We start from the raw sequence: 144,179 nt of genomic DNA, 5'->3' as shown, positions 1-144,179 counted from the left end.
ATTTGATGTTAGATCTGAGTTTTAGTTCTTAAGGGTATCTGGTGTTGCTGAGCGAAGGTTGCATCGATAAAGCAACTGCAGGCCCCAGAATCAAGGATAGCGGGTACTGGCAAGGTCCTTCCCAAAAGCTGGAATGAGGTGGAGATGGTGAGATGAGCAGGATTGACAGCAGGTATTTTAGCAGGCAGGGTGGTCAGAGACTTGCGTGATTTTGCAGGGTAGTTCCGTACATAGTGGCCTGGTTCTCCACAATAGAGGCATAGGTTGCTCTGTCGGCGGCGTTGCCATTCCTCCGGAGTGAGTGTGGTTTGTAGCAACCCTATTTGCATGGGCTCAGATCCGTCAGAATTGGGTGTGGCAGAGCTGGTTGATGCCATGCTTGTTGGAGGTGGTACCCTGGGCAGCATCCATGTGGGGCGGACTTGATCTTTCCAACCTTCGTTCCCTAAATCGGCGGTCAATTTGGATAGCCAGATTGATAAGTTCCTCCAGTGTATTAGGTACTCTGACTCGAGCTAACTCCTCTTTCAGGGGTTTGGCAAGCCCTAAGCGAAACTGATAACGTAAGGCAGCATCGTTCCAACTGGTATCAGCGCTCCAGTGCCGGAACTCGGTTACATAGTCCTCAGCTGCCCTGCGACCCTGCTGGAGAGAGTGTAGTGTGGCTTCCGCAGACGCAGATTGCTGGGGATCGTCATAAAGCTGTGCCATAGCTTCAAAGAAACCGCTTATGGAGGACAGTTTGGCATCTGCCTTCTCCAGCAAATGGTGGGCCCATGCTTGTGGTTCGCCCTGAAGAAGTGAGATCACAAATCCCACCTTGGTTGCCTCTAGGGAAAAGGTGCGGGGTTGCAACGCAAAATACAGTTCACATGCGTTGCAGAAGACCCTGAATTTGTGGCAGTCGCCAGAAAGGCGACTGCCACATAGGTGCATAGGTGCTGTAGGCTCAGGGGGCAACATCATCACAGTAGGGCTTGCCATGGTTCCTGGAGCGACAGTTGGAGAGGGTGTCGCTGTGGTGCTAGCAGAGGATGCAGGTGCAGATAGCGCCTGGAAACTGTTCTCCAGACGGTTGTACCCCTCTTGCAGGCCCTTGACGGCTTGTGTCCGTGCCGCAATATGCTGGCAGATTTCTTCCAGTGGAGAGGCCCCTCTCTCAGGCTCCGACATGGCCTTCTGGTACTGTCACGTACCTGGTTGGGGAGCCTGACGTGGAGAGAAGGCGTCCTCTTACAACTCCTGCTCGGAGCCCCTGATAGTGGGAACAGAGGGCGTAGAGCCAGGAGTGGCATGAGTGCTGGGTGGATCTGGAGCTGGCGGCAGGTGGCTGAAGACCCAGGAGATCCGGATGCAGGCCAGGTGCGGATGCAAAAACTTAGGTGTAGCAGCAGGCAGGTATGACAGCAATTAGGATGCAGACTGGGACTGGACACCGGAGCATGGATGCAGTAGCAGGCAGGTATGGCGGTGACCAGGATGCAGGCCAGGTGCAGGACCGTGGGTGCAGCAGCAGGTAAGTATGGCAAATGTCAGGATGCAAGCCAGATACAGGATCGTGGGTGCAGCGGCAGGTAAGTATGGCAGCCGTTAGGATGTAAGTAGATGCAGCAGAGTCAGACAATCCGGGTCAGTATTAAGCGAGCAGATGAAGTACAAGGGAGCAGGCAAGCAGATGGTCAGGGATAGCTGAGATCGGTGCAGGCAGAGTTCTTTCTTAGTCAGGTCAGATCTGAGTACAGGCAACAGGATCAGGTAATATGTGCAGGAACGTTGTAGACCAGAAGGCATTGATTGTACTGTATTGCAGGTTTAAATAGCCCACCTAGCGATGACGCGGACTCTACTGCGCATGCGCTCTCGCACCGCCGCGATCTGAAGAGACCTATCACTGTCGCACAGCTGCACAGCGACAGGGTCCCTGACAGTTACAATACACTTACCATTCGATTTTTAGACTGATCATTTCTTCGTGAGTGGGCAAACATTAAAAATCAGCAGGGGATCAAATACTTATTTCCTTGACTGTATATTTTTTTCCTCCTCTCTGCTTGTTCTCAAACCCATCAATTGTCAAAAATTGGAGAAATCTTTACATTTCAGACACAGACAGCAATCAACATCTGAGAGGTTCAAATATTTCCTCTCTGCATTACCCTCATTGAGCAACCCTATTAAATGAATAGTTGCTGAAAATGCAAACAAAAATGTGCACACACCATCACATCTGCATGGGTATGAACAGAGCCCTTCTCATTAAAAATAGCACTGCTCTTCCTGTATGATGGTGCTTGCAGCCCTGTAGCTGTATATCTGCTGTGTAAGATCTAAGGCACTGCTGCTTCTGACTGCCAGTCTCAGGAAGATTAGTGATGTCATTTCTATGCTGCTCACTATTCTCCTTGCTGAAAACTCTGATGTGAAAAAGCACAGTCTTGCCTCTACCAAGAAGTCCTCCACCACACAGTTCAGATCAAGGCATAGTAAGATCTTGTTGGGGAAAGATCATCTTCAGGAAGACCACACTCAATGATGGTGGCTAGTCCTTTTCTCTGTCTTTATTTTTGAGTACATATTATAGAGCTGAGTCCCCCTTTTAAAGTAGAATTCTCAATTTTAATTTTTTTTTAGCGTAGCACATTGAGCACAATAAAATACAGTGGATATAAAAAGTCTACACCCCTGTTTAAAATGTCGGGTTTTTGTGATGTAACAAAATTAGACAAAGATATATAGTTTCAGAACTTTTTCCACCTTTTAATGTAACCTATAAACTGTACAGTTCAGTTGAACAACAAACTGAAATTTTTTAGGTGGAGGGAAGTAAAAATAAAAAACTAAAATAATATGGTTGCATAAGTGTGCACACCCTTAACCACTTGCCGTCCGCCTGCTGTTTATAAATGGCAGGACGGTGGCACTCCAGGGGCGGGTTGCCGTTCATAAATGGCACCCGCCATCTCTAGCTGTGTGCGCTCTCTGGGAGCGCGCAGCACCGTGATCCGGTGCTTGCTGTGTCCTCGGGACACAGTGAAACGCCGATCGTTGGACGGGATCCCGATCATGTGATCACTGATTGGCCAATCAGTGATCACATGCAAAGTAGTAAGCAAGATGTCACTTGTGACATCATTGCTTACTACGTTTGAAATCTGTGAATGATCACAGAGGTCACATGGTACAAGGCTATTCACAACAGCCTTGTACCATGTGACAAGCTGTGACCAATCACAGCTCACTCAGTATTTCTCAATGGCTGCAAGAGTGCAGACAGAGAGAAGGAGAAATGATTGTTTTTACATCCTATATGGGTGTAAAAGCAATCACTGTAAAAAAAAAAAATCATCATCACCCCCCCCCCCCACACAAGTAGTACAGTGTCACCATGGTGACACTGTACTTCTAGGGTGACAGTATGTAAAAAAAACCCCATAAATATAAAAATGTAAAAAAAAGTTTAAAAATTAATGCGGAATACATTTCAGCCAAGATTTATGATGAAAGATTTATTTGCAAAATTTTATAAAAACTTTTTTTCAAAATTTTTGGACATTTTCATTTACATAGCAAAAAAAATAATCCCAGCGGTGAATAAATACCACCAAAATAAAGCTTTATCTGTCTCAAAAAAATGGTAAAAAATTCATATGGGTACAGTGTTGCATGACCGCGAAATTGTCATTCAAAGTGTGATAGCGCTGAAATCTGAAAATTGCCCTGGACAGGAAGGGGGTAAAAGTGTCCGGACAGGAAGTGGTTAAGCTAATACTTTGTTGAAGCACCTTTTGATTTGATTACAGCACTAAGTCTTTTTGGGTGTGATTCTATCAGCATGGCACATCCTGACTTGGCAATATTTGCCCACTCTTCCTTGAAAAACACTCCAAATCTGTCAGCTTTCGAGGGAATCTCCTGGGCACAGCCCTCTTCAGATCAGATTTTTGATAGGATTCAGTTCTGGGCTCTGGCTGGGTCATTCCAAAACTTTAATCTTCCTTTAAACTTTAAGCCATTCCTTTGTTGATTTGGATGTATGCTTTGGGTCGTTGTCATGCTGAAAGTTCTTTTGGTGATGTGCAGTGTTGTTTTTGCGTAAAACATATCTTTTGGAATTATGGCCAAAAAGTTCAACCTTGGTTTCAACAGAACATAACACACTTTCCCACATGCTTTTGGGAGACTTCAGCTGTGTTTTTGCAAAATTTAGCCGGGCTTGGATGTTTTTCTTTGTAAGAAAAGGCTTCCATCTTGCCACTCTACCCCATAGCCCAGACATATGAAGAATACGGGAGATTGTTGTCATATGTACCACACAGCCAGTACTTGCCAGATATTCCTGCAGCTCCTTCTTTTTTTTTTTAATTTAAATATTTATTCATTTTCAAATAGACCGATACAAAATACAAAATTTCACAATGGAAAATACAACATACCAAAATCTCATAAAACCCTTATTTCGTATCTTTTTCTCCCCCTAATACCCTTCCTTTCAACCCACCCTCCACCCCCTCCCGCATCTTTAAACCCATGACATCTATCTGATCGACTTATGTCTCACATCTTCTGGATACAAAGAATTGAAAGAAAGACAAATTACTATATTTTCTCCTTTTTCTTTTCCTTTCCCCTTTCTCTCTTCTCGTTCTCTCTTTCCCCTTTCTTTACTCTTACTTATTCAGTACCTTCTTTTACCTTTACCTTAAACTCCTCCCATTTTTCCCATTTCATATAATATGCTACCATCCTATCTTCCTGTATATAATAAAGTTTTTCCAATCTCGCGATCTGGTCGACTCTATTTATCCAATCCTCTTCTCTTGGTGCCTCAACTTTGTGCCAAAACCTGGGGATCAAACTTTTTGCTGCATTTAGGTAACTCCCTATACCCAGTTCTTTATATTTATTCTCAGATATTATTGAGTTATGAAAAAGACAGGTTTCAGGGTCCAGTCCGATCTCCGTTCCAGTAATGATCCTAATTTGATTAATAACTTTTTTCCAATATACTTGTATTTTTAAACATTCCCACCATATGTGGTACATCGTGCCCAACCCTCCGCATCCTCGCCAACACCAAGGTTGTTTTTCCCCACTCATCTTGTGCTCAATCATCGGTGTAACATACCACCTTGTCAAACATTTGAAATTCATTTCCACCTCACGCATGCTTATATTTTCGTGTACCCTTTTATATATTTTTCTCTGTGTGTGCTCTTCCCACTCCACTCCTAAGTCCCTTTCCCATTTTCCTATGTACTTTAGTTTTGACTTACTATCTAAATCAGTGAGTGCTTTGTATGCTTTAGCAGTGCTGTGTTTCCCATCCCCTCGAGCCTCTTAAGTATTTCTCAAATACATTCCAGTCTTTCCTAGTTCTAAGGGGCTTTGTCAGTTTCTCCACAAATTGTTTCAGTTGATTATATCTCCATATATCTATCTTAGTGAAAATCTTTCCCTCTTCCCTTTTCAAATCCTCCAATGTTCTTAATTTTACCCCCTCCATTACATCTCTCAACTGGACGTCTTCCTTTTTAATCCATCTGCCTGTGATTTCCTCTTTACCTGGGGGAAAGAACTCTGAGTTTCTTAGTGGCATTAGCAATGAATTAAAATCCCATTTCCTCTGTTTGTGCATTTTATCCCACTCCCTTATTACAATCCTCGTGTATATACTCGTGCTCTTCCCTAATTCTCTAAACTGTACTGGCACCCACACACTCCTGCTCAGATCCTTTCTACTAAGTGTATTTTCTATTGTGACCCAATGTTTACTCTGAGTTGTGCATCCAATCAAAAATTCTTGCTAAAATAACTGCTCTGTGATATCTTTTAAAATCCGGTACCCCCTGTCTTGGAAATTCGCTTTAACGAATTTCTCCTTACCGTGAGTACTCGCAGTTGGATGCGCAGAAATCCCCCATAAAGCTGTGTGAATCTCGCTTACCACGACTGCAGCTTAGCCCCAAGATTACTGCGCCTCTAACTGGGTTAGCTTCTGTTGAGATGTGGGGGATGGAGCTCCGTTACCCAGGAATGATCACACGACACTCTCAGGCTGCTGTTGGAATTCACATAGAGAGGGTTTTCATTCTCACTCTCTAGTTTTATTACAAACACACACACGCCCCCCACATGAATAAGGTCAATCCCCTCCCACAGAACAATGCAATGGGGAGTGCCTATACACAGGATGTACATTCCGATTGGAGCATAGCCTTTCCTTTTATCTATCACTGGTCCACCCCCCATGAGCCCTCTGAGGTCAGCAGACTTCCTCCCCTTCCACCCATGAGCCCTCTGAGGTCAGCAGACTTCCTCCCCTTCCCCCCATGAGCCCTCTATGGAGAGCATATTTCCTGTCCTAGCTCCTAGCAGTATGTTCATTCTCTGTACAAGCATCCCCCAGGCTAAACACCAGTCTGTACCAGGATGGGCCCGATACGATCTTTATTAAAACACATCCATCCAGATACAGTTTCAGGTCGGTAATGGCTTGTATGATATGCATAAGCCTACACGCGGAGTTCACACCGCTTGGCGCCTTGCGTTATGAAGTCCTTGTGGTACTATGCTGCTGATATGTGGATACAGGCCCGCGGCCTACCGCCGGCGGCATTCGCATCGAATGCCGTGGTGGTATACACGCCGGTCTATAAGCGCAGATCTGCCATCTCATCCATTACCGAGCTGAGTACTGTAATACATACATTGTACATGCACATGGCCCAATTGCAGCCTTCAGAGCTTTAATTAAGCCACACGAGAGACATATGAATAACACTCATATATGACACATTTAAAGTTCAACCGACAATACAAAATTTCCATGACATTCCCTCCTGTTTTATCATATTCTCCTCGTGTCCCTTCTTGATCTTCTTCAGCTTGATGGGTGTAGTCTCAAAACCTCAAAGAGTTGGTCTTAGACCAGAGTTCCTGTAGTTGTCCCTGAGAATAAAGCTCCACGGGGTACCTGAAACAACAAGACCCGACACAGACTCGACGCAAACAGGCTTGATTGAAGCAATGATCCTCAAGAGCGTTGGAACCTTCACTACAGGAAGGCTCTTGCAAAAACCACAAACAGACTTGTGGTATGAATAAGGCTTGTGATCCCACGGTGGTCTGGGGAGATCCAGCAGCAGATTCTCAAATTGCCCCTGCAGACGGGGCCACACAAGGCTGGTCTCGACCCAGACAGTTTTCCAAATCGCAGACACAAACCATGATGAGGCTTGAAGCTTGCTTGGAGGTCTTGGAGAATGTGGTCTTCAGGGAGATAAATTAGAGGGAAGCCAGGACGTAATCTGTAGAGAAGGTGGTTGGTTGGTGAGGTCTTCCTCCGATCAGTGGTTGGAGTGGGATCCCAGGAGCGGGCATGGAGATGTGATCGTCTGCCCGAGCTTGGCTTACACAGTCGATGAGGCAACAGGAACATCTCACCGCGGCATATAAGAGGCAGAGGAAAAAGAGAAGCATCAGGACATACACTCCCACTTCCTTCAACCAAGATCCGATGGAGAACAGGAAATCAGGTCGGTAATGGCTTGTATGATATGCATAAGCCTACACGCGGAGTTCACACCGCTTGGCGCCTTGCGTTATGAAGTCCATGTGGTACTATGCTGCTGATATGTGGATACAGGCCCGCGGCCTACCGCCGGCGGCATTCGCATCGAATGCCGTGGTGGTATACACGCCGGTCTATAAGCGCAGATCTGCCATCTCATCCATTACCGAGCTGAGTACTGTAATACATACATTGTACATGCGCATGGCCCAATTGCAGCCTTCAGAGCTTTAATTAAGCCACACGAGAGACATATGAATAACACTCATATATGACACATTTAAAGTTCAACCAACAATACAAAATTTCCATGACACCCCAACCCCCCTTTTTCTTTATTTCTACTTAGCACTTCATATGATATCCTAGGTTTTTTATTTTTCCATATATATTTTGTTACCATTCGCTTAATTGTTCTAAAGTACACCTCTGGGAGATTAATGGGAATCATCTGGAATTTATACAGTTTCTTAGGGACAATTACCATTTTTATCAGGTTAATACGACCTAGCCAGGAAGGATTTCCTCCACCAATTTTCTTCAATTCCTCCCTAATCTTGTTTAACAATGGGATATAGTTAGTTTTATAAAGGTTTTTCTGTGAAGGAGTGAGTTTTACTCCCAGGTACTTTATTTCTCTATCTTTCCATATAAAGGGAAATTCTCTCTGTATTTTTTCTTTTTCACTCTTTGGAAGATTTATATTTAATATCTCTGTTTTGCTCGGGTTAATTATTAGATTTGACATTTCCCCATATTCCTTCAGTGCTTTCATTAGGTTAGGAAGTGTTATCCTAGGGTTTCCAACATAGAACAATAGGTCATCCGCAAAAGCTGCTATCTTATATTCTATCTTTCCTACATTAATTCCCTTTATATCTATGTTTTTCCTAATTGTTGATAGTAGGGGTTCCAGAGATAGGACAAACAACAATGGGGAAAGTGGGCAGCCCTGTCTGGTTCCGTTTGACATCGAAAAAGTCTCTGATCTCTCTCCATTTACCATTACCATCGCAGACGGTCCTTCATACAACCTTCCAATCCACTTTCTCATCCTATTACCCAATCCCAGGACCTCTAGTGTATCCATCATAAAACTCCAGTTGACCCTGTCAAACGCCTTCTCCGCATCTATCAAGAGCAGCACCACTGGATTTTTATCCGTTTTACTTTTCTGTATTAACAGCAGGGATCTCAACCCATTGTCTCGACCCTCTCTTCCTCTAACAAAGCCCACCTGATCTCCATGTATCCAATCTGGCATCAGATCTTTTAACCTATTCGCCAATACCTTTGCATACAGCTTTGTGTCTATGTTCAATAATGATATCGGTCTATAACTTGAGCACTGGGTGATGTCTTTACCTTCCTTATGTATTAGAACCACCTGTGCGAGTAGGGATTCCTGTCTCATCTCCATCTCTCCCCCCAGTGAGTCCATATATATCTTTAACTTGGGTAGCAGTAAGTCACTGTATTTTTTATAATACCTCACGGTATAACCGTCTGGGCCTGGGCTTTTTCCCATCATAAAGCTTTTTAATGCTATTTTTAATTTTTCCTGTGTAATTTCAGATTCTAAGGAGTTTAATAGTTCTTCACTTAATTTTGGTAATCCTGCATTTCTTAAATATTCCCTTCTTTTTTCAGTGTTTACCATTTTATCCTTATTTATAGCATCCTTGGGGGCAATATTATATAATTTACTATAGTAGTCCTTAAATACCTTTGCAATATCTTTGGTTGAATGGACTAACTCTCCCTTGGAGTTTTTTATTTTATCTATGTAGTTCCTATTCTTCTTTCTCCTCAAGGCTCTCATCAGATACTTTCTTGATCTATCTCCCCATCTATATCTTTCCCCAATGATCTTATTAAAAATTCTCATTTTTTTCTTCCTCCATTACTTTCTCTAGTTCTTCCCTCTTTTTTATCATTTTTTGCTCTATCTCTTTCCTTATGTTGTTTTTATGTAGGAGTTCCATCTCAGCTATTTCCTTCAAAAGCCCACTAATCTTCTCTCGCCTTTCCCTTTTGTTCTTTGCCCCAATCGTAATAAGGATTCCTCTTATATATGCTTTATGTGCCTTCCACACTGTAGCTAGTGATACTCCCGTTTCATTTTCCTCAAAGAACCTCTCTATCTCCTTCCTGATCTTCCGGTCGGTATCTTGATCCATGAGGAGTGCCTCATTCAACCTCCATGACGGGCCTCCTGACAGCTTCCCTCCCCATCTTAGTTTCATTACCACAGGTGCGTGATCTGAAAAAGTCATTGCTTCTATTTTTACCCTAATCAAATCCTCAATGAGTCGATGGTCCACCAGTATATAATCTAATCTAGAGTATGTCCTATGTACACTAGAGAAAAAAGTGTAATCTCTATCTCTCATGTTGACAATTCTCCAGCTATCCACCAGTTGACTCTCTTTCATCACCTTTTTCAATGATCCCATCGACCTATTTCCCCCTCTCTGCACTACAGATGTTGTCTATTTGTGGATCCATACATATGTTAAGGTCACCCGCCACTATTAAATATCCCTTTCCAAACTCCATCAATCTTCTCATAACCCCTTTCAAAAACATCTCCGGCTTCCTATTAGGGCTATATATATTTGCGAGCGTACACTCAGTGTCCTGCAGTTTACCTTTCAAGAACAAGAACCTCCCTTCCGGGTCCACCTTTCTATCCTCCAGTTCAAACCTGATGTTTTTTGCAAATCCTATAGCCACACCCTTCGCTCTCTTAACTGGGGAATCTGCATAATACCATGTCGGGTGGTGTCTAGAGTTCAGCTTAATGTTTTTTTTTTAACTCTAGGTGAGTTTCCTGCAGAAATACAACTGAGGCCTCTCTGTGCTGTAATTCTCTATATAGTCTAAATCTTTTACCCGAGCAATTTAATCCATTTACATTATGGGTTACAAAGCGTATTTCCTCCATATTTTATTTATCTTCCTATTTTACCATTTCCTTTCCTCTTCCCCTTCCTTATACCTCTTCTCTCATACAAGATGTCAATTTTAAGGCCCCCTTTTCCCGCTTCCTCCCCGATTCTCTCCCTCCCATCCACCCCCTCCTCCCTCCCTCCGCCTACCCTCCCTCCCTCTCCCTCCCTCCCTCCCTCTCCCTCCCTCCCTCCCTCTCCCTCCCCTCTCTTAATTAGGCTTTCCATTTGCCTACTCATCTTTTGAGGGTCCCACCCCCCCATTGATGCCCCTCCCCTCTATTAGGCTTTTTGTTTGCCTATGAATCATTTGTGGAAAAGGTCCCACTTTTGATTCCAACCTGGGGGTTCAGCTCCGTCCATGTACCTCTCACCTTCCCCCCCTCCTCCCTGGTGTCCCTCTATCTATTTGCTCTCTATTTTCTCTTCTAACTAGCTGCCATTCCTCTTTTCCCAACATATATGACTCTCCCTCCTCCTCTTCCCATCCCGGGATCTCTATTCTCTGGAGTTCAAATTTGTTACAGAAGTCTTTCATATCCTCAGGGGATCTCAAAAATGCTGTGACTCCATCTGTCCAACCGATTAAACAAGCTGATCGACCACATCTAAATGCACATTATGTTTTTTCAACAGTTCCAATAATGGTTTCAGTGACCTCTTTCTTCTCAGTGTCCCAGGTGCTATATCTGCAAAGATTTGAATATTTTTCCCTCCGTATTTAATATTTGATCTTCCTTTGGTCTTCTTCCATATCTCATCCTTATCTCCATAGTTATGGAATTGAACGATGATATCTCTTGATTTTTCTGGACCTCTTTCTTGTTGGATCTTTCCTATCCTATAAACTCCATCCAATTTAAACATCTCCGCAACAGTTCTATCCATTATGGAGTTCAAGATTTTGCATGTAGTCTCCTTTAAATCTTCCCCCTGTAACAGCTCTGGGACTCCTCTTATTCTAATATTATATTATCTCCTTTCCCTATTTTCTTGATCCTCCATCATATAAAGCAGTCTTTTTTGTTCCTTCTGGGTATCTATTATCAATTTCTCTAGTTTTGGGATAATTTGGGTATGATATTTAACTGTTTCCTCCGTTTCTTCCACTCTAATTAACAGCTGTCCCATTTCTTTCCGAATTATCCCCATTTCTTGCTTTATTGATTTTTCCAGGTTTTTAAACATCTCCGCCATTTCCTTTTTATTCGGTATTTGCAAATCTTTTTCATTTTCTCCCGTCTCCATACCTTCCATAGTTTGTTGGCTATTGTTAACTGCTCCCAGGGAGGATCTTGAGCTATTATCTAAGCTTATTTCCAGGTCACTCCTATCGGAGAGTGTCTATTCTCCGCTCTCCTGCGCCGCCATGTTCAGGCTCCACCCCCTCCAATCAGCCTGCAGCTCCTTTTAATGTTGCTGTACGCCTTTTGGCAGCCTTCCAGACCAGTTTTCTTCTCCTCTTTTCATCAATTTTGGAGGGACATCCAGTTCTTGGTAATGTCACTGCTGTGCCATATTTTCTCCACTTGATGATGACTGTCTTTACTGTGTTCTATGGTATGTCTAATGCCTTGGAAATTCTTTTGTACCCTTCTCCTGAGTGATACCTTTTAACAATGAGATCCCTCTGATGCTTTGGAAGCTCTCTGCGGACCATGGCTTTTGTTGTAGGATGTGACTAAGAAAATGTCAGGAAATACCTATTAGAACAGCTGAACTTTATTTGGGGTTAATGAGAGGCACTTTAAATGATGGCAGGTGTGCACTGACTCCTATTTAACATGATTTTGAATGTGATTGCGTAATTCTGAACAAAGCTACATCCTCAGTTATACAAGGGTGTGCACATTTATGCAATCACATTATTTTTGTTTGTTTTTTTGTGTTTACTCCCCCCCCCCCCCCCCAAATGATTTCAGTTTATTTTTCAATTGAGTTGTATAGTTTGTAGGTCACCATTGAAGGTGGAAAAAGTTCTGAAATTATTTCTTTGTCTAATTCTTTTACATCACAGAAACATGACATTTTAACAGGGGTGTGTAGACTTTTTATATCCACTGTAAACATTCCCCAGTAACCTATTTGTTACATTTTTATCCCAGCACTTGCACTTTACAACTTTCAGTGCTGTTGGCTTCTGCTATTTCAGTGCTGCTTACCTGAACTTCTGGTCTTCACAGAAAAGTAATGAACAGTGCAGTCTCTAGCCAGTCACCGTGGAAAAGGAAGGGGGGGTGGAGGAGCAGAGGAGTGGCTTGCCATCCTAGGCTATAGGATTGTATTTCTATTGATGCCCACATTGTGGGGACGCTACAAGAGAAAGGAGCCACCCTGAAACTGGAAACCTGGGGCAGCAGTCATGGCATCAGCTTAAACTGGAAGATAGGCAAGGATTAAAAGATGGGGAAGCGACATTCAGTAAGTGATTAAATCAGCTGCTGAAAGTACTTAAAACTGAGGGTTTAATGTCACTGTAACTCTAGAGAATTTAAAGCATGTAAATCCAGGAGATCAGCAGTTTCTGAGATGCTGCAATCCCCATTTCTGGCACTGGTTTTCTTTCCACAATCAAAATCTTCTAGATCATGCACCTGCCTTAATAATATGTATGCTTGATAAATCCAATATACATAACTGCCAATCGTGTGTGTATCATTTCATGAACCCTTGTAAGGAACTATATTTTTGCTATTGTCAAATCATGTCCTTTGACCCTGGACCTCTGTCCTGTGCATGGATTTTACGACCTTTGGATTGAATTATCTGTCTGCAGATTTGTGTTGTATTGCTTGTAGTTTAACTAATGAGTTACCTTGGGGTTTGTTTACTTGTAATAATTGGTTAGTGTTCGATAGGAAAAACCCAAGGTGTAAAATTTAACAAGATTTACTGATGTAGTGGCTTCCAGCACAGAATGTTCTAACAAAGCCTTGGCATTTTAACTAGTTTTTCAACTAGTTCATGTATGCAATATGGCAGGGCTTAAAATTTTGAGTCTAGACCTACTAGCCAGGCGCAAACCTTACTCTCCACCAGTTGCCCCACCCAACCTTGCCCAGGTCTGCCTCCAACCCCACCCCCATCCCATCCCCCAGCCCCGCACCTAACCACGCCCCCTTAAAGCGTATGAAATTAAATTTTTCTTTAAAATAAAGAGTCTAAAATATAAAATACTGCAATTATAACATAGCTTTATTATGTCAATTTAACCACTTCAAGTCCGGACACTTTTACCCCCTTCCTGTCCAGGCCAATTTTCAACTTTCAGTGCTATCGCACTTTGAATGACAATTGCGCGGTCATGCAACACTGTACCCATATGAATTTTTTAGTATTTGTTTGAGACAGATAAAGCTTTATTTTGGTGGTATTTATTTACCACTGGGATTTTTTATTTTTTTGCTATGTAAATTTTGAAGAGTGTTTTTCTTATAACATTTTGCAAATAAATAATATTGCATCATAAATCTTGGCCAAAATTTATTCTGTTATCTTTTAGTAACAAAAACAATAACCCAAATTAGTTTATAACTAAAAATTATAATTTTTAAACATTTTTTTTTACATTTTTATTTTATTTTTTTATATTATTTGTGGGGTTTTTTTTGTTTTTCTTCACATACTGTCACCCTAGCAGTACCATGGTGACACTGTACTACTTGTGGGGGGTGATGAAGATTTCTTTTTTTTACACGGATTGCTTTTACACCCATAAAGGCTGTAAAAGCAATCATTTCTCCTTCTCTCTGGCTGCATTCTTGCAGCCATTGAGAACTACTGTGTGAGCTGTGATTGGTCACAACTTGTCACATGGTACAAGGCTGTTGTGAATAGTCTTGTACCATGTGACCTCTGTGATCATTTACAGATTTCACACGTAGTAAGCAATGATGTCAGAAGTGACATCTTGGTTACTACTCTGCATGCGATCATCAATGCGAGGTCCCGTACGATGATTGGTGTTCCACTGTGTCCGGAGGACACAGCAGGCACCAGATCGCGGTGCTGCGCGCTCCCATGGAGCACGCATAAGCAGAGGGAGAAGAGGCCGTAAACCCTACAACGGCCGGACGGGAGGTGGTTAAACATAACAGCAATAGCTTAATAGCAATAGGGTACTGTGACGGAAGCGTAGGCAGGACAGAACACGCAAAGAAGATGGGGAACACACAAAGCTTTATTGAACTATGAAAGATACTCAATCAGGACAGTTCAAGGCACTTCGCGACATGCGGCTTGTAGGGACACCCACGGTAAGTGGGCTCACGGGGACTCAACGGGACCTTGGCTGTGGAGTCTGGCCTCGACACAGTGTGCTAGGGACGACATCAGGCTCACGGGGAATCAACGGGACTTTAGCTGTGGAGTCTGGCCTCATCACAGCTCCCACCCAGCTTTCTAGGGACATCGGGCTCACGGGGACTCAACAAGACTTGGGCTGTGGAGTCTGGCCTCAACACAGCATGCTAGGGACGACATCAGGCTCACGGGGACTCGGCAGGTAGCGATGGCTCAAGCACTCAGAGGCATCACAGGTAGCTATACTCCGGGCACGCCAAGTAAGGGTAGTCTGGACGTGCTATAGGGGCAGTTTATGACTCGGGTGGTCTGTGTGCACAACAGGGACAGTTCATGCAACAGGTGGTCTGTGCACACAATAGGGACAGTTCAGGACACAGGTGCTCTGTACGCACAACAGGGACAGTTCATGCCACGGGTGGTCTGTGCGCACAACAGGGACAGTTCATGCCATGGGTGGTCTGTGCACACAACAGGGACAGTTCAGAACACGGGTGGTCTGTGCGCACAGTAGGGACAGTTCAGGGCACGGGTGGTCTGTGCGCACAACAGGGACAGTTCATGCCACAGGTGTTCCGTGTGCACAATAGGGACAGTTCATGGCTTCTAGGGACACTTACGATAGGCGGCTTCCAGAGGGGGGTAGGCGACTTGCGGATGCTCAGCAGCAGGCGGCTTCCAGAGGGTGGTAGGCGACTTGCGGGCGCTTAGCAGAAGGCGGCTTCCAGAGGGTGGGGTAAGTGGCTTGCGGGCACTCAGCAGCAGGTGGCTTCCAGGGACAAAGCGGTCAGCAGGCAGGACGGCTTCCCAGAGGCCGAGCAATCAGCAGACAGGGCGGCTTCCCAGGGACCCTCAGCAACGGACGGCGGCCCTCACAGCGGCCAGCTTTTCAGGGGACAGCAGCGGTTAGCAGACAGGGGCCCTCCCAGCGACCCGCTTCTCCAGGGGCCCAGTGATCAGCAGGCAGGGGCCCTCACAGCGGCCAGCTTCTCCAGGGGCCGAGTGATCAGCAGGCAGAGGCCCTCGCATCGGCTAAGAACAGCAGTGGGAGTAATGGCTGTGGGTTCTGACCTTTTGAGGGGGGGCTCATGTAGAGCGCTCAGCGGGGATGGCTGCGGAGGCTTCCACCCTGGGGCATTCAGTGGAGGGCAGCGGGTACTCCCAACCCTGGGGTATTGCAGAGGGCTACAGTCCTGACCTTTTGGGGGTCTGCAGAGTGCGCAGTGGGGATGGCTGCGGAGGCCCGTCCCCCCCTATCCGGGCCTCCCAGCGGCTTCCAGGGAGGTAGGCGACTCCAGCAGCGTGCACAAAAACAAAGAGGGCGGCTTCTTCCCGCGCCGGCCTGGCCTTTTTAAAGCCGTGGGGGATGCTGCCGGGTTGCCCCGGCAACGGCCGGCCCAGCGCTGCGTTGCTGGGGCAACGAGGCACGCCCCACTCACTCTAGCCACACGGGGGGGGGGGCGGTCTTTGTCTCCAGCTGCTTTGCCTGAGGAGAGGTGCTAAATGCACCACAGGGGGCGTTTCCTCCCATCCTGCACAGCCCTTTCATGTAAGCTGGCAGGACTGAGGAATCTGCAAGAGGGGAGGGAGGGGTGGAGGGATAAGGCAGAGGGACAGCAGGCAAAGGGGGGTGGGGAAGGCACGGGCACTCCGTGACAGGTACAATCAAAATATCAAGTTTTACAGCTTTAAACCTGTAGTAAACTTTTTGTATTTTTTTATGTTTATCTCCTGCATCTTTAAAAAGAGACTTTAGTAACTAAAGTCTCTTTTAAAAGATGTAAATTTAGTTTACAGAAGTATAGCATAAGAAATAGTGCTTATTTTGATGCCAAAAAACATGGAATAATAGTTATTGTAAACATGTTGTACTTTTTATCTCCAGCAGAGACCTTAGAGAAGTGTGGCATTAAGAACAAAGTGCCTATTTTGATGGCCAAAAAAAATTACATAAAATAAATAACAATAGTAAACATTTCACATTTTTTATCTCCAGCATCTTATTAAAATAGAGCTTAGAGTAGTGCATTAAGAAAAAACAAAAAAGTGCTTATTTAGATGCCAAAAAACATGGCATAACAATAGTAAACATTTTAACAAAGATGTGCTAATAGAGCAGCCATGGTTTGTGTTGTACAGCATGACCAAGACTTGCGTAATACCCTTTTTCTGATGCAAAATACCACTTCAATGGCTGTGTGTGGATTGCAATCTATTCCATGAAGAAAAAACACAAGAAAAAATTATTTTTGGATGACAAAAAGCAATAGGAAGCCAGTTTCACATCAAGATTTGCTATGGTTTTCGTGGTACAGCAGGACCAAGACTTGTGTAATACCCTTTTTCTGATGCAAAATACCACTTCGGTGGCTGTGTGTGGATTGCATTCTATTTATTGAAGAAAAAAAACACCAAAAAAATCATTTTTTGGATGCGAAAAAGGAGTAGGATGCCAGTTTCACATCAAGATGTGCTATGGTTTTCGTTGTACAGCAGGACCAAGCCTTGTGTAACGGCCCCTTTCTGATGAAAAATACCACTTATCAATGGCTGTTTTTGGATTGTAATCTTTTAGTGGTGGTCCATTAACAGCAATCATCAAAAGATTATCCAAAGTCTCCAGTGTCAGTGATGAACGATAGACTGTCTTTATTCTGTTTTGGTAGCTAAAGCCTCGTTCACATGAGACTGTTGTTGGGGGAAGTACGGCACAGAAATTGACCAGAGGGAGTATGTTGCTGAATCTTTCTTTCTGCTGATTCAATCTTTTCAGAGTCTCATTAAAAGAGAGTCCATTTTGAATGGAGAGTTTTATGTCAGCCCACTCTGCTTCTAACAGGTCAATTTTGTCTTCAAACTGATTATCAAAAACATGTTTTCAAATCCTGTGCAACTCGGTCAATCCAAAGTTGAGGACGTGTGCTTTGTCTGGCCAAGACACGCTGTTAAATATATTGAAAGATTGTACAATATCTGAGGAGAATGAGGAAAGCCTCAAAATTAAATATCTTTCTGCTTTGGCCAATACAGATTGGTGTATAGACTGAAATTCTCTTGTAACCAGCTTGAAGGTTGGTCAGCTGCAGCCCATGTAGTTTTCCATCTTCTGTAAACTTACTAAGAAATTCAAGTTTGTTTTTTTCCTTTCCCATCAGAAAAATCCTGAAGAGTTTTAACTGCATGTTCTAGTTTGTTTTTTACCTGACAGATCATAAGTTCCTTGTTCTGAAGACCCTCTAACAAAGGTTTCAGCTTGCTATAAAAATCAAATTGGAAATGCAAAAGTTTCACAAACTTCAGCTGTTTCAGGTTTTTCAGGATGCCTTTAACTTTAGCAGATTTAGATGATCCCTCAGTTGATATCTGCTCAAAATGGCTCACTACTGCCTTCCAGTTTTGCAGAAAAGCACGCAAGGCCTCAACTTTGCTGCATAACCAGCGCACTGTGTGTACATCTTTAATTTTCAAGATTTCCTCACTTAAACTGTTTGCGAGATCTTTAAGTTGCATAAGGCGTTTTGCTGAGCAATGACAATATTTGAAAACACACCACCTCCATCGAATGTTTGTAGGTATGGCATTTCCTTGCAAACATCCAAGATTGCAAGCTGCAAGCGATGAGCAACACAATGTATGCTGATCATCTGTGGGCAGACTTCTTTCATCTGGACTGCTAAACCTGACTTGTGGCCAAGCATGCTTGTAGCTCCATCCGTTCCCAAGCCTGCAACCCATGAAGAGCCTCTGTAATTAAGATGCAAATTATCCATAAAGGCAGTCAATCCTTTGAAATAACCTTGGGCAGTAGCATTTTCTAGTGCAAATGTACCCAAAAAATCTTCTTTGACGTCTCCTTCTAAAACACAACGGACATAAATGTTTGCATGTTCAGTGTAGGTTCGATCTGTAGATCCGTCAATTATAATGCCGACAAAAGGTGACTTTTTAATAGAAAGTAGTAAACAAGCGCTGGGTGGATCAAATATGGTAAATGGTAAGAAGCTGCTAGCATAAAAGGTAAGACCTCATAGACCTCCTCATAAAATACATGAACATAAAATATGCAGCGCTAAAAATTAGATAATAAAAGAGGTAATAAAGTGTACATGATATACATGTGCAAATAAGCAAAATGACTTGGTGCTGAGACCAATGATATGAAGCGATCTCATATATCCTGAGGAAAAGGTGCATATAGTGACATTGGTGACAAAGTCAGTCTATCCGGTGGTATTGAGAAATGATAAAAACAATCCGTGACATCTGTTGCTTAGAAAGTGAATGTTGATTGCACTAACCAGATAGCGTAATTTAATGCGCATTGGAGTAAATCAGACCTACTTATGGTCGTCTGGATCTGGGGCACTGCAACGTGAATGGTCACCAGGTCAGCAGTATCCAGGTGCTATGCATCAGACGGTAGAAAGTTCATCTCCAGGTATTCCGTCATCAGCCACCAGGGGTATGTTACACGCTCTTATGTGTCAGGAATCGCCTTAGGGAGGGCTCGCAGAACAAACAAGCCCAGAAGAGAGGTACCTGATAGTGTAGTATTTTATTAAAGGATGTAATATAAAAACAGGTAAACAACTTATATTTAAAATTCCAAGATGGCCGTCGGTCGTTCATAAGGACCGTGCGGGCTATGGTCACTGTGTGGGGGCACCTCCCTAACGCATTTTGTGTAAGTACACTTTTTCAAAGGGAGTGTGCCTATTGTTGAAGCCTCCTATTAATAATAAATGGTGCTCTTGTGCTGTATGATGCTTCCGCGCCATTTTGGTCCTACTGCACATGCGCAGAATCTATATCACGCGCATGCGCCGTGTAATACTCCCGCATCATCGTGGGCCATTCGCACATGCGCAATATGTGCGCGGTGGCCATTTTACCAAAATCCGTCCAACAATAGCAGGAATAGAGGACATCTCGGGGAGAAGGTTCCACATTAGGTTAATTCATGGGAAGTAATCCACAATATGTATTAATAATGTGTATATGCTAAGTGTATCTAGCAATCCAGGGATAAATAAGGAATATAAAGTAATTGGAGTTGAATTGAAAAACTTAAGCCAGAATGTAAACTCAGAAACCAGAGGTGCTTCTGTTGGACTTTTTAATGTTTGCCACAAGACTTTCTCTGATTATTCTTTCAATGAAATGAATGGATTGTTTGCATTGAACATTACTTCCATATTTCTGCAGATCTGACACATCTAGTTTGGCACTCATTGCTAATAAATCAGGGAAATCTAGAAATGGCTTTTCACATTTAGCTTCGTAATAAGCAATGTTAAACGTGTGTGTCGTGCTGAAACATTGCTGCGTCCATTTTTCGGATACACATAGCTAAAGGTCTTTCTTCAGGGTTGTCTCTAGCCTTTGCCTTATCAATATTCTCTTTGTGTTTATTACATTTGTCATGCCATACAAAGGTTTCCCTTTTTAAATGGAGCTTTTACGCCATTTGTCCATTTTTCATCTGAAATTTGGGAGAACCGACTGCAAACTTTACATATAACTGTATCATTTTCCTTGGAGTAAGCAAGCCATGAAAACTGATCAAGCCAATATGTACTAAAAGAGCTTTTTTTTTTTTGCGGTCTTTCCAGCATCACCATCATTTGTCTTTTTAGTTATTATGGCAGTGGAAGTTTGTGGCAAACCAGAACTAGTAACTGAAATAGCTATTGATTAATTCTCTTTTTCTATAGGGTTTGACTGGGACTCCACAATAGTAGGATGATCTTTTTCTGTAAAAAAAAAAAAAATCTTAATTTGCTCTGTTTCATGTTGCAGTGTAAACAAGGAGACCAGAAAAAAAAATAAGGAAAAACTCACAGGCATGAGATATGGGTTGAATACTGCAAATTTGGACCACTTTTTTGTAATACGTCTGGGCTGCCACAGATGACTCAGGCTGAAGAAGATCCTCCATGGCATGTGATCATGCTAGTTGCACTGTCAAGGCAGGTCTTCGCTGCCTATAGGCCTTTCTGCTGGCTGAGCCTATTAAACGCTGGTCTTCTGGCTGGCTGGCTTGATTGATGGCTGGCTGGTCTGATTGATGGCTGGTCTGATTGATGGCCTGATTAAAAATTGGTCTGCTGGCTGGTCTGATTGATGACCTGCTTAAAAGGCTGGTCTGCTTGAAGGCAGATTAACGGCAGGTCATCTGAGTGGCAGGTCAGATTAACAGCAATTCAGCTCAACGGCAGCTCAGATTAAACAAGGCAGTTCAGATTTATCAAGGCAGTTCAGATCAAAGGCACTTCAGATCAAAGTTTTTTTTTTTAAACTGAATTTCGGGTCTCTCAAAATGTGATGGACAGCATTCTGACTATCTAACATCTTTTGTGAGATGACCCTTTGTGAGAATGATGAATATGTGCCCTGAACTGTGCCGTGCTGTACCCTCCACTAGTGTATGGTAGCGACAGAAGCAGTCCTTGATGCAGGGACCAGGTTGGCCAGGACAGGGGGAGACAAATAAAACGGGTGTCGCATCTTATTCCGTGTCTGCTACAGACACGACATCTTCTTTTGGGCCTTTGGGTTGGGGTACCAGAAAGGACATCCGAAAAATGCCTCTCATGCAGCAGGCTAACTGCATCTGGATTTGAGGATTGGGTCACAGCATCTTCTGGATACAAAAGGGCCATGATGATCTCTTCCTGAAAATGTTAGGAAGGATCCACTTCGTCCAGTTGCTTTTTGTAAATTACAAAAGTGTTCTATATAGCCAATTGAAATAGACACCTTTTTGTACCAGTGTCGAGCTTTCTGGGAAACTAGGTACGGATTCATCATTTGGTCCTTGAAGTCCACCCCTCCCATGTTAAGGTTATGATCGTGGACACAGGTTTCTCAACAACCGTGTTAATTTGGACTGCTGCGTCTGCGCGAATGGAAGACAGGATGAAAACATCCTGTTTGTCTTTCCACTTCACTGCAAGCAAGTCATCATTCCTCAAGCAGGATTTCTGCTCCTTTCTAAGTGCGGTATTTACAAGCCGTTGGGGGAATCCCCGGTGATTAGGTCACACGGTGCCACATGAGCCAATTCCAAGATTGTACAGATGTCTAAATAGTGGCACCCTTGTATAGAGATTGTCCACGTATAAGTGGTACCCTTTGCAGAACAAAGATGACACCAAGTCCCAAACTATCTTGCCACTGCTCCTCATGTAGTCTGGGCAGTCGGGGGGCTGTACTTTGCTGTCTATTCCCTCATAAAACCTAAATTTGTACGTATACCCTGTGGCCCTCTCACAGAGCTTATACAATTTGACCCCATATCTGGCACGCTTGCTGGGGTTGTACTGTTTGAATGCAAGGCGGCCAGTAAAGTGAATGAAGCCAGAAATCTTTTTTGTAATGCCCATTGTCACGGTCGCCGATCGCCACCCTCAACACGCGACAATCGCACAACCGCGACCAACAATAATACGTCACGCCCACGGCATCAGACCTTCTCACCAAACTCGTGACCCAAGGACCAGTCGATCTAAAACCGCGGTGTGACGCGTGTAACAAGGCCACACCCAGCTGCACTCTGCACAGCGATTGTCCAGCTAATGGGCTACAATTGGTGCCTGCAGCCTTAATGTGGCCTTGTTACGCGCGTCACACCGCAGTTTTAGATCGGCCGGTCCTTCGGTCACGAGTTTGGTGAGAAGGTCTGGGGTCTGACGCCGCGGGCGTGACGTATTATTGTTGGTCGCGGTCGTGCGATTGTCACGTGTTGAGGGTGGCGATCGGGCGACCATGACATGTTGGCTGGCAGCGTACGTGGGATGATTGCATTAAGAGCTTCAGTGCAGTGTTAAAAATTGGCTCTGCACTGAAGGATTGTAACCTTTGTGGAAACAGTCCTTAGAAACGAGCGGTGCATATTTTTTATATATATATATATAGAGAGAGAGAGATAGCAACAACTCCTTCCTTTTCCTACTTTTCTCTTCTATCTTTGCTTGCAATTATGCCTGGTGTAGCAGATTACGAGAAAATGAGCAAAGGTGATTTGAAGGCTGAATGTGCCTCACGAGGATTGGACGTTGGTCGCAAAAATCGTGAAGATTTGATTAGTGATCTAGTGGAGTATGATATCTGAGCAGATCAGAACTCGGGGGAACTTGAACATGGAGGGGTTCCCTTTACCTACATTGCCAGTGGCTCAGAGACAGCCTCACAGAATGGGCATACAGAGACTGACACTGGAAGATCACCCAATGTTAGCGTCACACCACCGCCTGAGTGCGCTAGCACCGTGGTGCCTGTAACCAGCAGAGACTCTTCTCAGATGCAGGAAGCCCTGAAACGCCTCATGGAGACAGATCTGGAGGCATACCTGCGGTTCCTTGAACGCCAGGCTGACAGAGAAACTGCGGAACGCCAAGCAGCGGCTGACAGAGAAACTGCGGAACGCCAAGCAGCGGCTGACAGAGAAACTGCGGAACGCCAAGCAGCGGCTGACAGAGAAACTGCAAAACGCCAAGCTGAAAGAGCGGCTGAGAGAGAGGCGGTGCAGAGGGAAGCTGATTGTTGGCACGAGCTGGAGATGGCAAGGCTCCAGCCACGACCGGGTCAGAACCGCGGTGCCCTAGATCACAGGGACGCCACTCTGGCCGTAGGCACAGCCAAGTTTCCAGTGATGGACAAAGACAGTGACATTGACACCGTCAATGCCGTCAGTACCATGCGCCCCAAGCTCAATGGGTTCGGTACCTGACACCAGGGCTACGAGGCAAGGCCCTGGACGCATTTGTTGAATTGCCAGAGGGGCAAGATGATGATTATGAACTTTTAAAAGATGCCATCATCCGGAAGTACCAGATGACCCCGGAAGTGTACCGCAAGCGGTTCAGGTCCATGCAGAAGGGACCTGGGGACTCTTACACGGATGTGGCAAGTCACTAACGCACCACATTCCGACAGTGGACTAAGGGGCTGAAAGCGGACTCCTATGAATCTTTGGAGGATCTCATGGTACGAGATCAACTCTTGCACATTTGTCCAGCAGACGTCAGACAGTTTGTCTTGGAGACGGAGGCAGCATCTACTAAAGCTGCAGCAGACCTGGCAGATACCTTCGTCCACACATGAGGGTGTGACCCCGCAAGGCTCCTCCAAACAGCTGGAAAGGGGGGAAATCGTCCCTAGCAACCTCTCCTACTTCGGTGAGTCAAGCTTCACCTCCACCCACCCCTGCAGCGCTTGGAGCCAAGCCATTCCTGTCTGACACCCACAGATGTTTCTCCTGTGGGAAAGCCGGACATCTCAGGACCCAGTGCCCTGAGCAGAAGAAGATGACATCATCGGGCCAACCAGCCCGCAATTCTTCCTCCATGCTGTTGGTCAGTGGGAAACCTTGGGGACCCAGCACCAATCTACAGCTGGTCATCGTCGGCAACCGGACCGTAACGGGTTTCCGTGACACCGGAGCTGAAGTCACCTTAGTCCGACCCAAGGTGATAGAGGACATAGACATCATCCCAGAGAAGTTCCTGACCCTCACCGGAGTGGGGAGAACCCGTTCCCGCATAGCCCGGGCATATGTGTTCATCGACTTGGGTGCAGGGAGGGGGATGAGGGAGGTAGGAGTCTCTGATGAAATCCCCACAGCTGTCTTATTGGGGGTCGATCTGGGCACCCTTATCTCCTATTCTGCCCCTGCTAAGGACTCTCCGGATGCCCCCCTGAAACTCTCTGGACCTACCAAGGTACTGTGTGCAGATATTGGGATAATGTCTGGGCAGCCTGTGGATGGACAGAGGGAGGGGGCTGGGAAGGGAGCGGGGTGGCAAGATTCTCCATTAGCTGGAGAGGGAGAAGAAATCCCCTTGTTGGGGGAGGTAACAAACTCATGTGACATTGACAGTAGATACGTAACTGTTGATAATTATGATGATGATGTTGCAGATGGCAGTAATGTGGATGATAATGTCAGTAATATCATTAACCAAGTCAGTAATGTTGATGGTTATGATAATACTAAGGAGGCATCCCTCACCTTAGTGGTCACCCGCAGTGCGGCAAGGGTAGCTGAGGCACAGACTCGGGTCTCAGAACAGCAGGAGGACGTCCCTGACCCCTCCCCTTGTTCTGACCCAGTGGACTCTGCCTCCAGTGAGTCTCAGCAGCTGTCATTGTTTGCTACAGGACCGCTGGCTGGGACCTGTAGTTCCGCCTTTGAGGCTGCCCTACTGACAGACCAGACCCTCGAGCAGCTCAGAAATCTGGCTAATTGCCACCTGCGGAGAATGATAAACAAAAGGTTTACTGGGAGCAAGGGAGGCTGTATAGGGAGGGGCTGCCCACTGAGGGAAGGGGGGCTGACATTGGTAGACGACAGCTTGTCGTGCCTTATCCCTGTCGGGGGCAGCTGCTGAAGGTGGCTCATGAGATTCCTCTGGCCGGACATCTAGGGATCACTAAGACCCGAGCCCGGTTGATTCATAAATTCTTTTGGCCCACTATGTTAGCGGACATAGCGGATTACTGTCGGTCCTGTGTTACCTGTCAGCGAGTTGGCAAGGCAGGAGAGGTGCACAGGGCCCTATTACAACCTTTGCCTGTGATTGACGAACCTTTTAAGAGGGTGGCGGTAGACATCGTGGGGCCTCTAGCCATCCCCAGCAGCTCAGGCAAACGTTATATCCTGACAGTGGTCGACTATGCAACCCGGTATCCGGAAGCTGTGGCTCTCTCCTCCCTCCGGGCAGACAAGGTTGCGGATGCTCTGCTGGGAATCTTCACCAGAGTGGGGTTTCCGGCCGAGCTTATTAGTGTTCAAGGGCCCCAGTTTGTGTCCAACCTAATGCAAGCTCTCTGTCAGAAGATACAGATGACGCACATCATAGCCAGTCCTTACCATCCACAAACGAATGGCTTGTGCGAACGTTTCAATGGCACATTGAAACAAATGTTGCGCACGTTTGTGGAGTCCCAGGGCAAGGACTGGGAACGATATCTGCCTCATCTGCTATTCGCTTACAGAGAGGTGCCTCAGGAGTCCACCGGATTTTCGCCCTTTGAACTTCTGTACGGGCGGAGGGTGAGAGGGCCTCTGGACCTAATCCGTGAGACCTGGGAGGGCAAGATTGCAGACCCTGAGGTCTCCGTGGTGGATTAACTGCTCAGGTTCCGGGATAAAATGCAGATGCTGGTGGGGATGGTACGAGAAAACATGGCCCAGGCCCAGACCAGGCAGAAACGTTGGTATGACCGTAATGCCAGGGAGCGGACATACAACGTTGGGCAGCAGGTGTATGTTTTGCTCCCCTTGCGGCAGAACAAACTGCAGGCTGCCTGGGAAGGCCCGTACCCCATCACCCAGCGCCTGAACAATGTGACCTATCTGGTTAGGTTAGGCGAAGGGAGCAGACGGCAGAAGGCCTTCCATGTTAATATGATCAAGGCCCACCACGAACGTATGGCCTACGTCATGCCAGTCTGCAGCCCACAGGAGTCCGAGGAGGCTGACCCCCTCCTAGACCTACTCGCGGACACTAGGGAAGGGGAGTCAGCCCTCCCGATCAACCCCCTCCTTACCCTCACCCAGGTACCTGGGCTGGAGAGAGTGCTGGCAGTATATGGGGGTAGGTTTACTGGGAAGCCTGGGAGAACCCACCTCGCTGCCCACAAAGTAGACACGGGCCCATCCTCCTATTAGACAATCCGCCTATCGCGTCTCGTTAGAGGTGCTGGAGGATATGAAAAAGGAGGTGGAGGAAATGCTGCAGTTGGGTGTGATTCAGAAGTCCCACAGCACTTGGGCGTCCCCTGTAGTCCTGGTCCCCAAAAAAGACCGGACAACCAGGTTCTGTGTGGACTATCGGAAGCTGAACGCCATCACCACTGCAGATGCCTACCCCACGCCCCGGAACGATGAATTGTTGGATAGGCTGGCGGCGGCCCGCTATCTCACAATCATGGATCTGAGCAGGGGGCACTGTCAAATTCCTCTAGCGCCTGAGGCCCGGGAAAAGTCGGCCTTCATCACCCCATTCTGCTTGTTCAAATTCACGGTCATGCCCTTTGGGATGAAGAATGCCTCAGCTACCTTCCAGAGGGTCATGAACGACCTGTTGGAGGGGCTGGAACAGTGCGCAGTAGCCTACCTGGACGACATCGCCGTGTTCAGTCCCACCTGGGAAGAACATCTTGTGCATCTCTCACAAGTTCTGGACAAACTGACCGCCGCCAATCTGACAGTCAAACCCAGCAAGTGTCAGATAGGCATGACAGATGTCCAGTATTTGGGACACCAGGTAGGAGGAGGAACCCTGAGGCCTGAAACAGGGAAGGTGGAGGCCATCCTGGCCTGGCCTACCCCACAAACCAAGAAACAGGTCATGTCATTCCTGGGGACAGCTGGCTACTATCGGAAGTTTGTATGTAACTATAGTAGCCTGGCAAAACCCTTGACTGACCTGACCAGGAAGAAACTGCCCAAGGCGGTGTTGTGGACACCCGATTGTGAGAAGGCCTTCCAGGCCCTGAAGGAGGTGCTGGCCAGCGTCCCTGTGCTACAGGCTCCAGACTTCACCCGTCGTTTCCTAGTGCAGACGGATGCCTCTGCATATGGATTGGGTGCAGTCCTGAGCCAGGTTGATGGTTCAGGAGAGGAACATCCCATCCTCTACCTGAGCCGGAAGCTGCTCTCGAGGGAGGTAGCATACGCCACGATCGAAAAAGAGTTCCTGGCGATCGTGTGGGCGCTCCAGAAGTTACAAATGTACCTTTATGGGCGGCACTTTACCGTGATCACTGATCACAATCCCCTGAGCTGGCTAAATCGTGTGGCTGGGGAGAATGGCAAACTACTTTGGTGGAGCCTAATTCTCCAGCAATACGATTTCACCATACAGCATAAGAAGGGCAGCACCCATGGCAACGCGGATGGGTTATCACGACAGGTCGAGCCAGCAGAAGTCAGTTGCGTCAGGAGGGAACTTGTAGTTCCCTCCCTGGCAACCACCTGAGGGGGAGGTGTAGCAAACTTGCTCATCAGAGTTGGACGCGGAGTTCCCTTTTTTTCTTTATTATTAGAGTATTCCTCAATCCTTCATTCCCTACCCTCTCCCTTCCTGAGAGGCACAGTGACAGATGCTGTGGGTCAGCCGCAGGTTAAGGCATCCTTAGTCCGGTGCCGAGCAGTCTGCGAAAGTGTAGCCTTCCTCACCTAAGTCATGATAAGGCCAGCTCATCAGAGCATTGGGAAGCACTGACCCAAAAAACTTCTGTAGGCTCACACATCATAAAACAGATAAGGCAGTTTCTCCCCGGAATTGAAAGAGATTGTAACCTCACAAAACCTAACAGTTAAAGATGACAGAATGAAATGAACATTCCTCAAGTCAGGTTTTTTCCCCTATGTTTCATGTCATGGATTATGACAGATGTTGGTTCTAATTCAGAATTCGCCCGACTGACCCCTCCCAAAACAGCGTGGTGGCCAGCATTCAGAGCCACCCCCCTTGCAGGGGGATTTTTAAAAAGACAGGCTGGCAAGCCTAAGGTAAGCAAAACACATCTCCTGATCTTAACATCGTAACAGAGGAGATCAAAGACCCTTCCTGCTCTGCAACTTGGATCTGCTTACAAACCAAGGCGTATTGGCAAGTAACTTAACCCTGTAACTTCCTTCCTATTATCTCTTTGCTGTACCTTTTATATGTGTGTGTGTATGTATATATATATATATATATATATATATTTTAGTGACATCTCTTTGTAAATTTTTCATTGCATCTGTTTGACTCTTTTAGTAATAAATATTTCTTTTTGAAAGTGTTAAACTGTTTTTAAGTGCTTACTTGCAATTCACGAATTCCTGCCTTTGAAGAGACGCTATTGTTTGTTATAATCTCTGTAGAACAGGCCTGCGGACCGTGTTATATAGATCAATATTTCAATCATTATAGTGTATATTTGATAATGGGAGTTTCCCAGTCTCCAAAAAAAGTGGTGGTGGCAGTAGAGGGTTAGTTGCGTAATTAACCCGACCCAGTAACAAGCGCATTCAGGCTGCAGGCACCAATTGTAGCCCATTAGCTGGACAATCGCTGTGTAGGGTGCAGGTGGGTGTGGCCTTGTTACGCACGTCACACCGCGGTTTTAGATCATCCGGTCCTTCGGTCACGAGTTTGGTGAGAAGGTCTGGGGTCTGACGCCGCGGCGTGACGTATTACTGTTGGTCTCGGTCGTGCGATTGTCGCATGTTGGTGGCGGCGATCATGCGATCGTGACACCTATGTTGAGGGTTAGGCTCAAAAAAAGTTTTAAATTCATAAACCGTAATAGGTTTCCATGTAAATGGTCTGGCAAGGTTTGAATTTGGGTTTGCGGCGATTATATTGTTGAGCATATAAATTGCTTTGGCCCACAATCAAATTGTACAAATCTGTGAAAAACTGCTTCATAAAATCAAGATAAATTTTTTGTTTCCACCTGCATTCCGGGTTGGGTAGTGAGTGGGGGAAGTACGGGTGCTGCAGAATCTGTGGTCTGCCAATCAGGATTTGCAGGCACATCTGGAAGGACACTAGGGACTTTACGGGCCAGTGTGCGAATTCTTGGTGGCTACGGGACACTAATTGTGCTCACCACCACACCAGCTTGTACTGCACTTATGGGACTCGCCTTATCACCAAGTGATACTGCAGTGCTGGTATAAAAAATACCAGGATATACTAGGCCGCTGGTGCTCGCCAGTTCACCACAAGGTAGTACGACACTAGTACTGGCACTCTGCTGCATATGAGACAAGTCATGTGATCCTATGATCCTAGCAGCACTTCAGCTACATGGGGTCGGGTACGCCTTATCTTAACGGGGAACTCTTCTCCATTGTCCGAGCTACCTGTCAGGGTGCTGCTGCTGTCTGCAGGTTCATATTCTGAGGCAGATTCTCTGAGAGGCTTCCCCTTCGCTCTCATCTGACATGCTTAAAATCCTGTAGGCCTCTTCACTAGTGTACCTTTTGTTGGACATTTTGGACTCTAAATTTACAGGTACCTAGTGCGACTTTTGGGAAAAAGAGTGCCAGGCTGTTAGGCTTGAACTGCCTGCTTGAACCTCTACCAATAAAATTCACCTGCTAGTGCTGGCAGAGATCATGCCTGATTCTGTGAACACTGCAGTTTTGTGTGCAATTATTACAGGTGAGAGTGATCAGAAATGATACTGATACTGCATTTCTTGTTAGGGGGGGGGGGGGCGTTGGGGCTAAACGCTAGTGCAGGCAGCAAACGGGGATGATCCTGCTAACAGTGTGTTTTTGGGGACACTAATACTAAGGGGAACTGGTATAGTTTAGTTCTTGATCAATATATTGATCCATACAAACACTATACTAGTAATGACGGTGATCAGCGACCTATAGCGTGAGTGCGATAGTGTGCGGGCAATCTAACGCTAGTAGACCCTAGCTGGGAGGGATGCTGACTGACCCTGATGCGATCTGACTTTGCTAGTAGCACTAATACAGTGATCTGTGAAAGATACTGTACACTGACAATGTACTAATGGCACTGGCAGGGGGCAATCAAAGGGTTAAATGTGGCAATCAAGGGGTTAAAATGTCTAACGTGTGTGGGTGCAGTGTGCTGCTTTTACTCATGTGTGATGTCCCTTTCTTCTCTCCTTGGAAAAAAATGGTTCCAGGGAGAGAAGAACCAGCTAGATCCTGTGCCTGTATCTCCATTTGCTGTAGGAGATCGGCAGTCCCAGCCAAAATCACTGGCTGAGACCTGCCGACATACACCTCCTACAAGGAATGACAGCAGGGGTCAGCGGAAAGGGGTAGGGGGGCGTGCGCATGCGCGCTCTAAGCCTGTAAGAGCAAAGCGACGTACGGGTACGCCGCTTTGCCTGCAGCTACCGCCCATCTGCAGTACATTGCGGGCAGACGGGAAGCAGTTAAAGCAGAACTTTTACCCATAACAACTTGACAAATAATGTTCTTTAGCAAGGAACATACATTCCACAATAACCCCTTCCTGCTTGCTCCACCCAGCCCTTTAAGTGGTTTCAGACACCAGGAGGCGGATGCAGGCATTCTGGTCATGTGATTGGCTGTCACAGCTGTCATATGATCAGAAAACTCCCGATCGCAGTGCTCGCTCTCAGCATAGCACTGTTTACTTTTTGGTAGGCATATATGCAGCCTCTTTGCGTTAAGGCCCACCCACCAAGAGGCCTCATATATGCTTGCGGCCAGCAGGAAGTGGTTAATAATTATGTTACAAAAAGTTAGTGTTTTTTGGTGGTTTTGCTATCGCACTTATTCCCTTGGTTCTGTCTAAGATTATAAATGTAATAAGTGATTACAACCTTTTGTCTGTACATGAATTTAGCCAATTCTTATGTGGCTATTCACAATAATGCTAATACCAAATGATGATAACTGTGCAAAAAATAAAGATCTAATTTGTTTATACAGCAAAGAAGCTTGCTATTAATCAAATATAACAAAATATAATGTAACTGGTATAACTTTAAAAGTAGTAATATTACAATGCAAATACAGAATGTTACCAATACAAAGAGATAACTACAGGAAAGGAAGTTACAGAAAAGAAACATAGAATAATACGTTACGTAGACATCCTGATGACTGGGCCTCCAAAGAGAAAAAGGCCAGAAATTGAGCAATGGCTTACTTTTTTACCCCTTCATTCCAGGTAAAGGCACGCCCTACAATAAGTTCTAGTATTTTGCCATTTCTGTTCAAAGGGGGGCTCTGTGACTTGTGAAAGATATTGGCCAACTGTAGCTCATCAGATGGAATTTATGATAGGCCAATGTCCAGCGAAGCATACCTCCTTTGAAGGCAGTTCCCGCAGGAAGATCTATGAAAATAGTCCCTAGGAGGTGTTAGAAATGATGACTCCAGGGCTTATTCGGCCAAGTGGCCATACACTGCCATAAACCCCTACAGGAAAGCTTCAGAAGGGGGGGGGGGGTGTTGAGGTGATGAAAGATAAGTTGCAGGAACTGAGACTTAGACCCCTATCAGAAGTCCACAATAATGTTAAAAATTATTATAGGCTCAAAATAGCCATTAAAGTGGGTGCCGTAAATTGCCTCCAACATTGTTCCTGTGTCTTCTTGCTGGAGGATGCTATTTTTCTGAAGCCCAGAACCCCCCTGAGCAGTATTACCACTTAAAGGATAAGTTCACCTTCGGGAACATGTTACATGTTCCACCTGGCTTTAGGGTGGAACATGTAACATGTTCCCAATGCTGCAGCCACCCCTCCCCCCCCACCACCACCACCAACTGTACTCATGTGCACCACCATAAAGAGTGGGCTCCAATGATAGCCTGTTGAAGAACTAGGGCTAAAGACTGTTCACTCAGCTGCTTCACAAGAACATTAACTACTGTCCATAATAAGAGGCATCTCTTAGGGAGTCTTACATTTCATCACTGTCATTCATGAGTGCACACTAAAGTGGATATAGCCTACTGTTTCCAGATAAGTAATTGTAGTACTAAGTATCATTGCTGTTTACTGTTTTCTAATGCCATTACTTATTGCTGATTTTGTAGATTACCAGGTTTAGCTAATTTAGCTGCATAGATGTCCATTCTATGCTGCTGTAGCCTAGTGAACATATTGTTTAGTGAACTGTGATCTACTCCTTATTAACCACTTGCCCTCCTGAGGATTTACCCCCCTTCCTGACCAGTCCTCTTTTTGCTACTCGGCGCTGCACTATTTCAACTGATAATTGTGCGGTCATGCAATGCTGCACCCAAACAAAATTTTCGTCCTTTTTTTCACACAAATAGAGCTTTCTTTTGGTGGTATTTGATCACCTGTGTGCTTTTTATTTTTCACGCTATAAACAAAAAAAGACCAAAAATTTTGAAGAAAAACGATATTTTTGTACTTTCAGATATAAAAAATATATAGTAAACTCAAAGTTAGTTATAAATTTAGGCCAAAATGTATTCTCCTACATGTTTTTGGTAAAAAAAAGTCCCAATAAGTGTATATTGATTGCTTTGTGTGAAAGTTATAGCGTCTACAAACTATGGTATAGATACTGCAATTTACGCCATTTTTTTGCTATACAGCGCTGCGCTAGTTTAACGGACAATTGCGCGGTCATGCAATATGGTACATAAATGAAATTTATGTCCTTTTTTCACACAAATAGAGCTTTGTTTTGGTGGTATTTGATCACCTGTGCACTTTTCATTTTTGGCGCTATAACCAGAAAATGTTTTGAAGAACAAAAAAATTTTTGAAAAAAATATTTTCTCATTTCTGTCATAAAAAATATCCAAAAAAACTAAAATTTCGTCATAAATTTAGGCCAAAATGTATTCTGCTACATGTTTTTGGTTAAAAAAATCCCAATAAGTGTATATTGATTGCTTTGTGTGAAAGTTATAGTGTCTACAAAATATGGTATAGATAATGGAATTTACACAGCTTTTACTTTCTGACTGCCCATCACATTTCTTGAGGTGCTAAAATACCAGGATAGTACAAACACCCTCAAATGACTACCTTTTCGGAAAGTAGACACCCTAAGCTATCTGCTGAGAGGCTTATTGAGTCCATGGAAGATTTATTTTTTTTCCACAAGTTTCTGGAAAATGACAAAAACATTTTTTTTTTCTTTTTTACACAAAGTTGTTATTTAAATGATTTATTTCTCGCACAAGCCATGGGTATATGTGGAATTACACCCCAAAATACTTTCTGCTACTTCTACCGAGTATGGGGATACCACATGTGTGAGACTTTTGGGAGCCTAGCCACATACAGGAGTCTGAAATCCAATGACAACTTTGAAAGCCTGAAGATGTGTAACTTCCTCATTACACTTCCTCACTACCTATCACAGTTTCGAAGGACCTGACATGCCAGGATAGCACCAAACCCAAGCAAATGACCCCTTTCTGGAATGTAGACACCCCAAGGAATTTAAAAAGAGGTATGGTGAGTATTTTGCAGATCTCATTTTTTTCTCACAAGGTTTTGAAATATAAAAAAAAGAATAGAAAAAATGTTTTTTTTTGTTTTTTTTTTTCATTTTCCAAAAACTTGTGGCAACAAATGAGATCTGCAAAATACTTACCGTGCTTTTTATAGAATTCCTTGGGGTGTCTACTTTCCAAAAAGGGGTCATTTGGGGGGGGATTAGGTGCTATCCTGGCAATTCAGGGCCTCCGAAACTGTGATAGGTAGTCTGGAAGTGTAATGAGGAAATAAAGCCCTTTAAAAGCATGAAGGTGCTTATTGGATTTTGGGGTCCTAGACTGCCAAAACGTCTCTCACATGTGGTACCCCCATACTCGGGAGAAGTAGCAGAATGTATTTTGGGGAGTAATTCCACATATACCCATGGCATGTGTGAGCAGTAAATCATTTAAGTGACAATTCTGTGTGTAAAAAAAAGGATTTTTTTTTTGTCATTTTCCAAAAACTTGTGGTAAAAAAATAAATTCTTCTATGGATTCAACATGCCTCTCAGCAAATAGTTTGGGGCGTCTACTTTCCAAAAAGGGGTTGTTTTGGGGGGTGGGGGCATTCTATGCCCAGCATTAGAAGTTTATGCCACACATCACTCACTCTTCTAAATTTTTTTAAAGCAGACACCCTAGTGAATAAAATGGTGGGTACTACAATTTTTTATGGCACATAGTACTCGCACAGCGATTTTTTGAAAGCAAATCTTTTTTAAAAAATATACTTTTTTTACTTTTAATGCACAAAAACACATTATATTGGCCAATTATTTGGTAAAATATAAAAGATAATGGTATGCCGAGTAAATATATACCAAACATGACATGCTTTAAAACTGCGCATGCCCCCTGCAATGGCGACAAACTGCAAACATTTTTAATATCCATAGGCAACGCTTTAAAAGCTACCATTTTAGATTTACAGAGGAGGTCTAGTGTTAGAATTACTGCCCTTGATCTGACGTTTACGGCAGTACCTCACATGCATGGTGCAACCGCTGTTTACATACCGGCACAGAGTAAAGGCTTGTGCACACAGGTGTGCGCGCATTTTTTTTTTTTTTTTGCATTGTACCTTTCATTTTTTTTTTTTTTTTGATCACTTTTAATGCTATAACAGGGAATGCAAATATCCCCTATAACTTCAATGGGCATTGTCATATATTCTTTTTTGAGAAATCTGGGGTCTATCAGACTCTGGATATCTCCTCTGCCCTTACATTATCTAATCAAACCGGGGTGATCAGATGCTTTCCCAATTTACAAATGGCGCTGTTTATATCCTGCGAAACTGAAGTGATAAAATGCTTGTAGCTTCCGAATTCTTAGACTATAGAGCTGATTGGCACCACTCTGGTCTCCAATCAGCTCTATGGTCAGCTGGCAGAAACACCAGCTGCATTCTCAGGTTCCCCCGATAGCACGGGGCTGCCCGAGAAGGCTGTGGAAGGCAGCGGGGGAGGGGGGGCATCATCTCCAGCTGCTTGTAAAAGCAATCCTGCAGCTAATTAGCCACTAGGATTTCTTTTACATGAAAGCCGATCGCCGGCTGAAAAAAACAATACCAGGATGATGCCTGCAGCCATGGGCATCATCCTGGTATAACCATTCAAAGTCCAATGATGTACCAGTACGTCGCTGGTCCTTGTTGGGTATACAGTGGGGATCGAAAGTTTGGGCACCCCAGCTAAAAATTTGTATTAATGTGCATAAAGAAGCCAAGGAAAGATGGAAAAATCTACAAAAGGCATCAAATTACAGATTAGACATTCTTATAATATGTCAACAAAAGTTAGATTTTATTTCCATCATTTACACTTTCAAAATAACAGAAAACAAAAAAATGGCGTCTGCAAAAGTTTGGGCACCCTGCAGAGTTAAAATCTTGTACTGCCCCCTTTGGCAAGTATCGCAGCTTGTAAACGCTTTTTGTAGCCAGCCAAGAGTCTTTCAATTCTTGTTTGAGGTATCTTTGCCCATTCTTCCTTACAAAAGTCTTCCAGTTCTTTGAGATTTCTGGGCTGTCTGTCACGCACTGCTCTTTTAAGGTCTATCCATAGATTTTCAATTATGTTGAGGTCAGGAGATTGTGAAGGCCATGGCAAAACCTTCAGTTTACGCCTCTTGATGTAATCCCCCGTGGATTTCGAGGTGTGTTTAGGATCATTATCCATTTGTAGAAGCCATCCTCTCTTTAACTTCAGCTTTTTCACAGATGGCATCAAGTTACCATCCAAAATTTGCTGAAATTTTATTGAATCTCCTTCTACTCGTGAGATGTTCCCTGTGCCACTGGCTGCAACACAACCCCAAAGCATGATTGATCCAACCCCATGCTTAACAGTTGGACAGAGGTTCTTTTTATTAAATTCTGTGCCCCTTCTTCTCCAAACGTACCTTTGCTCATTCCGGCCAAAAAGTTAAATTTTAACCTCATCGGTCCACAGAACTTGTTTCCAAAATGCATCAGGCTTGTCTATATGTTCATTGGCAAAGTTCAAACGATGATTTTTGTGGTGAGGACATAGAAGAGGTTTTCTTCTGATGACTCTTCCATGAAGACCATATTTGTACAAGTATCTCTTTATAGTGGAATAGTGTACCACAACTCCAGTGTCTGCCAGATCTTTCTGGAGGGATCGTGCAGTCAAACGTGGGTTTTGAATTGTTTTTCTCACAATCCTGCGAGCTGTTCTGTCTGATATTTTTCTTGGTCTTACAGATCTTGCTTTAACTTCCACTGTTCCTGATGACTGCCATTTCTTAATTACATTCCGAACAGAGGATATTAACATCTGAAAACGCTTTGCTATCTTCTTATAGCCTTCTCCAGCTTTGTGAGCGTCAACTATTTTCAGTTTCAGTTTTCTAGACAACTGCTTAGAAGAACCCATGGTGCTGATTGTTGGGGCAAGGTCAGATGAGTCTGGGCATTTAAAACCTTTGAGATTGACATAACCTGGTCTTCCCAGACGATGATTGAGAACAATCCATGACACTGGCAGGTCTCAGCTTTGCAAAGGGGGCAGTGCATGCTATAAATTCTGCAGGGTGCCCAAACTTTTGCAGACGCCATTTTTTGTTTTCTGTTATTTTGAAAGTGTAAATGATGGAAATAAAATCTAACTTTTGTTGACATATTATAAGAATGTCTAATCTGTAATTTGATGCCTTTTGGAGATTTTTCCATCTTTCCTTGGCTTCTTTATGTACATTAATACAAATTTTTAGCTGGGGTGCCCAAACTTTCGATCCCCACTGTATATACCATGTTTGTTTGTTTTTTTTTGTATGCAGCCTGTGGACTGAATGAAAAAATGAGAAGAAATCTCTGCCGGAAAAAGTGTGTGGTATGCCCACCATTCGAATATACCGCCCTGCATCCACCCACTTCTAATGGTGGGCACACATTAGGTCACACTTTGCCACAAGCGCCAGTTCCAATATTGAACAAATGTCTAAATAGTGGCACGCTTGAATAAAAATTGTCCACGTATAAGTGGTACCTCATATGGAAAAAGGATGACACCAAGTCCCAAACTATCTTGCCACTGCTCCCCATGTAGTCTGGGCATCCAGGGGGCTCCACGTGACTATCTTTTCCCTCGTAAATCCAAAACTTATAAGTATAGCCTGTTGCCGTCTCACAGGTCTTCTACATCTTGACCCCATATCTGGCACACTTGCAGGGGAGAAATTGTTTGAATGCAAGGCGGCCAGAAAAATTAATGAGGGACTCATCAACGCAGATGTTTTGCTGGGGAGTATAGACATCTGCAAATTTTTGGTTAAGGTGATTTGCGAGGGGCTGAATTTTGTGGAGCCGGTCAAATTCAGGGTTACCCCGAGGATGACAGAGTGTATTGTCGTTGAAATGCATAAAACACATTATACTCTCATATCTATGCCTGGCCATGGCAGCAGAGAACACGGGCATATGATGAATCAGGTCTGCGGACCAATACAACCGCAATTCATTTCTTTTAGTAATGCCCATGTTGAGGGTTAGACCCCAAAAAAATGTTAATTCGAAAACAGTAATGAGTTTCCATGCGAATGGTCTGGCAAGGTTTGAATTTGGGTTGGCGGCGATAAATTGTTGTGCATATAAATTGCTTTGATCCACAATCAATGCATACAGATATTCCATGAAAAACAGCTCCAAAAATCAAGGAAGTATGTGAAAGACCAAGATGTACTAGACCGCTGGTACTCGCCAGTTCACGAAAAGGTAGCGCGACACTAGTACTGGCACTCTGCTGCATATGAGAGTCATCAAAATTTACCGGCAAGTGCTAACAGAGATCACGCCTGATTCTGCGAACACTGCAGTTTTGTGTGCAATGTATCAAGTGACAGTGACCTACTGACACTGCACTTGCTGGGGAAGAAGGGTGGGGTAAGCGTAGGGGCTGAACGCAGGTGCTAGCAGGTGCCGGGGCTGATCCAGCTAACGCTGCATTTTTGGGGACGCTATACTAATGTGAACGCTGGTATAGTGCTGATCTAATCAAAGATATTGACCCGTTCAGACACTATACTAGCAATGGAGGTTTATTGTGCATGAGCATGCTCCTGGCAATCAAGGGGTTAAATTTGATGACTGGTGTAGTGATGGGCAATCTGACGCTATCTGGGAGGTGCGTGAAAACCACGGGAGCGCGAATCACGTGTATGTGTGTGTGTGTGTGTGTGTATATATATATATATATATATATATATGTGTGTGTGTGATTTTGCGCACCCATGCCACTCTGTACGGTAGTAGTATTTCTGCTATAGGGCGGTCAGGAAGCCGTTACAGAAGCGGTTTGTGTTACGTCGCTGCGTTACTTTAACTGACAAGTGCGCGGTCATGCAACACTGCACCCAAATTAAATTTACATCCTTTTTCCCCACAAATTGAGCTTTCTTTCGGTGGTATTTGATCACCTGTGCGTTTTTTTTTGTTTTTTTTTGCGCTATAAAAAAAAAAAAGGCTGACAATTTTGAGAAAAAAAAACAATATTTTGGACTTTTTGCTATAAAACATGTCCAGTAAAAATATTTAAAAATCAAATTTAGTCATACATTTCTGCCAAAATGTATTCTGCGACATGTCTGCTAAAAAAAATCTCAATACGTGTAAATTAATTGGTTTACGTGAAAGTTATAGCGTCTACAAATGGCGGGAAAGATACTGGGATTTTTTTTTTATTATTTTATTTATTTATTTATTTATCGAGTTTATATAGCGCCAAAGTGTCTGCTCAGCGCTGTACAATAGAGGGGGGGACAATACATGAAACAGTACAGCAACTACAAACAGCACACAAGGGGTAAGAGGGCCCTACTCTTTCGAGCTTACAATCTAGGAGGGAGGGGGTAGAGGTACAGGAGGAAATGGCTGTGGGGGATGAAGTGGTAGGAGGAGGGAAGGGCAGCGGCTGTTAGGTGAGGGTGGGGTAGGCTTCCCTGAAGAGGTGGGTTTTCAGGGAGCGCCTGAAGGTGAGGAGGGAAGGTGACAATCTGATGGATTGGGGTAGTGAGTTCCAGAGGATGGGGGAGGACCTGGAGAAGTCTTGCAGTCGTGCGTGGGAGGAGGAGACCAGGGAGCAAGATAGAAGGAGGTCCTGTGAAGAGCGAAGGGTACGGTTAGGGTGGTTATATACTATAGGTAGTTATTAAGAGGTTGTTAATTAAGTTATCGTGTCACCCAATGTTTGGTTTCCATTCAGTAGCCAAAAAAGGCATTCAAAAAAGGGGGGTTTGTGAAAAGAGATTCACAGAAAAGCGGCTACATTATGAACAGACCGTGACACTCAGAAAATTTTCCAAAAATTATGCTTTATTACACAGATATAAATATGACATATGGGCATTCACCCTGGTTTACCATCACCTCAGTATGAGACAATAACACACAGACCTAAAACCATATAAAATGACATCAAGACCGGTCTAAATGTATGTGCAACAGAAAAAGTGACTGCAAGAGTCTAATATCTCTGTAGTACAAACACATAGGTAAACACTTCCCTAAAGAGGTGTATCCAAAAATTATACCATAGGTATACCATAATATTGAATAATGAATTTACACCAATATCATAATGGTGAATCCCGAACAGGGAATCCAAAAATTATACTATGGATATACGTATATCACATGTATGAAATGCAGTAAGCACAATAAGCGTGAAGAGGGGAACAGTAAGCCTCAGGCCTGTTTGGAAAAAGACATAAATGTCAAATATATGATGCAATACATTCCTGTGCCGGCACACGTGGTTGGGGCCCGTTCATCTGTAATGTGAACAGCTGTGTCATAAAGCTCTTGAATGGAAATAAGCCCCATTTATTCCCAGGATGGGAGAAAAGGTGCAGATTGCAGCACTCTGCTTGAAATGGTGTCTTCACCACTGTTTGTGGACTACACACCACCCTTTGTAGGAAAAGCAAGACATATCCCAAGGAATCTTCTGCCTGTTGAACTATATGCGGTATGTCCTGTATCCTACACAAAGCACCATAATGTCCCCATCCTGTAGTGAAACAAATAATGTGGGAAGTCACTGACAGAGCTTGCACTCAATAAGATATGTAGGTCATATTGATCACAGAGGACCGTATATCTAATGTCCTGTAACAATCCACTCACCACCTGTGCCGTGGATAAAGGGAATGAAAGAGATGTCCTTCATGGATATTGCCAAACACGGCCACAGAGGCCCAGGAACCACCGCTGACATCCGCCGATATACCGCGGGTTCCAGCCCCCTCTCAGCGCCTGTGCTGCTCACGCTTGCCTCATGGCATGTGAAGATGGCTTCCTCCTTATGGGTCAGCGTGCGTTCCACCTAGTGCGCATGACCGGAAGTGACGTATCTGACGTATGACGTCAACGCGTTTCGCCGATGGGCGTATCTCACTCAGCTTCGTCAGGACCAATGGGACAACTGCATTTCAATATCCTATTTATAGTGGGTAAAGACCCACCCATTTATGCAAAAGAGGTGACCTGCAGTTGTTCCTAATGGAAGAAAACAAGGGGGGGGGCTAAATACTTAGCACAGCTACTGGTCTTAATTAAAATTAAAAAGGCAGGCGGCTGGAGTCCACAGAGAGGGGAGAGGCTTAATATTTTTACCAAAACATATATTAATCAAAGGTCATAAATTACATATACCAGTCTGTTGGGGCTTTTGTCACACTTTAACCAGGAGATGGCGATATAAATCAGAGAATCATCAATTCCATCCACTGAATCGGGTTTTTGGGGAGACAATATCAATTATCAAAAGATACCAACAAATACCACAAGATGGCAATATAATCTGAAAATTCACATGAGGGTCATTATAACAAAAATACCCCACTTTTTTACATCCATCCTATGGTATGGTTATTGTTCAGAGACGAAAGGTATTAAGGGACATATAACCATACAGTGAGTCCTTTTGCATTATTTAGAGCTATATAAAAAACTCATATCGTAATGTCATCCATATTTACGTTAATATTCCCAATATACACAGGTTTATCGCAATTCCAGCCATTAAGAGAACCTGAGAAATGCCATCAACTAACCGCCACATGGCAGTAAATCAGAGAATCAACAGTTCCATCTACTGAATCGGGTTTTTTTGGGGGAGACAATATCAATTATCAGAAAATACCAACAAATACCACAAGATGGCAATATAATCTGAAAATTCACATGAGGGTCATAATAACAGAAATACCCCAGTTTTTTAACATCCATCCTATGGTATGGTCATTGTTCAGAGACAGAAGGTATTAAGGGACATTTAACCAGATAGTAAGTCCTTTTGCATTGTTTAGAGCTATATAAAAAACTCATATCGTAAGATCATCCATATTTTCATTAATATTCCCAACACCGGTACATAGTCCCATAAACCTATTTTTCCAAAAACACTTGGAGATCACATTCCACATTTAACCCCTTAGGGTACAGTGTATCAAGTTTATATATCCAATGTTTCTCCTTTTTAAGCAGTTCTCTGTCAAAATCACCTCTCCTCTGTGGGAAGTGCAGTGCATAGAAACCTTTTACTTTAGTGCCGTCCAATTTACCTCCATGATATTTAGCGTAATGTTGGGCAAGGTTACTATCAGGATCATTTGATCTAATATCTCTAAAGTGTTCACCAATTCTTACTTTAAGTTGTCTTTTAGTCTTACCTACATACATCTTTTTACAGGGACAGGTTAAGATATATAATACCCTTACTGTGGAACAGTTTATAAGACTCTGAATCTTATAGTGAGTGTTATTTCCTGAATCATAAAAGGAATCCGTGCGATCCACATATTTGCAGATTTGACATTTTCCACATTTAAACATCCCCTTGGTACGTGATTTTAACCATGTTGTTTGTTTTAATGGTTGATAATCTGAATGAATAAGGAGGTCACCAAGATTTGGTGCTCTTCTTGCTACCATCTGGGGACGTTCACCTACAATCTTACTCAACCTGGGGCATTGAGTAAGAATCTTCCAGTGTTTTTCCAATATTAATTTAACATCTTGCCATTGAGCTCCAAATTGGGTAATCATTCTCACAGGCTGATCACTCAATCTAGCCTTCACTTCCTTTTTGGTAGATAATAGATCCTCACGATCAGTTTGATATGCCCGTCTCCGAGCATTTCTAATTTGGGAGTGGGAATATCCCCTTTCTCTAAATCTTCTATAGAGATCCTGAGCTTCCATTTTAAAATCATTGATGTTTGAGCAGTTTCTCCGACATCTCAAAAACTGTCCCACTGGAATCCCTGAGATCAGTGAACGTGGATGGTAGCTTCTTGCCTCTAATAGGGTATTGGCAGCAGTAGGTTTCCTATATGTCTTAGTGAGGAGTTTTCCATTTTCAAGTCTAATCTCCAGATCCAGAAAAGAAATACATCTTTCGTCACATATATATGTAAGTCCAATATTGAAGGAGTTCTGATTTAACTCTCCCAAAAATGATTTTAATTCCTCAGATGTTCCTTGCCACACAAGGAACACATCATCTATATATCTTAACCAGATCTGGACATTAGCAAGAAATCTTGATGATTTAAAGACAACCTGTTCCTCCCAAAACCCCAAATGGAGACATGCGTAGGCCGGAGCCCACGGTGCTCCCATACTAGTACCTCTAGTTTGTTGATAGAAGGTATTATTAAATTGAAATAAGTTTTTTTAAAGCAAACTCCAATAATGTTTTTTATATAGCTCTAAACAATGCAAAAGGACTTACTATCTGGTTAAATGTCCCTTAATACCTTCTGTCTCTGAACAATGACCATACCATAGGATGGATGTTAAAAAACTGGGGTATTTCTGTTATTATGACCCTCATGTGAATTTTCAGATTATATTGCCATCTTGTGGTATTTGTTGGTATTTTCTGATAATTGATATTGTCTCCCCCAAAAAAACCCGATTCAGTAGATGGAACTGTTGATTCTCTGATTTACTGCCATGTGGCGGTTAGTTGATGGCATTTCTCAGGTTCTCTTAATGGCTGGAATTGCGATAAACCTGTGTATATTGGGAATATTAACGTAAATATGGATGACATTACGATATGAGTTTTTTATATAGCTCTAAATAATGCAAAAGGACTCACTGTATGGTTATATGTCCCTTAATACCTTTCGTCTCTGAACAATAACCATACCATAGGATGGATGTAAAAAAGTGGGGTATTTTTGTTATAATGACCCTCATGTGAATTTTCAGATTATATTGCCATCTTGTGGTATTTGTTGGTATCTTTTGATAATTGATATTGTCTCCCCAAAAACCCGATTCAGTGGATGGAATTGATGATTCTCTGATTTATATCGCCATCTCCTGGTTAAAGTGTGACAAAAGCCCCAACAGACTGGTATATGTAATTTATGACCTTTGATTAATATATGTTTTGGTAAAAATATTAAGCCTCTCCCCTCTCTGTGGACTCCAGCTGCCTGCCTTTTTAATTTTAATTAAGACCAGTAGCTGTGCTAAGTATTTAGCCCCCCCCCTTGTTTTCTTCCATTAGGAACAACTGCAGGTCACCTCTTTTGCATAAATGGGTGGGTCTTTACCCACTATAAATAGGATATTGAAATGCAGTTGTCCCATTGGTCCTGACGAAGCTGAGTGAGATACGCCCATCGGCGAAACGCGTTGACGTCATACGTCAGATACGTCACTTCCGGTCATGCGCACTAGGTGGAACGCACGCTGACCCATAAGGAGGAAGCCATCTTCACATGCCATGAGGCAAGCGTGAGCAGCACAGGCGCTGAGAGGGGGCTGGAACCCGCGGTATATCGGCGGATGTCAGCGGTGGTTCCTGGGCCTCTGTGGCCGTGTTTGGCAATATCCATGAAGGACATCTCTTTCATTCCCTTTATCCACGGCACAGGTGGTGAGTGGATTGTTACAGGACATTAGATATACGGTCCTCTGTGATCAATATGACCTACATATCTTATTGAGTGCAAGCTCTGTCAGTGACTTCCCACATTATTTGTTTCACTACAGGATGGGGACATTATGGTGCTTTGTGTAGGATACAGGACATACCGCATATAGTTCAACAGGCAGAAGATTCCTTGGGATATGTCTTGCTTTTCCTACAAAGGGTGGTGTGTAGTCCACAAACAGTGGTGAAGACACCATTTCAAGCAGAGTGCTGCAATCTGCACCTTTTCTCCCATCCTGGGAATAAATGGGGCTTATTTCCATTCAAGAGCTTTATGACACAGCTGTTCACATTACAGATGAACGGGCCCCAACCACGTGTGCCGGCACAGGAATGTATTGCATCATATATTTGACATTTATGTCTTTTTCCAAACAGGCCTGAGGCTTACTGTTCCCCTCTTCACGCTTATTGTGCTTACTGCATTTCATACATGTGATATACGTATATCCATAGTATAATTTTTGGATTCCCTGTTCGGGATTCACCATTATGATATTGGTGTAAATTCATTATTCAATATTATGGTATACCTATGGTATAATTTTTGGATACACCTCTTTAGGGAAGTGTTTACCTATGTGTTTGTACTACAGAGATATTAGACTCTTGCAGTCACTTTTTCTGTTGCACATACATTTAGACCGGTCTTGATGTCATTTTATATGGTTTTAGGTCTGTGTGTTATTGTCTCATACTGAGGTGATGGTAAACCAGGGTGAATGCCCATATGTCATATTTATATCTGTGTAATAAAGCATAATTTTTGGAAAATTTTCTGAGTGTCACGGTCTGTTCATAATGTAGCCGCTTTTCTGTGAATCTCTTTTCACAAACCCCCCTTTTTTGAATACGGTTAGGGTGGTACCTGGGAATCAGGTCGGTGAGGTAGTTAGGGGCAGTGTTGTGAATGGCCTTATAGGTCAGAGTGAGCAGTTTGAATTTAATGCGTTGGGCAATGGGGAGACAGTGGAGGGAGAGGCAGAGGGGGGTGGCAGAGGTGGAGCGGCTGGTGAGGTGGATGAGTCTGGCCGCTGAGTTCAGGATGGTCTGAAGCGGGGAGAGTTTGCACTGGGGTAGGCCGGTGAGGAGGGAGTTGCAGTAGTCAAGGCGTGAGAAAATCAGGGAGTGTACGAGTAGTTTAGTGGTGTCTGGGGTAAGGAAGGAGCGTATCTTGGCGATGTTCCGGAGGTGGAGCCTGCATGTGTTTGTAAGTGATTTGACATGAGGGTGAAAGGAAAGGTTTGAGTCCAGAATGATGCCAAGGACCTTGGCTTGCTGGGCGGGATTGATGGTGGTGTTGTTGGTAGTGATGGAAAGGATGGGGGGTGCGGGAAGGGGGAAAGACGAGAAGCTCGGTTTTGGAGAGGTTGAGCTTGAGGAAATGGAGCGACATCCAGTCAGAGATGTCGTTTAGGAGGTGAGTGATGCGGGCGGAGAATGTGGGGGTGAGGTGAGGGGTGGATAGGTAGATTTGAGTATCATCAGCGTAGAGGTGGTAATTGAAGCCGTGGGAGTGTATGAGTTTGCCAAGGGAGGAGGTGTAGATGGAGAAGAGAAGGGGTCCAAGGACAGAGCCCTGGGGGACCCCAACAGAGAGGGGGAGGGAAGTGGCACCGTTGTAGGAAACGCTGAAGGAGCGTTGGGATAGATAGGACGAGAACCAAGAGAGAGCGGTGTCTCTGATGCCAAGGGAGAGTAGTTTATTAAGGAGGAGGGGGTGGTCGACTGTGTCAAAAGCTGCGGAAAGGTCTAGGAGAAGGAGGACAGAGTAGTCGCCTTTGGCTTTGGCGGTTAGTAGATCGTTGGTGATTTTGAGGAGGGCAGTTTTGGTGGAGTGTAGGGGACGGAAGCCGGACTGTAGTGGGTCAAGGAGGTTGCTGTCAGTTAGGTGGGCGCTTAGGTGATCGTAGACCAAGCGCTCAAGGAGCTTGGAAGTGAGTGGCAGTAGGGAAATTGGTCTGAGGTTGTTGAGGTCAGTGGGGTCCAGGGAGGGCTTTTTGAGTATGGGGGTGATGTGCGCATGTTTTAGGGGGGAGGGGAAGACGCCAGTAGAGAGGGAGAGATTGAAGATGTGGGTAAGGGAGCAGATGAGGGAAGAGGGGGGTGACCGGAGGAGTTGAGAGGGGATAGGGTCCAGGGGGCAGGTAGTGAGGCGGGCTTCTGAGAAGACTCTGGTGACTTCCTCAGTGGTAGTAGGGCTGAAGGAATGCAGTGATGGGGGGGTTACGGTAGGCAGGGCCTTGGGTGTGGTGGGGGGCAGTGCCGTTGCGAGGTCAGAGGAGGGGAGAGATGAGGGGGTGATGGAAGGGGGGAGGCTAGATGGGGAGGTAGATTGCAAGTTGACTATGTCCTTGCGGATTGCGTCAATCTTGTTGTGGAGATGAGTGGCAATCTCGTGGGCGGTAAGTGAGGTACTGAGTGGAGGAGGGGGGGGGGGGGAGAGAGAGCAGGGAGTTGAAGGTGGAGAAGAGTCGGCGAGGGCAGGTGGAGAGGGTATTGATCAGGTTAACGAAGTAGGCCTGCTTGGCGGCGTGGAGGGAGGAGGTGTAGGTGAGGAAGGCAGATTTGTAGAGGGAGAATGCATGAGGGGACCTGGTTTTGCCCCATAGTCTCTCCAGCGCACGACTGCGACGTTTGAGGCATTTAGTGTGGTCGTTCTGCCATGGTTGGAGCGGTCTGGGTTTGATGTTGCGTGTGGTTAGGGGTGCCAAAGAGTCTAGGGTAGCTGATAGTGAGTCGTTGTACGCGGTGGTGGCTAGGTCAGAACATGACAGTGGAAGGATGCTGTCGTGTAAGCGGTCGGCAGCCGAGTGGAGGGAGGCCGGGTGCAGGTTGCGGAGGTTGCGGCTGGTGATGGTTTGGCGCACTGGGGGGGGGGGGGGAGTTAGGGGAAGGGGAGATGGAGAACGTGAGGAGGTGGTGGTCGGAGAGAGGGAAGGGGGTGTTAGTGAAGTGGTTAAGGGTACAGAGGTGGGAGAAGACGAGGTCCAGGGTGTTCCCATTGATGTGGGTGGAGGATTGAGTGTATTGTGTGAGCGCGAAGGAGGAGGTTAGGTGGAGGAGTTGGGAGGTAGCTGGGGTGTTGTCGTTGATGGGGATGTTGAAGTCCCCGAGGATGATGGTCGGTAGCTCAGAGGAGAGGAAGAAGGGAAGCCAGGCGGCGAAGTCATCCAGGAAGCGGGCTATGGATCCGGGGGGCCTGTAGATCACTGCGATCCTTAGGGGGGTGGGTGAGAAGAGCCGGATGCAGTGAGCCTCGAAGGAGGAGAAGGTTAGGGAGGGGGGGTTAGGGAGGACCTGGAAGGTGCTCAGCGGTGATAGGAGCAGGCCGACACCACCACCTTTGAGACCGCTCAGTCTTGGTGAATGGGACCAGACGAGACCTCCATGGGAGAGTGCCGCAAGGGAGGTAGAGTCAGTGGCCTGTACCCAGGTTTCGGTGATGGCTAGGAGGTTGAGGGAGCGGGAGATAAAGAGGTCATGGATGGCAGTTAGTTTGTTGCAGACCGAACGGGCGTTCAGAAGTGCAACCGAGAGAGGGGGGATGGATGCGGGGAGGAGGTGCACAGGTATGAGGTTGAGAGGGTTGCGGCGGCTGGCGGGAGCAGGGGGGTCCCTGGAGGGGAAGTTCCTGGAGGGGGGGTGAGGTGGTGAGGGGCCAGGGTTCGGGGAGATGTCCCCAGCGGGAAGGAGAAGGGTGAGGAGGGTGGCATGGGAGGTGCAGGAGCGTGTGGGTCTGGTAGTGGTGGCACGTGGGTCGACCGGGGAGTGGAGTACCAGGAGGAGGTGGTGAGTGCAGTAGTGGGGAGAGGGCAGAAGTGAAGGGGCAATGTAGAGCTGTTTTGGGGGGGGGGGGGGGGTGGGTAGAGGGAGGCGATTTTTGGGATGGAGGAGAGGAAAACGAGGAGGAGAAGTGCAGGTGGCATGCTGGGGTGAGTGCAGTGCTGTTCGGGTCAGGGGAGGTAAAGGGATACGGGTCAGGGCGAGGTGATGTGGAGAGTCTGTATCACCATGGAGGAGTCCACTAGAGTCCTTCTGTAGGGGGAGAGTGGGAGTAAAGGGCAGCAGCTGGCTGGCTGCAATCTGTGGGTGCAGTATGCAGGCGTCCGAGGGGTCTTCAGTGGGTCCGGTGGATCGGCGAGTGGAGGGGTCGTAGGGTGCGATGTCTAGGGGGTGTTGGTAGGCACGGCGTCTGGTGATGCTGGCGGCACGGTGACTGGAGATTTGCTGGGTGGTCCGGGTCCGGGAGATTCGCTGGGCGACGTCTCGATTCACTGGGTGGTCCGGGTGTTGGGTGTCCAGAGGTGGTAGCTGGGTGCCCGGTAGCTGGGTGCTGGGTGTCCAGGGGTGGTAGCTGGGTGCCCGGTAGCTGGGTGTCCAGGGGTGGTAGCTGGGTGCCCGGTAGCTAGGTTCTGGGTGTCCAGGGGTGGTAGCTGGGTGCCCAGTAGCTGGGTGCAGGGTGTCCAGGGGTGGGCCCAGAACCGATGTATGGGCTGGGCAGCGGCGCAGCGATCAGTGGGCCTGAGCTGGTTCCTGGTGGTCAGGGATGGACACAGGTCCTTGCAAGGCTGATCTTTGGTGGGGTAGTTGTTGTCACCTTGCGTCAGGCTGCTGTGGCCCTGGAGACGGTGGAGAGGGTCAGGGGCCGCCTGAGGAGGACCATACTAATAATGGGGACGATCAGCGACTTATGGCGGTGATCAGCAATTTATGACAGTGATTAGCGACTTATGGCGGGACTGCGGTGGACATTTTGACACTGGGGGGGAACTGACTTGGGGTCACTGACATCCCCAGTGACACCAATACAGTAATCAGTGAAAAAAAAAAAAAAAAAACACTGACACTGTACTAATGGCACTGGGGAGGAAGGGCTTAACATTTTTTAAGGTAATGAAAGGGTTAACTGTGTGAGGGGAGTGTTTTACTAGTGGGTGGGGGGGTGTACTTCATGGGACGCTGATCCGGAGAGATCAGCTCTTCTCTCAGGATCAGCGTGTGCTTGGAACTGACAGATAGCAGAGCTGCAATGTAAACACTGCAGCCGTGCTCTCTGTCAGTGATTCCTGGTAATCGCAGGGACTCGACGGGTAATGACCTGCCAGGACTCGGTGATGGACAGTTGCTGCTGCAGTCAGCGGGACGGGTAGTGCGGGCACATGCCTCGCGCGCCCCCTACCTGTTTTGCAGAGCGACGTTAAAAGACGGCGCTGTGCGCACAGGTGCCGCCCTGCCTCAGTAAAAACACTGCGGCTGGTCTGCAACTGGTTAACAAGCATACTGCTACAGTGGGGCAAAAAAGTATTTAGTCAGCCACCAATTGTGCAAGTTCTCCCACTGAAAAAGATGAGAGAGGCCTGTAATTGGCATCATAGGTAGACCTCAACTATGAGAGACAAAATGAGAAAAAAAATCCAGACAATCACATTTGCTAATTTGGAAAGAATTTATTTGCAAATTATGGTGGAAAATAAGTATTTGGTCACCTACAAACAAGGAAGATTTCTGTCTCTCACAGACCTGTACCTTCTTCTTTAAGAGGCTCCTCTGTCCTGCACTCATTACCTGTATCAATGGCACCTGTTTGAGTTTGTGGACAGGTGTCTTTTATACTGATAACAAATTCAAACAGTCACACTCCAAACTCCACTATGGTGAAGACCAAAGAGCTGTCGAAACAAAATTGTAGACCTGCACCAGGCTGGGAAGACTGAATCTGCAATAGGCAAGCAGCTTGGTGTGAACAAATCAACTGTGGGAGCAATAATTAGAAAATGGAAGACATACAAGACCACTGATAATCTCCCTCAATCTGGGGCTCCACGCAAGATCTCACCTCGTGGGGTCAAAATGATCACAAGAACGGTGAGCAAAAATCCCAGGACCACACGGGGGGACCTAGTGAATGACCTGCAGAGAGCTGGGACCAACGTAACAAAGGCTATCATCATTAACACACTACGCCGCCAGGGACTCAGATCCTGCAGTGCCAGACGTGTCCCCCTGCTTAAGCCAGTACATGTCAGGCCCGTCTGAAGTTTGCTAGAGAGCATTTGGATGATCCAGAAGAAAATTGGGAGAATGTCATATGGTCAGATGAAACCAAAATAGAACTGTTTGGTAGAAACACAACTCGTCGTGTTTGGAGGAGAGAGAATGCTGAGTTGCATCCAAAGAACACCATACCTACTGTGAAGCATGGGGGTGGCAACATCATGCTTTGGGGCTGTTGAATGGGGCCATGTATCGTGAGATTTTGAGTGCAAACCTCCTTCCATCAGCAAGGGCATTGAAGATGAAACGTGGCTGGGTCTTCCAACATGACAATGATCCCAAACATACCGCCCGGGCAATGAAGGAGTGGCTTCGTAAAAAGCATTTCAAGGTCCTGGAGTGGCTTAGCCAGTCTCCAGATCTCAACCCCATAGAAAACCTTAGGAGGGAGTTGAAAGTCCGTGTTGCCCAGAGACAGCCCCAAAACATCTCTAATCTAGAGGAGATCTGCATGGAGGAATGGGCCAACATACCAGCAACAGTGTGTGCCAACCTTGTGAAGACTTACAGGAAATGTTTGACCTCTGTCAATACCAACAAAGAATATATAACAAAGTATTGAGATGACCAAATACTTATTTTCCACCATAATTTGCAAATAAATTCTTTCCAAATCAGCCAATGTGATTGCCTGGATTTTTTTTTCTCATTTTATCTCTCATAGTTGAGGTCTACATATGATGCCAATTACAGGCCTCTCTCATCTTTTTAAGTGGGAGAACTTGCACAATTGGTGGCTGACTAAATACTTTTTTTGCCCCACTGTATTTACTGCAACCTGTGACAATATATTGGATTTATTTACTAACCAGTCTGCTTTTTGATACTGAAATTTAGTTGTGTACAGGGTATCTATATTTGTGCTTCCAGTAGCAGTATAGTATCTATTTGCTTTAAACGCTATTCAATTCAAAACAAAAAATGTAATCCATTGCAGTTTACCAAACATTTGATGTGGTGGCTGCATCAGTTTTCTTTTCTTAGGCTTTCTTCCCTCTTTTTTCACCTTGTGATCTGGCCAGTAACACACCCCTTGTTTTAGCGTGCCCCCCCAACTTTGGATGAATGAGTACAGGAGGCACAGCAGATAGCAACATTGTCAGTCTGTGGAAGAGGGTAGTGTTAGATACACTAGCAGATTTAGCTACACTAACAAATTGAAGCCAAACTCCAGCTCACACTTTATAATCATTTACAGTTTTTTTTTTTTCATTTTGGGATAAAGGTTTTACAAGATTAAAAGCTGATCATTTAAATCACCCCTGGTAGTGTTAAATGGTTTGCTTCATCCTTGTAAACTGAGACAGTACATTTTGCTAGAGAGCTCAAGCTTTGAAAAACAGCAGACTTGCTGGCTGGATCACCACATGAAAATCGAAGAAAGCCGAAAAAAGAAAATTATTGTAGCCATTGCATCAAATTGGTATACTGCAGTACAGTACATGTATACTTTTGAGTTTAGTACTTCTTTACCTGGTGTGTCTGTGGGGCTTAGGTTGTTCTCAGAGACAAACGAACAGAGACCTCAATCTACCAGGTGGCTTCTGCGGGGATAGCGATACATATTTTAAAGCAGTATTAAACCCAAAAATTTAATATTAACGGCAAGCAAGTATAAATGAGAATATCATTAAGCTCTTTAAGATAAGTATTAGCGGTAAGTCAAAATGTGTACATGCTGAAAATATGCAATAGATTTGCTCAATTCATTAAGTAATGTCAATACATTAGCTAATGAAAGGTCTGCTTTCATGTTGTGCAATTTGCTAAAACTATAACAGCAGCCTTGTGCTATCACTTATCAGTTATCTCTGCTGAACAAAGGTCAAGCCATTCTGACTGTAATATAGCCAGGCACACTTGCACAGGCAAATGTTTTCTGTATTGGAACGTGGCTTACGCTCTCGTGCTGTACAAAAATAATTTCTTATATACTTTATGTACTCGATGAAAGATTGGCCTGCAACACATTGATATCAAGAGGGGGCTCAATATACAGCAGTTGTTGATATATTTACTGCATTCTTGGAAAAACAGAGCCTGCAGCATCTGACAGATTTTGTATGCCTATATTTATATTCCATCAAAACTAAACTCATAATTGTGAGAGAACTACATTTTATGTTGCTGTACTCCACTTTTATATCATTACCTCTTTCACATAAATTTCTCCTAGGTGAGCATAATAATGTGTAACTTGTGTTACAAGGTATTAATAATGATTTAGCTTGCATTTTTGTTATTGCCAGATTATTGCTTGAGAACTAGTTGCATACTCTGTAGTGCAATGTCAATGTTAATTTCTTAAATTATTTGTAATTCTTCATGAAATAGCAGAATTTCCAACTAATAATAAATTATCTTATGTATTTTTCAGGGCCAAGATGAATGTGGGTGTTGCACACAGCGAGGTGAACCCAAATACTAGGGTTATGAATAGTCGTGGAATGTGGTTAACGTATGCCCTGGGAGTTGGAATGCTACACATTGTGCTGTTAAGCATTCCTTTCTTCAGTGTCCCTGTCGCATGGACTTTGACCAATGTCATTCACAACCTGGTGAGTATCTTATGTCAAGATTTTCAATTGAATAAAAAAGGTGAAGCCCTGATTTGACCCACAGATTCTGCAGCGCGCTTTTTATGTTGTACCGGTATGTTAATCGTGGTACCAGTTCATGCATGAAAAACATGCATCATACATTTTAAAGCCTTAGTTTTGGATAGGGAATAGTTAGAACCCCTGTTAGGGTTTTTTTTTTTCTTTTTTATGGTGGTGGTTGATGTCTGTGTTCCATTATGGAGATTACCTTCACTTCATGTCTCAGAGGCACAACAGTAAGTAATTGGTAGTAGTTCCTACGACAACTGTAGAATTGTGAATTTTAAATTACTTTCTGTTGCAGTAATGGTTGGCCTCCTTAACCAGTAAGGGGTATGACGGGGGCAGAGCAAAATGTTGTCGTTTTAGGTTTTGCGATTCCTTGGACGCTTTCAGAAGATAGCTGCATGTAAATACTGTATAATAATAATAATAATGTAACTTTTTGTTGCTACAAGTTTGCTATAACATTTACTTTAGTAAAACTAAATGTAAAACTTTTTGTTTTGTGTGTGCTTTTGTATTGTTTTTTGGATGGAGTAATGGCGGTGGTGGTGGGGGGTTATAACACTTGTAAGGTTTATTTTTACCATCTGTGACCCTTTTGGAGAGATTCCCCCTCACTTCCTGTTCATAGCCAAAACAGGATGTGAGCAGAAATTCCTGGTTGAAAAACATACATCAGGATCACCAGAACTAGTATCCCTATTGGAAGTTATTCTCAAGAATCCTGTTCTGGGGACAACTCAAAATTTTGGGATTTTCTTTTACATTCCTGTTTGGTGATAATTGTAAGCAGGACAAATTGGTGTTCTAATCCATCTCTATTCTATCTAAAACCAAAAAAAAACATTTTGCCTTTAGTTATACTTTAAAAAAACAACTGTATAGTTAGAGTTCAACTCTGGATTTTCTAATTAATATGCAGGTATCAAATGGAGAGGTGCAAGTGTCAAGCTGGCCCTATCTGTTCCACTCCCCTGTTGGTCTGTAAGGTTGAGCTTCGTATTTAACAACCAGTTATTGAAAATTGATGGGTGGGCTCAGATCTGTAATGATTTTTTAAACATAATAAAATGTCTTTGTGGCTTAACTTTTTTTACAATTAATTTTATCTTAGCACTTCTAGCAAAGATGCTGTTTTCACTGTGAACATAGAAATATCCACTAGGACACGGGTGTCCAGCTGGCAACCCTCCAGCTGTTGCCAAACTACAAGTCCCATGAGGCATTGCACGACTGAAAGTTACAAGCATGATTCCGAAAGGCAGAGGCATGATGGGACTTATAGTTTCACAACAGCTGAAGGGCCGCCAGTTTGACACCCCTGCACTAGAAGAATATTTTGTTCTGTATGTAAAAAAACGTAAATTAAGTAGGATTGTAACTTTACAGTAAACTCACTCGAAACATGTACACTCTGAAAATGTAATATTATCAATGGAACTTGGCAGCCACAGCTACAGCCATGGAAACCAGCCTGGAATTTTGAAGTGGCACTGGAAAACAAATGCAGTGCTGTAATAAAACAAGAGCTAGGAGTAAAGCCCTTAATTTGTTTAAATTCATTGACTATATATATATATATATATATATATATATATATATATATAATCAGGGCTCAAAATTTCAAGTCCTGAGCTACTAGCCAGGCTTACAGAGTTACTTGTCACCAGTTGCCCCACCCAACTCCTGCCCCGCCCCTAGCTGAACCCCTAAACAGGGCCTCGGAAATGATCTTATGAAGTGAAACATTTAACACCCTTCAGGTACCCCCTTTAGATCAGGTGTCCTTTTCAGGTATCCCCCTTTAGATCAGGTGTCCCCTTCAGGTATCCCCCTTTAGATCAGGTGTCCCCATCAAATTCCCCCTTTGCATTGGGTATCCCGATCAGAGTGGTCCCCCTTTGCATTGGGTGTCCCCCTTTGCATCGGGTGTCTTTCTCACAGTGCCCTTATACATCGGGTGCCCCCTTCACAGTGCCCCCTTTGCATCATGTGTCCCCGTCACAGTGCCTCCTTTATATCAGTTGTAACCCCCCCCCCTTCCCCATTGTACTCACAGATCTTCTTGTGAATGCAGCTTCTCCTTCCTTTCCTCCTCTGGTCATGTGACAAGTCACATGACAAGGGGAGAGAGGAAGGACACTGTACCTTCACTCCTTAGTACCAGCTGTCTATCACCCCCTGCAGGCTGGAGGGAGGACAAAGCCTAATCCTCTCTCCAGCAAGTGTTGGCAGCTGCTCCTTGTGACAGGAGTGAAATTGCGTATGTGGAAGTGATATGGATGTATAGTGTGGGATCAGCCCTCCTAGGCAGGATGTGTGGATCACATCGCCTGCTCTACCAGAGATAGATGGTGTATGTTGTCCCCTGAAGTGTCCCTGTTTAATCCTGTCCCCCTCCTGCCCTCCTATGTTATGTGTGCCCAGTGTTCTGTTCACTGTCAGGCTTGTGTAGAGCTCCCTAGCTCTGGTTTTGGGGAAACGTTCAGAGTTCCGTTCACCGGTGCCGCCATCTGCCCCCATGCTCTGTGGTAAGCCCGCTGCAGCTGCCCTGGTTTTTTATCTCATGTCCCAGTTCCTTATCCCATGCCAGAAAGATAGGATAACTATACCTGTGCTAATCCGGGCCACCCACAGATATTAGAATGCCAAAAAGTGAGTAGTGCAGCCAAAGCAACCAACAGAGCATATGTTGTAAAGGTTATTACGCATCCAGCTAGCAGCTCTTTCCCTGACTTTCTCCCCTCCTGCTCTCACTGCTGCTTCTAGGGAGACACCTAATAAAGCCAGGCTGGGTTGGGGATGGAGCAGAGTCCCTAGGCGGGTGAGAGTGCTCTGATCCCACAAGGAGCCGCCACACAGCTGGTGCACAATCAGGGACCCACAAGAGCACTGAGCCCTGGACTGACAGAGCAGAAAATACAAGCAGAGGAAGGGGACGAGGCGGAGTCGTGGGGGAGAAAGGGCAAAACACTGGCAGAGAGCCAGGGGAGGAATGTCAGGAGAACAAGGCAAGTATTTTTCTCAGGGAAAGGTGCCTAAGCCGCCTTATGCTGGCCCACACGTTATTTCCACCCACCAAATGTTAGCAGACGAGTGGAACTTTTGAGCCCTGCTATACAGTTATCATGCCACTGTATTTTGTTTTGGGGTTTTTTTAAACCTGCTAAGTATTTTATTCCTGCAGCCCTGTTGTGTGGTCCCATGATATTTCCCTGTTCTTTGGCATCTGCAGGAAAACATCCTTGGTAGGGGCTTCTATTACTCTGCTGATCTATGCTGTCTACAGTATGAGTCTGTGTTAGCCCTAATTGGTGCTGTGCCAGTCACATAACTAAAAAAAAATAAGTTTCAGGAGAGAAATTCAAATTAAATAAGAAACAAAAACAGTTTTACAGCTCCCCTATAAATCTTTATTGAACATCAATTGTGTATTTTTTTTGTGCATTAGTAAGGCATAGGTGGAGTCAAAGGTGATTGACATTAGCTTTCATTTTGTTCAGACAGCATGTAAGGCTCTTTTTTTACATTATAGATATTGGCAATTACATTTGATATATTTAATAGTGATTTATATTAAAACTAAACTAAGCAAGTTTCTTAGGGAATACAATTAATCTGGACACTACATCCCGCCCCCATGGTGTGGAAGGAGGGAGGGGAGTGTCATTTTCCACTGTGTATACACCTACATATGTGACTTTGTAGTCAAGTAGGCTACATGGAAAAGAAAAAGGGGAAAATGAAGAGCTTAGAAGGGAACTGAAACTGGAGCATGCTCAGTAGATAACAGATGGTCTACACAATCTCAGGCTGCAATGAGAACACAAGATGAGAGGGACAGCTGAAGGTAGGATCAACTTGGTATATTTCACTCTATACAACAAATGCTTTAGTGGCTTTGTGGGTATGCACACTCTGTTGGATAACTTAATACAAGTTTTTCCTTGTCAGGCATTCTGTTAGTGTCATTGAACCCTATCAACCTACTTCAAATCCTTTACAGCATTGCAGACCATCATGTTAGTATTGGTTCTGCTATATGAGATATGTTGGAAAATGTTACCTGGTCACCATACAATGGAAACTCCTCTATAGATGATGGATAGAAAAAAAACCATTGTCTGTAGATAAGGTCTATAACAGCCTGTTTTGTAGTGTAGTTGCCTACTAAACGAGCTGCATAGCTTGATTGTGTGATTTGGCTTTAAACTTTAAATGTGGTTTTCTCCAAAACTCCCCTGCTTGTGTAGGCTCGGTTTATTTGAATATATTCTGCTAGCTGGCTGAACTGACCTTGTGCATTTTACAACTGTTCCCAGCTGATAAGATTGCTATGTGAAGCAACACATGCCCAAAAACCATTTTATCCTCAACTTGGTTTAGCAATCTGTTGTTTTCCTGGCTCTAAATTGTGAAATAAATTGCACAAAGGGTAATATGTTCATTGAATATAATTAAATACTGCTGCATGATCATTTTGTGCAACTAATATATGAAAATATACAGAACAGTTCAGGAAACTTTGCTCAGTTAGCAAAATATTTTACCATTTGTAATTAAAAAGATCGATATGTATTAAAAAGGACTCTGTTATGAAGCACTTTTAGGACTCTTATAAAAGCTATAAAGAATATGACTAGATTTAATCCCGTGACTTGTCCACATTCCATACCACTGAGCTGTTTCTTTTGTTTCACTGATTTATCCTCATCTGTAATATTCCCTGAGTATATACAAGGGCTCCTGCTCCTCTTAGAAATTGTTGGTGGATTGTGTACTTCGTATCCCTTTTGCAGTCTTTTCTGTAATCTTGATTCCTACGAATACTACCTCAACCTCTCCACTGATTCTTGTTGCTCATCTGGCTGCCACCTGCCTTGACTTTTTGCTTAGAATACATATGCCTGTCTCCAGCTTTAAATCGCTGCCTGTTATAAAACCATATCTGCTTGCTGCCACTCCACCTGATCCTATCAGGGAATGCCCTGTGTTCACTGAAAAAAATATAAGGAGTTCTGTGAATGGTGGCTTTGTAAAGAGGGGCAGCCACTCAGCACAAGATGCAGGAGATAGTGATATCCCTGTAGTAGTGTAGCTTATTACAGCGATTGTCTGCTTCTCCAGCAGACCCTCAGGTATAATATATGAATACTTACATTGATCCAAGCTAGAACAATGAGTCTGATATAGAGCTCATGCCTGGAGTTCAGCTTTAATCTACGCGACAAACAAAAGCAGTCCAACTGAGGAGTGGGAAACATCATAAACAATGATAACCAGTCCAAGGAAACTGAGAACTGGGAACTGCCTGCAGCTCAAAGAGCCGTCTGAAGGACCTTACTCCCAAACCTGGCAGCAGTTGAGGCCAGCAAGGCTGGCTGGTAGGAGCTGAGGGAAAAAAAAGACCGGATGATGGCTTTGAAATATGAGCAATGGTTGGCCAATGACAAAAAAATCCAAATGCGCCTTCACAGGAATGTGTGAACCAGAAACCTTGAGACAATAAAGTTGGATGATGGCCTTCCTTAACCACCTAGAGTTGATAGAACAAGAAACCAAAGTAACCTCGTGAAGTTCATTCTAGGTACCAAAAAGGGAAATAGTCTTTCCATGGAAGCAGTGGAAAAATTTTCTTTTGATGAACAGCAACAGCATAGAAAAGTCCAAATGCTGGTCCAGACTCAGCTGCAAGTATTGCCTAACAATATATTTATTTCAAGCTGAGCTATTCATTCCAAAATGAGATACGCAAGTACCTTCAGATTTTAGAAGGCTTTACTGTGATGCACTGTTATGATTTATGCTTTTTTTTTTTTTTCTGCTTTACTCCATTCTCACCATAACATTATTATTTATTTATTATAGGTACTTGTATAGCGCCATCAATTTAAGCAGCGCTTTACACATATATATATTGTACATTCACATCAGTCACTAACCCTCAAGGGGCGTACAATCTAAGGTACCTAACTTACATTCATACATACTAGGGCCAATTTAGACAGGATCCAATTACCTACCAGCATGTCTTTGGAGTGTGGGAGGAAACCAGAGTACCCGGAGGTAACCCGCACAGGGAGAACATGCAAAATCCAGGCAGGTGGTGCCGTGGCTGGGATTCAAACCAACGACCCTAATACTGCTAAGCGGAAGTGCAAACCATTTATCCACTGTGCTTCTGTTGCATTTTCACCCCTACACCATAGAAGCCATGATTTCCATACACTACGCTGATGATGACCAATAGAATGAAACAGCTGTATACAGTTTGGAATAAATTGATCTATAATATTGGGCTATAATAGCACTATACATCATGCATCTGGTCAAACGGGCAAAAAACAATGATTTGCATGGCTCTGCTCACTTAGCTGGAATGAGGAGTAATTTACTAGTTTTTGAGGTATGTGAGGGAATGAGATATGTGAATAGCTTCATTTTAAGAAGACTTTGACTGTGCTTTGAAATCTAAGAAGGGTGATGGCCCCTGTTTTGGTTTGAAACCAGTGAACAGGTTGGAGAGAGATACTATAACCATCCTGCAACAAGAACTGGGGCAGAAATACCTTTGTTAGGAAGACCCAAGAGAACTTGATGGAGATCTGGCAAACTGTGCACAGGAAGGTTGGAGGTAGGAAACTGAGGAAGTCTTCCAACCTTTTATGGGTTGATTGACACCAGAGGGTCTAACCTAGGAGGGGAGGGCTACATTTGTTACTGAAATTCTCAGCTGGGAACAAAAAAGGCTTTCAGTGAAATCCCCACCATACTAACCACAGTCCAAAAAGTCCTTACTCCAGTGAAGAGGACAATGTCAGTGGTCAAGAAGGATCTGGGTGTTCTGGTAGAATATTGACTTGTTAATGGAATGCAATGTCAAGCTGGAGTTTCTAAAGCAAGCAGAATACTTTATTGTATTAAGAGGTATAGACTCCAGGGAGTGAGAGGGAGACATAATTTTGCCCCTTTACGTAGCATTAGTAAGACCTCTAGAATTTGCAGTTCAGTTTTGGGCATCAGTTCACAAAAAGAATATTGGGGAACTGGAAAACTGTTAATTTTTACATCAAATTTCGATTAAGTTTTGTTCATAGTCTTTCGACTAAGATGCCATTTTAATTGTAGTCGTATTTTAGTCATCTGAGTTGTTTCGGTTTTAGTCGACTAAAATCTGCAGTACATTTTAGTCAACTGAAATCTAATGGGTTTGGTTAAATTGTGATGCATTATTTAAGCATTTTTCTAGAATTTCCAAACTCATTATATACTCTTGGAGTAAAAAAGTCTAATAACAAGTTACTATTATTATTTATTATTATTATACAGTATTTATAAAGCGCCAATAGTTCACTCAGCGCTGTACATTACAAAGGGGGACAGAACATGTGACAGAACAATACCAATACAATGCAAAACATGAGGGGATCGAGGGCCCTGCTCTTTCGAGCTTACAATCTAGAAGGGATGGGATAGTGGTACAGGAGGAGATAGCTGTGGGGGATGGAGTGGTAGGAAGAGTGGAGGAGGTCAGCAAGTTAGCAGGGGGTGAGGTAGGCTTCCCTGAAGAGATGGGTTTTCAGGGTGCGCCTAAAGGAGAGGAGAGTAGGTGATAATCTGATGGGTTGGGGCAGGGAGTTCCAGAGGATGGGTGACACCCTGGAGAAGTCCTGGAGGCGGGCATGGGAGGAGGAGACCAGGGAACTAGAGAGAAGGAGGTCTTGTGAGGAGCGGAGTGTGCGTGCTGGGCGGTACTTGGATATTAGGTCAGTGATGTAGTTCAGGGCAGTATGGTGGACAGCTTTGTACGTCAGTGTTAGGATTTTAAATTTGATCCGTTGCGCAATCGGAAGCCAGTGGAGGGATTGGCAGAGGGGGGTGGCGGAAACAGAGCGTTTGGAAAGGTGAATGAGTCTGGCAGCCGTATTCAGGATCGACTGAAGCGGGGATAGCCAGCGGCGAGGCAGGCCAGTGAGGAGGGAGTTGCAGTAGTCGAGTCGTGATATGATGAGGGAGTGGATGAGCTGTTTAGTGGTTTCTGGGGTTAGGAACGTGCGGATTTTGGCGATGTTGCGGAGGTGGAGTCTGCACGAGTTTATTAAAGATTGGACTTGGGGCTGGAAGGATAGGTTGGAGTCCAGAATGACACCAAGTACTCTGGCCTGCAGAGCGGGTTTGATATTGGCGTTGTTGGATGTGATCTAGAAGTCAATGGGGGGGTGGGGTTCGGGCTGGGGGGAAGACAAGGAGCTCGGTTTTGGAGAGATTCAGTTTAAGGAAGTGGAGCGACATCCAATCTGATATGTCGCTCAGTAGGTGTGTGATTTGGGCAGAGACCGAGGGGGTGAGGTGGGGGGTTGAGAGATAGATTTGTGTGTCGTCGGCATAGAGGTGGTAGTTGAAGCCGTGAGAGTGTATGAGTTGGCCAAGGGAGGAGGTGTAGATGGAGAAGAGAAGGGGCCCAAGGACAGAGCCTTGAGGGACCCCAACAGAGAGGGGGAGTGAGGGGGAGGTGGTAGCATTATAGGTAACGCTGAAAGAGCGTTGTGACAGGTAGGATGAGAGCCAGGAGAGAGCAGAATCTCTGAGGCCGAGGGAGTGTAGTATTTTGAGGAGGAGGGGGTGGTCAACTGTGTCGAAGGCCGCAGAGAGGTCAAGGAGTAGGAGCACTGAATAGTGGCCATTAGCTTTGGCGGTTAGAAGGTCGTTGGAGAGTTTGAGTAAGGCGGTTTCGGTGGAGTGTAGGGGGCGGAAGCCAGACTGTAGGGGATCGAGGAGGTTGTTGTCGTTGAGGTGAGAGCATAGGCGGGTGTAGACGAGGCGCTCGAGGAGTTTAGATGTAAGTGGGAGCAGGGAGATGGGTCTGAGGTTGTTCGGGTCATTGGGGTCCAGGGAGGGCTTTTTAAGTATGGGGGTGATGTGCGCATGCTTCAGTGGGGAGAGGAAAGTGCCGGAGGAGAGGGAGAGATTAAAGATGTGGGTGAGGGAGCGTAGGATGGAGGGGGAGGGAGGTCGTAGGAATTGTGAGGGGATAGGGTCGAGGGGGCAGGTGGTGAGGCGGGCATCAGAGAGGATCTTGGAGACTTCCTCGATGGTAGTAAGGTCAAAGGTGCGGAGTGTTGGGGGAGCTTCAGTATGAGGAATGTAGGGTGGGGTGGGAGAGGAGGTCAGAGCAGTGGTGAGGCCATGGGAGAGGGGTGAAGAGGGGGTAGCTAAGTGAGGGGGAAGGGGGTTGGAGGGAGTTTGAGCAGCGACGAAGTCCCTGCGGGTAATGTCGAGGGGGAGGGGGGATGATGGGGTAGCTGTGTGAGAGGGGACGGGTTGAGAGGCGTGTGAGTTGCGGCAATGTCCTTGCGAATTGTGTCAATCTTGTTTTTGAAGTGATTGGCAATCTCAAGGGCAGTGAGTGAGGTGCTGGGTGGAGGTGGGGGTGGAGAGAGTAGAGAGTTGAAGGTGGAGAAGAGTCGGCGAGGATTGGAGGAGAGGGCCTTGATGAGGGTCAGGAAGTAGGCTTGTTTGGCTGCGTGGAGGGAGGAGGTGTAGGTGCGGAAGGCAGATTTGTAGCAGGTGAAAGCTTGTTGGGATTTTGTTTTGCGCCATAGTCTCTCCAGGGCACGACTGCGTCGTTTGAGGGTTTTGGTGTGATCAGTCTGCCAGGGCTGGAGCGGTCGGAGTCTGATGTTGCGTGTGGTTAAAGGCGCTAGTGAGTCAAGGGCTGCTGACAGCGCGTTGTTGTAGGCAGTCATAGCCAAGTCGGGGCAGGACAGGGGGAGGATGCGGTCGTGGAGTTGATCAGCTGCAGAGTGGAGGGGGGCAGGGTTAAGGTTGCGGAGGTTACGGCTGGTAGTAGTGTGACATTTGGAGGGGTAGGCGTTGGAGGACGAGGAGATAGAGAAGGTGATCAGGTTGTGGTCAGAGAGAGGGAAGGGGGTGTTAGTGTTACTACTATTTATAGTATTAAGGTTTGAACAAACTACACAAGCATAGGCTGAGCCGTTATATAACATCTTTATAAGTAAAATGTCCCTCCCTCACATTTTCGTTCTCTTTTTGTTTGTTGCAGAAAATGGGACTTTTTATCATAATTTTCATCAAAAATTCTGAAGTAATTTACATTTAATTTTTACATCACTGGAAATCTGTTGCTGACGAAATAATTTTTGTCGACGAAATAATTTTTGTCAACGAAATCAACACTTCTGGAAAAAGTGCAAAGAAGGGAAACCAAACTGGTCAGAGGCATGGAGGAGCTCAGCTATAAGGAAAGATTAGCTGAACTAAATTTATTCTCTCTTCAGAAGATGTGATTAAGGGGAGATATGATCACCATATATAAATACATTAGTGGTCCATATAATGAACTTGGTGCAGACTTATTCAATTTCAGTTCATTACAGAGCACAATGTGACATACTTTGCTTTTGGAGGAAAAGAGATTTAACCTTCACATATGGGAAGGCTTCTTCATAAGAAGAGCTGTGAAAATGTGGAATAGGCCCCTTAAGAACTAGTGCTGGACAGCTTAGTAGATTGTTCTAGAAAAAAAAATTCTGGATGCATTCCTAAATGAACAATACATAACTGGATATTAGCATTTATAGGAAATAACATTAGGGATTGTTGATCCAGGGAATATCGATTGCCTTTGAGGAGATCAAATTGGACCATGCTTTATAAGGGTTTTTTTGCCTTCCTCTCAAATGTGGCAATATGATTTGGTATATGGTTGTTTTCCAGGTTTTTTTTATTCATTTTTCTATTGGTTGAAATAGATGGGCTTTTATCCTTTTTTTTTCTTTTTTTTTTACACTATGAAGACCACTTTACCTAGGTTCTTTAACACCTTTGTCTCCATCATGAAATGAATACAGGCCCCTGTTTCTTGACTCCCAGAAAGCCACAGGCCAGATACATTCACCTGCCCTACGGAAAGGTGAGCTTATGTCAGTTGGCCCTGGCTCTGGATGCTTCCTCCTCCTGCCTGGCTGTTTGATAAGCAACGCCAAGCCTCACTAACTTGACCTAGTTTCTCAGGCCAGTCACAGTGCTGGTGTCTCGATGAGCCAGATGGTCACTTTTATTGGACTTTCAGGTGACAGAGTGGGGGGGAATGGCCCTTTTGTCATGCAAACTCCCGCTCAGGACAGCTTTAATTTTATAATAAATCTTACCTGTAGGTACGTTGAAGATCTCCTAAATGTGTGACAGTCAGAAGGTATTCACATCTGATGATGATGTCCATGTGCAGTTCACTCTGCATTCAGGGCACACAGACTGTGCTGTAAATGCAGAGAGTGCCATGCTGCAATAGTAACTCCCGTGAGCAAACATGGGAGTGATGTCATCACGGCCCGGGTGTCAAAATAGCCAGAGAGCGTGAACCCAAAAGGGAGACTGGGTGAAGATAGAAGCTCTGTGGGCGGTGAGAGATCAGCACAGGAGGGCCCTGTTTGAAGGGTTTGTGTCATATTGTGCTAGTATATTGTGAATACTAGCAAGTTCCAGCATAACATTGGAGGGGGGGGGGGGGTTCCGGCCATTTAAAAAAAGAAAAAGATGTTGGTAAAGTTCACTACCACTTTAACCGCTAGGGGACCGCGTGCAGTACATATACTGCTACAAGGTGGCCCCTGTGCGCAGGATTACGTATATAAACGTGATCCTGCATTCCAGGGTAGGGGGAGCGCGTGAGGTACATGACCGCCCTACCTGCAGCACTGATTGGGGCCGCGGGTGTCAATCACCGGGTCCCAGCCGTTGATTACCCGCCAAAGCCCTGCGATTGCAGGCAATCACTGACAGAGAGGAAGGCTGCATTGTTTTCAATGGAGCTTTCCTCTCTGTCAGCTTTTAGCACACTGTTTTGGGACCACAGGACACAGCCTCCCAGGACAGTGTGTAACAGAGAGGTACACACCCCCGCCCCCTAGTAAAACACTCCCCTCACACAGTTAACCCTTTGATTGTCTCCAAAAGTTAACCTCTTTCTCCCCAGTGCCATTAGTAGAGTGTCAGTGTTTTTTTTTTTTGCACTGATCACTGTATTGGTGTCACTGGGGATGTCAGTGACCCCAAGTCAGTTCCCCCCCCAGTGTCAGAATGTCCGCCGCTGTCCCGCCGTAAGTCGCTGATCACTGCCATAAGTTGCTGATTGCCGCCATAAGTCGCTGATCGCCACTATTATTAGTATAAAAAAAAAATCCAGTATCTATAATGCCATTTGTAAACACTATAACTTTCACGTAAACAAATTAATTTACACGTATTGGGATTTTTTTTTAGCAAACACATGTCGCAGAATACAGTTTGGCTGAAATTCATGACGAAATTTGATTTTTAATTTTTTTTACTGGGCATGTTTTATAGCAAAAAGTCCAAAATATTGTTTGTTTTTTTTTCTCAAAATTGTCGGCCTTTTTTTTTTCTATAGTGCAAAGAATAAAAAACGCACAGGCAATCAAATACCACTGAAAGAAAGCCCAATTCGTGGGGGGAAAAAAGATGTTAATTTAATTTTGGTGCAGCTTTGCATGACCGCGCAATTGTCAGTTAAAGTAACGCAGTGCCATAACACAAACTGCTTCTGTAACCACTTCCTGACCACCCTATAGCAGAAATACTGCTACAGGGCAGCACAGGTGCGCAAAATCACATATATATACTTGATTCCCGTGGTTTTCAGACCCTCCCAGATAGCGTCAGATTGCCCGTCAGTACACCAGTAATCAAATTTAACCCCTCGATTGCGAGGAAGACGCTCATACACTATAAACCTCCATTGCTAGTATAGTGTCTGAACGGATCAATATCTTTGATCAGATCAGCACTATACCAGCGTTTACTTTAGTATAGTGTCCTCAAAAATGCAGTGTTAGCAGGATCAGCCCCGGCACCTGCCAGCACCTGCGTTTAGCCCCTATGCTTACCACCCCTTTTTCCCCCCGGCAAGTGCAGTGTCAGTAGATCACTCTCACTTGATACATTGCACACAAAACTGCAGTGTTTGCAGAATCAGGCCTGATCTCTATTGGCACTTGCCGGTAAATTTTGATGACTCTCATATGCAGAAGAGTGCCAGTACTAGTGCCACGCTACCTTTTGGTGAACTGGCGATCACCAGCGGCCTAGTACATCCTGGTCTTTCACATACCTCTTAGATTGTAAGCTCCAAGGGGCAGGGCCCTCCGAACCCTCTTGTATTGAAATGTATTGTTGCTGTATTGTCTCCCGTTATATTGTAAAGCGCTGAGAAAACTGTTGATGCTATATAAATCCTGTGTAATAATAATAGTACCAGCACTGCAGTATGACTTGGTGACGTGGCGAGTCCCATAAGTGTAGTACAAGCTGGTGCGGTGGCGAGCACAAGTATTCGGATTTACGAGGGAAGAGATGGAGCCCTCCAGATGCCAAGACTACATGGGGAGCAGTGGAAAGATTGTTTGGGACTTGATGTCATCCCTTTTCCATATGGGGTACCACTTATACGTGGACAATTTTTATTCAAGTGTGTCACTATTTAGACATTTGTACAATCTTGGAACTGGCGCATGTGGCAAAGTGTGACCTAATGTGTGCCAACCATTAGAAGTGGGTGGATGCAGGGAGGTATATTTCAATGGTGGGCATACCACACACTTTTTCTGGCAGAGATTTCTTCTCTTTTTTTCATTCAGTCCACAGGCTGTATACAAAAAAAAGAACATTGCATATACAGTAATACATCAGTTTACGAATGCCTCTGTAACGTAATTTTCAGTTTACGAATAAAAATCCATTGAAAATAATGCCTCGGTTTACAAATGTTTTGCAAATTTTTTTCACAATACTAAGTGTATGTCAGTGCTGATTTGTATATTTTAAGAAACTGAAAGGAAACATTGTATCTTTTAAGAAACAGAAAGGAAACGTATCTTTTAAGAAACTGAAAGGAAACATTTTATCTTTTAACTTGGGGAAGTAAACTAAAAGAAACTTTCTCTCTTTCAGCTGGAGGGGGAAAGTGATTGCTGAATTTCTGAACTACTGTATAGTGAAGGGGGAAAAAAAATGGTAATTACATTTAAAAACTGGCACCTGACAGCTGAGTGAATTGCCTGCAATTAAAAATAATTTTTTTTTAATTACCAGCAATTCTTTTACATTCATCTGTCAGTGGGGAACCCTGCTGACAGCTGAAACATTAACACATGGTTGTCACTGATAAAATACCGCATGAGTTAATAAAATAACTCATGCGGTATTTTAGTAGCAATTACTGTTTTTCTGACCTTCTGAATGGATTAATTGGTTTTCAATGCATTCCTATGAGAAACAGTGTTTTGGTTTACAAATTTTTCACTATATGAAATGTCCTGCAGAACTATTTAAATTCGTAACCCGAGGTACTGGTACATCACTGGATTTTGAATGGTTATACCAGGATGATACCTACAGCTGCAGGCATCATCCTGGTATCATTTTTTTCAGCCAGCGATCGGCTTTCATGTAAAAGCAATCCTAGTGGCTAATTAGCTGCAGGATTGCTTTTACAAGCAGCAGAAGACGATGCCCCCCCTCCCCCACTGCCTTCCATGGCCTTCTTGGGCAGTCCCGTGCCATCGGGGCAACCTGAGAATGCAGCCAGTGTTTCTGCTAGCTGACCATAGAGCTGATTGGAGACCAGAATGGTGCCAGTCATCTCTATAGCCTAAGATATCGGAAACTACAAGCATTTCATCACTTCGGTTTCGCGGGATATAAACCGCGCCATTTGTAAATTGGGAAAGCATCTGATCACACCAATCTTGGTTTGATTAGATAATGTAAGGGCAGAGGAGAGATCTAGAGTCTGATAGAACCCAGATTTCTCAAAAAAGAGATGACAATGCCCATTGAAGTTATAGGAGATATTTGCATTCCCTGTGATAGCATTAAAACTGATAAAAAAAAATTAAGGGGATAGTGTAAAAATAATAAAAAAAAAATCAAAATAACTTAAAAAAAAAAAAAAAAAGTACCCTCGCCCCCTGTGCACGGTCACATCTGCGTTCGTGAGCATTGACCCTGTGCCAGTGGAAACAGCAGTTGCACCATACATGTGAAGTATTGCCACGAACATCAGATCAAGGGCAGTAATTCTAACACTAGACCTCCTCTGTAAATCTAAAATGGTAGCTTGTAAAGGCTTTTAAAACTTTGCCTATGGATATTAAAAACGTATCCAGTTTGTCACCATTGCATGGAGCATGCGCAGTTTTAAAGCATGTCATGTTTGGTATCTATTTACTCGGCATGCCATCATCTTTTATATTTTACCAGATAATTGGCCAATATTTAGTGTTTTTCTGCATTAAAAGTAAAAAAAGTGTTTTTTTTTTAAATTGCGTTTGAAAAATCGCTGCGCGAGTACTATGTGACATAAAAAATTGCAGCACCCACCATTTTATTCACTAAGGTGTTTGCTTTAAAAAAATATATAATGTTTGGGGTTTAAATTAATTTCCTAGCAAAAAAATACTGATTTTTTTCATGTGAACAAAAAGTGTCAGAAAAGGCTTGGTCTTTAGGTGGTTTGAAGAGTGAGTGATGTGTGGCATAAACTTCTAATGCTGGGCATAAAATGCCCCCACCCACCAAAACGACCCCTTTTTGGAAAGCAGACATCCCAAACTATTTGCTGAAAGGCATGTCGAATCAATAGAATAATTTATTTTTTCACCACAAATTTTTGGAAAATGACAAACAAAAAATTTTTTCTTTTTTTTTTTTTACACAAAATTGTCACTTAAATGATTTATTGCTCACACATGTCATGGGTATATGTGGAATTACTCCCCAAAATACATTCTGATACTTCTCCCAAGTATGGGGGTACAACATATGAGAGACGTTTTGGCAGTCTAGCCAAGTACAGGACCCCAGAATCCAATAAGCACCATCAGGCTTTTAAATGGCTTTATTTCCTCATTACACTTCCTGACTACCTATCACAGTTTTGGAGGCCCTGAAATGCCAGGATAGCTCCAAACCCCCCCCCCCCCCCCCAAATTACCACTTTTTGGAAAGTAGACACCCCAAGGAATTTGATCAGAAGCATGGTGAGTATTTTGCAGATCTCGTTTGTTGCCACAAGTTTTAAAAAATTTAAGAAAAAAACCAAAAACCTATTTTTTTCTTTTCTTTTTTTATATTTCAAAACCTTGTGAGAAAAAATGAGATCTGCACAATACTCATTGTGCCTCTTTTTAAATTCCTTGGGGTGTCTACTTTCCAAAAAGGGGTAATTTGGGGGGGGGGGGGGTTGGTGCTATCTTGGCATTTCAGGGCCTTTGAAACTGTGATAGGTAGTGAGGAAGTGAAATGAGGAAGTTACGCACCTTCAGGCTTTCAAAGTGGTCATTGGATTTCAGACTCCTGTATGTGGCTAGGCTCCCAAAAGTCTCACACATGTGGTATCCCCATACTCGGTAGAAGTAGCAGAATGTATTTTGGGGTGTAATTCCAAATATACCCATGGCTTGTGTGAGAAATATATAACTTAAATGACAACTTTGTGTAGTTAGAAAAAAAAAAAAGTTTTTGTCATTTTACAGAAACTTGTGAAAAAAAAATAGATCTTCCATGGACTCAGTATGCCTCTTAGCAGATAGCTTAGGGTGTCTACTTTCCGAAAAGGGGTCATTTTAGGGGTGTTTGTACTATCCTGGTATTTTAGCACCTCAAGGAATGTGATGGGCAGCCAGAAAGTAAAAGCTGTGTAAATTCCATTATCTATACCATAGTTTGTAGATGCTATAACTTTCACAAAAAGCAATCAATATACACTTTTTGGGATTTTTTTTAACCAAAAACATGTAGCAGAATACATTTTGGCCTAAATTTATGATGAAATTTTCATTTTTTTGGATATTTTTTTATGACTGAAATGAGAAAATATTGGGGGGTTTTTTCTAAAAATTTTCTCAAAACCTTTTTTTGTTTAGAGCGCCAAAAATAAAAAGTGCACAGGTGATAAAATACCACCAAAAGAAATCTCAATTTGTGTGAAAAAAGGACATCAATTTCATTTATGTACCATATTGCATGACTGCGCAATTGTCAGTTAAACTAGTGCAGTGCTGTATAGCAAAAAAATGGCATAAATTGCAATATCTGTACCATAGTTTGTAGACGCTATAACTTTCACACAAAGCAATCAATATACACTTATTGGGATTTTTTTACCAAAAACATGTAGCAGAATACATTTTCACCTACATTTATAACTAACTTTGAGTTTATTATATATTTTTTATAGCCCAAAGTAAAAAATATTGTTTTTCTTCAAAATGTTTGGTTTTTTTTTGTTTATAGCGCGAAAAATATAAAGCGCACAGGTGATCAAATACCACCAAAAGAAAGCTCTATTTGTGTGAAAAAAAGGACGTAAATTTTGTTTGGGTACAGCATTGCATGACCACGCAATTATCAGTTGAATTAGTGCAGCGACGAGTAGCAAAAAGAGGCCTGGTCATTAAGGGGGTAAATCCTCAAGAGGATAAGTGGTTAAGTAATATCAAAAGCAAAACTAAACAAGCCGCTGGCCTAACAGGTAGGGCATGATGATATCCACACAAGCCCCACCCCAATGTGTTTCGTTAAGGGAGCAACAGAAAAAAATTCAGGATTCAGTTGGTCCTGTTCATCTCTGAAATGATTACATCGATCTTGCACTTGCATTCAGGCTACTTAACACTTAAATAAAATTTTTTAAAACTGTGTGTTATTATTTAACTAAACTAGTCTATTGTGTGTTTGCAGCATTCTTCAGTGCCCCAATCAAAAATGCTCATGCTCCCTGATCTCAGAATGTAAGAACTATACAGTGCAGATATAGGTCGGGCATATATTGTCACCTTCTACCATGGATACACTTGATCAGCACCAGCTATTTATATGACTGTCCAGATATTAGACACTCAGGTGAGGATATTTTTGCTGGCTGCTGGCAACTTTGACATTGTAAGCGGCACACTTTTTGCAGCAGTCTGTTGTGGGCATAGCTTTATAGCACAAGCTCTGTAATAGTTTGTAACTCAGAATAGTTATTTTGTTGTACAGCAGGAAGTCGTGGCACTGTTCACAAGGTGAAAAGATTAGGGTTTATGGCTGAAATCACAGAATTCCTTTTGGACTGTTAGGAATTCTTCCAGGCACCCGCTGGTAACAAACAACTTGGCCAACCTTGTTGTTGAATTATCGGCTATAACAGGGGTGGCGAACAAGTTAGACACAAAGAGCCAAAATTTTAAACTGTGAAAGTCAGAGAGCCACACCACGCAGTGACCTGCCAAAACAGACAAACACTCACACAAAAACACATAATTAAAACCATATTATTCACCATAACACTTTCTTCTCCTTACAAAACAACAATGTGTTAATTTCAAGGTAAGTGTCCACCCTCAACACACACATCAAATGCAACTTAGCCAGAGTTAACACATCAGCTACCCTGGAGGTTGCTGTGGCACCTGTCTCTCTCTCTCTCTCCCTTCTCTCTCTCACTCTAACACACAAGTATACAAAAAAAAATTCTGAACTAATGGACTGCAGACACAGTACAGGAGATGACCAGAGACTGCGGACAGCACAGGGATGACCAGAGACTGCGGACAGAACAGGGATGACCAGAGACTGCGGACAGCACAGGGATGACCAGAGACTGCGGACAGAACAGGGATGACCAGAGACTGCGGACAGCACAGGGATGACCAGAGACTGCGGACAGCACAGGGATGACCAGAGACTGCGGACAGCACAGGGATGACCAGAGACTGCGGACAGCACAGGGATGACCAGAGACTGCGGACAGCACAGGGATGACCAGAGACTGCGGACAGAACAGGGATGACCAGAGACTGCGGACAGCACAGGGATGACCAGAGACTGCGGACAGCACAGGGATGACCAGAGACTGCGGACAGCACAGGGATGACCAGAGACTGCGGACAGCACAGGGATGACCAGAGACTGCGGACAGCACAGGGATGACCAGAGACTGCGGACAGAACAGGGATGACCAGAGACTGCGGACAGCACAGGGATGACCAGAGACTGCGGACAGCACAGGGATGACCAGAGACTGCGGACAGCACAGATGACTGCTGACCTTTGGGGAGGTGGGGAGCGGGTACCTGAATTTGACAGGTACCCGCTCTTCCGCAGAGTTTTTGTTTGATCTTGCCTGTTCCTCGATCCAGCCGCGCGCTGTCTTCCCGGCTTCTGTAATGGCGCTCGGCATGATAGCCGGGTGCCCAGTGCGCATGAGCGAGAAGCGCTTGTGCTTTGTGATTGGTCCGGAGGCTTCTGGGATCTGTCATGTGTCCCAGGTACCGCCTTACCATTCACAAAAAGCACCGCTTCTTGCGCATGCGCACTTGGCACCCGGCTGTCATGCCCAGTGCCCACACTACAGAAGCTGGAAGACAGCGCGCCACTGGATAGAGGAACAGGTAAAAATAAGAGAAACATGAAACTTGGCAAAGAGCCACAGTATACAAAATATGATAAGAGGCAAAGAGCCGCATTCATTTTGGCCGGGAGCCGCACGCGGCTCGAGAGCCGCGTGTTCGCCACACCTGGGCTATAATATGCTGCACCAGGGCCTGCTATCACAGCCCTCTACAATATATAGGCCTGCTTGATAAGATGTCAATGTACACCTTGTTTTTACTCCAAGCTCACCACTTCATCCAGCGTTAGCAACTTTCTAGGGCCTGCTAACCCAGATGGTTAATGGGAAGGGTCCCCTATGAGCATGACTAAAGACAACAGAAAGATACTAAGTTTCATCACTACTATAAAAAAATAATTAAACCTATGCAGATTATTACATAGGGACTTGTCTAAGGTTTTCTTTGGGGGTAGTGTACTGGGACCTTTCTGTTTTGCTTCCAACATCAGTTTCCATACAGAAATATGTTTTTATGAATATGGAATACAGTATTCTGTATGTTGAATACAGTATGCACTTGCGCTGACCTCATATCAAATGTCTGTGTGCACCACACTAACCTTTATTTTTTTAAAAATGACCTTTTATTGTATTCTGAAATTGTATTTATTATACGCTTAATGTACTTTTTCTTCAACAGGGAATGTATGTGTTTTTACATGCAGTAAAAGGTACGCCATTTGAAACACCAGACCAAGGTAAAGCCAGACTTCTTACACATTGGGAGCAGCTAGACTATGGAGTACAGTTCACCTCATCAAGAAAATTCTTTACAATCTCTCCAATTATTCTGTGAGTTTCACTTAGCTCTATGAAATATATTTTTTATGAGCCTGAATTGTTAATAACTGTGATTGTGTGCAGTGTAAATATCTCTATAAGTTGCCAGATTTTGGTTTTTCCATAAAGTCCCCTTTCCAGCAGCAGGTACTCTCCATTCCTCACGCCACTTGGCTGCCGGGACCAGTAAAAGAGCCCAGTGTAAGCTCTATACTGACTTGTCAGAGCTTGCACAAGACCATGAACTTCTCACACAGTCCTTTGTAACATTGTTGGGTCAGTTGTGAGGCACCTACTACTGTCACATAAAAGGTAGCAGGGATTTGCATGCTTACCGATACCTGTGCCATGTATTTCACTTTGCTTGTGCGATGGGATTATAGCAAGAATGACCAAGTAGTCTTTAAGTTCAAATATAGTTGTCCTTTAAAACGGAATTCGAATTCGAATGAGGAGCAGCCACCTTGGTTGGGACAGAGCAGTAAAATATGCCAAAGATTTTAACCCTTCAGTCTGTCCAAAGCTTAAAAGAAGCAAATTGGTTGAAGTTCTTTAGCAAAAAAAGTCCTGCATTTTTAAGACAAATACTTATAAATATTATACATTTAGCAGTTTGGACTCCACTTCCTCTTTTAAGCACTTCAATACCAGACACTTTCACTCCCTTCCTGCCCAGGCCAAGGATTAGATTTTAACGCTGTCACACTTTGAATGACAATTACTCAGTCATGCAACACTGTAACCAAATGAAATTTGTATACTTTTTGTGAGACAGATGGCTTTCTTTTTGGTGGTATTTAATCACCACTGGGTTTTTTAAATTATTTGCTAAATAAACAAAAAAAACCAAGAATTTTGAAAACAAAAAGTTTTTCTAAGTTTGTTTTAAAATTTAGCAAATAGGTAATTTTTTTTTTGTCTGATGGGCATTGACGAGGCTGCGCTGATAATCAGAGCTCTGTGTAGCTGTGTAAAATCCTATACTCACTGTGCCGCTCACAGATTTAGCTCTGCTTCCCTCACACACGTTCTCTGTATGAGGAAAGGAGAGCCCATAACCAGCAAAGGAATAGAGTCTGTTTACACTGACAGCTGTGATTTGACACAGCTGATCACATGATAAAGGGCTGCTGTGATTGGCCTTTTACCCTGATCTGAGATTCGCTGTGTCCAAGCACACAGCAGTCACAGAGCTCTCCCGATGCGTGCGTGCGGGAGAACTGGAGGGCCATGCTGTAGCCATATATCTGCTATAGTGAAGTGGGGGAAGTGGTTAATGTTTTGTTTGGTATAATTTTGCTTTTAACTGAGATAGGCACTGCTAGTCTTAATGATGTAGTACCTGTCTCACTGCCAAAACTGCTCTTCTTTGCTGTATTCAAGAGTTACTATGGCCTGATGAATATTTACACTCTTACTTTCAGATGTGTTCGATACCTGTGAGTGCTTGTGTGGTATGTGTGTTCCTTTTTTTTTTTTTCTTTGTATGTTTTTTTTCACCAGCCACTATGTCATTACTGAGTTTGGTTGTGACACAGGGGTCGGCAGGAGGAACCACAGAGGGCGGAAGGAGTCCAGGTGTCCAACACACCTGGAAGTGTGCTGGATACTGAAGATTATTCAGGCAGTTGTATTTCTTGCACATTGGTGCAGGCAGTAAGACAGGTAGGTATTAGTATACTTCGGTTTTAAGTGTTTTTTTTTGTTTGTTTTAATTTAGAACTATAGTCAAAACGTTTTTTTTTTTTTAATTTTAGACAGAGTATGGGAGGGTTATAACCCAAGTCAATTTATTTTTTGCGATCTGTATCCCATTTATTAGCTTCACACTCTCCCTGCCTCCTACCTCCCATGCCTCCAACCAGCAAACCATTACCTGTAAAAACCTCCATCACCTCAGCCCTGACCTTCTCCATTCCGCTACTTAGCGCCTCTATGATGAAATTGCACCCCTGTCCTGCCCAGAGCTGGGCACATCTGCCTACAACGACTATCTATCAACCTCCCTGGACGCTCTTGCTCCTCTTTCTACACACAGAACCAGGCCTCGCCTGTCACAACCCTGGCAAACAGATGACACCAGAAGACTCAAGAGACGCAGCCACACTCTTGAGCGAGCATGGGGTAAAAATAAATCCCTGAAAAACTTTACCCTCTACAAATCTGCTCTTCTCAAATACAACTCCAGCCTTCACACTTTTAAGCAAACCTACTATAACACTCTCATCAAGACCCTCTCATTCAATCCTCGTTAACTCTTCTCTACCCTTAATTCCTTACTCCACCCCCCACTGCCTCCACCCACCAACTTACTTACTGCACACGAGATTGCCAGTCACTTCAAGAAGATCGACACAATTTGTGATGAGATCTCCAGTGTCAAGCTTCCTCCTCTAACCAACATAACAGGCCCAACACCAAACTCTACACTATCCTCCTTCGACCCTGTTACCACCAAGGAAGTTACCGAACTCCTTTCCAAGGCCCACTTCACCACCTGTCCCCTGGATCTTGTCCCCTCACGACTGTTACAGCCTCCTTCCTGCTCTATCCTAAACTCTCTAACCCACATCTTCAACCTCTCACTCTCCATGGGCACCTTTCCCTCCCCACTCAAACATGCACTGGTTACCTCCATCCTCAAAAAACCCTCGCTGGACCCCACCTGTTTGAATAACTTAAGACCCATCTCCCTCCTGCCGTTTGCCTCCAAGCTTCTCGAGCGCCTTGTTCACAACCATATGAACTGCTACCTCACCGACAACAACCTTCTTGATCCCCGACAGTCTGGCTTCCGCCCACAACATTCCACAGAAACTGCCCTACTAAAACTCACCAATGACCTACTAACTGCTAAAACCAACGGCCATTACTCCATACTCATACTCCTCGACTTTTCCGCTGCCTTTGACACAGTCGACCACCCACTCCTCCTCAGTAAACTCCACTCCATTGGCCTCCGTGACTCTGCTCTCTCCTGGTTCTCCTCTTACTTTTCTCAGTGCACTTTCAGTGTCACATACAACAACTCCTCCGCTCCACTTCCTCCTTCTGTTGGGGTACCCCAAGGTTTTGTTCTTGGGCCCCTCCCTTTCTCTCTCTATACCTCCTCCCTGGGCCAACTGGTAACCTCCAATGGCTTCCAATACCACCTCTATGCTGATGACATCCAGATCTATCTCTCCACTCCCCAGCTCACCCCCTCAATCTCCTCACGTATGACAAATCTGCTAAGAGACATATCAGCATGGATGTCACATCACTACCTTAAACTCAATCTTTCAAAAACTGAGCTTGTAATATTTCCTCCTCCCCAATCCCCCACTCATGACTTTACCATTAAGATTAACAGCACTACCATTGGTCCTTCCCCTCATGCCAGAGTGCTAGGCGTAATCCTAGACTCTGACCTCTCCTTTGGGCCCCACATCCACTCACTGGCTAAATCCTGCCGCCTCAACCTCCGGAACATTTCCAAAATTCGCCCCTTCCTGACCAATGACACCACAAAACAACTTATCCATGCCTTGGTTATATCCCGCCTCGATTACTGCAACTCCCTCCTCACTGGTCTACCGTTACACAGGCTATCCCCCCTTCAGTCTATTATGAATGCTGCTGCTAGACTCATACACCTTACCAACCTATCAGCGACTGCTGCCCCTGTCTGCCAATCCCTCCACTGGCTTCCACTAACCCAATGTATAAAATTCAAAATACTAACCACAGCTTACAAAGCCATCCACAACACTGCCCCTAGCTACATCAACAACCTCATCCACAGATACCACCCGAATCGCCCACTCCGCTCCTCCCATGATATCCTCCTCTCTAGCTCCCTCATCACCTCCTCCCACGCTCGCCTCCAGGACTTCTCCAGAGCCTCTCCCATCCTCTGGAACTCCCTACCACAGCATGTCCAGTAAGCCCCTACCCTGTCTGTTTTTAGGCGATCTTTGAAAACTCACTTCTTCAGGGAAGCCTACCCCACCTCCACCTCCACCTAAGAACTGTACTTGAATCACCTCAGCCAGATCATCCCCCACAGCTTTTGTATCACCCCCCCTTCCTTTAGATTGTAAGCTCCACGAGCAGGGCCCTCCTATTCCTTCTGTACTGAAATGTTATGTAATTGTAATACTGTCTCCCTTATATTGTAAAGCGCTGCGCAAACTGTTGGCGCTATATAAATCCTGTATAATAATAATAATAACTAGAAAAGCTACAATTTCTGGGGAAATTGTGTGAAGTGTTCTTGCCTCCACCAGTAGTCTACAACTGGAGTGGACAGAGTAACTGGGTGGAGAGGCTTGTCACCCTGCTGCCTGCTCACACACCTGGGTTCCTATGGCAACTCACTCTACAGCAAGGGCAGAGAAGAGCGGTTAAAAACAAACTGCTCCAACTTGCTCACTTCACTGGCGGTTGCCATCTTCAAACGGTTGTAGTTTAAAAATTATAAATCCTACACCAAAGAGCTTTATATTGTGAGAATCACAAGACCCAGACCTACATTTTGATGCATAGTATGTCTCTGAAATATTAAAAATGAAGGCACAGTCGCAGTTTAGAAATTGCCCTTCACATTTGAGGTGGCTAGAGTGGAGTTTCAATGAATGTGAATGGGCTGCGTGAGTTGCAAACAAATGGTCATATTGTGAAAACTATCAGGACTATGGCTTAGCCGTGGAAATTTTTAGTGGCAACAGGGATAGCTGAACGTTTTGATATAAGATTTGTGTAGGTGGGCTTGAAAATGAGGGAGTGATGGCAGTTTAGAAATCATGTCCTGATTTTTCAGCTCACACTCTAGCTTTTGTCAGTTCCCACTCTAGTTTTGAACATTCCGCCATTCATTCCTATGGGACCAATTTCACCACAAAATCGCCGATATTTCGTGAACCATTCGGCGAAATGTTCCACAAAGTAATAGCACACCAATTGGGAACAATCCGCACATTTCGGTATATTACTGTCTATGTAGTGTAAAAACTGTGGGAGGAGTTAGGGTGATAAATTTGGCTATAATAATAAGAATATATATGCGAGATAACAGTAAGTGGTCTTGCCATGCAAGAACACTTAATTAGGGAGATTGACCTTCACTTCCTGCCCCGAAGTCAAAAGAGGAAGTGAGGGAAATCCCTGGAAATTAAGGGAATTCCTTGGGGACCCCCAGCTCACCAAAGCAAGCGTCCCCATTGAAACATTTCCCCTGTGTTACTTTTCTGATGACAATCCAAAATTTGGGGTTTTCATTTACTGTCACTTTCAATGATAATGCTAAACGGGACAAATAGAGGGTGAATCTACCGACTGGGGACACAGGTTGCAATAAAAACCTAATAGGTGTTCTAAAACCTCTGCACTTTTTGTTTTGTACAAACTAAAAAAAAAAAAAAACATTTTTGCTGTTAGCCGCTTCTGTGCCTCTCTATAGCAGAAATACTGCTACAGGGTGGCACAGGTGCGCAAAATCATGTTTATATATACACGTGTGTTTACATATACGTGATTTTGCAGTTTCGGGTAGGAGGCGCGCACGCCCTACCCGCACCACCTTCCACAGCCTCGGCTGTCAATCACTGGGTCCTTGCCAGTGATTACTCACCAGCACCCAGTGATCACTGAGTATCTCCTGACGGGGAGAGACTTGTGTATAGACAACACAGATCTCTTCCCTGTAAGCTCCTGCACACTGCGCTGTGCTTAAAGTGAAACACACACACAGCCCACACATTAAACCCTTTGATCGCCCCAGATATTAACCCCTTTCTGCCCAGTGCCATTAGTACAGTGTTAGTGCTTTTTATTAGCACTAATCACTGTATTGGTGTCACTGGGGATGTCAGGGACACCAAGTGAGTTCCCCCCCAGTGTCAGAATGCCTACCACAGTCCCGCTATAAGTCGCTGATCGCTGCCATTACTAGTAAAACAAAACATTCCAGTATATATAACACCATTGGTAAACACTATAACTTTCATGTAAACCAATTAATTTACACGTATTGGGATTTTTCTTTTTTAGCAAAAGACATGTATCAGAATATATTTTGGCCTAAATTTATGACATTTTTTTACTGGACATGTTTAATAGCAAAAAGTCAAATATTGTTTGTTTTTTTTCTTAAAATTGTCGATCTTTTTTTGTATACAGCAGAAAAAGAAAAAAAATTCACAGGCGATCAAATACCACCAAAAGAAAGCTTTGTTTGTGGAAAAAAAAAGAACGTAAATTTCATTTGGTTGCAGTGTTGCATGACTGCGTAATTGTCAGTTAAAATAACACAGCGCCGTATTGCAAAAACTGGCTTGGTCAGTAAGGGGGTTAAATCCTCTGGAGGGCAAGTGGTTAGTTATACTTACATTTTTTTTGTTATGTGGTGACAGTGTCTCTTTAATGAATTAAAAATGTATGCGCTTTTAGGCACAGATTTTAGGACGAAGGCCTTCCAAAAAAAAAAAAAAGCCACAGAAACATCCACTGAACACCTGCAGTCTTGTTAGATTAACAATGCTCTTTCCTGTTATTCTTGCTTGCTTTCTTTTTATAGGTACTTCCTGACCAGTTTCTACACAAAGTATGATCCAACACATTTCTTTATCAACACGGCTTCACTTCTCAGTGTCCTTATCCCCAAGTTACCTCAGTTACATGGAGTACGAATTTTTGGCATCAACAAATACTGAACAGGAATCCTACAGACCCTGAAAACTTTACTTCAAGCGCACACATACTATTGGCTCTGGCTCTTTCTGTTCGGATGGAATGGAGAGCCGGCTAAGCCATTTTAATGATTTCTACAGAAAAGATCTCATTGCTCCTTCTTGTAAGCTGTTGGAAACCACATAGACTTGGAGGAGAAGGAGCTTCTCTCAGAAGAGAGCACAAGATCTGATTCAGAGGTTTTCCTCTCTATGCTGGGCGGGCCCAGCTATGACCCGAGGTTTGCAAATCATCCACAAGACTTGTGAAATAAAGGAGTGGTAAAATCTACTCCAAGAAAAAAACATTATAAATTACATCAAAACATGTCCTTTTATCCTTATTTTATCATGTGTAGCTATCCCACATGCAACAGCATTCACTAGCTGACATAATGTTGTGCTGCATGCTGCGTTAATATGCACTAGTAGTTTTGGTTCCTTTTTTTTTTTTGTTGCTGTATTCTTTGTGTGCTCCACAATATCTTCTAGTTTGCCTGCAAAGCTGTATGTGATCACTGTATTTTCAGTAATCATCTGGTAACATGCATCAACAGTCGGCACTATACGCTTTTCAGAATGACCAGGAGTTGTTTAATTTAAGAGTTTTGCTTGTGTTTTTCCTGGTGTGTGTGTGTGGTTTTTTTGTTTTGTTTTTTTTGCCTTACCAGACATTAAATAGCTCTGAGCAGTGGCACAATCTTTGTAGTGTCTAGTTGAAGAATGTAGAGTAAACCATGGTATTATTTTAGTTTTCTAACTGTAGTACTGGCTTAGAAGCAGTTATTAGAAGTCAGCAATCCCTTGAAAGCAGGCTGGATCTGTAGATGGTACAAAAAGAGAAATATTTTGAAGAAGTTTGTGTTAGAATAGTAACACTGATAAATATGATCATTCATACAACCTTCTCGGTTTTTCCGTTTTTGCTGTCCTGAACTCTCTCTTTATTCCCCTACAGAATCTTAATGCCTGAAGGTTTCTTTGGAGACCTTTTGTTGTCCCTTTTGTTCTGCTGCAGATGTTCCCTATGTTGTGAGAGTTAAGCAAGTGCATGAAAAATCAGGTTTGATTGTCCTGGGTGGATGAGGGAGGGGGCATAGTGTTACATGTACAATGGTTTTTAGGCTCACAGCACAGCTTTCTTGTTCCCATGGGGCCTTGCAGTTGTGACCTCAGTGGCACGTACTCCTTAGTTATTAAAAAGTACTTTATGCCTAAGGATAAATGCATTGATTAGCAAATTAGGTGAACCTTTTCTTTTTCAACAGTTTGCCTGAATATGTGCATGCATGAGTCCTGAATGTCTAGATTTACGAATGGCGTGATTCTTCTTAGATGGTACAAATCTACATGCCCATATTACAGTGAATCAAATATGCAAGCAGATTCATTCATCTGTACTCTTGACTTGACCAAGTATAAATCGGTTATTGAATATGGAATGGTATAGAGGTTTAGCTAACTGAAAGAAAAACAGCTGAATATCATATTTTACTTCATAACCATAAATTTGCTGCCTTGAACCAAGCTTCTATATTTATATGTACAAAAATATTTCAGCACCTTTTTTTTACTTTATGACACAGAGGCTAACAGCTGTAGCAAAATCAGGATTCATCTTTGAAAAGAAGCACATTTCTAAGCCTCAATATAAGGTTACAACTATGTGCACCTTGCTATTGCATTAGCAGTGTTTCCAGTTCTTTGCTCAATTTATTATACTTCAGCAGATGTTTGTGTAGGTATGTGTGTATTTGCACATGTGCGACATATTAGGCCACATTTACACTAGGGCGTTTTGATTCTGCCTGTGATTTCAAAATGCTCTGCTAACATGACAAGTCGCAGAACCACATGTTCAGGTGCCATTGATTTTAATGGCACCTGAAAACACAGTGCGATTCTGCCGTGCGATAAATTGCACTGCAATCGTGGCAAACAGCATCGCGTGTTGCCCAAAAGAGAAAAAAAATGAATGGCACCTGAACACACGGTTCCGCAATTTGTCATTTTAGCAGAGCATTTTGAAATTGTGGACAAAATTGTGGCGATTCAAAACGCCCTAGTGTGAATGGGACCTCAGAAATGAATTTTATCCATAGTGCCCTAGTGTGAATGGGGCCTCAGATAGCTGTCACCTTGAGAATGCATAGGACGGTTTTAGATGAACATAGTCATGAAATCCTTCTGCTTTTTTTTTTTTTTTTTTTCCCCTCTTTCCCATTTCTAAGGAAGAAAGTAAAAAAAATTTTCTTTAGAAACAAAAAGTATTTTTTAATTCAAATGGTTTGGGAAAGCTAACCCTATATGCACAGATTGTAGACATAAATCATGTTTTCTTTTGTCATTGTTGTAAAACATTTGAGAAATGTCCCTTTTTATATTTTCATTCTTCCAGTGGCTTTCAGTTTATTGAATAAATTAACTTTTGCCCTTGAGGTCTTCTGTGTTTTTTTTTTTCTTTTTAATTTGAACTATAATAGTAATTTTTTTTTGTTTGTGAATGCATTTTAATTTGACTCATTAGCAATATGCCAGGTATGTTTTATCAACCTTGCAGTGCATTCTTTTACATTAATTTCTTCAGCTTCTTGCACCTGTATACCCCTTGTGGTCCAAAGCAATTTTTAAATTTCAGCTATGGACTTATTGATTCAGCAAGAACATTGTCAGTGGTTGTAAGCAAAAAAAATACCCAGTGAAGTGGCTGGCCTCACATGATACACAAAGATAAATTAAATCCTTTCACATAAGTTGTATCTGTTTATCTTCTCTACATCCATTCCAACACTCCAAGTCCAGACTTTATAACGCTTCAAGAAAAGCAGGGGGCAGGACTGAGCTTCAAGAAAAGCAGGGGGCAGGGAGCTGAATTTTGAAAATTGATCTATCCTGACTGCCTATCTCATTCGTTAAGGACATAAACCGCCAGGACAGCACAAATACTCCCAAATTATCCCCTTTTGGAAAGTAGACAGTCTACGGTGTTTATTAAGAGGCATGGTGAGTTTTTTAAAGTTGTAATTTTTGTCACAATTTTTGGGAAAATGAAAAAAAAAAATAAAAACAAAATCTGTGTGTTTTTTTTCGTCTCCACAAAGTTGTCATTTTAACAAGTTATGTCTCACACACAGCATAGGCATGCTTATTAAACCCCAAACACATTCTGCTACTCCTCCCAAGTATGGAGACACCACATGTGTGAGACTTTTTCACTGCCTAGATGCCTACATAGAGAAAGGGCCCAAAATCCAAGGAGCGCCTTTTGCGCTTTCAAGGAGCATAAATTACACATACATTGTGCATCTAATTTCCTGACTACGTATCACATTTTTTGAGGCCCTGGAGCAACAGGACAGTGGAAGCACCCACGAAATGACCACATTTTGGAAAGCAAACACCACAAGGTATTTTGTAAGAGGCAAGGTGAGTCTTTTGAAGACTTCATTTTCATTTTCCAAAAAACATGGCAAAAAAAAGTTTTTTTTTTCCTTTTTTACACTAAGTTTAATAAGATATTTCTCACACACAGCATGGGCTTACTTTTAGTTTATATTCAGCATTTCTTATGAATCCTAGTCAGACCCTTCTGTGCCATCGGCTTTTGCTGGTTCATATACCCCCCCCCCCCCTTATTTGGGTGCTCGTTTTTCCTTCTGTTATGCAAGGATTTATGACTCGGCACTTATTAATCATAAGAGCTGAAAACACTCACCACCACCTTTCCTAGTGGCTCCTGAGGCAGAAATGCCTAACATTTCTGATTCTGTTGGTGATCCTCACAAGAATTCGCTGTTGGATACTCCCCCCTTCAAGAAGGAGATGCAGTAGCCGAATTTTAGTCAGGGGTTGTCTCTCCAAAACAGAAGGAAATTGTGTCCTTTCTAATAGAGGCTCTTCATTCTACCTTAAAATTTAAGGATTCCTTCCCATTACATGGGGTCTGGACTCTGTTCTCCTAAATCCAAATGTTCGACCCAAGGTGTTAACCTTTTTAAACCTTATGTGACGACTATTTACAAAGATTCTGTTTCAATATTTTTATTAAGAAAGTTTTATTTTATGAACACAACAAGCTCAATATACACCCACGCAGGGGCCGAGCATAACAACTCAGGAACAGGTACATCCTGCTGACTTGTATTAGCCAAATAATAAAATGTCCAATAACAGCAAGGAAGGTCGGTAAACAGCCGACCCAAATATTATCGGCAGTAGTCCAACATAATACCATAAAGAGAAGAGGAAAGAAAAAAGGTTAGAAGAAAGAAAAAAAAAGGAATTAGAAAGAAAACAGAGGAAAGGGAGACTAGAAGAGTCACGATCCAGGCTTAGCATAGGCAGCAATTATAAGGGGTCATACAGTCAGGTCCATAAATATTGGGACATTGCCACAATTCTAACATTTTTGGCTCTATACACCACCGCAATGGATTTGAAATGAAACAAACAAGATGTGCTTTAACTGCAGACTGTCAGCTTTAATTTGAGGGTATTTACATCCAAATCAGGTGAACGGTGTAGGAATTACAACAGTTTGCATATGTGCCTCCCACTTGTTAAGGGACCAAAAGTAATGGGACAGAATAATCATAAATCATACTTTCACTTTTTAATACTTGGTTGCAAATCCTTTGCAGTCAATTACAGCCTGAAGTCTGGAACGCATAGACATCACCAGACGCTGGGTTTCATCCCTGGTGATGCTCTGCCAGGCCTCTACTGCAACTGTCTTCAGTTCCTGCTTGTTCTTGGGGCACTTTCCCTTCAGTTTTGTCTTCAGCAAGTGAAATGCATGCTCAATCAGATTCAGGTCAGGTGATTGACTTGGCCATTGCATAACATTCCACTTCTTTCCCTTAAAAAACTCTCTGGTTGCTTTTGCAGTATGCTTTGGGTCATTGTCCATCTGCACTGTGAAGCGGCGTCCAATGAGTTCTGAAGCATTTGGCTGAATATGAGCAGATAATATTGCCCGAAACACTTCAGAATTCATCCTGCTGATTTTGTCAGCAGTCACATCATCAATAAATACAAGAGAACTAGTTCCATTGGCAGCCATACATGCCCACGCCATGACACTACCACCAATAATGCTTCACTGATGAGGTGGTATGCTTAGGATCATGAGCAGTTCCTTTCCTTCTCCATACTCTTCTCTTCCCTTCACTCTGGTACAAGTTGATCTTGGTCTCATCTGTCCATAGGATGTTGTTCCAGAACTGTGAAGGCTTTTTTAGATGTCGTTTGGCAAACTCTAATCTGGCCTTCCTGTTTTTGAGGCTCACCAATGGTTTACATCTTGTGGTGAACCCTCTGTATTCACTCTGGTGAAGTCTTCTCTTGATTGTTGACTTTGACACACATACACCTACCTCATGGAGAGTGTTCTTGATCTGGCCAACTGTTGTGAAGGGTGTTTTCTTCACCAGGGAAAGAATTCTTCTGTCATCCACCACAGTTGTTTTCCATGGTCTTCCGGGTCTTTTGGTGTTGCTGAGCTCACCGGTGCGTTTCTTCTTTTTAAGAATGTTCCAAACAGTTGTTTTGGCTACGCTTAATTTTTTTGCTATCTCTCTGATGGGTTTGTTTTGTTTTTTCAGCCTAATGATGGCTTGCTTCACTGATGGTGAAAGCTCTTTGGATCTCATCTTGAGAGTTGACAGCAACAGATTCCAAATGCAAATAGCACACTTGAAATGTACTCTGGACCTTTTATCTGCTCATTGTAATTGGGATAATGAGGGAATAACACACACCTGGTCATGGAACAGCTGAGAAGCCAATTGTCCCATTACTTTTGGTCCCTTAACAAGTGGGAGGCACATATGCAAACTGTTGTAATTCCTACATCGTTCACCTGATTTGGATGTAAATAGCCTCAAATTAAAGCTGACAGTCTGCAGTTAAAGCACATCTTGTTTGTTTCATTTAAAATCCATTGTGGTGGTGTATAGAGCCAAAAATGTTAGAATTGTGTCAATGTCCCAATATTTATGGACCTGACTGTAACTAGTAAGGGGCAGGGATGGCAAGGAATATCGTATCCAAGGTTCCCAAACCTTAAGAAATCTTGGATGAGAATCATGAAGAATGCTAGACATCTGTTCATTGATCAGCATATCATTCATCCGGGTCTTCACCCTTTGGAAGACAACCGAAGGGGTTCTCCAAACTTGAGCTATGGCGCGTTTGGCCAAAATAAATAGGTAGGATGCCAGTTTCTGCTGAGATCTAGACAGACCCAGAATTGGGCAATGTAGAAAGGCCACCCTTGCATCCCTACGGACCGTAATATGAAATAGCGTTTGTAGCAAACCAAAAACCCTAAGCTAGAAGCCTATCAATCGCGGGCACGACCATCAAATGTGTAAGACGTCCCCGCGTAGACCACAATTCAGGAAACCTCTATCTCCGCCAGTCGGATTAAAGTGCACAGTCTGAGCCGGGACCCAGTACCACCGCAGGAGAACTTTGTAGGCTGCCTCAAGAGTGACTGTATTGAATGAACATTTCGCCACCGTCCCCCAGGCCCTATGCCAATCCTCCGCTGCAATCGAGCCACCCAGATCTCACTCCCACTGAGAGACATAAGATGGGTGGCGAGGAGGACCTACTATTAAGGGAGGCATAAATTACAGAAATGAGACCAGGGGACCCTGGGGAGTGCTGCCAAACGTGTTCAAAGGACGTTTTGCAGTAAGGGTATGTAGAAGTATGACAGAGGGAAACAACCCAGTGGCGCAATTGCAAATATCAATAATATTCCCGGGGCGGGCCCCCCCTTGATTCTTAAAGAGATTCCCATGAAGGAAACGTATGAGCGTTCAAAAAATCATGTACAATAACAAAGCCATGGGAGGGCCACCAAGAGAAAGAAGGGGGATGTTCTAGGCCTGGCGGAAATAAAGGATTATGCGTGATCGGCGAAAGAGGTAGAAATGATGAAATCAAATTACCCGAATATTTTACAGAATCCCAGGTTCGTAAACTGTAAAGCATGATAGGGCTCAAATCCGGAGGGCGTAGCTTAGGTGGGAGCCAATGCAATGCAGTTAAGAAAAGCGGAGCGCAGTTGGGCAATTCCAATAGTACCCATAACGGGATATCTGTTGTGGCATGAAGCATAGACAACTGGGAAATCTGGGCCGCCAAGTAATATCTAGAAACGTGTGAAACTCCCAAGCCTCCCTGTAATCTATGAATATATAGAGTGGCTCTAGGTACTCTGGGACGTTTATGAGTCCAAATAAAACTGAGAATCCGGCTTTGCAGTACACGAAGAAAAAACGCAGGGACCTGAATAGGAAGAGTATGGAAAAATTACAGGATCTTCGGCAAAATAGTCAACTTGACAGCATATGTCCGGCCAATCCAAGATAGAGAAGGAAACTGTCAAGCATGAATCAGGGAAGTAACAGAGCGCAATAAGGGGTAATAATTAGCCGAAAATAAAGTAGAATAGGAGGAAGTAAGTATAACACCAAGATAAGCCAGAGAATGGGACGCCCAACGGTAGGGAAAGTGTGTCTTCAACCGTTCAACCAGGTCAGTAGGGAGCGTAATATTCAATGCCGTGGTTTTAGACAAATTAATGTGGAGGCCAGACATTTACAGAGATTCAAAACAATTTCTTGCTCTTAAGTGTTTCCTTCTCCTCTATCCTTTTGAGTAGGACTATGTAAAAACAATGGTTCTCTCCTCCAGTAGTTGACCTGTGTGTGTCTTGCTTTAATAATACATTGACCATATCCATAGAAGACACTCCTTTCTTTCTTAAAGGACCCTAGTGACAAAAAGTTAGAAGCAATTTCTTAATCCATTTATTCATTGGTGGCCTCTGCTCTTCAATCCATGCTGGTTTCAGCTCAGAAATCTCAAACCGTAGCTGACTGGTCTAAATCCCTGAGCAGGGACCTGGGAACTAATGGTGTGTACATTGGACTTATTGATTTTGTGGAGAAGATGATTGTTTAATTTTTAGGTGTGATGCTTTGCTAGATGCAAGCTGTCTTATGTCTTGGTTAACCCATTCTTCTGTCCAGATCCGCAGGGCACTCTCGCATTAATGCTGGTCATCAGAGCAACAGTGTACAAAAGAAGTATTTTTTACAATAAACCCTTGTAGGAGATAGTATAAAGGTGGTAAGAGTAAGCTGAGAGAGAGTTAAGGATCATCAGTTAAGGATGCAAGTTCCATTTTCTGGACAGACAGGTTTATTTCCAACCTCTCAAGCTCAGGGAGTTCCAAGTGTCCATGGCATACCAAACCAGCAGGTAAATCCTCACACTTTTCTGGAAATTCCAGGAAGCTCACATAGCCAATGCATGCATGGATGTCGGATGTAATATCATAAGGTTATAAAATAGAGTTTCACCTTTGTCCCTGCCTCGATTCTTCTCATGTCAGCAACATTGGACACATCTCTTTTCAGCTCTTTTAGGAATTACTTTTCCATGGGATTATTGTTTCTGTTCCCTCAAACAAAATGTTTTCTATACAAACCTATTTATAGTTCCCAAAGGAGGTATTCATTCCATCTTGGTCTTAAAAAAGAAAAAGAAAAACACTCTCAATGCCTTTGTATGATCTCAAACGTTTTGGATGGAATTTTTTAGTCCATGCCTTTCTAACTCACAGAGATTTCTTTCCATCCATCATAATACAGGGGTTGGACAAAAAATGGAAACACTACATGATTTTCAGATGTGAAAGTGATGACATGTTTCACATTGAAAGCGGAAGTGATGTAACATTCTTTTGCTTCTGCTGTCTAATGAGACACCTAGCTAACAGGTGGGAAGCCTCACTTTATTAATTTACTGTGTGCGCTGCTCATAATGCAGAGTCGTGTTAGAGCTTACTGAGCTTGAAAGAGAGCAAATTGTTGGTGCTCAGTTAGTTACTGGGGTTGCCAATTTGCCCTGTCGTGAGGTACAGTATCAAAGGCTATAATGGCAGATACGGTTTTTGGGAAACCTTTGTCTAATAAGCATAAGCACGGTCAACATGCTGACCGAAAGAGACAAAAACTGACATTGTGCAGGATTGTGACCCAGAATAAGAAAACAATTACTGCATAAGTGACTACAGAGTTCAATCACAGTCTTCACTGGACTGAGATTGAGCTCTGAAATTATTCTGGGTGGCCATTTGCTCAATTCCACTCAGGAACCTTGCATCAAAACCTTTTCATGGTGGGAGACAATCCAATATTTGAACCAGATGATTCAAAACATCTCTGAACCAGGATGTTCCTGTCATTGTGGCTTCTGACCCAAGCATTGTTGAAGAGAATATTTTTTTTCTTCCCTTTACACTAAAAGATTAAGGTGGACACTTTTAGGTGGGGGTAAAGTTCTAGGCCTTGTGCCTGGTCAGGGTTGTTGGTCTCGGGAAGAATTGACACTTCCAGTAAATATCCTAGAATTATGAGCAATTTATCCTTAGTTTATTGGATCCCCCTTCAGATTCCTCATCTGACACAAATTATAGTGCTGTAGCTGTGGCTTATTTCAATCATGATGGGAGTGTTGCAACAGTGACAGAGGTAGATTCCTTCAGTGGCTGGAGTTTTTCTACAGTACATGTTCCTGAGGAGAAAAGGTCTCTGTCTCAGATCTGTAAAGCTTCTACCTGGTCTTCTGTACATATGCTCTGTTTTACAAGGTCAACGTGTCTGCCTCTGCAGATGACAGTTTTGCAAGTGGCTATTAAAGGTGTTTTGTTCTCTTTACTTGTTGGACTGGTTCACTGGTGTTTTGTATCGTGTGCCTACTTCTCAGTTTAGATGTTCCTAGGTTGTTTATTGTCGAGCTTTGTCCCACAGTAGATAATACAGAAAATACAATTTATGTACTCACCCTTAAATCCTTTTCTCTGAGTCCATTGAGGGACACAGTTCCCTCCCTTGTCATCCTCTTTTTAGAATGCTTTCTACATCTGGTGTGAGGTAGGAAAATGTAGCCTCAAGGGGCCTTCAGATTTGTATATGCCTAGTGTCCATATCTCCTATAGGCAGTGATATAACACTAGATTGCTTATTGTCAAGATCTGTCCCTCACTGAGTGCCGAGAATTAGATTGTATGGTGAGTACAAAATCCTGTTTTTAGGTATCCTGTTCCTCGCTCCCACAGGTTTCTTGCAAGTTGCACAACTGATCCTCTGCAACCACTTCTCTTTCTCTGATCCATTGATGACAGGCACTCTAATATAATCATGTAGAAAACAGAACTAGCAGTCCTGCATTGCGAGGAGGCCAAGAACCCACCCACAACCCAGAGCATCTCAGAGAGCTGCCAGAGAAGCAAGCTGAATGTCTTCCTTTTGTTTTCACTTCCTATCAGCATGACTCTTGTGTGCACATGATTGGGTCTTTGTGCTGCTTCCTCCTTTTGCCCTCCAGCCCTGTTGTATGGGGACTGTAAGATGTTTGTAAATGCAAAGCTGGTAAAACAAGTTGAAACATTCCTGGCATCAGCACTGGGAAATATGTCCCACTTCAATCATTAAAATCCTCTGCAATTACTTCATATAAAAGTTATCTATTTTTCTCTTACCTAAGGAGAAAGTGCTTTTTTTTTTTAACAGAAGGGACTTAGCATATCTTCTTTCCACTAGCAATTTTGTTTGAATCCTCATGCACACAAAGCTTAAAAAACACCGCTGTTATAGGCATATGACATCTTTATTTCAGTCTGTTAAAGCACCTCTATTTAAAAAAAAAAAAAACCCCCACCACAAGCATTTCCATGAGAGGAGCTGCAGAGCAGAAAAAAACATTGAACATGCCTCAATGTGTGTAAAAGCATCTACACTCTAGACACATCTAAGGCCTGTTGCACACAGGAGTAAAAAAATGCATTTTTTTTACTGATCTGAAATTAGATGCATTGTTGTCTGAGACTTTGCACAGAGTAAAGATCATTAATACATCATTGAGTACAGAGCTGTAAAATAAAACAGAAAATGTTAAATTTGAGTACAATAATTTACTCGCATATTTACTTGTTTTGGCCCCTTGCACATGGGTGTCATTAGTATAAATGGGAATATTACAATACTGGCAATGAAGAATAATTGTACTCATCTATATGCTTACACTTACGCGCCTATACTCAACATTACTCAAGTCTTTACACACAGTTTTTGGCCCCTTGCACACGGGTGTCACAAGTTCCTGAGTAAACATCAGTCATTTATGACACCTGTGTACAAGGGGCCTGTGTGGGGATTTTATTATTTATATGTCACTTACATTTTTAAAACATTTTTTTCATGCAACTTTATTGCTATCAGTTAGGGGACTAATAGCCTCCTATGTGATTGCATATACAGTGAAGGAAATAAGTATTTGATCCCCTACTGATTTTGAATGTCCACTCACAAAGAAATGATAAGTCTAAAAATTCAATGGTAGGTGTATTGTAACACTGAGAGACAGAATAGCAACAACAAATTCAAAAGAACTGCATGTCTAACAAATTATACAATGATTTGCATGTTCATGAGGGAAATAAGTATTTGAATCCCAATCATTCAGCAGGATTTCTGGCTACCAGGTGTCTGTCATACAGGTAACAAGCTGAGATTAGAAGCAGTCTCTTAAAGGGAGTGCTGCTAATTTCATTTTGATACCTGTATAAAAGACTTCTGTCCACAGGAACAATCAAACAATCAGATTCCAAACTCTCCACCATGGCAAAGAGCTGTCCAAGGATGTCAGGGACAAGACTGTAGACCAACACAAGGCTGGACTGGGCTACCAAACTATCGCCAAGCAGCTTGGTGAGAAGGTGACAACAGTTGGTGCAATAGTTCGCAAATGGAAGAAACACAAAACAACTTTGTCTCCCTAGGTCTGGTGCACCATGAAGATCTCACCTCGTGGAGTGTCAATGATCAGAAGAACAGTGAGGAATCACCCCAGAACTACACAAGGACCTTGTCAATGATCTCCAGGCAGCTGGGACCACAGTCACCAAGAAAACAATTGGTAACACACTATGCCGACAAGGATTAAGTCCTGCAGTGCCCGCAAGGTTCCTCTGCTCAAGAAAGCACATGTCCAGGCCTGTCTGAAGTTTGCCACTGAACATCTGAATGATGCGGAGGAGGACTGGTTGAAAGTGTTGTGGTCAGATGAGACCAAAATCGAGCTCTTAGGCATCAACTCAACTCGCCATGTTTGGAGGAGGAGGAATGCTGCCTATGACTCCAAGAACACCATCCCAACTGTCAAACGTGGTGGAACCATTCTGCTTTGGGGGTGTTTTTCTGCTAAAGGGATAGGACAACTGCACCACATCAAAGGGATGATGGACGAGGCAATGTACCGTCAAATCTTAGATGAGAACCTTCTTCCCTCAGCCAGGGCATTGAAAATGGGTCAGGGATGGGTGTTCCAGCGTGACAATGACCCAAACACAAGGCCACGGCAACAAAGGAGTGGCTCAAGAAGAAGCACATTAAGGTCTTAGAGTGGCCTAGCCAGTCTCCATACCTTAATCCGATTGAAAATCTGTGGAGGGAGCTGAAAGTTCGAGTTGCCAAACATCAGCCACCAAACCTTAATGACTTGGAGAGGATCTGCCAAGAGGAGTGGGCCAAAATCCCTCCTGAGATGTGTGCAAACCTGGTGGCCAACTACAGGAAATAACTGACCTCTGTGATTGCCAACAAGGGATTTGCCACCAAGTACTGAAGGGTATCAAATACTTATTTCCCTCATGAACATGCAAATCAGTGCATCATTTGTTTGACATGCATTTCTTTTGAATTTTTTGTTGCTATTCTGTCTGTCAGTGTTACAATACACCTACCATTCGATTTTTAGACTTATTTCTTTGTGAGTGGGCAAACATTCAAAATCAGCAGGGGATCAAATACTTATTTCCTTCACTGTAACATATGACAGGTTCTCTTCAATAAGACTTTATGGGGTTGATTTACTAAAGCTAAAGAGTGCAAAATCAGGTTCACTTCTGTATAGAAACAAATCAGCTTCTACCCTCAGGTTGTTCAATTGAGCTTTGGCAATAAAACCTGGAAGCTGATTGGTTTCTGTGCAGACCTGATTCTGATTTTGCACTCTCCAGCTTTAGTAAATAAACCCCTATGGGTCCAAGAGAGCGTAAATCATGCTGTTTGTTCTAGTACCTGTGGAACTTTATCCGGTAGCTGTAAACATGTCCAGGAGAAAGTTGACAGTTGACTTGTCCGCTGGGAGTTTGTGTAAAAGCCGCCACTGCTGCAACAGACATAAGCCTTACAGCACTAGCAGTGACGGGGTTAAATGGTTTTGATTTAAGGCTCCATTCGCATTAGCGCATCTCCAAAGTCGTGTGTTTTCCAGTGCGACTAAGGAGCGCTTTGTGGTGCCACTTTGATCTGACTTTACATTCACTGGACTAAAGTTGCATCAAAAGTTGTACCAAAGTAGTGCAGGAACTGCTTTTAAGTTGCTGTGGCTTGAAGTTGAACAGATTTGAATGGTACTCATTGGGAAACATGGGGTATGACTTGTCATGTGACTTTGGACCCCAAAGTCACATGGCAAGTCGCACAAGTGTGAATTGACTCTAAATGGTTTGAGTTAAACAAATGTTCCCACCTAGAGCTAGATGTTGCTTGAAGTGACTGAAAGCTTTGCAAATGCTTTATTAAAGACTGCCCGGAGTTTGAGTGCTGACATCATGCCTCATTGCATGGAGTGTATGCGGCGGCCATTTTTGTAAATGCCGTCTGATGTTACTATGTTTTTATGCTTTATATGTGCTTTGCCATACTGATTTTAATAAATACTACACCATGAGATATTTACTTGGCTCCGGTTTGTGAGCATTCACTCCACACAGTTGCAATATTTACCTCTCTAATATGAATGGTGGTGTTATAATCATAGTTACTTCTGCACTCCATGGGGTGGCATCTTAAATTGGATGTGACTGTTAGAAGCCTTCTATAACCTAATATCTAATATCTGCTTACTAAAAGTACTAACCAGGGACGGACTGACCATTTGGAAACTCGGGCACTGCCCGAGGGCCCAGGGTCAGTAGGGGGCCCCATGAGATGCGCCTGGTACCTTTTTCATAGGCTTTTTTTAGTTTGGGCAAGGACACAGGGGCCCCATGAGTTGTCAGTCCACCCCTGGTACTAACATATGTATGAATGTGTTGGATCTTAATAGAATAATTGAGTTATTATATTTCTATTTGTTCTAGATTGGGAAAAGTGAGATAAACAGACTATTGTTAGTCTCTGTGAATACATATGTATATGGATATATATCTTGGGTTTTTTCTCTACATTCAAGCAACATGTGGTAGTAATTAGTCATTAATTGGTTAGCTAGCTTTCCTCCCCAATCTCCCCCCATCTCTGTGGGTAGGAGCTAAAGTTTCACTAATAAGAGAATTGTAAGAATCTGTTTCTTACATGTTAAGCATACAAATTTTATTGTAATATTTCTTGATTAGGATATTTATATATGATAACTTTTATATTAAGATTACTTTTGGGAGATTATGTGTGTGTATATCTATATACTGTATATATATATATGTATATGTGTAACATATCCATCCCCCCTGACTGATTGAATGTCAGTGAAGTTTTGATTAGAGGTCCCAAGGATTAAATTTCAGACTCCCGCCTAGGGGAGAAGACTGAAGGTTCGTTCTATGCATCTGTCACTGTGACGATTGCGCGTCAGACCCCAGCCCTTCTCACCAAACTCGTGACTGAAGGACTACCCAATCTAAAACTGCAATGTCACGTGTGTAACAATGCCACGCCCAGCTGCACCCTGCACAACGATTTTCCAGCTAATGGACCAGCAGCCTGAATGCGCTTGTTACTGGGTCAGGGTAATTACGCAATTAACCCTTCACACTGCCACCACCTCATTTTTGTACAGAGAAAGAGGAAACTCGGCAATATCAGCAATAACACTAGGATGATTGGATAATCGTCGGTATACCACTGTCACCGAAGTCAGACTATACAGAGGGTTAGACAAGCACAGTAGCGCTCTTTTAGAGGCAGGAATTCGTAAGTTACATTAACGAGCTATATAAATAGTTCAACACTTTCAGAGAGAAAAATTTATTACTAAAAGGTCAAAAGGGTGCAATAAAAATATTTAGAGAAAAGATGTAACCAATATACAGTTGTGGCCAAAATTATTCAACCCCCAATGCTGTAAAGGGGTTTAGGGACTATAGTGTACATTTGGAATTGTATTCAGAATCAAATCCTACAAGGACGTTGTAACTACCCAAATGCAACTAAAATGACATCAATTGTTTATGTAATACAGTAGTAAATGGTTCTTATGTGGTTTCTTCATTGCCACAATTATTCAACCCCTTAAAGACTACCACTCTGAAGAACAGAGGTTCATACAGGTGCTTTCCATCAGGTATTGAAAACACCTGTGGATGTCACCGAGCAGCAATCAAGCATAATAAGCACCAATTAGGCAGCTTTAAAATGACTGTGATACTCAGCTCCTTCTAGACATTTACTGGTGTGGTTACAAACATGGTGAAGGCAAGAGAATGGTCCAGGAAGACAAGAGAAGAGGTGATTTCTCTTCACAGGAAGGGCAATGGCTATAAGAAGATTGCAAAGATGTTAAACATACCAAGAGACACCTTAGGAAGCATCATTCGCAAATTCAAGGCAAAGGGCACTGTTGAAACGCTACCTGGTCGTGGCAGAAAGAAGATGCTGACTTCGACTGCTGTGCGCTACCTGAAGCGTAGAGTGGAGAGAAGTCCCCGTGTGACTGCTGAGGAACTGAGAAAAGATTTGTCAGATGTGGGTACAGAAGTTTCAGCCCAGACAATAAGACGCACACTGCGTAATGAAGGCCTCCGTGCCAGAACTCCCAGGCGTACCCCCTTGCTGTCTCCAAAGAATAAGAAGAGTCGACTGCAGTATGCCAAAAGCCATGTGGACAAACCACAAAAGTTGTGGGATAGTGTTCTGTGGACTGATGAAACAAAATTAGAACTGTTTGGGCCCATGGATCAACGCTATGTTTGGAGGAGGAAGAACAAGGCCTATGATGAAAAGAACACCTTGCCTACTGTGAAGCATGGTGGAGGGTCAATCATGCTTTGGGGCTGTTTTGCTTCTGCAGGTACAGGGAAGCTTCAGCGTGTGCAAGGTACCATGAATTCTCTTCAGTACCAGGAGATATTGGATGGAAACGTGATGCAGTCCGTCACACACCTGAGGCTTGGGAGACGTTGGACCTTTCAACAGGACAATGATCCCAAGCATACCTCCAAGTCCACTAGAGCATGGTTGCAGAGGAAAGGCTGGAACATTTTGGAGTGGCCATCGCAGTCACCAGACTTAAATCCGATTGAGAACCTCTGGTGGGACTTAAAGAAAGCAGTTGCAGTGCGCAAGCCTAAGAATGTGACTGAACTGGAGGCCTTTGCCCATGAAGAATGGGCGAAGATACCCGTAGATCGCTGCAAGACACTTGTGTCAAGCTATGCTTCACGTTTAAAAGCTGTTATAACTGTAAAAGGATGCTGTACTAAGTACTAAGATTGAATGTCACTTGGGGGTTGAATAAAACTGATAATGCTGTGAGCACAGAAAAGACATTTGTGGTTATTTCATTATAACTGTTATGTTATATTTGTCTGACCTACAAGTGCCTCTTTAATGTAAATGTAAGCAAGATGACTGAATGATCAAAAGCAATGTCAAACTGGCCAAAACACTCAATTTCAGTGGGGGTTGAATAATTTTGGCCACAACTGTACAGGTGAAACTTGAAAAATTATAATATCATGCAAAAGTTAATTTATTTCAGTAATGCAACTTAAAAGGTGAAACTAATATATGAGATAGACTCATTACATGCAAAGCAAGATAGTTCAAGCTGTGATTTGTCATAATTGTGATGATTATGGCTTACAGCTCATGAAAACCCCAAATCCACAATCTCAGAAAATTAGAATATTACATGCAATCAATAAAACAAGTATTGTACATAGAACAATATCGGACCTCTGAAAAGTATAAGCATGCATATGCACTCAGTACTTGGTTTGGGCCCCTTTTGCAGCAATTACTGCCTCAATGCGGCGTGGCATGGAAGCTATCAGCCTGTAGCACTGCTGAGGTGTTATGGAAGACCAGGATGCTTCAATAGCGGCCTTCAGCTCTTCTGCATTGTTCGGTCTCATGTCTCTCATCTTTCTGTTGGCAATGCCCCATAGATTCTCTATGGGGTTCAGGTCAGGCGAGTTTGCTGGCCAGTCAAGCACAGTAATCCCACAGTCATTGAACCAGGTTTTGGCGCTTTTGGCATTGTGGGCAGGTGCCAAGTCCTGCTGAAAAATTAAGTCAGCATCCCCATAAAGCTCGTCTGCGGAAGGAAGCATGAAGTGCTCCAAAATCTCCTGGTAGACTGCTGTGTTGACCCTGGACTTAATGAAGCACAGTGGACCAACACCAGCAGATGACATGGCTCCCCAAATCAACACAGACTGTGGAAACTTCACACTGGACTTCAAGCATCTTGCAGTGTGTGCCTGTCCATTGTTCCTCCATACTCTGGGTCCTTGGTTTCCAAATGAGACGCAAACGTTGCTCTCATCAGAAAAGAGGACTTTGGACCACTGAGCAACAGACCAGGTCTCTTTTTCTTTAGCCCAGGTAAGACTCTTCTGATGTTTGTTGATCAGGAGCAGCTTGACAAGAGGAATACGACATTTGAAGCCCATGTCCAGGATCCGTCTGTGTGTGGTGGCTCTTGATGCACTGACTCCAGCCTCAGTCCACTCCTTGTGAAAGTCCCCAACACTTTTGAATGGCCTTTTCCTGACCATCCTCTCCAGGCTGTGGTCATCCCTGCCGCTTGTGCACCTTTTTTTCCACACTTTTCCCTTCCACATAACTTTCTATTAATGTGCTTTGATACAGCACTTTGGGAAGATCCAACTACTTTTGCAATTACCTTTTGAGGCTTTCCCTCCTTATGGAGGGTGTCAATGATGGTTTTCTGCACAACTGTCAGGTCAGCAGTCTTTCCCATGATTGTGATTCCTACTGAACCAGACAGAGACCATTTAAAGGCTCAGGAACCCTTTTGCAGGTGTTATGGCTTAATTAGCTGATTAGAGTGGGACACTTTGAGCCTAGAATATTGCACCTTTTCACAATATTCAAATTTTCTGAGATTGTGGATTTGGGGTTTTCATGAGCTGTAAGCCATAATCATCACAATTATGACAAATCACGGCTTGAACTATCTTGCTTTGCATGTAATGAGTCTATCTCATATATTAGTTTCACCTTTTAAGTTGCATTACTGAATTAAATGAACTTTTGCACGATATTCAAATTTTTTGAGTTTCACCTGTATATAAAAATATACAGAGAACAATAGCACAGCAAAGGGGTAACAGAAAGGAGGGTAAAGGGTTAAAGTACTTGCCAATCAGCCTTGGGTTAAGCAGATCAAGTTTCAGAGCAAAAGGGCACGTCTCCCAAGTTGGTTCTGATGTTAAACGGGAGAATTCTTCAACTCTTTCTCTTAGGCCTGACAGCCTATTTTGTAGTCCCCCAGCAGGGGGCGTCTCTGAAGCCAAGGACCAATGCCTTATTTGGGGAGGGATTGTCTGGGCGGAGACCCAAACTAGAACCAAAATCTCTCATAGCTCATATTTTGGCTCATATCTTTTCCTAGGCACAAGTACCATTCCACCCACGGGTAGATTAATATGCAGACGCATCTGAGGAAAGGTTAGATATGAAATATAAAATACAGACTCGAATGGTTCAAGAGATGTAATTTTCTGCTTTGCTAGGTATTACAGTCGGAGTGTGACCTATTAAACGATTTGTCTGATCGTGACCAATCTGAAGATATGCCTGGTTTTTATGTAAGTTTCTCATATTCCAAGATATAAGACATAGGGGAAAAATGGATTTTAAAAGTGTTATCTAGTTTTACTCCTCTGGAATGTCTTTGAACTCATTGGAAGGCTTGAGTTATCTTTTTATGAGGTGCCAGATTGCTCAGCTTCCCAGCCAGCCCGGCACCCAGCTCAAAGATGGTTTATAGCTCGGAGTTCCCTGCTGTGTCCTGGCCTGCCTGTGACACTTCCAACACACACCAACCAAATGTCACTGTGACTCTGAGAGGGAGGGGGCAAATGAGGGGAGATAAGTTTGTACAAGATGGATGATCCTTTGCCAAGATGGAGGTTGGAGCCAAAATGGTTGAAGCGCGTCCATCTCTGTTTGCATGATTGCTACACCTCCCCCCTCAGGTGGTTGCATGGGAAGGGACTGCAATTTCCCTCCTGATGCAACTGACTTCTGCCGCGGGTTTGCCTGACCAGGGCACAGAGCCACTGTGCCCAGGGGTTCACCTTGGGATGATAGGCAATGCAGGAGAACCAGGTTCCTTCTGAGAAGGAAGCTGTTCTCCCCCGCAACACTGCTGTGCCAACCAAGTAAGTTGTCAGGGGTGAGCACCAGTCGGCTGTGACTATTCGGATATCGTGGCGACTGCCGGGGTGCCCACCTGCTCACAAAACACTTCTGTTCAGGGGTGTCATCTGCTAACATATTAAGATGTAGCTTCTTGTCGAGGTAGAGAAGGAGATTTCCCTCTCCCATAGGACGACATCTGCCCCGAAGGTAATGGCGCTGGTGTGTTTTCCCAAAACCGGACAGACGAATTCTGGAGTTCGCCTCCCAGATGTGTCCACAGGTACCTTCATCCAAGATGAACAGTCCTCGTTACCTGTTAGCATCCAGGACACCAGTTCCACCAGTTTCCTGTCTGCCAGGTCAGTCACAGGTCCAGCTGAGCCATGGTAGTTGCACCCAGGCGTCTTACTGTAGCCAGCTGCACCCATGACTGACTTAACCTGCCTTTTGGTCTGGGGAGTAGTCCAGGCCACAACTGCCTCAGTCTTTCCATGCCCAGACCTCGGGGGGGTCTTTTCCTACCGGTGGTTCCCAAAGCTGAACCACTGACATGCCCCTCTGACAGTTACCATTCTCGACTGTCAGACTAGGCAAGGGCAGTTTGCTCCTGACTAGTGACAGGGGCCCAAGTTGCTCTTCCCAGACAGGGCCAAACACAGCGAGGCCCCTAAAGTGGGCAACTGCACACAGTTCCACTCCACATTGTAGGTCATTCCTGACCCCTGGAGAGGTGGTTGGTGCGTTCTCAACCCCAACTAGCTTTCCTGTGAATTCAGGCAAGCCACATGGGGTGGTGAAGGCTGACTCATCCTGAGCCTCCTGGGTTAGAGATGGTGGCCCATACCCTCTGCTCAGGTCCATGATGGTTAGACAGCGGGCACCTTCCAGATGCTTCATTACCTCATGGCCCCTGGAAAAGGGGTGGGCCACACCCACAGGGCTGACGCTCAGTTTTCCAAGGTCCTCAACAATCCTGGTCATCTGATCCTGTTTGGGGATCGAGGCTACCGGGGATGCCTAGACTCTAGCTGACCCGTGGATTCCTGACTGCACTATTCCCTCTGTCTCTTTGGCCCATTCAGTCTGCACCTCCTGGGAGAGAAGGTTGGCTGAATGCATGAGGGAGGGATACACTCTGCCGTCCTACTCCTGAACAGCACAGTGAGCTCTCCCCGGGTTTTCCTGAACCCAGACACCACCTATCATAGTCATTGCCAGCAGCTTCTGTACCTGAGTGGAAAAGAGAGGTGATTGGAGCTGAAGGCCGCAGCCCCCTCTCTGAGATCCGATGATCCAGTCCAAGGAGGCCCCTCGCACTTCCAATCCAGGTGTGCTGTCACTGCCTAGGACACATGTTTTTCTGCTTGCTGATACACCAGGACAGGTCAGATCGGATGACATGCTTTCAGTCTCCAATCCCCCTGCTGGTAGACCATTCATTCCATCCTCCCTGTCAGGCCTTTGTTTACCCTTCTCAGCAGGGAAGCTCACAGCTAGCTGGTGGCTGAAGTCCATGTGTGGATCGCTTTCCAGTGCTGCCCTGCACATGGAACTACAAGTACCAGCCAGCTGTTTACCTTTCTCAGCAGGGAAGCTCACAGCTATCTGGCTGCTGAAGTGCATGTGTGAATTGCTTTTCAGTGCTGCCTTCCACGTGGAACTACATGTCCCAGCCGGCTGTCCAGTACCCTGCAAGGACAACAGCTGGACACTTATCAAGGAAGAATCCTCTGGGCCTGGGCAAGGAACAGGCCTATCCAGACCATCTCTTTGCTCAGCCCCCAGAGATTGTACCTCTGCCCCCTCCACAGCATTGTGGGTGACCCCCAACAATGAAAATGCATCATCATGACCATCATCATTAGCATTACCAACATTATCATCAACGTTATTGACATTATCAATATCAGCATCATCGTCATCATTATCAACAGTTACGTTTATAATATCAATGACACATGAGTTCGATACCTCCCCAGGCAAGGGAATTTCTTCTCGTTCTCCAGCTAATGGAGAATCTTGCAGCCCCACTCCATTCCCAGCCCCCTCCCTCTGTCCATCCACAGGTTGCCCAGACATTACCCCAACATCTGCACACAGTACCTTGGTATGTCCAGAGAGTTCCAGGGGGGCCTTCCGGGTATTCTCGGCAGGGGCCTAATAGGACATAAGAGTACCCAAATTGGCACCCAAAACAGGTGTGGGAATTTCATTCGAGACCCCCACCTCCCTCATCCCCCTTCCCGCACCCCAATCTATGAATACCTTTGCACAGGGTATGCGTGAACGGGTCCCCCAACTCCCGTGAGGGTAAGGAACTTTCCTGGGATGAGGGTCCTTTGCTCAATCACCTCTGGCCGCATCAAGGTAACTTCTGCCCCGGTGTCACGGAAACCAGTTACAGACCGGTTGCCCACAGTGACTGGCTGCAAGTTGGCGGGTGTTATCCGCATCTTCCTGCGGACAAACCACAAGGCAAGAAGAGTTGCTGGGCGGCTGGCCAGGTGATGTTGTCTGCTTCTGCTCAGGACACTGCGTCCTGAGATGTCCGGCTTTCCCACAGGTGAAACATCTATGGTTGTCAGGCAGGGGTGGCTTGGCTCCAAGTGCTACAGGTGTTGGTTGAGGGGGAGGGGTTGCTATGGGAGATTTCCCTCCTTTTCAGCCATTTGGAGGAGCCTTGCGAGGGTCAGACACCCGCGTGTGGACGTAGGTATCTGCCAAATCGGCTGCAGCTTTAGTAGATGCTGGCTCTCTCTCCAAGACTTGAATTCACACCATAAATAAATATGCACCGCTTGTTTCTAAGGACTGTGTCAGGAAAGGCCTGCCCGTAGTACAAGTGAAACTCCGCGGCACACGAATATGCGCATGCGCAGGGTTCTGGCAAGCCGAGCAGATGTGCGGGCGCCTAGACAGAGGCGCATGCGGTTGCGCACTCGCACACACCTGTCAATGCTGGCGCCAAGAGGGCTATTTAAACTGGCTTCTGTGGTTATCTCATTGCCGTATGGTCTTTTCCCCTGCTCGTGTTCCTGACTTCTGAGATTGTTCCCTGTTGCCAAAACCAGCCTGTTTCCTAACTTCTGATTGATCGCCTGCTGCCCTGATTTTTGGCCTGTCCTCGGATTATTCTTCTGCCTGCTCCTGCTTGATTGACCTCCTGTTATTGAACCTGGCCTGTGACCCGACTATTCTGCCTGCCGTTTAAGCCTGATCTGTCTCATCTAATACCAAACCCGGCTGGTCTGACTCTGCTTCTCACTACAAGGTGCTCCCGCATCCATCCATCCTCCATGGATACATCTGCACTCTGCTCTGGTCTGCTACTCGTCAGTCCTACAGCTATCACCGGATGGATCCCAGGACCTCTTACCCCGCCGGGCTCCCACGACAGCTGTCCCACTCCCAGTGGTCCTTGAGCCAGAGTTGTACGAGAGGTCTGCCTCTTCACGTCAAGCTCACTACCCAGGTACGTGACAGACTGTTTCCACAAAGGTTACAATCCTTCAGTGCAGAGCTAATTCCTAACACTGCACTGAAGCTCTAATGCAACTATCCCATGTACACTGCCAGCCAATATGTGACGATCGCATGTCAGACCCCAGCCCTTCTCACCAAACTCGTGACCGAAGGACTAGTCAATCTAAAACTGCGATGTCACGTGCATAACAATGCCATGCCCAGCTGCACCCTGCACAACGAGCAAAGAGGTAACAGAAAGGAGGGTAAAGGGTTAAAGTACTTGCTAATCAGCCTTGAGTTAAGCAGATCAAGTTTCAGCGCAAAAGGGCATGTCTCCCAAGTTGGTTCTGATGTTAAACGGGAGAATTCTTCAACTCTTTCTCTTAGGCCTGACAGCCTATTTTGTAGTCCCCCAGCAGGGGGTGTCTCTGAAGCCAAGGACCAATGCCTCATTTGGGGAGGGATTGTCTGGGCAGAGACCCAAACTAGAACCAAAATCTCTCATAGCTCATATTTTGGCTCATAACTTTTCCTAGGCACAAGTACCATTCAACCTGCGGGTAGATTAATATGCAGACGCATCTGAGGAACGGTTAGATATGAAATATAGAATACAGACTCGAATGGTTCAAGCTATGTAATTTTATGCTTTGCTAGGTATTCCAGTCAGGGAGTGTGACCTATTAAACGATTTGCCTGGTTTTTATGTAAGTTTCTCATATTCCAAGATATGAGACATAGGGGAAAAATGGATTTTAAAAGTGTTATCTAGTTTCTTACTCCTCTGGAATGTCTTTGAACTCATTGGAAGGCTTGGGTTATCTTTTTATAAGGTGCCAGATTGCTCAGCTTCCCAGCCAGCCCGGCACCCACCTCAAAGATGGTTTATAGCTCGGAGTTGCCTGCTGTACCCTGGCCTGCCTGTGACACTTCCAACACACACACACACCGACCAAATGTCACTGTGACTCTCAGAGAGGGAGGGGGAGAATGAGGGGAGATATGTTTGTACAAGATGGATGATCCCTTGCCAAGATGGAGGTTGGAGCCAAAATGGTTGAACCGCGTCCATCTCTGTGTGCATGATTGCTACAGTCACCAGGTTTCATTGTAGGACTATTAAGAACCAGAGAGGAAAACCAGCCCACTTTTTAGAAGGTGGGGGCTGAATTGCTCCTTATAGAGCAGAACAAAGACTTTTTCGTGGCACATTTTTAGAAGCTGGGCTATGGAGCCTACAGATTCACAACACACACATACAATTTTTATCTCAAGCACATAACTATATTTTTTGGACATTATCTAAACATTCTGTATTCCAATATTTTATTTCTAATTTTGTGCAATATTATTATTAAATCAATTTTTGAGTTTATGCAAGAGCTGGAAAGACTTTCTATTTTGGACTTCTTACCAATACAAGTTAACAAAATATCGAGGAAATCTGGTATTTTACAGTGGCAAGCCAGGCCAGTTCGATTTTTTCCAAATATCGATCGTTTTTTACTTTTTTCTTCTTCACCTTGATGAGAGGGAAGATGGCTGCAAGGTCAACAAAATATGAAGTCAAGCTTTCAGGAGAAGTAAAAGCCTTCAGCAGATGACCCTTCGGCATAATTGAAATAACCTAAAATCAGAATTGGTGAGAATTTCGTGCAAATGCAAGAAAATGCTGTTCCTTGGTGATGTAATTTCCCACCAAGAGAGAAAAGGCGCATTACATGGAGAAAGACCTTCTTAATCGGTAAGTAATGGAGTTTATTGATTAATTATCTAGAAAGAGTAAATTGGAATTCAAAACTGTATAAATTTGTTAAAGATGACGAACTTTGGCGATACATGTATAATGAATGCTTACAGGCTAATATTAAGATAGAAAAATCTAGGTTTTCCTTTAGGAAATTGAGCAAGCAAGTTAGAAATGTAATGAAGTTAGTTAACGTTTTCAACGCCTTGATTTTTGAGGTTCCTAGTAATGCTGCTTGTGTAATGAAGTTAGAGCAAGATAACAGTGTATGTGCTAATTGTCAGACTTTGACTGAGCAAATACAGTGGGGCAAAAAAGTATTTAGTCAGCCACCAATTGTGCAAGTTCTTCCACTTAAAAAGATGAGAAAGGCCTGTAATTGGCATCATAGGTAGACCTCAACTATGAGGGACAAAATGAGAAAACAAATCCAGACAATCACATTGGCTGATTTGGAAAGAATTTATTTGCAAATTATGGTGGAAAATAAGTATTTGGTCAATATCAAAAGTTCATCTCAATACTTTGTTATATATCCTTTGTTGGCAATGACAGAGGTCAAATGTTTCCTGTAAGTCTTCACAAGGTTGGCACACACTGTTGCTGGTATGTTGGCCCATTCCTCCATGCAGATCTCCTCTAGAGCAGTGATGTTTTGGGGCTGTCGCTGGGCAACACGGACTTTCAACTCCCTTTTCTATGGGGTTGAGATCTGGAGACTGGCTAGGCCACTTCAGGACCTGGAAATGCTTCTTACGAAGCCACTCCTTTGTTACCCGGGCGGTATGTTTGGTATCATTGTCATGTTGGAAGACCCAGCCATGTTTCATCTTCAATGCCCTTGCTGATGGAAGGAGGTTTGCACTCAAAATCTCACGATACATGGCCCCATTCATTCTGTCCTGTACATGGATCAGTCGTCCTGGTCCCTTTGCGGAGAAACAGCCCCAAAGCATGATGTTGCCACTCCATGCTTCACAGTAGGTATGGTGTTCTTTGTGCAACTCAGCATTCTCTCTCCTCCAAACGCGACGAGTTGTGTTTCTACCAAACAGTTCTATTTTGGTTTCATCTGACCATATGACATTCTCCCAATCCTCTTCTGGATCATCCAAATGCTCTCTAGCAAACTTCAGACGGGCCCAGACATGTACTGGCTTAAGCAGGGGGACACGTCTGGCACTGCAGGATTTTAGTCCCTGTGTCAGGCTCCGCCCAACGGGATCTCTAGTGGTCCACGGCACGGGGTTTTCCAGGACGCGGAGTCTAAGTCCCAGTCTGCCTTTTCACCAGGGCCCCTGATGGTGGGGATGGACTTGGTGCAAGACTGAAACCAGGTCGCGTCCCTGGGCACCCCCGGCGGTGGCAGAGGGGTCCCGCTGAGGGTATGTGCCCGGGTAGAGCCTGCTGTGAAGGGAATGACAGATCCCGATCCGAGCGGGATGGATGGGATGACAGATCCTGATCCGAGCGGGATGGATGGGCAGCTATCAGGAGTAGGCGAGGTCAGACTAGCCGGGTCGGTATTGTGCGGGCAGCGTGGTACGGGGGAGCAAGCGGAGAATGGTCGGGGTCACAAGCCAGGTTCAGCAGGTAGCGGGCAGCGCGGTGCAGGAGGTCAGGCAGAAGGATGGTCAGGGACGAGCCGGGGTCAGAGCAGGAGAAGGTCAGCATAAACAGGACAGGCAGAGTTTGGCAACAAGAAGCGTACTTACAGAAACAGGAACGAGACCTTGCGGCAACTTGGAGATGCACAGGCAGCTTTAAATAGGGCGCCCTGCTCTCCCATTGGTGCGGCCGCGATCGCTACTGCGCATGCGTGGCCGCCGCGATCGCCGAGGATTCTGCGCTCGCCGGCTGGGACGGATCGGCGGTCTGCGCATGCGCGCGCCGCCGAGGACCCGGGATCCCTGACACCCTGGCGGCGTAGTGTGTTACTGATGGTAGCCTTTGTTACGTTGGTCCCAGCTCTCTGCAGGACATTCACTAGGTCCCCTCCTGTGGTCCTGGGATTATTGCTAACCAATCTTGTGATCATTTTGACCCCACGGGGTGAGATCTTGCGTGGAGCCCCAGATCGAGGGAGATTATCAGTGGTCTTGTATGTCTTCCATTTTCTAATTATTGCTCCCACAGTTGATTTGTTCACAACAAGCTGCTTGCCTATTGCAGATTCAGTCTTCCCAGCCTGGTGCAGGTCTACAATTTTGTTTCTGGTGTCCTTCGACAGCTCTTTGGTCTTCACCATAGTGGAGTTTGGAGTGTGACTGTTTGAGGTTGTGGACAGGTGTCTTTTCTACTGATAACAAGTTCAAACAGGTGCCATTGATACAGGTAATGAGTGCAGGACAGAGGAGCCTCTTAAAGAAGAAGGTACAGGTCTGTGAGAGCCAGCAATCTTGCTTGTTTGTAGGTGACCAAATACTTATTTTCCACCATAATTTGCAAATAAATTCTTTCCAAATCAGCCAATGTGATTGTCTGGATTTTTTTTCTCCTTTTGTCTCTCATAGTTGAGGTCTACCTATGATGCCAATTACAGGCCTCTCTCATCTTTTTAAGTGGGAGAACTTGCACAATTGGTGGCTGACTAAATACTTTTTTGCCCCACTGTAGTTGACCTGCAAAGTGCAATTCTAATAAAAGATATTCAGCTATCTGAACTACAGAATGATATAAAAAGAATTTGTGTAAATACTAAGGCAGACACTAGCCATAGGCAAGACAGACATAAATCTTTTGTACCAGACATCCAGTTTATAGAAGATGATCTGCAGGATCATGAAGCAATGCTTAAGAGAAAATTGATGGACAAAGCTGCAGAACTTAATCTTAAGATCCTTGATCAGCTCATTAAAATTTTGAAGGATATGCCAGCCTATGATATGAAAGCGGATGCATTCCATAATACAGAGGTTTTTGAAATTTTGTGCAATAACTTTTGCCTGAATGAGGAGCAAATAAATTTTCTCTTCAGATTTTGGGTACCAAACTTTATGGCACAAGACGCCATATCTTAATGAGGATGATGTGGAAATTCATAGCAATGCATCAGTCGATTGCGTCAGTTGTTGCTATGTACAACTGGAGTGAAAAGTCCTTTTCTGGAAATCTTAGACTCCTTAAGAGCTATGGTTAATGATGATCCTTTTGATTTTAAAAATAGATTTTCCAAAGTCTACAAAATGGTATTTAATTTGGAGAATGAGACTCCTGCTATGGTAAAAGCTTTTGTTAAAAAATGTAATTATCTAGATCCAGCATCTCTTATTATTGCTGCCGGAAAAAAAAAGATTTAGATCAAGCAGCCAAAGTTATAAATACAATTAGAAGACAAATTAAACGAAACAATCAGAAGATGGAAAGTGTAGCTGTTCAAGATGGAGAACAGAGAGAGACCACGTGCATGGCCACACCCAATTATGGTGATGGACACATCACGGGCAGAACAAGAGTTTCAGAGCAGACAGGAAATACCATTTGTTTCTATTGTAAAAGATCTGGGCATTTGAAAAGAGATTGTATTCAATATAAATTAGATTTACAAAAAAAAAATCTTTGGAATTAGAAAATAAAAATACAATTTCTGAACAATCTACTCCTCCATGTTCCAACAATAGTCTGTCTGTGTTGCCTTATGCCTCAGAAGTCAAAGAGATCAGTTCACTGAGTTTCAACAACAGCTTAAACAATATGGAAAACAGTGCTGTTATCATTAACAGGAATGGTTTATTGCCATTGCCAAAATTAGAATCAGGATCAAATCGAGATTCTTCTTTACCATTAGAATATATTTCTCCAATTTTATTGGATGAAAGTGGAAGACCATATGTACAGGGTGTATTGAATGACAGGAACATAAAGTTTTTAGTAGATACAGGAGCTGAACTCAGTTTAACTAAACATAAAATTACCTGTAAATTCCAATTCTCCAAAATGCGATTTACTTGGTTTTAGTGAAAAATGTAGTTCAGTTGCTAGGAAAGTTTCTAATGTGACTTTTGAGATTCCAGGATTTCTGAAAACTGACATTGACATCTGGTATTGTCATGGTACAGAGAATATTCTTGGTATTGATGTGATTAGTAAACTCAATTTGAGAATTGATTTATGTACTTCAACGTTATGTAGAGATCCATCTAGGCCCAAATAAACGTTAATTGATTCTTCCATGTACAGTAATGTTGAAAGTATTTGTACAGCAATTGCTGACGTCTTCAGATCAAAAATGGCCACATACAGGAACCAATCTTGAATTGGAACAATTGGTTCAATCACAAAGATCTGTGGAGTCAAAGCATAAAATGATGCAGGTTTGCTTAAAGATTTTGAAGTTGACATTGAAGGTAGAGACCCCAACCTCAATACAAATTGGCATTAGAATCAATTAATCTAATTTCTTCCATTATACATGAGTTTTTACAGCAAGGAATTTTAAAGAAAGCACAGTGACGAATAATTGTATTTGGCCTATCAAGAAAGCTGATAATTCATATTCTGTATCAGTTGATTTCAGGACATTGAATAAATGCATCACAAATAGCAAATCTATTGTTCCTGATTTTAACATAATGTAACATCTGGATGCCAAGGCCAAAGTATTCTCTGTACTGGAAATCGCCAATAGCCATTTTTCAGCACCATTAGCTAAGAAGTTGTCAGTATAAACTTGCCTTTAGCTTCAGCAAAGAAATGTATACATTCACGAGGCTAGTCCCAGGCTTGGATGTGAGTGATGGAATTGTTCATGAGTATTTGGGAAAAATATTATCTAAATTCTCTAGGCCAGAATGTATTGTCCAGCATGTAGGCAAGCTTCTGCTGACTACACAAACTATGAATGAACACATCACTCTTTTGTCTGAGATATTTACTTCATCACAGACAGCAGGACTGAAATGGAATACAGAGAAAGTTCAGTTGATGAAAAGACAGGTGGAATTCCTTCATATGCAAATTAGTCATGGACAGAGACAGTTATTGTAAGAAAAAGTTAGAACCATTTCTGCTTATCCAATTCCAACAAATCACAAGGCTTTGCATCAGTTTTTGAGTGAAGTAAATCATTGCAAAGATTTCACACACAATTTTGCAGGAAAGTCTAAATCATTATTTGATTGTTTGAGGCAAAAAGATGGTGTATTTGATCAATGGGATCAAACTGAGAAAGAAACCTTTGAACTGTTGAAAAGGGATCTGCAGAATGCTACTACATTAATTACTGTTGAGTTTTGTAGTAAAATTCCCTTTGTATTAGAAACTAATGTTTCCAATAATGCAATCTCAGCAACTTTGTGTCAATTAAAAGAAGGTTATCAGAAAATAATAGGTTTCTTCTCAAAAGCTTTGACAAATATGGAGAAAAACTGATGCACATATGAAAAAATTGTTAAGTATTTTCTTTGCAGTCAAGGTAACTAAACATTGTGAGATCTAGTAAGATCATATTACAGACACCCGATTCATCACTAAAACATCTCCTAGAGGAAAATGGTTCAACAGAATGTCGTGAAAAGTATGCTCAGTGGTACAGAACATTGTCATCCAAACATATTTAGATAGATGTAACAGGAATACATTTTCAGGAAAACATATCAACACATGTTTGTACAGCTGTATTTAAGAAGTCTTTACCTCATGTTTTCAGCGTAAGAACTGAAAAAGCTATTGAACAATATTCTAACTCTACAATAAGTAAGTCAACACTGAAAACAGTTACGCATATTTCTAATTTTATAGAGATGAGAACAAAGGCATAGTTCCTTGTCATCTCTGGGGCGATAAAACCTTTCTTTGTGAAAACAAGGTTTTGAATCATGACCAAAAAAGGAGATGTAGCGTCCTGGTATATCTAAATTCACAGAACACTTCTAGAAGAATTTAGGCCATTTTAGGAAAAATAGAACAATGCAAGTCAATAAGAAATGTTCTAATCAAAATATGTATTCCATGTCATGACTAAAAATGCTTGTGTGAGGGGGCGTGGCCAGGCCCATGGAACGATAGTAGCACCTCTGCATAGCTCCCACCCCGGATCTTGCGGGCTCTTCTCCCTCCTACAGGCTCTATTCCGCCCTCCACATGGGCAAAAATCAGCAGCGGAGACCTGCGGGGGGGCGGTCCGACGGGGACTTAAGCAAGTACATGTCGCGATCCTCGGCCGAGGCCTCGGGCACCCCAGCCTACAAGATGGTGCCGGCACCTCTCCCTCTCTCATCCACCTAGGACACTGGGCTCCAGGAAGAAGAGCAGGTAAGCCCCTGGGGCTCCCCCCCTGCACAAAGGGATTCCATCAGCCTCCCACAGGGCACACAAGGTCCACAGGCTACACAGACACCTCGCAACCCTTCCCCACCATCTCTCTGCTCTGAGGATGGCTGGGATCTGCAATCCCACATGCGGTCCCTGCACACCTACATGAATTCCCTTCCTACAAAGGCAGATTTTGAGCTTTATGTGAAACGTATTGAAAGCACAAACAAGCAGGAAATTTCTGATCTTAAACAAGACATTTGCCTGAGTATGGAAGAGATTGAAAATACCGCTGTCTGCCTATGTAATGCCTTTCAATCCCATGAAGAGACCCTTAACTCCCACACAGTCTTAATACAACCGCTCATGTACCAACAGGATGATATTGAGAACAGGAACTGCCGTAATAACATACGGATTCAGGGCATATCTGAAACCATCGAATCTAAAGATTTGGCTGTAGCGGTTACCGCCATCTTTAATCAATTACTGCAACAAGCTAAAGACACCCCTATTGAGCTAGACCGCATACATCGCACTGTGGGCCCTAGAAACCCTGATCCATCTTTCATCCGTGATATCCTCTGCAGGGTCCACTACTTCAAGGTCAAGGATGTCATTATGCGTGCAGCTAGCACGCAGGATATCATCCTCTTCAATGAAGTGCCGATGATGCTCCTCCCTGACCTCTCCCGCCAGACACTAGCCATGCGCAGGGCCCTGCGCCCTCTCACTCAGATGTTACAGGAGAGACATATTCGCTACCAGTGGCGGTTCCCGTTTCAACTACATGCCTCTCAGAATGGAAAATCAGCACAATTTCGTACTCCTGGGGACCTGCCCACATTTCTCAGTGTGTTCGAGTTGCCTCAAGTGTCCCTTCCGGATTGGCTTCTTCTCTCTTTCACCCTTCCCCCCCCCCCCTTATTTTTTCTTTTTTCCTTTCTCGGGAGTCGGGGACGGTTTGGCGGAGCGCCATTGGTGATCTGCTCTCCTCCTATTTCCTCTATCTTGGATAATTATGACCCCGATCAAATTTTCCTCTATTAATTTCAGGGGCTTTAACGCCCCAGAGAAGAAGAGCCAGATGTTATACCATTTCTATAAACATAAATCTCAGATCTTGCTCCTCCAGGAGACTCATTTTCGCTCCGATGCTATCCCGGCCCTCCGTAACCGCTATTATACACAATGGTATCATAGTACTAATCCGCAGGCACGATCCAGAGGTGTATCGGTGGCTTTCCATCATACGTTTGGCCCGGAGATCTTGGACTCACTAGTTGATCCAGCTGGTCGCTATCTTTTCCTTAAATTGAAATATCGTAATTTCATCTTTACAGTGGCGAACGTTTATGCTCCCAATCAAGATCAGGCTACATTTCTCACAGCGGTCCTCTCCAAGTTGTCCGCTTTTGGGGGTCCCTGTTTCATTGTCAGAGGAGACTTCAATATAGCTCTTTCTCCGGATCTAGACACTTCTGCGGGTAAATCTTCCTCCTCGTTGGTCTTATCTCAAGTCAAGTCACGTTTGCACGACTTACACTTAGTGGACGTCTGGCGTATCCAACACCCTTCGGAACGAGACTATAGTTTTTACTCCGCAGCTCATGCGTCCTATAGTCGTATCGACTATTTCTTTATTTCACAGTCTTTTCTAGATTATCCGACTTCATCCTCTCTCGGTCATTTCTTATGGTCGGACTATGCCCCAATCCATGTTACACTTCAAGACAGATCTTTGCCTTTACGTCACTTCTCATGGCGCTTGAATGATGCTCTGCTTAAAGATTCTCTATATGTGGAGGTTACGAAGACCATCCAAGACTTTGTTTTTGATCATGCATTGCACACTATCAGCCCCTTAACTCAATGGGAGACCCTTAAATGTGTCCTTCGAGGTGTTCTTATCAAACACGGCTCTCGCTTGAAAAAGGCTCGACGACAGAGATGCATCAACTATTTTCACTCATCGCGCGCTTTGAATACTCCCACAAACACACGTTAGATCCGGTTCTCGCGGTGGCCTTATCTAACGCTCGCAGAGACTTGCTTCAACTTTTAGATTCCTCCTCCCTTCTTGCCTGAGACAAAGCATGTACCACTCATTACTCCTTAGCTAATAAATGTGGCCAACATCTGGTGCATGTACTCCACCCTCGACCGTCCCATCGACCGATCCAACATATCAAGGCGCCTGACAGCGCTAAACTCCATCACAACAAAGGAATCACTTCTGCGTTTGAGCGTTATTATTCTCAACTTTTAATTTATTTGTGACTAACCCCGCAGCCCCTCTCATTCCCTCTCTTCCGACTATATCCCACTATATTGCAGAGACAGCGTTGCCTGCTGTTCTGGAGGTCTAGATTTAGAGTAGCCCTTTTCGATCACAGAAGTTCTTGGAGCAATTAAGGCCCTGAATTACCCCGCGATTTTATAAAACATTTGCCACCCAACTGGCCCCACTTTTGGCCCTGGCTTTTAATTTTATTGACGACCTGAATGTAGTTTCTTCAGCTTTCTTGTCAGCCAATATTTTGGTTATCCCTAAGCCGGGTAAAGACCCTTCTCTCTTCGGTAGCTACCATCCGATTTCTCTTCTTAATCTGGACATTAAGCTTTTTGCTAAACTTCTAGCGAACCGCCTCTCTCCTTTTTTACCAACCTTCATCCACCATGATCAGGTTGGTTTTGTTCCCGGTCGTGAAGCAAGGGATAACACTTCTAAAACAATTCACCTTTTTTCTTATATTATGCATCATGGCTTAAAGGCTTGCTTCCTTTCATTTGATGCTGAGAAGGCTTTCGATCGCGTAGATTGTCATTTTCTTTGTCTTACCCTAGAACAGATAGGTTTGGGTCCACGGTTCCTAGCTCGGATTATGTCCCCCTATTCTCATCCTTCGTCGTCTGTCCTGGTGAATGGTACGGTTACTTCACCCTTTCTCATACAGAATGGAACTAGACAGGGTTGTCCCCTCTCGCCCCTTCTTTTTGTTTTAGTAATGGAACATCTTGCGAAAGCTATTCGAGCTAACGACTCAATATTGGGCGTCCACACCATAAACTATCCCTATACGCAGATGACCTATTGGTTTACGTCCAACAGCCACTTATCTCACTCCCCAGTCTTTTCCACGAATTCCACAGATTTGGTCTCTACAGTAACTTCAAGCTTAATATCTCTAAAACAGAGGCCCTGAATATTTCCTTACCTGACCACATATTGGCGAATCTCCATTCTAACTTCTAATTGCAACCAAAGGCTATTATGTATTTAGGGGTCATGATTTCTGCTGACCTTAATACTCTATACTCGCTATTATTTACCCCTGCTTTCACGTATCCGCACAGACCTGGCTTCATAGGGCGCTTCGGCCCTGTTCTGGTTCAGCCGCATCAACACCCTTAAGAGGGACACCTTACCTAAGTTGCTATATGTTTTTCAAACTATACCAATTACCATGCCTAACAGCTTCTTTCTATCTCTATGCTCCCTTTCGATTTGATTTATTTGGCATTGAGGATTTTCCAGATTAAAATATAGGTTACTCACCCGAAGCTCGGAGGCGGAGTGGGTTTTTCAGACCTTGAGTTATATTATAGAGCCACACTACTAGCCCAGATGCTCAATTGGTTTCCCAGAACCTTTCGTAAAGCCTCTTGTATAATAGAACAGGATCTATCCCAGATCGACCTTCGGGCTTTACCATGGGGTTACAGCCAAGACTATCAACATTCTTCCAGTCTGTCCCCATTGACTGTGGCTGTACTGCAGCTGTGGTATAAACGGGGCATCATTACTCTCTTGTCCTCTGACCCCTCTCCTTTATCACCCCTATTTGACAACCCTGCTCTCTCTCCAGGGTTTGGCTCTTCTGCTATCTGTCCCTTTACACGTGCCTCCTGGCCCATAGCTCGAGAATTTATTTGCCCCCAGTCGGGTCACCCACTTTATCAGGGTGGATCTAAGGATTGGTTGACCACTTTACATCTTTCTTCATTTTGCAAACACATATTCTTCCTCCCTCACCTATCGCCCACTTTCTGAGTTTGAGCAATTGTGCTCCCTCCGTGACCCGCTGAGACATGTCCTAGCTTCCCTCTATAAAGTGTTACACAATGCTCTTCATTCCGAGCTCCCTCCTTATACCAAGGCATGGGCTCGAGACCTAGGTAAAGACATTTCGGCAGCGGACTGGTCCACGTTGTTCCACTTCACTCACAAATCATCCATTTCTTGCTATTCCCAAGAAAAAAAACTTTAAGCTTCTTTCTCGCTGGTATAGGGATATGCTTTCCCTGCACACAATTTTTCTCTGTACATCCAATCTCTGCTCACGTTGTACTAAAGCTGTTGGTACGCATATTTGGTGGGTTTGTGACCAAATACAACCATTCTGGCGACAGGTTTTTGTGGTGTATAACAGGGTCTATGTTGAATCCTTGGCTCCTGCGCCTGAGATTGCTCTATTCTCTATATTGCAGGGCTCATTGGCAAAGCAAAAGAAAATTCTATTGCGCTTTTTTCTTTCTGCAGCCCGTCAATTGATACCCCTATTTTGGAAAACGACCAACCCCCACCTCTCCCACTGTGGGTTTCTGTGCTCAATGATATTATGAGTATGGAGGAAATGTTGGCGTTTGCCAATGATTCCTACAATAAACATAAGTTACTGTGGTTGATCTGGCTCCATTTCTCCTCTTCTTCGACTCTTCGTGAGCTGTGTTCCCCTGTTGGGCCCTGACAGATTTGTGCAATTTTTCCGGGGGGGTCCTCCGATGTGGCCCTGCGGCTCACATCGGGTGCGGCTGGCGGGGTCGCCCAAATGGGATCCTGGAAGAGGACAGCCTCGGTCCTGCTTTTTGCTATCCCCGTCTCCCGATCCCCTTCTCCTCTTATCTTTCTATATCCCTCCAACTGACTTCTCCTTTTTTCTCTTCTCCTATTTTCTTCCCTCCCCCCCCCCTTTTTTTGTTTTTGTTTTTTTCTTGTTTTGTTTTCGTTAGGATTCAGATTCATATTCTTGTTTATACTAGCTCATTTTGTCCCCTACATCTCGTAGAGGATGCCCTCCTCGACACTATATTTATTCATATTTCCGTAATACATACTTTTATGTATTGATCCTTACATTTTTCCCTTTTTTTTTTGTATGAAACTATTTTCACCTATTCACATGGATCATTGTCATATTTGTGAGATGGCTTTTGTCTGCTAAAAGTATGTCTACTTTTACTTATTTTCATTTTGTTTCCATGTCTTGTATTGTTAAACTGTTGAAAATGTAATAAAGACAAATTTGCCTTTAAAAATGCTTGTGATTGTGATATTTATTAATAGATAAATGTAAGAGGATTAGTCAGTGTATCAATGCCAAAATAATGATAGGTCATTTCCTGTAACAGAAATGCAGTAAGAGTAACTGCTAGAAGAAAACTTCAATATTAGACCTTCCAGATGAAAATACATTTTCCAAGAAGAAAATCTATTCTGGAAGAAGCTTTGCAACAAGAATTTCACTCATCATAGTTTTTGTTGTCTTTTTATGTTCAATAGAGTTATTCTAACTTTACAGAGTACTAGAAGAAGAAGAAAAGAATTCTCAAGGCATCTCATAGAGGAAGAACTTATAAACACAATTGACTTTTGACTACTGATTAAATAATTTATTTGTCAGATATATTATTGTTTTTTGTGTGTACATTTAATTTTGACATGATATGTTTACCATACAAAGATGAGATCAGTTTTCACATGAACATTTACAATCACACACTATGTACTTTCAGAGTTGAAAGGGTTAAACCTTTCAAACCTAGTCACACTAGTTAGCTGGAACATTTGTTGTTTTTTAAGCTAGAGATACGTTTTATTAACATACATATAGAAAAACTGAGACAGGCTTTACTTTGTTATATGTATGTTTTAAAAAAAATAATAATTTGATATACATGAATGAATTGAAGTTAGAGAACATATTTTGTTTAAATTTTGATAAGGTAATTTGAAAAGATGTATGGATTATAGAATTCTGTGCTAAACAAATTTTGGAGGGAAAATATGAAACATCTATTTTTTAAGTGACATACATACTTTAAAGTATTGTACTATAGTGTTACATTTATACATTTGTTAAGGAGATAAATTATTTAGTGAAAGGAAAAGGAAACAAATAAAAGGGTCAAAATATTTTATGTTATACAAAACAAAAAAGGTTTACCAAGTATACTTTTCCCTTTATAGAATCAAGTTGAAGATATATTCAGATCAATTGTCTCAATATCTAAAAAATGACTGGATAGATACGAAAGTGACGAGAATGTGTATAAATGGATTAAGATAAGAAAAATAATAAAATCGATCATTTTGAGAGGAAAATGTTAGAAGCCTTCCATAACCAAATATCTACTTATTAACAGTACTAACATATGTATGAATGTGTTTGGATCTAAATATAATAATTGAGTTGTTATATCTTTATTTGTTCTAGATTGGGAAAAGTGAGATAAACAGACTATTGTTAGTCTATGTGAATACATATGTATATGGGTATATCTTGGGTTTTTTCTCTACATTCAAGCAACATGTGTTAGTAATTAGTCATGAATTGATTAGCTAGCTTTCCTCCCGCATCTCCTCCCATCTCTGTGGGTAAAAGCTAAATTTTCACTAATAAGAGAATTGTAAGAATCTGTTTCATACATTTTAAAGCATACACATTTTATTGTAATATTTCTTGATTAGGATATTTATATATGATATAACTTTTATATTATTATTATACAGGATTTATGTAGCTCCGACAGTTTGCTAAGCACTTTACATTATGGTGGGAGACAGTACAGTAACAATACAGTTCAATACAAGAGGGATTTGAGGGCCCTGCTCCTTGGAGCTTACAATCTAGGAGGGAGGGGATAGTGGTACAAAAGGTAATAACTGTGGGGGATGGAGTGGTTGGAAGAGTAGAGGATTCCAGTATTAGCTGAGGGCAGAGTAGGCTTCCCTGAAGAGATAGGTTTTCAGAGTGTGCCTAAAAGTGAGCAGAGTAGGCGATAGTCTGATAGATTGGGGTAGGGAGTTTCAGAGGATGGGGGAAGCCCTGTAGAAGTCCTGGAGACGAGCATGGGAGGAGGAGACAAGGGAGCTAGAGAGTAGGAGGTCTTGCGAGGAGCGGAGAGCACGGTTTGGGTGATATTTAGAGACAAGATTGGTGATGTAATTTGGGGCAGTGTTATGAAGGGCTTTATAGGTCAGTGTTAGTGTTTTGAATTTTATCCGTTGGGCAATTGGAAGCCAGTGGAGGGATTGGCAGAGAGGGGTGGCAGATACAGAATGGTTAGTAAGGTGGATGAGTCTGCCAGCAGCATTCATGATAGACTGAAGTGGGGATAGCCTGCGATGAGGTAGGCCAATGAGGAGGGAGTTACAGTAGTCGAGGCGTGATATAATAAGTCTCAATATAAGGGTGCAGCGCTAAACACTAAATATACAGCAGAAATCTCAATAGATTAAAAGAAAATGAGAAAATGCAGTCTCTTTAAACTAGTGCAACATGAGAAAGTTAATAACATGTGCTCAGCACATAGGTATAGATTTCCAGCAATATTAGATCGTTCGCGGGAATAAACCAATATAAAATGTACAAAATAAATAAAAAAATTAAAATTTGTGCATAAATGATGTCACCAATCGGTGAATAAAGTGCAAAAAAGCCCCAGATGTATTGCCCACGTGAGGATCCTGAATGATCCTGATAAGCGTGCGTGGAGGGTTACTTCCAGTGGCAGGTGTTCAATATGAATGAAATGCGCACTCACCAGAAGTGCGTATATAAACGCATTTGAGATATAACCTTTCTCAATAGGTATGATTCAGGTCATCCACCTCCCAGATCAGGTCAGGCCAGGTCAGGATACTCCCAGTCACATCTGCATGCAGCACTCAGGGATCTTTGATGCGTATCACCTTAGGGGCTCACCCATCGTGCGGTCTCTGTGAATGCCCCTCACAAAATAGGGACTCAGTTGTCACCATGGATGATCTCAGAAGTGTTTTCTGAGATCATCCATGGTGACAACTGAGTCCCTATTTTGTGAGGGGCATTCACAGAGACCGCACTATGGGTGAGCCCCTAAGGTGATACGCATCAAGGATGCCTGAGTGCTGCATGCAGATGTGACTGGGAGTATCCTGACCTGGCAGATGGATGACCTGAATCATACCTATTGAGATAGGTTATATCTCAAATGCGTTTATATACGCACTTCTGGTGAGTGCACATTTCATTCATATTGAACACCTGACACTGGAAGTAACCCTCCACGCACGCTTATCTGGATCATTCAGGATCCTCACGTGGGCAATACATCTGGGACTTTTTTGCACTTTATTCACCGATTGGTGACATCATTTATGCACAAATTTTTATTTTTTTATTTATTTTGTACATTTTATATTGGTTTATTCCCGCGAACGATCTAATATTGCTGGAAATCTATACCTATGTACTGAGCACGTTATTAACTTTCTCATGTTGCACTATTTTAAAGAGACTGCATTTTCTCATTTTCTTTTAATCTATTGACAAGATTTATGCTGTATATTTAGTGTTTAGCGCTGCACCTTTATATTGAGATTTACATTGGAAGGTTCTGTTTGGTTACCTTTTTTGGTGTTTCAGCTGCTATTTTTCTTTTGGATAGCGCTCGCATATTCACTCTTTACGTGATATAATAAGGGCGTGAATGAGTTGCTTAGTGGTTTCCGAGGTTAGGAACGGTCGTATCTTGGAGATGTTGCAGAGTCGAAGTCTACACGAGTTTGTCAGCGATTGGACCTGAGGCTGAAAGGACAGATTGGAGTCTAGGATTACACCTAGTACCCTGGCATGAGGGGTGGGACTGATGACAGTGTTGAGATTAATTTTGGGAGATTATATATATATAATATACAGTGGGGATCGAAAGTTTGGGCACCCCAGCTAAAAATTTGTATTAATGTGCATAAAGAAGCCAAGGAAAGATGGAAAAATCTCCAAAAGGCATCAAATTACAGATTAGACATTCTTATAATATGTCAACAAAAGTTAGATTTTATTTCCATCATTTACACTTTCAAGATAACAGAAAACAAAAAAATGGCGTCTGCAAAAGTTTGGGCACCCTGCAGAGTTAATATCTTGTACTGCCCCCTTTGGCAAGTATCACAGCTTGTAAACGCTTTTTGTAGCCAGTCAAGAGTCTTTCAATTCTTGTTTGAGGTATCTTTGCCCATTCTTCCTTACAAAAGTCTTCCAGTTCTTTGAGATTTCTGGGCTGTCTGTCACGTACTGCTCTTTTAAGGTCTATCCATAGATATTCAATTATGTCGAGGTCAGGAGATTGTGAAGGCAATGGCAAAACCTTCAGTTTACGCCTCTTGATGTAATCCCCTGTGGATTTCGAGGTGTGTTTAGGATCATTATCCATTTGTAGAAGCCATCTTCTCTTTAACTTCAGCTTTTTCACAGATGGCATCAAGTTACCATCCAAAATTTGGGGCAAGGTCAGATGAGTCTGGGCATTTAAAACCTTTGAGCTTGACATCACCTGGTCTTCCCAGACGATGATTGAGAACAATCAATGACACTGGCAGGTCTCAGCTTGGCAAAGGGGGCAGTGCATGCTATAAATTCTGCAGGGTGCCCAAACTTTTGCAGACGCCATTTTTTTGTTTTCTGTTATTTTGAAAGTGTAAATGATGGAAATAAAATCTAACTTTTGTTGACATATTATAAGAATGTCTAATCTGTAATTTGATGCCTTTTGTAGATTTTTCCATCTTTCCTTGGCTTCTTTATGCACATTAATACAAATTTTTAGCTGGGGTGCCCAAACTTTCGATCCCCACTGTATGTGTAACACATCCCATCCCCCCTGACTGATGGAATGTCAGTGAAGTTTTGATTAGAGGTCCCAATGATTAAATTTCAGACTCTCTCCTAGGGGAGAAGACTGACGGTTTGCTCTATGCATCTGTCACCAGGTTTCATTGTAGGACTATAAGAACCAGAGAGGAAAACCGGCCAATTTTTAGGAGAAGGTGGGGGCTGAATTGCTCCTTATAGAGCAGAACAAATACTTTTTAGTGGCACATTTTTAGAAGCTGAACTATGGAGCCTACAGATTCACAAGACACACACAATTTTACATACAATGGTTATCTCAGGAACATAACTAAATTTTTTGGACATTATCTAAACATTCTGTATTCTAATATATTATTTCTTATTATATGCAATATTATAAAATCAATTTTTGAGTTTATCTAAGAGCTGGAAGGACTTTCTATTCTGGACTTTTCTCACGAATACAAGTTAAACTATCGAGACAATCCGGTATTTTACAGTGACCAAAGTGGAGTTTTGTGTGGAATGGTGTTGACGGTAGTTAAGATCACACAGCTGTCCGTTAGCTCACTTATTATTGGTGGCGAGTTAATGCACTTTATTTTTATGAACGTGGTGGATTTTTTAATTTGCAATTATTTATACACAGAAGAATGAACTCATTATGCTGTATCTGAGGAATTGGATCTTTTTTTTTTTTGCAATTTAAAGCGGAGCTCCATGGAAAAGGGGACATTCTGCTTTAAGTACTCGTCTCTCACTCCCCTTTAAGGATGGGCACCTTTGGGGAGTGGGTACCCAATTTTGACAGGTTTCCACTCCAACCGGTTAGGCTCCAGAAGACCAGAAGCAGGTCCCAAAAAACCATTCACAATGCACAGCACTGCTTGTGCAAGCACAGTGGGCACCCAGCTGTGAAGTTGCAAGCTGTCACGGCCTGGTACCCACACTTAAGATCTTGGGGACAGAGGATGGCTGGTGAACCTGGCTGCAGTGAGCACACCGCTGTACTGGGGAGTGGCTGTTGACTATTTTTTTTCACCAGAGAAACACTTTAACAAGAAGTTACATTATACAAACTAATGCAGGAGTAATGCATAATGAGGCCACAGAGCGAAGGCCAAAATAACCCAATCAGGGTGTACACCCTACTGGGCAAAGTGTAATGGCAGGATAACTGCAAAGGCTATATCTCAGAGCTTCATAAAGGGTGTGGAGGGAGAATAAGAGAGGTAAGGAAGGGAGGCAGAGAAAGGGAAGAGGTCAAGTAGGAAAGGTGGCAAGAAAAAAGCAAATTCTCTCACACAGGGCTGCATAGTAACGCCCCCCCGGGAACTCAGCCAGGTTGTGAGACCTCCTGCAGATAGGCATTGGTGTAGATAAAATATTGCTACGATCTCCATGTGTCACAAAAGGTCTCCTCTTAGTTGTATAGCCGTGAGGTCTTCAATGTACCTGAGTTCATTGACTTTGGGGGTGGGTGGATTCACAGACCTCCAACACAAGGGGATGCACTCCTTTGCCACTTTCAACAGCTGGATTGTAAGTGAGGCCTTATATTTTTTGATGGGTCGTTCTCTGAGATGCAGCAGGCATGCCAAAGGTTTCTCCGCCACGTCAGATGATAACGGTACTGGCCACTTGTTGCCAAGAAAAATCAAATTTTTGGATAATCCCAAAAAAAGTGTGTAGCATTGTGCCTTGTCTGGCACCACATCGCCAGCTCAAGTCTGATACCTGTGGAAAAAAAGCAATGCAAAGTCGTTGGCACTCTGTACCACCTAGCCACAATCTTGGACCTTGGTGGCATTAGAGAACTTCTGGGAAAAATGGAGAACAATCAGTGAATTGCATGGCAAGATCAGGTTCCCACTTAGAGAATTTGATCCCACCTGTGCAGATACTCTCTAGCTCCATGAACTGGTGGAAAATGCTGGGGGAGCAGAAGCATACTCCTAAAGCCCCGCTCAAACTCTGGGTTACCCAAAATAAGGATCATGGAAGAAAGCAGCGGGGAAACGGAGGACCTGCAGAAAGTGTTCCTGGAGACCATCAAAGTGCTACCAAGAGTAGGATAGTCACTGAGGTCTTTTGGTAGCAGTAAGGTGATCCAAGGCCAGCTCGTCGCCGTGCAGCATGAATCCTCCATCTCAATATCCTCCCCGCGCCCCCCTGCCAGGAGAACACTCTTGTTCTCCACACGAGGGATTCCCCCATCAACACTAACTGTGTTAATGGGGCATTCAAGCAATTTTTGTTCTCTCAACTTATGGTTGCAGGAAAGAAAATTGAATCATCTATGGCCTGCCTCAGGCCTCTCTCACACGGGGCAGACTCTGCTTTGCTCAGCAGGGGAATCTGTCCGCTGATTCCCCACTAATCAAAGCAGAGTGGGCGGATGCTAGGTCTGTGTCGGCTCAGTTTATACAGAGTGAACACAAACAGAGCCTGCTCTGCTCTATGGGCAGTCCGGTATAAAGGACCCCAGTGCCTGTTTGCACCCAACTGCCTTCCAATACAATCCACCTAGATGGAGGAGGACAGATCTGCTTTTTTTAGTGGACCAGATCAGAGGTAGGCAGCTGCAAATAGACACAGGTTCATTTCCATCTGCCTCTCCATAGCTCAATGGAGGATTCAATTGGGTCCACCTGCAAAACTGAAAGGCAGATCCAAGTGGACCAATCATGTGAAAGGGGCCTTAGGCCTCATTTACACTTGTATTTGGGGGTATGGTAAAAATGTGCAGTTCAGCTACATGTTTTCACCACCCCCAACTGCTCCTCCCTATACTGCAAAGTAGTGGAGGGTGAAGTAATATATACCGTGGCCCTGATGATTTTTGTGCAGCTAAATGATCACTACTGTTCTGGGCACCCAAAGCCCTCCCCTGTTTTTCAGGCTCTCACCGCTGTAAGCAGTCAAGTAGGTGGCACACAGAGTAGAGAGGAACATCCATTTTGGCCTCTCTTCTCTGGGATGAATGAAGCTGGAAGCCACTAGGATTCTGGTTTCAATTTTGTACCTGGAAAGCAGCCAGTTGCCTTGGAGGTCAGGGGAGGGATCAGGATCTCTCCATAAAGAGGACATGTCACTGCCCCAGCTATCACAAGGGATGTTATTTATCCCCCAAGATAGCAATAAAGTTGAACAAAAAAGCAATTCTAGCACCAGACCTCATGTCTAACTCTAAACTGGTAAAGTGTCACCTATGGACAATTTCAGGTACCGTACTTTGTCATTTGTGCAGTTTTTAATCTTGACAGGTTTGGTATCTATTTACCCTACACAAAATTATATTGTATGCTGTACTAGTGCTGGAAAGGCTGCAAATGCTAAAAAGCTATCTTCACCTTTAGCAACCTGTTACACCTCTGTAGCGCTATTCCCACGGGAGCGGCTGGTAATAATGGGTTCTGTCATGACTCTTCAAGTTGCTCGGTCCTCAGTGACACACCTATGTAACTTAAGTTAGTGTTCTACCACTCTAGAATAATGCACATAAAACAGGCATTTGGATGGTAGATTAAAAGGATGTATTATGGCAAGATAGTTAAACAAGGCATGAATCCATAAACAGGCAACCAAACAGGATTAAAGATGCTATATTAGACAATATGAATACTATCCCATAAGATGACAATTAACTAACCTGTAGTAATACTTATAACTGCTGCAACCAGGGCAGGAAGCATCAGCACCAACTATAAATAAATGCATTAACAAAAATAAAGGTCCTTGTGTGCGCACTAGGCATACAGCCCCAATATTGGGAGGGTGTATACATTCCTACCAAAAGGATTCCCCTGGAGGTGAGTACAAGTACCTGGTGCCGAATTATCAGTATTAGTTGGCTATTGTTGGGGCCCTTCTGTAAGGTGGTATGTGTAAAACTTTAAACGAACACTTTAAAAGTGTGCAGTGGATGGTTGATGGGCTGCTACACAAGGAGCAGTCTCTATTGCATCAATCGACAGTTGAATCAGCTCACCACTTTCGACATGTAACAGGTCTAGTCCCCTATGTTTGGTGGCCTGCTGTCCCAGAAGTCCCTGGTCCTCACAATCAGGTATTTACAAGGCCCAAACTCTCCCTGGTGTAAGTCACAGGTCACTCCAGCTCTGGTTGCGCTCAGCGGAATACCTGGGCTCTAGGTTATAGACACGGAAACCCCATCTACAGGCTCTGTCTCTTCTGATATAGTGCACAGACCCTAGCAGCAGGTCTACACTTGCTAGCTCTCATTGGCTCAGTCTTCAGCCTCTATGGACACTCACCAGCCATCTGTGGCTGTCTCCCTTGTGTAAATACCTATAACAACAGGTCCACACTTTCTGTCCCCTGTGCTGTTCTGCCCAGCCTGATGGGAGGGGGATGACAAGGGGATCAAGAAAACACAGCTGGCAGCAATTCCTGGCTACACCTGTGTTTAGGGTTTACCATATAACTAGTTGCTAGAAAGACCATGCAACAGATGTGCTAGTTGCTTTGTTCTTGTGTCTTCTCTGCTCAGGGCAACCCTAATGAACTGCACAAGCTTGTTCATCTTTAGCGGATACTAAACCAGAAAGTAGTCCAGGAGTATAACTGGCTTTACCCCTAAGAGGTAATATAGAGTATAGAAGCCAAGCACGAGGGTTGGTAAACTAAATGCTATTTGTAATTACTTGGGCGTGCATAAACCTTAAAGAAAGGAAGGGGTGTCTTCAGTGTTTGTTGGCTATCTAATCACTTGGAATTATGGACAGCATATTTATACAGATTTGGTTATGATATGGTCGCAAGAACACTGTGTAGGTTTTTAATTTGCCCATAGTTCCACTTCAACCGAGTGGCACATCATTTGTAGCATATATACTTGCCTGGGATTGGTCAGACTCCCATAAATATGCAGATCAACTCCTCATAGCTTCACACCTATTGACTTCTACAGGCTTCTCCAAGCTTTAGAGCAGGGGGACCAGAGGACTGACCTGTAGATACCTCCAGCTTGACTTGAAGTAAACCCTCTGAATCACACCCAGGCTTCTAGAAAGTCTCTAGCTATGCTAAATAAACGGTCTATACTAGAAGGTGCTACAACAATATATACCATAACAATCTGACCACTGACCGGTAAATTGAAAAACATTGGTTATTTCGTTACAATGACATCTGAAAGTGGGTGGGATATACTAGGCAGCAAGTGACTATGTTGTCCCAGAAGTTGATGTGTTAAAAGCAGAAAAAAAAAAAATGGACAAGTGTAAGGATTTGAGGGACTTTGACAAATTGTAATGTCTAGGACAGTGGTCTCCAAACTGTGGCTCGTGGGCTGAATGCAGCCCTTTGCTAGCCTGTATGGGGTCCTTGTATGGGCTCTGTATGGTTCCTTGCACTGACACCAATGATGGGGCTCATTCCTTCCACTGACACCAATGATGAAGCACTATTACTTCCATTGACACCAATCATGGGGCACTATTACTTCCTCTGACACCAATCATGAGGCACTAGTTCTCCCACTGACACCAACCGTGGGGCACTGTTTCCTCCACCGACACCAACCATGAGGCATTAATTCCCTCACTGACACCAATGATGGGGTACTATTCCTCCTCCTATTTACTACAGGCGCTATATAATTTTTTTTTACTCCCAATGATCACCAGACCTGAGACATAGTGGACTCCCACTGACAGTGGGGCATTTTCTACTCCAACTGGCCACCGTCTGGCCCTCCTAAAGTCTGATGGACAGTATACTGACCCTTTGTTTAGAAAGTTTGGAGACCCCTGATCTAGATGACTAGGTCAGAGCAGCTCCAAAACCGCAGCTGTTGTGAGATGTTCCCAGGTCTTCAGTGGTCAGGACCAAACAAACATGGTCCAAGAAAGAAAAACAGGCCAACCAGTGACAGGCCAAAGCTCACTAACGGACCAAATTTTCCAGATCTCAATCCAATCGAGTATATTTAGGATGTCCTGGAAAGTCCGACCCATGGAGGCCCCACCTCACATCTTACAAGACTTAAAGGATCCGCTACTGATGGCTTGGAGCCAGATACCACAGCACACCTTCAAAGGTCTGGTGTGGTCCATGCCTCAAAGGGTTATCGTGGGTGGTCATAATGTTGTGGCTAAATCAGTGTATACAGTATATGGTTAGGTACATATTTGGACACTGGCACAATTTTAGATTTTTTCATGTATTTACCAAAACATATTCAAGATTTAGTTATATAATGGACATGGGCCAAAAGTGCACACTCTCAGGTTTAATTTGAGGGTATGTACATCCAAATTGGAGGAAGGGTTTAGGAATTACAGCTCTTAAGAGTAGCCATCCCCCCTTTTTTAAATGACCAAAAGTAATGACAATAGAATCAAAAGATGATTGATGGCCAGGTGTGGGCTACTCCTTCGTTATTTCTTCATCAATTAAGCAGGTAAAAGGTCTATAGTTGATTCTAAGTGTGGTATTTGCATTTGAAATCTATTGCTGTGAACCTACATCATGCATTCAAAGGAGCTGTCCATGCAAGTGAAACAGGCCATTGTAAGGCTTCAAAATCAAAACAAATCCATCAGAGAGATAGCAGCAAAATTAGGAGTGGCCAAATCAAGAGTTTGGTACATTCTGAAGAAAGAAGAACACTCAGCAACATAAAAAGGCATGGATGTCCACGGAAGACAACAGTGGTGGATGATTGCAGGTTCCTCTCAATGGTAAAGAAAAACCCATTCACAACATCCAGACAAGTGAAGGACACTCTCCAGGAGGTGGATGTATCATTGTCAAAGTCTACAAATCAAGAGAAAACTTCACAAGAGCAAATTCATTCATAATCCTGAAGAATAGAAAAGCCAGATTAGACTTTGCCAAAATACATCTAAAAAAGCCAGACCAGTTCTGGAAAAGCATTCTTTGGACGGATGAAACTAAGATTAATCTGTACCAGAATGATGGGAAGAAAAAAGTGTGGAGAAGGTTTGGAACAGCTCATGATCCAAGCACACAACGTCATCTGTAAAGCATGGTGGAGGCAGTGTGATGGAATGGGCATGCATGGCTTCCAGTGGCACTGGGTCATTGGTGTTAATTGATGATGTGACAGAAGATAGAAGCAGCCGGATGAATTCTGCAGTGTTTAGAGATATAGGCCCTGATTTACTAAGAATCGAGTCTACCAGCAGACGCTGAACATTCAGGCAGACTCAATTCAATCAATTAAGAACTGTCAGTCTTCAGAAAAGAGTCTATCAAGCTGATTGGAAAAGAGTCTACTTTCTAGGCACAATTCCATTAGTACATACACAGTCCAGTTAGACACATTTCTAGCAGCAATGCTGGATATGGTGACGCACAAGCACAGGCTTTATATCTTCATTCTCTTTAATTATGTAACTATTCTACATTCCAGCTCAAACTCTGTCTGCTACAGTGGCTTAGTGGTTAATACTCAGAACTTACAGCACTTGGGTCATGGGTTCTAATCCCAGTCATGGCTACACCTGTCAGGAGTTTGCATGCTTTCTTTGTACAGGTGTGTTTCTGCCAACATTCCGAAGACATGCTGTTAGGGTAATTGGGTCTAGTATATGTATGAGTTTCTGGCCTTAGATTATAAGCTCCTTGACATTACAGAGACCTGTAATGGACATGGTGAATGAACAAAATATGGAGGTCAATTTCCAGGGTTCTGTCAGTGCCAGGAATATTGATCAATATAGTTCACATCAGCACTTGCAGGTTCTGCCAAAAAAGTCGAACAGGCTGCATTGTTTATGCATAGAACTGTACTGGAACGCGGTAAAACGCCCTGGAACGCACTAAAACGCATATGTCCCTAATTAAATTGAAGAAAAAGAGGGGAAAATATTAACTGGAATGCATAAAAAACGTCAAAACACATCAAAAACGCATCCAAAATGCACTGGAACATGTTAAACATACATCAAAAAAGTACATGCAAAAACGTATCTGGAACAAATCTAGACTGTTTCTATAGTGTGAACTGGCCCTTAGGACTTGTTCACACCATTTGTGCTGTAGAAACGCATGCAAGAGCATGCATTTTCCTGCACAGCAAAGAAATGCAATGCCCTTTGCAGATGTGCGCAGGTACCATGATAAAAACTTAATTGCACCTCCACACGTCTAGTAAACACAGACGCATTCACAGCCACAAAACCGCATGGTACCACACTACTGTACGGTTAGGTGTAACACACTTTTAAAATAATATGCCTGCAGCATTTTTGCATGTTCCCAAACGTTAGGCAGCCCATTGAAATTAATGAGCTAAGGAAAAAAAAAAGTCAAAAATGCCACAGGGTTTAAACTGACAGGTGTGGGGAAGTGGCCCTGAATGCTCGCTGTCTGTGTTCAGGGCTGTACACCTGCACCCATATGCTTGTCAAATTAGGACCTGCAGCATTTCCATAGTGTAACATAGGTTGCCTGCAAATGGTGACAGCCACAAAAACAAACCACTGATTCACACTCTACAGGCCACAGCACCCATATGAATGAGCCCCAAGACCTCAATTACACACAGCTTTTTTTATTAACTCAGTACAGTTTTATCATTTAGATTTAACAGGAATTTGGTTGGGATTGTGTCCATTGATAATGTTTAGTGTATTTTTACCATAAATATAATTTGGATAATTTCTCTGGCAGTGGGGGGCTGTCATATAGGCTGTACAGGGCCCCGTGATATCTAACAGTGGCCCTGGGTGTATGCTTGTGTCTGTGTCACCTGTATAGTTAGGAAGAACAATAACTACTTCTATGGAATACCTTGAACCTCTGCTATGTACCTCAATGTATCTAGGAATCGGACATGTTTTCAACTGAAATTACAATTATTAGTAATGTTTCCCCTGCAATTGAGGATCAGCCCCTCGGTCAAGAACAGCGATCTCGCCATGTACAGATGTGGTCTGGAATTTTACAAAAAAAAGATTCAAAAGCCAAAAAATAGATTTGGAAAATTACCACTAAACTCTCCACTACCACTTCCGGGTGCATGCGAAAGTCCTTCTGCAACTGTGATGACATATTTCTGGTATGACAGCTGCTCTAGCGCCTCCTCCAACATCTGTCTTGGCAGTTATTTGTGCACCATAGAAATTTTCCACACGGCTCCAATGTGTATATGACATTCGCGAATATATGTTTGCAGCTCTGTTGTGTATTTGGCATTGGCGAATATATGTTTGCAGCTCTATTGTGCATTTGGCATTGGCAGGTAAAGGCCCAAAGTTAACATAAATTGGGGACCTAATTTATTACTGAGAGGATTGTAGAAAAAGAATAGCTAGCTGCACATTGAACACGACCTATTCATTGGTACATAACATTGTCTTGTGGTGTAATAGGGGGCTTTTGGTTTGTTAGTTTGGACATACTTGCATATGTGCACTCTAACAAGCTTGATTTGGGAATATTATATAGCTCTCAAAATATTTGTGTTAGGGGTGCTAATATATTGAACTTGAACATGAAATAATACCCCCCAAAAATATATAGTCCAAACATTTATTGATCAAATACATATTCCATATTTAGTTGGACAGCAGCAACAAGTAAGTACAGTCAACTTCTTGGTGGGAAAAAAAAAGAAAAAGCAGGATTGATGTTGCTAAAATAGAACGGTCCTGCTCATAAGAGCTTACAATCAAAAGATTATACTTCTAATGAACTGTGCTTTCACAGGTTACAGCAGGAAACAAACAGTTAATATGAATCAAGCAACATTTTCAGGGCCATAAAATTAACACACACCATCCCTTAGTAGGATTATCTATCCGCAAAGCAGGCTCCAGATCAATATAAAAATACATAAAGTACCAAAATAACAAACACCTCCCACCTCCCCAAATCCCCCACACATACATTTCTCATCAGGTTTGTCCTAAAACTGCATTTCAGTCTAAATAAGCAAACTATAGCCAAGTGCAGATTTGGAAGAGCAGAGCAATTGACATTTGTTAGGATTACAATGCAAAGATAATAATTATTATACAGTATTTATAAAGCGCCAATAGTTCGCTCAGAGCTGTACATTACAGAGGGGGACATATAATACACATAATCATTGTACAATAACACACAAACACTTTAGAAGGAAAAAATGCAAAGCATTTACAGCCCACATCAAAACACAGCCTGAGTGGGATCTGGGGCAATTCATCAAATTTCAATTAATCATTAAGCACACTTGGTAACAAAAAAACCTCAATATTCATGTATAAAGTCCCAAAATAAGTCCCAAAATCTAAGTGTATAAAGTCCCAAAATAAGAATCCAAAAAAAATCAAAAAAATCACAATCCAAATAGTTCCCAAAGAGGTTATCTCTAAATCAATGCTTTCTTAAATCTTCGTATCTTCAAACCGCCTTTGTTAGGTGTACTCCAAAAATAAATCTTCATATACCTCAAAGAAAAAAACTCGACGTCACGTCTGACGCTCTTCCGGAAGTGCTGTGGCGGCCATCTTTGCTCTTGGAACACGCGGCTGTGTATGCCCTGGAATCCTCCATACAGGTGTATGGGTAGTGGGGAACTCATTACCAATTACTTATTCCTTCCCTAAAGTGGTATGCTGAGGATATTGTAACACCACTGAGGAGAGGCTCGATTGTGGAATTAATCGTTTTGTGTGTGGAAGCTGATCTCTTCTTATTTTAATGTAAGTTGCTATAATAAAGTACTGTGACTATTTATTATATACACTGATCCCTGGTCTATTTATGAGGTCTATGGGAAGTGGTTGGAAAGGCTGAAGGAAAAAGGTTGGAATTAATCTCATCTATGGCTTGTGTTACTACCTTGAGGGTAATTATGCACTTCTGTTATTTGTGTGCAGTGAATAACATGTAAGGCGGAGGTATTTTTTCTCACGGTTGCTGTGGCACGGGAGTGTTTTTGCATGTAACACGTGCGGCACTTTTATTATAATTTGGATATTATTTGGATAAAGCACTATGTCGAGTTTTTTTCTTTGAGGTATATGAAGATTTATTTTTGGAGTACACCTAACAAAGGCGGTTTCAAGATACGAAGATTTAAGAAAGCATTGATTTAGAGATAACCTCTTTGGGAACTATTTGGATTGTGATTTTTTTGATTTTTTTTGGATTCTTATTTTGGGACTTTATACACTTAGATTTTGGGACTTATTTTGGGACTTTATACACGAATATTGAGGTTTTTTGTTACCAAGTGTGCTTAATGATTAATTGATTTGTATATGTACTTCAGGGGAAGGACGGTTGAAGTGACTTGGTGGGGTATTATAGTGAGAGCAGGCTAGTGCTGGATACTTAATAATATAATTCAGCACAATATTTCTTCTTCCACCCTACTCCCCAAACCACCACAGGCACGAACTTGCTGAAAGTAACCTGGCCTATTACCAGGACAAACCACCCACTGCTGCAGGTCTTTATATAACATAGGTTGGATTTGGAGTACGCCAAACAAGGCCCCACCCCAATGAAGGCCACACCCACCACTGTCATTCATTTGGTCAGAGAAAGTGATTGCACCTGCGTTTACCCTTGGTATACAGGCCCCACAAATCATTGTCAGAAAGAAAGCAACAGTGAAGTGTACCTGTGCAGCATACAACAGAAAAAAGGGATGTGAAGGGGAACCCCATGGCAACATTTATTGGCACTATGGGAACAATTCACTCCAGATTATCGCATGAGTTAAGGCAGTCACATGACCACATCTCGTATGCAATACTGAAAATATCAATTCACTTTTGCTAGTATGCGGGATTTCTCATAAATCAGAAAAACACTCAGGAAATCAAACATAAAAAGACCTTACACCCCGGTCACATCAAAGCCGATTTGGAAATCGTGTGGCTTAAAGTGAAGTTGCTGATTTCGTTGTGATTTGCAAAGACATCTGACACAGATGTCTATGCAAATCACCACAAAAGTAGTACATGTACTACTTTGGAAATCGGTGTCGGAAACGCACCCATGCGACCTCTCTAATAGCGGACAATAGGGTGCGATTTGGCATACGATTTGCAAGTCACATGTCATGCAAATTGCATGCCAAGTCACACTCAATGTGACCGCTATTAGAGCGTTCATATTGGTGTGGTTCAAACTTGGTCGGAGCCGCAACGATTTATAAAGTAATGAATACACTACTTTTGGTGCGATTTGCAGAGAGATCTGTGTCAGATGTCTTGCAAATCGCACTTGAAATCGGCATGTTCCCCGACTTTGAAATAATGCGACTTCACTGTAAATCACATGCTTTAAAAGTTAGGCTTGATGTGACTGTGGTGTAAGTCGCACCACTTCAAAATCCACTTTGATGTGATCGGGGTGGCCCCCAGTCACATCAGGTGCGATTTGCGTGCCAGGCGACTTGCAAATCGTAGGCCAAGTTGCAACCTATTGTCCGCTATAGGCTTCGTTCAGATGTAATGTGATTTTAAAATCGTGTGACTTCATTGTAAGTTGCCCGATTTCCACATCGGATTAGATGTGACTGTGGTGTTAGCCCCGGTCACATCGGGTGCAATTTGGCATGTGATTTGCAAGTCGCAGGGCGTGCAAATCGCATGCCAAGCCGCATCCATGGTGCGCAATTTCAGCTGTAATTTGGGAATTGAAATCGTACTTGATATCGGATCTAATAAATGTGAATGTGCATGTCTTAGCATACGCGATTTGCTACAGCACAATTTCAAAAGTAGTTCTTGTCTTTTTCTGCATTTTGTAGCGATTTCACATATAGACTACAATAGAAATTGCAATGCAAAACACAATTGAAAAACGCAATAACGCATTGGGAAATCTACAGAAAACAGTGAAATTGCCAACAAAAAGCGCAATTTTAAATCACATCTAGTGTGAACCAAGCAGGCAATTCAACAAAGGAAATAAATCTTTGAAGGCATGCGGTATCTGCATGCTCGGATAAGGGTCTCTTATGGATTTGGAGGGGGGATTCCACGCCATTATTTTATTAAATTTTGGGCGTGGGGATTCCCCTCCAAATCCTTTTCTCTCACTCGCTCGTGGCTTGACAAACCCTTCCCAAAAAGGGGCGGAGTGCAAACCAGCAATATTAAATCAAATCAATCATTAGTCCAGGCCCTTATCTCACCCATTGTTTGACATTCACATAAGGTGCAGCTTTGAAGGTGTTTGAACAGACAAGGCCTCATTCTAATTCACATTCTAGGGATCATTTAGACAGAAAGCAAAGATGCTGCCAGCACATCTATGTTAGGGCAGCCGCCCAGGGAGAACATGCAACTTCATTGCCGTGGTTGGGATTCAAACCAACGACCCTAGTGCTGTGAGGCAGCAGTGCTAACCACTTATCAACTTAGCTGTGACACTTATCCAGCCTGTATTTTTGTGGTGTGAATCAACCCTAAGTCCCTGGGCAGTGTAAATAGCCAGACATCTCAAATGTGACACAAATATTGTGCTATGTTGCCAACTCAAATGTATGTTGGTTCTACGTATCCCAATACAAAGGATTGCAATACTAATACAGGTGAACCTCGGTTTACAAACGCCTCGGTTAAAGTAATTTTCGGTTTACGAATAAAAATCCATTGAAAATAATGCCTCGGTTTACAATTTTTTTAAATAATTTTTTTTGCAATGCGAAGTGTATGTCGGTGCTGATTTTAAATGCAAATGCCAGGTTTCTTTTTTTCTTCACTATAGTTCAAAAGATTAGCTGTCACTTTCCCCGAAGTTACAGGACACTTTGTTTCTTTTAAGCAACTAAAAGAAAAAACATTATTTCCTTTAAGGAAATGAACTCAAAGAAAACTTTCTCCTTTAGCTGGGGGAAAGTGACAGCTGAATTTCTGAGCTATAGTGAAGAAAAAAAAAAAGCGATAATTACATTTAAAAACCAGCACCATATTAAATAATAAGGGGGCCCCCACATCTCGGCCCCCCCATGTGAATGAGTATGGAGTACATGCTACCACTACTCATTCACAAAAAACAAAAAGTGTAGTGTAAACAAAAGACAGGATACGGTCTTTGACAAGTCCTTTATTAAAAGAAAAATCTAAAAGAATGACCCCTGAAGTAGATCCAACGTCAATCACGATCTATGCCGCCACCGACCCAAAAAAAAAAAAAAAAAAAAAAAAAAAAAAAAGTCCCGTTCCCGACTCTGGCTCCTGCCATTTGACTATTCCGGTGGTATGACAGTTCTTAAATATATAAGGGACGGGGCCACCCGGGGACATCATCCAAGTGACCCCACCCCAGGTGACATTATTGATGTCACCTGGGGTGGGGTCACATGCGTGATGTCCCAGGGTGGCCCCGCCCCTTACATATTTAAGACTTGTCACACCACCGGAGCCAGTGTCGGGAACGGGACCTTTTTTTTCCCTTTTTCGGGTCGGCGGCGGCTTACATCGTGATTGACGTTAGATCTACTTCGTGGGACATTCTTTTGGATTTTTATTTTAATAAAGGACTTGTCAAAGACCGTGTCCTGTCTTTCTTTACATTACACTTTTTGCGAATGAGTAGCGGTACCATGTACCCCATACTCATTCACATGGGAGGGTGGGATCTGGGGGCCCCCCTTGTTAAGATTCCGATAAGCCCCCCGCCCGCAGACCCACACAACCACTGGGCCAGGGTTGTGGGGAAGACGCCCTTGTCCCCATCAACATGGTATGGATGGGAGGGGGGACCCCACGCCATTTTTTTGTTTTTGTTTTTTGTTTTTTAATTGCCGACCTTTATTTTTAGATTCAGCTGTCAACATATATATTATCTAGATCTTTCGAAATATGTAAAACCATTACAGAAATAATTATAAAAGGATAAGAAACAAAAACAGAATCAATGGAACTAAGGAAATCAAATTAGAATACATAAAAATATGCCTAGCTACAAATAGTGCTGTTTGACACAGTAGACACGATTGATTGCTGTCTTGCAGAGGACGCCACACAGAGATTTACTATTAAACAGTGTCTAAAAAGAAAGCGCCCACAGCAGACAGCTAAATTGTGTCCTGCACATGCTCATTTCTATCCCTGCATAGACGTTGGAAAAGTGTCTAGTTCTTGACTGTCATGAATTCGCTTAAACACTTTTACCCATTGAAAAATTTTTTTTAAATGTAATATATTGTTTAACCACCTTCCGCCCGCCCTATAGTACAATGACGGGTGCAAGGTGGTTCTCTCGTTCTGATAGGACATCATATGATGTCCTACCATTCTCACTGCGCATGCGCGGCTCGGGGAGTGAAGGACACAGTGGATCACAGAAAGAGCCGAAGATGTCGGCTCGGTCATGTGATCAGCTGTGTCCAATCACAGCTGATCACATGTAAACACGGAAATGCCGGGTATCGGCATTTCTCTCCCCTCGAGCTGTCACGCTGACAGCTTGAGAGGAGAGCCGGTAATCGGCTTTCCGCGGAGGGGACATGTACACTGATCATCAGGGCACTGATGATCAGTGTGGCCCCAGAAGTGCCACCTGTCACTGCTCATCAGTGCCAGTGCCCATCAGTGCCACGTGCCAGTGCCCATCAGTGCCATATCAATGCCACAATGTGCATACCAGTGCACATCAATGCCACATATCAGTGCCCATCTGAGCTGCCTTTCAATGTCACCCATCAATGCCAATCAGTGCCAGTCAGTGCTGCCCAACAGTGCCACCTATCAGTGCCATGTATCAGTGCTGCCTTTCAGTGCCCATCAGTGATGCCTGTCAATGCCCATCAGTGCAACCTACCAGTGCCTCCTCATCAGTGCCCATGAGTGCATCCTATCAGTGCCCATCACTGCAGCCTCATTAGCGCACATCAGTGCAGGAGAAAAATCACTTATTTACAAAATTGTATAACAAAAACTAAGAAAAAACTTCTCTAAATTTTCAGTGGTTTTTGGTTTGTTTAAGAAAAAATAAAAATCCCAGGACGTGATTAAATACCACCAAAAGAAAGCTCTGTCTCAAAAAAATTATAAAAATTTCATATGGGTACAATGTTGCATGACCTCACCAATTGTCATTCAAAGTGTGACAGCGCTGAAAGCTGGAAATTGGCCTGGGCAGGAAGGGGATAGAAGTGCCCTGTAGGCTAGTAGTTAAAGTGAATTCCAGATATTTGGGAAAGCACATTTCAATGTGAACATGTTTCTACAGTGATTTTTCATTTTGCTAGATGTGTTTCTAGGACGTCTGCTTTTTTAGGCTGATTCCTGTATTGTGCCTAGTTAGTAAATTCGCTTTCGAGTCTACTTGTTAGATTCTCTTTAGTAAAGGTCTTTGCCGTCTAAAAGTAGACGGACTAAGGAAAAGTGGACTTTATTCCACAGAAATGTGTCTATGCACATTAGTAAATCAGGGCCATACTGTAATGCCAGATTCAGCCAAATGAAGCAAAGTTGATTGGACAGCGCTTCATAATACAGATAGATAATGATCCAAAACACACTGCAAAAGCAACCCAGGAGCTTTTGAAGGAGAAGAAGTGGAATACTCTGTAATGGCCGAGTCAATCACCTGATCTCAACCCAACTGAGCATGCATTTCACTTGCTGAAGGCAAAAACTAAAAAAGGCAGAAAGACCCACAAACAAAGAACAACTGAAGACAGCTGCAGTTAGAGCCTGGCAAAGCATCAGAAAAGAGGAAACCCAGTCTTTGGTAATGTACATGGGTTCCAGACTTCAGGCAGTCATTGCCAGTAAAGGATTCTCAACAAAATATTAACATTTTATTTATGATTATATTCATTTATCCAATTACTTTTGGTCCCTTGAAAAAAGGGGGGTGGCTACTCTTAAGAGCTGTAATTCCTAAACCCTTCTTTCAATTTGGATGTACATACCTCAAATTAAACCTGAGAGTGTGCACTTTCAGCCCATATCCATTATATAACTATAATTTGAACATTTGTTGGTAAATACCTGAAAAAATCTAAAATTGTGCCTGTGTCCAAATACTGTATATATAGACCTAAGTGTGTGTGTTTTATAACAACCCTTACAGTATGGTTGCTAATGTCAAAATATCCAGCAACCATAACTCTTTTATCTTACAAAAAAAAAGAAAAAAAACATCCTTCAGTGATAGAACTCTAGTCAGTGACTTTGCCTAGGCTGCAATGATGTCATCAGTCTGCTGCAGGTAGGAGGGAGGATTTTATCAGTCTCCTCTCCCCCAGTTTTTAATGCAGATGTAAATCTTATCATAAAAATCTCCTATAAGCTTTACAATGATATTATTTTAAAAATAAGTTTCACTTTCAATAAGTATTTATTGAAATAATTTTGCAAAAGATACAATGGTTACCGTTACTCCATATGCTGATGGAAAAACAAAGTCAATGACTCATGAACCAGTAAAAAACATATACAAGAACCGTGGTAAACAACAAGACATTCATCATGACAGATGTGCATCGATCACTTTATAACAAGAGAGAAAAAACAAAACAAAACACGATATGGGTACCAAGAAAAAGTCCATACATCTGTATTGCAAAAGCAGGCGTATGTATGTGAAGTAGCGATTTGTGAACTACGGTACTTAATAAACATACAAAAAAAGTAAGCAGGAACAGATCATATTTCAACAATCAGTCCTTCAGTGGAGCCCAGAAACAAGGAGAGAAAAAAAAAATAGGAAAGAAAGAGAAGAAAAGAGGGAGGCGAGTGAAAAATAGGAAATAAAGAAGGACATCAGAAGTGCCCAAGCCCGAACCTCAGGGCTCAGCGTTATAATAATGTGTAACTAACGGCTGACATAGCGGGATGGGCATGTTGGATCCATGGGGTCTAAATTTTAAGGAATTTGTCATGCGTATCCAAAAGAATGCTAGTTAACTTCTCATTGATAAAGAAAAAATCCAAGCGGCTTCTGACTTCCACGAAAGATATGAACTGTTGTTTCCATGTTTTTGCTATGGTTTGTTTTGCCACCAGTAACACAAAAGTATCCAGTTTGAATTGATTTTTAGTTAAGCCCTGGGGTTTCAAATGCAGGAGGACATGTAACCGGTCCCTTGGGAAGGAGCATGATAGTAAGGAATTCAGAAGTTTGATGACCTTCGTCCAAAACTGGAAGAGCATAGGGCATGTCCACCAGATATGAAGATGGTCTCCCGAAGTGTTACAGCTCCTGAAACAGATCCCGGGGGCGGTAAAGTGAAGATGTGCTAGACAGGATGGGACTAGATATTACCTCATGACAGTTTTAAAGGCGGATTCCATGGTGAGGATATTAATTGAACAAGAGTTAGTGTTAGTGTTGTCCAAATTTGTGACCAATATCCCCTATCTTTGGTACATTTTAGGTCTCTTTCCCAGCCAGAAACAGAAGTGTGAATGTTAGGATTTGGAAGGTTATTAAGCTGCGAGTAAAGGATAGATATAAAAACAAACAAGGGCGCACTCTCATCGTGCATTACCATGGTATAAAACGTAATTTAATAAATAAAAAGGATGTATACTCACAAACCAACGTGATAATGAGCAGTATAGGTGATCCACAAAAACAGTCGCAATGCAAATGTGTCTAATGATGCGGATAAGCTGACGCGTTTCGGGAGTTAAACCCCCCTTCCTCAGAGCTCTGCGTTTAAAGCAAATAGCGTTTAAAGCAAATAGATACTATACTGCTACTGGAAGCACAAATATAGATACCCTGTACACAACTAAATTTCAGTATCAAAAAGCAGACTGGTTAGTAGTAAATAAATCCAATATATTGTCACAGGTTGCAGTAAATACAGTGGGGCAAAAAAGTATTTAGTCAGCCACCAATTGTGCAAGTTCTCCCACTTAAAAAGATGAGAGAGGCCTGTAATTGGCATCATAGTTTGACCTCAACTATGAGAGACAAATGAGAAAAAAAATCCAGGCAATCACAATGGCTGATTTGGAAAGAATTTATTTGCAAATTATGGTGGAAAATAAGTATTTGGTCATCTCAATACTTTGTCATATATTCTTTGTTGGCAATGATAGAGGTCAAACATTTCCTGTAAGTCTTCACAAAGTTGGCACACACTGTTGCTGGTATGTTGGCCCATTCCTCCATGCAGATCTCCTCTAGAGCAGAGATGTTTTGGGGCTGTCGCTGGGCAACACGGACTTTCAACTCCCTCCAAAGGTTTTCTATGGGGTTGAGATCTGGAGACTGGCTAGGCCACTCCAGGACCTTGAAATGCTTCTTACGAAGCCACTCCTTCGTTGCCTGGGCGGTATGTTTGGGATCATTGTCATGTTGGAAGACCCAGCCATGTTTCATCTTCAATGCCCTTACTGATGGGAGGTTTGCACTCAAAATCTCACCATACATGGCCCCATTCATTGTATCCTGTACATGGATCAGTCGTCCTGGTTCCTTTGTGGAGAAACAGCCCCAAAGCATGATGTTGCCACCCCCATGCTTCACAGTAGGTATGGTGTTCTTTGGATGCAACTAAGCATTCTCTCTCCTCCAAACATGACAAGTTGTGTTTCTACCAAAAACAGTTCTATTTTGGTTTCATCTGACCATATGACATTCTCCCAATCCTCTTCTGGATCATCCAAATGCTCTCCAGCAAACTTCAGACGGGCCCGGACATGTACTGGCTTAAGCAGGGGGACACGTCTGGCACTGCAGGAGCTGAGTCCCTGGCGGCGTAGTGTGTTACTGATTGTAGCTTTTGTTACGTTGGTCCCAGCTCTCTGCAGGTCATTCACTAGGTCCCCCCATGTGGTCCTGGGATTTTTGCTCACCGTTCTTGTTATCATTTTGACCCCACGGTGTGAGATCTTGCGTGGAGCCCCAGATCGAGGGAGATTCTTGTATGGACTTGTATGTCTTCCATTTTCTAATTATTGCTCCCACAGTTGATTTGTTCACACCAAGCTGCTTGCCTATTGCAGATTCAGTCTTCCCAGCCTGGTGCAGGTCTACAATTCTGTTTCTGGTGTCCTTTGACAGCTCTTTGGTCTTCACCATAGTGGAGTTTGGAGTGTGACTGTTTGAGGTTGTGGACAGGTGTCTTTTATACTGATAACAAGTTCAAACAGGTGCCATTGATACAGGTAATGAGTGCAGGACAGAGGAGCCTCTTAAAGAAGGTACAGATCTGTGAGAGCCAGAAATCTTGCTTGTTTGTAGGTGACCAAATACTTATTTTCCACCATAATTTGCAAATAAATTCTTTCCAAATCAGCCAATGTGATTGTCTGGATTTTTTTTCTTATTTTGTCTCTCATAGTTGAGGTCTACCTATGATGCCAATTACAGGCCTTTCTCATCTTTTTAAGTGGGAGAACTTGCACAATTGGTGGCTGACTAAATACTTTTTTGCCCCACTGTACATAATTCTGGGTCTAACCCTACATCGATTTCAGTTATCATTCCTATCAGATAGATTATTGTCCTCCAAAATACTTGGATTTTTGGGCACCCCACCATACATGGTATACCGTACCTATCTCTCCACATCCCCTCCAACACCACGGTGAGTTCTCTCCACATATCTTATGTTCTACATTTGGTGTAATGTGCCATCTTATTAAACACATATAATTTATCTCTACCTCCCTCATACTTACATTTTCGTGAGTTAATCTATATATTTTCTTATGTTTTTCATCATCTATCACAACTCCCATATCACTTTCCCATTTTACTATATACGTTGGCTTTGTGTTTGTGTCCAATTCAGTGAGAATTTTGTAAACTTTAGCAATCCCATGTTTCCCATCACCTCATGTCCCCAAACAAATTCCACTTATCTCTTGTCCTTGAAAGATTCCCTACAAAACATCTCAATTGAAAATAACGCCATTCATCTAACTTAGTGAATATCTCTCCCTTTTTTTTTTCCAAGTCCTTAAATGATCCCAATCTACCCTCCACCATAACATCCCTCAGTTGGACCTCTTCTTTTTTAAACCATCTACCTGCTATCTCTTCTCTGCCTGGGGGAAAAAACTCTGTGTTTCTCAGTGGCATCAATATTGAGTTGAAGTCCCACTTCATATTTTTGTGCAAATTATCCCAAACCCTTAAAACATTTAAAGTGTATATATTTACATTATCTTTTAAACCTCTATATTGTGTTGGCACCCACACCACTCTGCCTAGGTTTGTTCCGCTGAGTTTATTTTCAATTCTCACCCAACTTTTCTCGTGGTTATACGTCCAATCTATAATTCTTGCCAATATTACTGCTTTATAATATCTTCTAAAGTCTGGAACCCCCAATCCACCTCTCTCTTTATTCCTACTTAACAATTCATAGGATACTCTTGTTTTTTTTATTCCTCCATATATATCTTGTTATCATTTTCTTAATTACTTTAAAAAAGGCTTCTGGGAGTTTGATTAGAATCATTTGAAATCTATATAAGATTTTAGGTACAATTACCATTTTTACCAGATTTATACACCCTATCCATGTCGGGCTTCCTCCTTCTAATATTTTTAGTTCCTCCCTGATCTCATTTAACAATGAAATGTAGTTTAGTTTATATAAATGTTTATATGAAGCTGTAAGTTTTACTCCTAAGTATTTTATATCTCTATCCTTCCATATAAAAGGGGAATTCCTTTTGTATCTTTTTTTTTCACTTTTTACAATATTTATGTTTAAAATCTCAGTTTTTGTTGGATTAATCTTTACATTTGACAATTCCCCATATTCCCTCAATAGCTTCATTAAGTTTGGCAGTGTTATCCTGGGATTTCCTACACAGAACAGCAGATCATCTGCAATGGCAGCAGCTTTATGTTCTATATCTTCTATCTGAATTCCCTTTACATCTCTATTCTGCCTTATTGTTGACAACAAGGGTTCCAGTGACAGAACATACAGCAATGGGAACAGTGGGCATCCCTGTTTTGTTCTGTTTGACATCTCAATGGGTTTTGACTTCTCCCCGTTCACCACAATAACTGCGGAGGGATATCTATACAACTTTCCTATCCACTCTCTCATTCTAGCCCCAATTCCCAGAGCTTCCAGGGTATCCATCATGAATCCCCAATCCACTATCAAATGCTTTCTCTGCATCAAATCGAGAGTACCACCACCGGATCTTTTCCCTTTCTACTTTTTTGAATAAGCATCAGTGATCTTAACCCATTATCTTTGCCCTCTCTCCCCGGAATAAAACCAACCTGATCCCCATGTATCCATTCGGGCATTAATTCTTTCAATCTATTTGCTAAAACCTTTGCGTATAATTTAGTATCAGTATTCAATAATGAGATAGGTCTATAGCTCGAACATTGAGAGGCGTCTTTTCCTTCCTTGTGAATAAGTATCACATGGGCCTGTAACGATTCTCCTCTTACTTCCATCCCTCCTCCCAGAGCATTCATATATCTTCTGAGCTTTGGTATTAATATTTCGCTATATTTTTTATAATATCTCACCGTGTAACCATCTGGTCCTGGACTTTTCCCTGACGCTGTATTTTTTAATGCTGTTTTTATTTCTTCATCTAGGGAATTCAGTTGTTCCTCACTTAATTTTGGTAACCCAGCCTTCTCCAGATATTTCTCTCTTTTTTGGTTTCTTTCAGTTTCAGTATTTTTTAATGAGTCCAGGGGGCTTATATTAAACAATTTTCTATAGTATTCCATAAATACTTTGGCGATTTCTTTATTTGAGTGTACCAGTTCACCCTTGGTGTTTTTTATTTTTTCTATATAGTTCCTATTTTTCTTTTTCCTCAAGGCTCTCATCAAATATTTTCCAGGTCTGTCTCCCCATCTATACCTCTCACTTAATACTTTATTGTAAACTCTCCTCCTCTCCTCTTCCATCACAACCTCTAGTTCTTTTTTTTATTATCTTCAGCTTTATTTCTTTTGTTATTCTATTCTTATGTATTTGTTCCAATTCACTTATTTCTTATAGGGGCCCACTCATTTTCTCTCTTCCTTCATTTTTACCCCAATCGCTATCAGTACTCCTCTTATATATGCCTTATGAGATTCCCACTCTGTGGCTATCGATACCTCTCCTGTCTCATTCTCCTTAAAAAAAAAAAAATCATTCAATCTCCTCCCCGATCTTCTGAGCAGTATCTATTTCTAGTAGAAGTGCCTCGTTTAGCTTCCATCTAAGCCCTCCTGCCATCTTCCTTCCCCACTCTATTTTCATAGTGACCGGGGAATGATCCGATAAAGACATTGCCTCTATCCCTACCTTAATCAAATATTCAATTAGTTGATGCTCTATTAATATCTAATCTAATCTTGAGTACTTCTTATGCATATTTGAGAAGAAGGTATAGTCTCTATCTTGCATATGTGTAATGTTCCAGGCATCTACCAGTTGACTTTCATGTATTTCTTTTTTCAATAGTCTCAGGGCTCTGCAGCCCTCTCTCTGCGTATGAGAAGTAGCATCTTTTTGTGGATCCATACAGAAATTAAAATCTCC

At 43.3% G+C, this 144,179-nt stretch overlaps 1 protein-coding gene across 1 annotated transcript; it reads left to right on the top strand.

Moving 5' to 3' along the window:
* The first annotated feature begins 52,722 nt into the window (after positions 1–52,722).
* On the top strand, positions 52,723–82,351 carry ORMDL1 (ORMDL sphingolipid biosynthesis regulator 1). Its single transcript, XM_089655360.1, has 3 exons — positions 52,723–52,901; positions 73,067–73,218; positions 79,763–82,351. The coding sequence occupies exons 1-3, from the start codon at positions 52,728–52,730 to the stop codon at positions 79,896–79,898; spliced, it is 462 nt and encodes a 153-aa protein (XP_089511486.1). The 5' UTR covers positions 52,723–52,727; the 3' UTR covers positions 79,899–82,351.
* Positions 82,352–144,179: the final 61,828 nt, after the last annotated feature.

This window comes from Staurois parvus, unplaced genomic scaffold (genome assembly GCF_062004578.1).
Source record: "Staurois parvus isolate SC_StPar_1 unplaced genomic scaffold, SC_StPar_1.0 ptg000836l, whole genome shotgun sequence".
NCBI classification, from domain to species: domain Eukaryota; kingdom Metazoa; phylum Chordata; class Amphibia; order Anura; family Ranidae; genus Staurois; species Staurois parvus.
Note: the sequence above shows the minus strand (reverse complement) of the source record. Positions and strands in the feature narration are given on the sequence as shown.

Bases quoted from the DNA above. Each gene is read 5' to 3' on its own strand.
- ORMDL1 (XM_089655360.1), top strand. From the start codon at position 52,728: ATGAATGTGGGTGTTGCACACAGCGAGGTGAACCCAAATACTAGGGTT. The intron at 52,902-73,066 runs GTGAGTATCTTA...TTTCTTCAACAG, and splicing joins CCAATGTCATTCACAACCTG to GGAATGTATGTGTTTTTACA. The intron at 73,219-79,762 runs GTGAGTTTCACT...TTCTTTTTATAG, and splicing joins ACAATCTCTCCAATTATTCT to GTACTTCCTGACCAGTTTCT.